Source organism: Lepisma saccharinum, chromosome 11, assembly GCF_977018435.1.
Source record: "Lepisma saccharinum chromosome 11, izLepSacc3.1, whole genome shotgun sequence".
Lineage (NCBI taxonomy): Eukaryota > Metazoa > Arthropoda > Insecta > Zygentoma > Lepismatidae > Lepisma > Lepisma saccharinum.
This window is the reverse complement of record NC_139239.1, coordinates 54,534,350-54,678,528: the sequence shown is the minus strand read 5'-3', so window position 1 is coordinate 54,678,528 and position 144,179 is coordinate 54,534,350. Positions and strand designations below refer to the sequence as shown.

General features: G+C 38.0%; 1 protein-coding gene across 1 annotated transcript; it reads left to right on the top strand.

Moving 5' to 3' along the window:
- Positions 1-63,945: 63,945 nt before the first annotated feature.
- Positions 63,946-129,997, top strand: LOC145995258 (uncharacterized). The gene is made up of 3 exons (XM_083131832.1): positions 63,946-64,019; positions 114,014-114,181; positions 126,889-129,997. The coding sequence occupies exons 1-3, from the start codon at positions 64,011-64,013 to the stop codon at positions 129,061-129,063; spliced, it is 2,352 nt and encodes a 783-aa protein (XP_082987958.1). The 5' UTR covers positions 63,946-64,010; the 3' UTR covers positions 129,064-129,997.
- The last annotated feature ends 14,182 nt before the right edge of the window (positions 129,998-144,179 follow it).

Genomic DNA, 144,179 nt, shown 5'->3' with positions numbered 1-144,179 from the left:
AACCCGGGACTCCTTGCTTACAAGCCGACGACGCTTTTACTGCGCCATCAGAGAGGCCCTCTAATAAACAGGATTTTATTATTTTATTGGTATTATTATTATTATTATTATCTTGGAAATCACGCAAAATTTTAACTTTCTAGAAAAACTATATTTTTATTACATAACATCTATTTTTAATATTCTGATGTTGGCTTTATAGTTAAGAATAATAATTTTGAACTGCAATTTCAGGGTGATACACTATATGTATTAAGGCCTAAAAGAATGCCCTTTATTTATGACTTTGAAGGTCATTAGTTTAAAATTAACTTAAGACCTTATAAAGATTTTATAAAGATATATAAATTGGTTGAATTATAGGTAGTCCACACACTGCGTATATTCTAGAACTAACTAACTAACTAACTCTCTAGCCTTCTTAAACCCGAAGGTTCATGGCTGCAGCAACACAGGCCTTCCATCTGTCCCTAACTTGAGCAAGATCTATATACTCTTTTCCATCTCTGCCGATTTCCTTTAGGTCCATCTCAACGTTGTCCCTCCATCTTCGTCTTGGCCTTCCTATAGGTCTCTTACCATCAGGTTTCCCAACAAGAATCCTGTAAACTCCTCTTTCCTCTCCCATTCGTGCCACATGGCCTGCCCACCTAAGTCTTCTTGATTTAATTATTCTAATAATATTTGGACATGAGTACAAATTATGTAGTTCTAAATTATGTAACCTTCTCCACTCACCTGTCTCCTCATCCCTTTTAGGTCCAAATATTTTCCTAAGGATCTTATTTTCAAATACTCTCAATTTATGTTCCTCTTTCAATGTAAGGGACCAAGTTTCACACCCATATAATACTAAAGGCAAAATCACTGTTTTGTATATTTGAACTTTTAGTTTCTTAGATATTAAAAGAGAAGACAAAAGTTTATGAAGAGAGAAGTAACATGCATTTCCTGAATTAAGCCTACTTTTTATTTCCTCTTTAATATAATTTTCATTTGTTAATATTACTCCTAAGTATTTGAATTTGGAAACTGGTTTAAATAAGTTGTTATCAATAATTAGATTTTGATTATTACCTAACACTTGGTTTCGGCCTGTAAGCATATATTTAGTTTTCTCTTTGTTAACTTCCAAAACTATCTCTATAGCAGTTTTGAAAAATATTTTAGCATTATTCTTAATTGTATTTATATTATCTCCTATTAAGTCTACATCATCTGCATATGCTAACAACTGAGTCATACCATTTAATTTTAGTCCTTCGTTAGTTTCTTTTACCTTCCTAACAGCATATTCTAAGGCAAAATTAAAGAGAAATGGAGATAATGCATCTCCTTGTTTTAACCCATCATGAACTGTAAATTTGTCAGACACATTAATACCCACACGAATTTTACTTTCTGTTTTACTGGTGCATACCTTTATTATACTAACAAGCTTCTTAGGTATTCCAAACTCGACTAATATATTATATAATTTATCTCTTTTGACCGAATCATATGCTTTTTTAAAATCAATGAATAGCTGATGGACATTTTGATTATATTCCCACTTATTTTCAAGTGTCTTTCTGATGTAAAAAATTTGATCTGTAGTTGATCTGTTACGTTTAAATCCACATTGATAATCACCTATAATTTCATTAGCATATGGTGTTAGTCTTGTTGAAAGAATGTTAGATAATATTTTATATGTTGTTGATAGTAGAGAAATTCCACGGTAATTATTGCAGTTCATTTTATCACCTTTTTTTAAACACAGGAACAAATTTATTGGTAAATCCATACGTATAATTAGAGAAGATTATTCACACACCAATATTGATCAATATTTTGAACAAATTTTAATTATTGTAATTTTCAAGTATCGGTATGTATGGGAATCGGTAAGAATATCGTCAGCGGTATCGGTATCTGTTAAAAAAAAGTATCGGCTCTGAACTACTTTTTTTTGTTGCTTGTTTGAGTTTATGTTTTACGTCCACTTTATGCACAGATAGGCTAATCAAGACTGGACCTTTAGTGGAATCCGAACCACAATGTGCCTCCACAGGGCATCTAACCAGGAACCTATCTAATGTTGATATTCGTCATCTTTGAGAGCTTCGGAAACGCTCTCGCCTTCGGTGCCAGAGTTCCAGGGCTCGAACCCCATTGGGAGTTCAAAATTTGTTGCGTTTACCCTGCATCGTGAGGGCAGTTGGGAAGCTGCGTGTACGAAATTGTAGGGAACGCCGGTGTCGCAAGTCAGAAAACAGCTGCGATGGGACTCGATGCGCTGACCACGAGTCACTCAATGAAAAGACCGCCTGATGGCTCTCAGAGGGATGTTGCACCACGGATTTTAGTCTGTCCTCTTTAGGATAATCGCAACGACGAGGACGAATGGTGATGAAATGGAATAGACGAATTAACACATGTGCCCTGCAGGGATTCGAACTTGCTTGGTTAGTTGAATTGATGTTTTAAGTCCACTTTATGCACAGTAACGCTGATTGGGACTGGACCTACAGTTTAAAGTGGGATCCGAACCAGCGTGTATCAAACCCGGGACCAGGAATTCGAACTCAGGTGCATTGGAAGGAGGGGGCAGTGGCGGGCTGTCGCTTGTTTTTCAATACCGACATATTTTCACCGTGTAGGCTTTAAGGTCATCAAGAAAAACAGCTTTTCTTAAAAACGTTTTGCTCGTTGAGGTCTTGTTTCAACACTACGGTCGAAAAATGTAATTTTACGCTGAATTTATGCGGCCATGCGGCCCAGATTTTTCGTTACCTCTAACAGTTATATTTTCGGTTGGACAGCACCATAATATTTGGACAGGTTGTGTAAATAGCGAATGCAAGAGTCGTCTTTCCTGGATTGTACATGTGTGAATAAAACTTTAGATACTCTCCTTCTATGCAAAAAAGAACATGAAGTGGGATATACAACATATGTATTGAAATGTTTCCATAGCGTACCCGTGCCTTCAGTATGTTTTCCGGCAGAAAACATCAGTGACGGTGGCAACCATAAATAATGAAATGACGAATTGCAACATAGCGTGGACGTTTTAGATTTAGCATTGTAATGAAGCCTAGCTTCCTTGAGTTAAGCGATTTCATGATGATCTTTTCACCTGAGCATTCAGAGCAGACACATGATTGGAAAGAGATTGATTGATTCGCGTGCTTTATTTTACTTCTCTTTTCTGCAACTTTTGGCTAATCGCGAAGATGAGGATGAGTGATAATATGAAGAAATTGATGAACGGACAATCACAAAGAACACCCATGTCCAAGCCTCGATTCTAACCCTAGACCCCTGGCGTCTTAGCGCGCTATGCTAACCACTCCGCTACGGAGATCGGCTAACTAAAAGTGACTGTCGACAACGTTACTTCTATTGGAAGGAAGTAAATATGTTACAGTTACAGCTGTAAAAGTAGATAGTTAGAATTCCTTTTTAAAAAAAGCATAATGAGGTGAGATGAACTTTTTAAAAAGTCTACTTTTGACCCCCAAAAAAGCTACAGTTAGCAACCCTGTGACCCAATTCTCACCTGCTTAGATATTTCCCCGGCATTCGATGGCCTCAATGGATTCCTTAGGAAGCTTCGCTCCTCACCGTGATCGGCAAATTCGATGAGAAATGAAGGAATTTTCATATTGGGACTTCATATTAAACTCGATGAAGGGATCGCAATCAAGGGAACGCCGATATCCAACCCCCACAAGGAGGCGGTTCAACCGACAATGTTCCTCGCCCTCCGCATTTATCTCGGCCCGACACGCTCCCTCTTCCTATTAGGAGACATTCCTCTCCCGCGGGAAGAGGCTGCAACGACTGAGCCGCGCATTCCTCGAGATGATAATGTGTTTCGTCCGACGTTCGGAACGAGTTATCACAGGCATTCAATTCCCAGACCGGCAATGATGGAGGGTAATAGTTGAAGCTATCTTGGTTTGCGGTAGCTGGATGGAGATAATTCTCAGTCTTGAAAGTGACGCATTACGCTTAGTACTCATTTTTCCATACTTTCCCGAGTGAAGTTTAAACACGTTTAAAAATTTTCACAATGTTATGGTTCACGATCCTCTTGGTACTAGATTTACATTCGCATGCACATAAAAGCATTCTTACACCGTGTCCGAAAGTTCCGAAAAGCAGGCCTGGAGTACGGTCTTGCCGGAAATGACGTCACCTAGTGCAGTTCGGATAGCAATCGAGCATACAGCACGCGAGATTGCAGACTTGGGCCGCGTCCGAATCGGCAGCAGATGTCACCTAGAGCACCTTTCCATCCGGGGACTCAGCCAACCTCCGTTGTCCGAATTCGCGGCAGACGTGGAGTCGGAGGGGAGAGCAGAGAGGCGCGACAGATGCACGCTTGAACTTGCTGTGACGCTGCGCTTGGCAGCCATATTCTAACTTTCACTTTGTTCAGACAACATTGACTGATTAGAGGATATAAAACTCAGTTATACTTTAACATTTTATCAATAATACTGAATGTAGAAAAATTATAAATGATGAAATAGCATGTTACATTTTTAATATGAGTAGTAAATAGGTGGAAATCATTGTCATGTTTGTTTGGCGTCTGCCTTCTGCTTCCGTGCGATGCGCCTGCGCCCCAGAGCGCGGTGGGTGAAGTTCGGGCTGACACCTGCCAGGAAAAATGACAACCGTACTATAAGGGGACCTGTAGATTCGGACGACTTGGACGTGACTTCGACGGCACACGAGAGCAACGGGAGAGAACGGGACGGAGCGCTTGCCAATCCGGACACGGCCTTGTTTGCAAGACTTGTGCACTTGTTGTTCACTTGTTTGAACTCATAGAAGTTGATAGTCAGCCATATGTTGGCTGTAGTTGTTCTAATGTGTGATAATGTAAGTATAATAATTTTTTTACAATGCTATGTGATTTCTATGGTGCAAAACAAGTGTTTACAACGCGGGAAAAATAATGTTTTCTTTAGTTTCTACTGATCTTATTTGGCGCTGCAATCGAAGTGCAATTGGAAAGATATCCGATTCCAGTTCAAAGTGCGAGACTATTCTCGAAGAATGTTCGCTTCAAGTACGGCCCTGTAAAGGAGAATCCTACATTACATAACAGACCCTACAAAGTACGGTCCTATGGTATTGGATGCGCTCATATAGGCCACTTTCTCTAAAATTCCACTTATGATCGATAGCAGAGCCAAAGATGGACCCACTCTCTTAGGCGAATTCTGTACAAATTGTGTCCTTCAAACCCCAATCGGTTGATTGATTGATTGGATTTATTTCATTTATATTTCCTTACACTTTTAGCTACTCGCGAAGATTAAAATGAGTGATGATATGATGAAATTGATGAAGAGACAGTCACAAAGACTGTGCGCAGGTCGGGATTTGAACCCGGGATCCCTGGTAATAGCGACGCGGCTTAGTATAAGCTTGTACGTGCTTACTTGTTTAGCATTTTTCATACCAACATGGACCAACGAAAAATACTACTACCACGTATTATCATCATGATTATCATCATCATCATCATCATTACATTTCTGTAGACGAGTGGGAAAATTGGGCACAAAAGGAAAATTTTGTCCATGCGAAGGGAAATTATACCCTCAGATTGTGGCAACACTGAATTCAAAAGGAGCCCGATGCAGGCATCTGTAAAATCGTGACAGTGACTTAATGTTCGATCCTCTGTGTCTCCATGTGATCGAACCCATGGACATTTGATCACAAAGTGTCAACGTTACCACTACACCATTGGAAAGATCTGATAGACACTCATTCGAGGCTGAAAACTTTACCTAAATCAAATTTACTTTACTATTCGACGTGTTCAGACATACAAACGGATTATCATATTTTGTTTATAGTAACTTTTTTTTAAAAAAAGCTTTAAAACAGCAGGCACACAGCCATAAAAATGATGAAAATAGACCCTTAAAAGACACTATAAAAAAGTTCCATTATTAGTTGCACATGTATTGAACTGAATTGTCTGCTTTCTATTGTATTTGTCGTATTTTTGCGTCACTTGATCAATCACGACGATGATGAGGAATGAAGTGGCCCTCAAAATCAATGCACTGCTGCGCAAATCCAAACAGAGAAAGGAAACAGGAATGAGCAAAAAATAGAAATAAACATATTCTTAGGCAAATTTATGCAAGGCAAATTATAAACCTCAAAATACATTTAAAGGCATAATCAGTATACGTTATCAGACTCCAAATAAAATTGAATGGATTTAAAACCTTAAAGCCTATGTTTCAATATAAAGGTATAAGAAAGATAAAAAATCGCACAATATTTATGATTCTGTGGATATAAGTTATTGCAGTTCAACTTGACCAACAAGGTTTGCACTCTAATTCAGAAAATCCTAGGAATCAAAGTCAAATATTTAACCAACGATATCAAACTAACATAGGAAACCTTGTGTCTTGTGTACCAAGACAATCGTACATATACGGGCAAGAATTCCATGATCATGATTCACCTTCCTCTCAAGACAGTACTTCTTGCGAAGTGGGAAATCCTGGAGACATAAAGCTCTTAAACTAACTTTTGGCACGTTAGACAGTGCAATTTCCTTCACACTTGCAACCATTAAGGCCTAAATTAGATTTGTTACAATTCTCTCCTCCCTTTACCGTTTCCTTACAGTCATCAGCCCAAATCGAGACATGTGCAAATTTCATTGTAAGGTTGGTACTTGGCAAAACAGCATGTCTAAATTTAGATCTGAATGCAGTGAGCATAGTGGATTCTAAATTCGTTGGATTGGTTGTCACAATCACGGTATTGTGTGGAATTTCCGGACAGGGGATTGTTCTTCAACACAATCTTCATATATGCCAAGGGTATCCAATCACCCGTTTACCACATGCACACCTAGTACACAACCACATCTTTCCAATGAACTTGCACTTGTAATGGCTACAACTTTTACTGTAGAGGGTGATTCAAAGATTCCTTAATAGCCTGGTGCAAATTCTCAGAAATGTGGTGTAAAAAGTGTAGGAAGCATTTTTGAGGAAAAGCGGGCAAACAACATTTTCTGAATGTAATTGATGTGCTGATTCCGAATATTTTGTTTGCCACTCTCGATTTTGATGTTATGTGCTTCAAATCGCTAAAAAACAAAATGGCGGCCATACGAAATGAGCTCCAAATAACTTTTGAAGGAACAGAAAGAAAATAGTAATCTTGGTGTCAAACATTATGTTTTTGTTTATGCTGAATCCGAATATTATGTTTTCTAACCTGAGGTTTTAAGCTATGTGCTCCAAACCGATAAAAAACAAAATGGCGGCCATACGAAATGAGGTTCAAATAACTGTTGAAGGAGCAGAAAGATCTTGGTGTCAAACATTATGTTTTTGGGCATGCTGAATCGAAATATTATGTTTTCCAATCTGAAATTTTAAGCTATGTGCTCCAAATCGCTAAAAAACAAGATGGCGGCCATATGAAATGAGCTCCAAATAACTTTTGAAGGAGCAGAAAGAAAATAGTGATCTTGGTGTCAAACATTATGTTTTTGGGTATGCTGAATCCGAATATTATGTTTTCTAATCTGAGATGTTTGAAAATTGTTGTAGTTTTTTTCCTCTTTTTAACACAAAAGAACCACAAAAATGACTAAACCTATGATACATTTTTTTTACTTTATTTCAGAATGATAAAAAACATAGAACCATGGATCCACTTATAAATTTGAAAAAACCTGCACCTGTGAGCCATCGTCTTAAGATGTTTCTTATCAGTTCCTCCAGAACATTGCCACAAACAAAGGATTTAGCTACTTCAGATATTCAATATACTCTCCTCAAAGCTGAAACACTGGGCCAGGTAAAGCTAGACACCTTCGTGAAGGAAAGGATGATGGCCGCTGGTAAAAGTCACACACAAGTCAAGTTAAGTGATCCTTTACATAAGTCAAATGCAAAGACCTTTAAGTCCCTCTATGAAGTTAAATTGGTAGTAAGTGGCAAGGAAACAATTTTGAAAACTGACAGGAATATTCTCCAGCGCCTCGTAACTGCATATGAGGCAGGTCGTAATGTGGATCTAAATCGCATTTTGAACATGAACTAATGCCAATTCCAATCTCCCTTGCCTACAGAAACGGAAGTCTGAGAACAGGAAGCAAAGCCATTCTAGCTGATGTGATGACCAAGGATGTAATTTGTCCACCTGATATATCAATTCCGTCTGCGTCATGCCTTATAATCAGAGCTAGGAATTTTAGGTGCAGCACCTTAAATTTTTTTGTGTGAAAATGGGTAAAAAAGTGACTCATTCCCAAAATAAGCATGTATTGAACTCTACTCATGGTGTTTCGGTTGCACCTTTTTGCACCTTTTTCACAATCTCAGAACCTTTTCCACCTTTTACACATTCTCAGAACCTTTTGCACCTTTTCGCCCACTTTGCATCTTTATCATTTTTTTTAATACAACACTCGCGCTGTTTAACCCCACCCACATTCGAGGCACGGCTTCTTGGCACGCAATTCTTGTTTACCGCACAATGAATCGGCTTCCTTCAGTTCCTGGACGTTAGTGTAGTAAGCGCGCGGACTTTAAACAATGCCAAGAATGACGCGTTACAATTGCTAGAAGTTGTGCTCTCTTTGTCCTATGCTGTATTGTTTACGAATTGTTGTAGGATAGCTGTTTTGTTTTCGTTTCCCTCTCCTGTCTCGGCGAGCAAGGTAACTGCAGTCTGTGATCGACTGATCGATGCATCAGATTTGCTTGTTCACCATGCCAAAACATAAAGTAAATGTTGGGAAACTGCAGGACATTGTTAAACAGTTTAGCGGTGACGGCATTCGGAGTGATGGATCTGTTCTGAGGTGTGATGTGTGTGATATTTCTATTGCTGTTGATGACAAACACCAACACATTCGGGTTGTGCAGCATCTACAAAGTGGGAAGCTGGTAAAGGTGGAAAGCGACAGCAATTCATTGGTGAGCCGCTTGCATCTTCGAGTTCCAGAAATACAAATGAATTTTTCAGGGAGACAGCAAGGACATTTATAGCGTGCGGAATACCTCTTTCGAAACTTAACAATCCTGTCATGAAAGCATATTTGCAAAAATATACTGGGAAGTCAGTTCCAGATGAGAGCACCTTAAGGAAATCTTAACCTTCAACCTCTTTATGAAGCTAAAATCTCGCAGATCAGGAAAGTAGTAGCTGACCATCCAGTCTATTTCATACTAGATGAAACCACAGATAGGCAAAACAGGTACGTTTTGAACATTTTAGTAGCACCTCTCAATGGACATCAAGTGAAATCCATGCTTTTAAAAACTTATTTTCTCGGCAAAACAGATAATGCAAGTGTAATGCAAAGTTTCAATGATGCATGTTTTGTATTGTGGCCAGAGGGCGTAAAATATGATAGTGTGGTTAGTTCTTACAGACCAAGCATCTTACATGTTAGCTGCATTTTCTAATCTGAAGAATATGTATCCGAACTTAAAACATGTGACCTGCATTGTTCATGCTTTGCATAGAGTTTGTGAAGCTCTTAAAGATGTATATACATATGTGAACGAATTTGTTTCCAGCATTAAGAAAATACTGAAAAAAGGCTCCTTCTAGAATACAGAAGTACGTAGAAATTACGAAACTTCCACTACCACCCTCTCCCATCCTCACTAGATGGGGTACATGGTTAAAAGTTGCAGTGTTTATTTGCAATCATTTCCATACAATATCGAAATTTTTAGATGCTTTGCCTAGTGATTCCTCAGGTGTAGAAAAAGCCCAAAAAAAACTTGCACTTAAACAGGAATTGCAAGATGAACTGTATATTGTACATGGCTTCTCTTTCCTTACTACTGCAATCGCAAAACTGGAGGAGCAGTGTCCTGAAAAGGTAGCACAGTGGGCTGTTTTGATGGATGTGCAACGAGAGTTGCAAAGGGTCGTGATAGAGAAGTTAGAACAAAGTTTAGCCAAAAACCCTGATGTTCAAGAAGTTGCAACCAACAAGGATGTGGATTACCGGTTGAAAACCAAATACGCACCACTTGTGTCTGTTGACGTTGAACGTTCTTTTTCAACTTACAAGTATCTGCTTAGTGACCGCAGATGTAGCCTCACTCAGAACAACAGAAATTTTGAATGTTATCTATTTTAACAGTTTTCTAGATGATTAATTCTAAGCAAGTAAGAAGAAGCATGCTTTCCTTTATGTCGCTTTCCAATGTATCAGATAATTTTCTTTGCTTAGTTATATTAAATGATTTAAAACCAGAGAATGCTCTGTGTTTATCCAGACAAGTTGAATCATATAAATAAATTTTACATCTGAAAATTAGCACCTATTTTAGCACCTTTTTTGTACAAAAATTGGCACCTTTTTTGCACCTTTATTGGCAAATTTTTGCACCTAAAATTCCTAGCTCTACTTATAATAGATGGTCAAGCATTAGTTGTTGCACTTGGAAAGCATGCAGGAGTTTTTAAACTTTGGTCAACTGGCAGATGCATTTCTTAACCTTGTTCTTTCTATGGGAAGAAGCTTTAAGAGGATTGATGTCACCTTTGATCGGTATAACGCAACTTCATTCAAGGCTGGAACAAGGGATAGCCGCTTGAAACATGCTCATTTAGTAAGGAGAGTAATAGAAAATGGATCCATGCCAATCCCCAACAAATTCAGTGACTTTCTTGCTAACTCGGAGAATAAAAAAGATTTGGCCTGTTTTCTCTCTAATCATTTGATCAACAATGCTCCTTAAGACAAAATATTTGTGGTTTCCGGTGGATTTCACAAGGAGGATGACGTACGAACAAACAATCGTGATTTGTCTATTGAAGGATTGCAGGCAAACCACGAAGAGGCGGACACGCGCATTGTAGTTCACTGTCTTAATTCTGGTGCTGATAACATTGTTGTCTCAGCACGTGATGCAGATGTATTAGTGCAATTGGTAGCGTAATTTCACAAGATTAGATGTACGAAATTGTGGTTGCGAGCAGGAACATCAAAAATAAAAAATACATTCCAGTACATGAAGTCAGGCAGAAGCTTTCATTTACGGATCCTGTCTTCGAAACTCTCATCCCATTCCACGCCATAACAGGATGCGACACAGTATCCTACATTGCTGGGATCAGTAAGAATACAGCATGGAAAATATTTAACACTAATAATAATGATCTACTAAATCTTGGTGTTGACGAAATGAAACAAGAAACAACACACAAGGCAGAGAAGTTCATATGCAAGTTGTATGGTGTACCGGATGCAAGCGGCTGTGATGAAGCCAGAGTGAAGCTGTTCAGCAAAGAAAAAACACCACAAGCACTCCCCCCCCCCCTTACCGATGCACTACGGTTACATGTACAACGGGTCCACTATCAAGCCATGGTGTGGAGGCAGTCGGTCATACCAAAACCTCTGTTACCATCACCTACTATCTTGGGATGAAAAATGGTTGATGGACAGCTCGTTCCAAAACTTCAATCGCTGCCACCAATTCCACAACCCTGCTACGACATTATCACCTGTGGATGTTTGGGTGGTTGTATATCCGCTACATGTTCCTGCAGGAAAGGCCAGCTTGTATGTACTGCAGTTTGCAAATGTGCAGATACTGGCACTAAGGAGTGCATGAATATCCGTGACTAGAAAAATGTTATAATATTTTTGTAGGCAAAATAAGGTTGAATAAGGATAGCGTGCGGATTTATCATACACTGGTACTGTTAATATTTCAATATGGTCTTCTGCTTTGAATAATATTATTATTATGCATCTTTACTTCAGAAATGTTCTATACTTTTTTCTGTATGAAAAACCTACTGTTACACTGTTTTATTCCTAGTTCAAAAGTATGGATACAAAACATTGCATGGATGCACGTAGCCGCCATTTTGTTTTTTAGCGATTTGGTACAAACAGCTTAAAATTTCAGATTAGAAAAACATAATATTTGGATTCAGCATACCCAAAAACATAATGTTTGACACCAAGATCACTATTTTCTTTCTGCTCCCTCAAAAGTTATTAGGACCTAATTTCGTATTGCCGCCATTTTGTTTTTTAGCGATTTGGAGCAAATAGCTTAAAATTTCAGATTAGAAAACATAATATTTGGATTCAGCATACCCAAAAACATAATGTTTGACATAAAGATCACTATTTTGTTTCTGCTCCTTCAAAAGTTAATAGGAACTCATTTCGTATGGCCGCCATTTTGTTTTTTAGCGATTTGAAGCTTATAACACCAAAATTGAGAGTGGCAAACAAAATATTCGTAATCAGCACATCAAATACATTCAGAAAATGTTGTTTGCCCGCTTTTCCTCAAAAATGCTTCCTACAGTCAGAATTTTCGAAAATTGTCCCAGTCTATAACACTTCCTATAAAATGTAAAGGAGTTAGGCTGGGTACACTACACTTGGTCATGATAGAAACAGGTTAAACCTAGGGGAAGCATATTGGTGTGTTCCAAGCGAAGTCCGCCATATTAGTGGCCGCCATATTGAATTCAATTCAAAATTTTCAAATAGGAAGGAGGTGATGTGATATATGAAATCAGGCAAGAGTTTCACGAGAAATGCAATGGTGAAGGTTTTTTTTCAACCTATCTTAAATTATGAATAACTTATGACTAGAGCCCGGAAGTTTGGCAAAATGCCTCTTTTTATTTACTGCATATATTGATAAAAATTTTCCGGATATACGTTTTTTATGTTGTTTCGAATGATTTAGAAGCCTTTTCATTTTGCCTATTTTGCCTATTTGGGACCCCACAGCCTATTTTTAATTATAATGCCTTTTTCTGCCTTTTTCAATGAAATTTGACCATTTTTTTTAAAAAAAAATGTTGGCATTTATTTTTCTTCTGTTTATTATGTGAATAATTTTCGCCTTACTTAAGTAATATTGAACTCACGCATGTTTGAACATTGCTGAAGGAGAAAAGTGTGAGAAAAAAAGTATTTCATGGTGAGTTAGGATATTGCCTTTCGGTTAACATTTCCTTGTGCATGATTGACTGCTGAAGTGGAGAGGTTGATTTCGAACACAAAGAAAATATTTCTGAAATCTCCCTCTCGAACCCGAAAATTTCAGGAAGTTACGCCTGAGCTTAGTTTTCCTCCGCAACCAGTCTTGACAAGATGGGGAACCTGGATATCAGCAGCTATATATTATGCTAACAACCTTGAAAAAATCAGTGAGGTGATCGATGCTCATCCAGAAAATGAAGCAGCTTCAATTCGTGAAGTGAAAAACTCCTGTGCTATTCAGAACTGAAGAATGAACTGTCGTTTATTTTTGCACATTATGGTGCATTGCCAGAGACAATTACAAAGCTAGAAAAAATAGGTGAGACTCTTGTAGCATCCATGAAAATCTTCGAGGAATCTATGCAGCAGATGATGGAAGTGCCAGGAGAAAAGGGGTCAGCTGTTGCGGAAAAGTGCAAACTAGTAGTGTGTGCAAATGAGGACTTGAAACATTTGAAAACAATTTGTGATGTTCTAAAAGGTGAAAATGCTGTTACCAAAATGAGTCCAGCTACATTAGCTTGTTCTATGTATGCTCCAATAACTTCTGTCGAAGTAGAAAGATCATTTTCTGTTATGAAAAACATTCTCTCTGACAGACGACTATCAATGAATGTTGAGAACTTTAAAAAAAACACCTTGTAGTTATGTGCAATCAAGACGGAGAAAATTGAAATGCTCTTCAAAATGTAGATTTTAACATGTTGCCAGAAATTATATATAAAAGTAAGCGACTTCCAAATGTGCCATTTTTTCGGTTTATTTTGCCTTTTTTTCATTTTTAGTGCCTATTTTCCACATTATAAATGCCTTTTTGCCTGCCTATTTTAACGAAAATAAATGCCTGAACTTCCGGGCTCTACTTATGACTGTATGATTGTAACAAATATCGCATTTTCCAGGTGTGAGAAAACAGCGCCAGAATGCTCCTACCGCGTGAGAAACGCATCTAGATCGTTCTATGGTCTGGGGAGAGAAGTGCAAGTGCCATTGCATACTGAAAGAAAATCCTTATATAAATAGTTTCATATCTTTTCAATGTAGTTTCAAGTACGAAAGGCCGTAAGAAAATCTAAAGAAATTTCTACGAGCAGTGTGACAACAATGTGGAAGGAAAATGCAACATATGTCTGTACTACAGAGACGCTGTTATCATTGGAGGAAGGATGAAAGGCGCAGCCAGGAGGAGGGGGCGGGGGCGAAAGTCTTGGCAACGGGGAAACGGAACATGCAAAAATAGAACAATTTCGAAAATAATAAACGTCGCGGTGCCCCGAGAAAATATTGGAGCCATATTTTAATAATACTGTTGGAAGTCTGCAAAGAAACGAATCCAAAACATTTCCTTGCACGGTGAGCGGACATTATATTTTCGTTTGTGGAAGATTTCCTGTATTACCATAACAATTTTCATGATCGTATCGCGAAGTGAAAAACATTATTCAGCTAAGCGAGGGACCAAGAAAATCGGAAAATTCCATTTATATATATATAGGTATGTATGTATGTATGGATGGATGGATATCAGGGCGTGTACCAAAATAACAAGTCCAGAATTATTGACTGTTTCACTTAGCAATTAAGAAAATATATATTTATTTAATGAAAAACCCCTACCAAAAGGCCAGTTAAGATTAAAACTGAACTGAATTTATCAAGAGAATTAGACTTGCTTTATATTTTAATGCATCCTGAACTGCATTTTGCAGACTAGCGAGGCTCTGGCGTCTGGACTCACAGCCAGAATAATCTTATGTGAGGCTCGTGTTGCGGTCCCTATATGTTTGTGATTCTCTCTTCATCCACCTTATCTCACCACCATTCATCAGTATTTGGAAGTAACTAGTTACAAGTAACTCAGATACAAATAACAGTTACTCTTTTTTGAAGAAATGTAACTGCAACTAGTTACTTTAAAAATCAACTAACTGTAACTGTAACAGAGTTACATTTTTCAGCAGAAGTAACGTTCCAACACTTACTTTTGCAGTAACTTTACGACACTAAATTGTTATTGTGATGTAAATTAATGAAAATTTGGCTACTTTTTTCCTCTTCGCCATTCATTTGCTTTGCCACACTTTCCTGTCAGACTGTTGGAATTGGAATTTCATAGCCTTCTTGAAAATTTAAATATATTCAATATAACAGTAGCTTTGTAGCAACAGCATGGAACTTGTTTATTTCTATTTCTGGACTTGCAAAGGGTAACAAAAATTGAACGAACTAACACGAAATATTGAACCAAATAGAATATTTTTCTTATGACACAAACAGGGCATATAAAACTGATAAATTCATACTTAAATTGTAATTATTCAAGACTTTTGTGTGGGAGGCGAAGGGGAGTGAGTCGTCTGAACCCTTGTTTACTTGTGCAATTCAAGGAACTTACTTGCCTGAGAAGGGAGAGTGGGGTTTCGGAGTTATTTTATCACTACATTTCAAGAAACCGTTTTGTTATTGATTCGTTGCATCCTTTATCGTTTACATGTGTGCAGATATAGCTTCAAAAATTACCATCATTAATAACAAATAAGAACCAATTATTGTCCACACATATTTGATCATTCACTAAAGCTCAGAAAAAGATATCAATGTTGCAACAATGCAATTTGTCTTTACATAAATGCTGGTATGTAGTAATTGCATTAATTATAACAATTGTCATAATTGTTATAGGCTTGAGTGTCATGCCGGTACACACATCCTAAGGAAGGGGGGGGGGATGACAGGGCCACCAATGGAATTTTGCTTCTTACGTATGTTTGTTACCTCGTGACTTTATGAGCAGAAATAACACAGACACATTGGAAACCGCACTACGGAACCAGCGACCTCGGGTTCGAATCTGGCCTGGCCATGAGTTTTCTTTGTGAGTGACTCATCGTCGTGATTAGCCAAAAATGGCAGAAAAGCTACGTAAAATAATCTAATTCAATCATGTGAGAAAGGGAGAGAGAGTGTGAGTAACGGTATGTTAGGTGGTACAAAATCATTATTTCATGCTATTTCCATACAGTTAGTAGAATTCGCATCCCCCACTGCAAATTTCTAAAATACAATACTGATAATATAAATACATGTATATGAAATATATTACATACCAGATTATTGATTATGTGTAAATTATTTGCAAAGAAAATTTCCAACAGAAAGTAACTGTAAAAGTAACTGTAACTGAGTTACTTTTCAAATTGAGTAACTGTAACTGTAACTGAGTTAATTTTCAAAATGAGTAACTGTAACAGAGTTATTTTTCAAAATGAGTAACTGTAACTGTAACCGAGTTACTATTCAAAATGAGTAACTGTAACTGTAACTGAGTTACTTTTCAAAATAAGTAACTGTAACTGATTTACTTTCCAAAATGAGTAACTGTAACTGAGTTACTTTTCAAAATGAGTAACTGTAACTGAGTTACTTTTCAAAATGAGTAACTGTAACTGTAACTGAGTTACTTTTGAAAATGAGTAACTGTAACAGTAACTGAGTTACTTTTCAAAATCAGTAACTGTAACTGTACCTGAGTTACTTTTCAAAATGAGTAACTGTAACTGTAACCGAGTTACTATTCAAAATGAGTAACTGTAACAGTAACTAGTTACTTTCCGAACACTGCCATTTATCCTCATCTTGCGATTAGCCAAAATTGTGAGAAAAGCGAAGTAAAATAAACTAATTCAATCAATCAATCAATGTATTGTAGTAGTAATTTAAAGAGATATAAAAACTATTCACAATATTGGTTGTGAGTGTGTTACAAAATCTGTAATCAAATAATGAGAATCTCTCATAAGTCGATCACGAACCTATACACACAAATGCATACTTCAAAAGTGAAGGGGGTTGGCAGTGGGTGTTTTGTAGCTTCCGTTCCATCGCTTCCAGATCCATCGCTTCTCGAAAAGTGGGCGTGGTTTGTCCTGATCCATCGCTCCTGATAACAAAAGTGTTTTTTCAGGGTCAGGTGTTCCAGATCCATCGACCCAGTAGCTGTGTGGTGTCGTGTGTTGCAAGATTCTGTTCTCTTTCAAAGCAATTAAGTAAGTAATGTTAATAGGCCATAGCCTATGTACATATATTTTGCGCGCGCGCGTGTGTATATGTGTGTGAGATTCTTTCTGGTAATGTCCTAAATACTTTGATCAGTTGTACACACTACATACTGAGGTTGAGGGTTTTTTCAGACCAGCACTATATTGCTTGATGCCAAACAGAGTAAAGACAGTTACATAAAACTTTTCTCACTAACTAAATCGGTTATGCCTGCGTGGGAACCTAAAGTTGTGATGATACAGTTTGAAAGTGCAATGACAACAGCTGTTCGAGAGAGGTTGCAACTTTCACTTTAATCAGTGCTTGTGGAGAAAAGTGCAGGATTTCGGAATGTTAACACTGAAAAGAGGTTAGGTTAGGTTAGGTTTTTACATTTATTGCGTACCTACTGTTCATTTATTTATTTATTCGCATATTATTTATTTAGGAAATGCTCAGTTGTTTATTTTCTTCTTTTTACACATTTATGTGTGTAACAACGTTTATTAGCTTTACTATTTGTACGTGTGGCACAGATTATTATATATGTACATTTTTTGAGTGTTCATTTCCTTATTTACGGAAGCGATGGATAGGGAACACCTGACCGGGAGAAAACACTTTCGTTATCAGGAGCGATGAATCGGGACAAAACCACGCCCACTTTTCGAGAAGCGATGGATCAGGAAGCGATAGAACGGGAGTAAATCCCTTCGAAGGGAGTGTTGTTCGCCACTGGTCTTACCCACACTGTGATGGAAAGTATAGTGATAGTAAGGCAGAAAAATACTGACTCGGATTCTACTTCGAAAATAACTTGCTATGGATAAGAGACACTTCCACAACTACAAATACGCGACGCGAACAACAAATCAATCAATCAACCAAACCACACACATACACGTGTGTGCGCACGCACACACACATAAACCGCATATTGCAACATGCACACACAGCCACGGTGACACACATACATGCGTAGTGGTTACATACATCATTTAGCAAAATATTGCATTCACTGTTAGAATTCTGTTATTTTTTTTATTTTACTTTACACTCGGCAAATGGGAACCTGTTGATTAATAAACTGTGTCTCCGATTACAATATAAATTATCTCATATTAGTGTTCAAATGAAGTTTCATGTGGAGAATTTTGAGAATTTTTGTACTGAATTTAAATTAAAAGTTTCCTCTTGTAGTTGATTTAGTGGCAGATCACATCAAGAGGTCGACTTTCAATCTCATGATCGAAATTCACGGGCGAATTCTGCTAAGGAATACGAAGGAACAGTAAAACTGCCACATAAATAAGGCATAACGTGAACAGCTAGCTATTCATTTTTACGAAAAGGGTTACATAAAAACTACCTACAATAATTCATGTTGAAATATAGGCCTAAGTGTTCAAATTAGATTTGGTACATTCACTTCCCTTTCGATTAGTATGAGGCTCTCATTGAAAAAGCGGAACGAATGCTGATATTCTGTATTATTTGTAATATGTTTGAGAACATTCCAGAATTCTCCATCCCTTCCCCCTTAATTTACGTGCAATTAGTTTCGTTATACATTAATTTTCCAAGACAAAATTACTCTCAAAGATGCTTACAGTCCTGCCATCTACTGTTACTATGTTGAACCTTCAGAGGACTCTTTCCCGAGGAACGATAGGCGCTGCCACCTGTCGAGAATTCGGCAAACTTACTCAGGAGCTGAGCACGCTTTGAAATCGTAGACCGTATTTTGGTATTGATGGTTTGGTTTACTTTACTTCGATGTTTTGCCAGTTGTGGCTAATCGCGAAGATGAGGATGAGTCATAAGATGAAATTGATAAAGGGAAACTCATAGAGAACACCCATTCCTAGTTAGGATTCGACCCCAGGGCTCGGCCTCGCTGTGAAAAACTCTTCGTCATGGAGGTCGGCTGAATTAATCGAGTGCGTAATATAATTATTTATATAATTCTTATTGCCAATCGTGCACCTAAGTAATTTTAATAAAACCATAGGCTGATAGGGCCGGAAAAAAATATGTAACGACAATACAATGTAACCAGAGACGAATGCAAATTTGGATATATGGCATATCACCTTGATGACCAGTTCCCAGCCCTAATCCCTCTCCTCCTGCAGAAGACAAGTAAAACCTGGGAGTAAAATTATATTTTTACCCAAATATTTACGTTACACATGATATTTAATAGATTTATATGTGGCTACTCCTTACACAAAATAATCTCGGCTCCTTCACCTTCCTACTAACTTTTATCCGATGAAGCTACAATATTAAATGCATCTACTGGTGTTTGACCTTGGGAGCTATTTCTGTCAATTGTGAAGGTCCCGTGGATCCTCACGATATGATTATATACGAGGGCCACTATTTATATTTTGAGCCTTGGCAACACTGATTGAAGTTAGGCGCGATTTGACGTTTCCACGGAATCGTCTGGCATTATTGACCATAACGTACTTCAAATGTTTTGTCAATAGCTTGATTTGTGTTGTTTATGTTGCCTTGGAGATTGCGCGACAACAATAAAATGGAATTAACTCGTGATCATTTTCGTGCGATGATTTTTTACGATTTTCGACGTGGATTATCAAGACAAGAGTGCATCGATCAACTTACTTCCACATTTGGCGATGAAGCCCAATTCTTTGCCACTGTGAAACGCTGGTATAACGAATTTAATCGTGGCCGCCATTCGCTCACCGACGAGATTCGCGAAGGTCGTCCAAAATCAGTTGTTGTTCAAGAAAACATTGATGCTGTGCAAAACCTAATACTGCAAGATCGTCATGTGACATACTGTGAGATTGAGGCAACCATAGGCATTAGTTCCACCAGCATATATAAAATATTACATGATCATTTAGCTGTGAGAAAGGTATGTTCTCGTTGGATCCCACACAATTTGACAAAAACTGAAAAAGACGCTCGCGTCAATTGGTGCAAACAAATGCTCAATAAATACAATCGTGGTGCTTCAAAAGACGTATATAAGATTGTAACAGGTGACGAATCATGGATATATGCATATGAGCCGGAACGTAAACGGCAGTCGACTGTATGGGTGTTTCAAGATGAACCCAATCCAACAAAAGTTGTTCACATCGAAGCACATCGAAGCAAATGGTCGCCTGTTTTTTCGGGAAAACTGGTCATGTGGCAACTGTGCCTTTAGAGGAACGTAGAACGGTCAACTCTGAATGGTACACAACAATTTGTTTGCCAGAGGTCTTCGGTCAAATACGGAAAACAAACAAACACCGTCGGATCATTCTTCATCAAGACAATGCCAGCTGTCACACATCTCGTCTAACAACCGACTTTATGAACAGTCAAAAAATCGAATTGATGGGTCATCCGCCGTACAGTCCTGATTTGGCACCCAATGACTTCTTCTTGTTCCCGAATGTCAAGAATAAATTGCGTGGACAACGATTTTCGTCGGCGGAAGACGCCGTTGATGCGTTCAAAAACCATATTATAGAGGTGTCTCAAGAAGATTGGAAAAACTGCTTTGACAAATGGTTCGAACGAATGCAAAAGTGTATTGACCATAAAGGAGAATACTTCGAAAAACAATAAAGCAGTTTTCAATGCCAAATTCCTGTTTTTTCATTGTTAGGCTCAAAATATAAATAGTGACCCTCGTATTTATTAAATTTCTATTAAACGTTAAAACATTGTAGAATAATTACTTTTGTAAAATGTTGATTATATTTAATATTATTCTGTTTCGCTAGCCGGCCTCCGTGGTGGAGTGGTTAGCACATTGAGTTACGACAACAGGGGTCCCGCGTTCGAATCCCGGCATGGGCATGGGTGTTTTTGAGCTTCCATTCATCAATTTCATCATATCATTACTCATCCCCATCTTTCCAATTAGCCAAAAGTGGCAAAAAAGCGAAGTAAAATAAGTAAAATCCTTCAAGATGGCGCCGAGTCCAGGCCGTGCGAAATTTGTAGCTCTGCTCTTTATCTGTTTTACACTTGTGCTAATACGAATCTGCGTAGTGAAAAAGTGTTTTCCGCCTTGTGAAATTGCAGTTAACGATGAGGACATATGTGAAGATCTGTTCTATGACAGTTATTTGAAAACTCTGAGTGCTTTCCCAACGCTTTGTGCTGTTCGAGGGGCGCTTCGAGGATAACCTCGCCCGGGATCTCCGCCAGGAAGTGCGTGCTCCAGCACCTCTTCCTCCTGCTATTGCTCCATGGAGACGTCGAACTTCAACCTGGACCAGGGACGTCTACAGGGATAACAACATCAAGTGATAGTGCATTTCACCTTTACTATCAAAACGTGCAGTGCCTAAAAAATAAGTTTTTGGGCTGTGGACTAATGACGGCTGAGTTCTCGGAATACGACTGTGTGTGCTTTAGTGAGTCATGGCTCAATTCTGATATCTCGTGTGCTGAAATTCCGCTATATGAGCAGTTCAATGTTTATCGCAAAGATCGTGAAATGCGTGGGGGTGGTGGTGTTATGGTGTGTGTGAACAAGAAGTGGCCCAGCAAGATATGACTGGATTTACAACGAGACTGCGAATTACTCTGGGTAGAAGTAAGTACAAACCACCATAGAAAAATGCTTGTAGGTTGTTTCTATCGGCCTCATAGGCGGAGTCCCAAAGAACTCTTAGAGTGCTGCTATGAATCTACTCTGGCAGCTCTATCCAGCCACGAAGTTATTTTGTGTGGGGATTTTAATATGCATATAAAGTGGAATAATCCTGTAAATGGCATACCAACCACTGGAGACGAAGACTGGTTCATAGACAATTTTATTCATGGACTAGGTCTTCTTCAGCACAATATGCACAACACCAGAAAGGACAAAAACCTTGATTACATTCTCTCCTCTTTTGAAAACTGTGAGGTCACACCCTCGTTGAATCTCGTTCAGTCAGACCACGAGTCGCTTTGTGCTATTTTCGAAATTTCAGTGAAAGCGCGAAGCTCCCCTTCTGCACCCCCCAGGCATAAGACTCCTTTGTGGAAGAAAACGCCATGGGACACCGTCCGTCGAGCCATTGACCTTTTCAATTGGAACCTGCTCTCCGAAGGGACCGTGACCGAGGCTGTTGAACTGTTTACGGACGTGATTCATGCCCTAATTCAGGACTATGTGCCACATAAAACAATGAAAAGTAAAAAGTTCCCCCCTTGGTTTGATAAAGAGTTGCAGCATCTGTTAAATAACAAAAAGAGAGCATGGCAACTGTGGAAACGTTTCCCCAATCCCCACACACACAACACTTTCAAAGCACTTCGAAAGCATAGTAAAGACCTTATGAAACAGAAATACACCGAATATGTCAACACAGTCACAAACGAACTCCTTACTAATTCAAAGAGATTCTGGACATTAATAAATTCACGAAGACAAGCCAAGCGCATCCCTTTAGAAGTAACACACAATGACATTTCAGTTGTTGGTAATGATAGAGCTGAACTATTCAATCTAACATTTCAAAATAATTTTGTTTCAAATGATATTTTAGATCACCCGCCTATCAAATCTATCTGCTCTCACTCTCTTTCTACCGTCTTTCCAGAACCAGGTGAAGTCTTGCACTTCCTTACCTCCTTTTCTTCTCACCGAGCATCTGGACCAGACAATATTCCTACTATTTTCCTTCAAAAAACAGCTCACTCACTAGCTACTCCTCTTGCAATGTTATACAATAGGTGCTTCTCTGAAGGCTGCTTTCCCACTCAATGGAAGAAAGCAAATATCATTCCTATTTTTAAATCTGGAAATGCTAACGATACTACATGTTATAGGCCCATTTCTCTCCTTTCCACACTTGCTATTGTCTGTGAAAAAATTCTGAAAAAAAGACTTCTGAAATTCACATCCCCTTACATTAACCCAGCACAACACGGCTTTCTTCCAAATTCTTCATGCCTTACCAATCTGTCTTGTATGCAATCCTGTGCCATAAACGCAATTACTAATCGTAATCAGTTAGATGTTGTTTACTTTGATCTGTCCAAAGCTTTTGATTCAGTGGATCACCACTATTTAAAGCATAAATTATCTAACAGATTTAACATCACTGGAAACACGTTAAAATTAGTGAAAGACTATCTAAGAAATAGACAACAACGCGTTTTACTTTCTGGAACTCATTCTAACTGGCTTCCTGTTATATCTGGTGTGCCGCAAGGAAGCGTTCTTGGTCCTCTGTTATTTGTATTATATCTGGATGATCTCACAGACCTCTTTAATTCCCCCATCTCAAGCACAATTCTAATGTTTGCCGATGATTGCAAGATTATGAGAGAAATAAAACAGCCATCAGACATGCAAATTCTCCAAAATGACATTAACATATTCTCTGAATGGTGTAAGCGATGGAAATTGTCCACAAACCCTTCTAAATGCTCATACATAACAATTTCATTGAAGAAAAACATTCTTGAAGGTAATTATACACTCACCGACCTCCCTCTAACAAAAGAAGCACAACACCGAGATCTAGATATCCTCATAGATTCAAAACTAAATTTCGATAATCACATATCAACCATCACAAAAAAGGCAATGCGTATGCTAGGCCTACTTTACAGATTCACCGAAATCAATAACCCGAAAGCACTTGCCATTTACTTCAAGATATTTGTGTCCCCCATTCTAGAATATTGTTCACCAATCTGGAACATGGCTGCCCATTCTCATACCTCCAAGATCGACAGTGTTCTCAGCTTCTTCCTCTCCATCGTTCGATATAGAGTGCCTGCCCTAAGACACCTGCCTAAGAGAGATCTTCTTGTAAATCTGCATATTAATACTCCAGAAACTCGTAGATACATTGCAGATATGAAATTGCTATATAAGATTATAAATGGAAACTTAAGATGCAGCATCCCACTCCACGAACTCTCACTCAGAGTGCCTAGACATAAAACACGGAGCAAGGAAACTTTCCACACTACAACTCCCAGGCTCTCACTCATACAACGATCACTATTCCATAGGCTACCGAATCAGTTCAATATAATCTCAAACCAAATAGATATATTCACTTCATATTCATTTTTTATCAGCAACATAGAAAAAATTGTACATAAGTAATGCTTTTGTGAAACTGATCTTTTTACCTTGGTACTTTTTTTGGCTTGTTTTATTTTTGTTTATTTTGTGTTATCCGTTCTTTTGTTTTTAATCTTAGTCTATTGTTTTATTGTTGTTTCTTTCTGGTTTAAAATGGCTTCTGCTGTACTGGAAATTTCAATAAATAAATAAATAAATAAATAAATAAACAAAATCAATCAGTTTCGTTAATGCTGTATAAACTATGTAATATTTCGAATTTTGACGTTGCTTTTGCGACAGGATCAGCGGCCATGCGATAGTGGTATGAAAAACCTGAATACAGTCAAGAGTGAATCGCATCTTGCATTGTTTTATTTCAAACACATAAATAATGTGGGTTCGCATCGTGTATTCCTTCAAGGTATTTAAGAACAAATAAACTAATTGCAATTTAAATAACTGAGAAGTGATCATTGCACAATCGTCTTTGAGAAATGTGTGCTGGATATCGCAATAATGTCACTCACATGAACATCTGAACAACGGCTGCATTCAGACAACGTCCCCAAGCTTTGCATGATTTCGTTTGCACGTGAGATATAGAGTAAGGTGGGGCAAGACTGCGCAGTTTGAGTTCATAATTTTATATTCAAGCTATGAAACTACAGACAGACATAAAAAATGCAATACACATTGCACTATCCTTTGCTAACTAACAGAAAATTTCCGAAAGCTGAATGAGCAATATTTCTGCATTAAACAATGACAAAGCCGTGACCATGCAAATGCGTAGTCTTACCCGCACCGCGGGGTATGACTGCGATCAAGTTCGGGTAAGAATGCGCACTTTCTGCACAGTCACATATGTATAAAAAGAAACACAAATCACCTTAAAAAGTTCTTCTATCATATGGGATTCATTTCTCGTGGCATTCTCACAGTAGGCACAGTGAATCTCGCCTTGCACTTGGGTTAGGAATCGCTAACACAAATCACAAATAAAGGTTCCTGTTTCATACGAGGTGCAATTTTCATGCCACCACTCGTCACATGTGGAACACTGGATCCAATCCTCTGCTGGAGGATCGCTGTACTTCTCATTACAACCTGGGCAATTGTACTCCTTCTTCTGGCGTTTTCTGCTTGCTACATCTTCTTCAACAACGATGTTCCGTTTCTGTTTCCGCTGAACTTTCTTCTTACTCTTCTCAGCCAACGAGGCTTCCAAGTTGACTTTGAATGGACATCGAGTTAACACCAGAGACTTCCTTCCCTTTCGTCGCCTGTGCTGAATATGCTCTGCACGTGAAAGTGGTGATATCTGGTTAACGGAAATGTGCCCGTATGATCCAGTATTGTTAACCCCACTTGTTGAAGACTGATCACCTGGAGTTGGAGCTGATACATTTGTCACAGTAGAGGGATGAAACTCGTCCTCAGTGAAGATGTCTGGAAAGCTGAATGAACGTGCGCAGTCGTGCCCCGTGCTGCATTCCTGAACAAATCACGTGATGCTGCCTAGCCATTGCACAAAGCAATGGGAACTAATACACAGGTGGACTCGGCATTCACACAGCTTCCTCTATCCATCAACGTCGTAATATTGTATACATTCACAGTGACGTAGTACTCAAAACATGTAGTACCAAAATAAATAGCAAACACCCTCAAAATATTTTCACTTACCTCTCTCAGCACAACGAATTTCAAAAGTATCTTCACCACTGTCCACAGCTAGCTACCATTTTGGACGAAGTAATGGTGGCGCAGTGGTGCCAACTGTGTGTGATTTTCACCTCGAAAAACCGGTGCGCAGTCTTACCCGCCGCGCAGTCTTACCCCACCTTACTTTATAGTTATCCTCTATGCTCTAACTTCCTCTCAGTCAGCCGTGCCAGGATGAAAATTATGCGTTTACATGGGATGTCTTCCATTCTCGCTTGTTTGGTGCCGCGCGCAGCGTTCGGCACCTTATGACACGAAAGTAAACGATGGCGGTCGAACACAAGCGAACCGATCGTTGAATCCCGGCTAACAGGCCAGAGGGCGCCCGGTATAGGCGTAACGGCCTGCTCGTGTCTGTATATTCCAACTGGGAACCCTTGACCCTCTATAGCCTACTCCCGCTCGAAAGTGAAAACTTGTGCAAGGTTTTTGAAGATGGTGTTTATGAACGCTTTTTGTTGTTTTTAGCTCGTGGGTATATGTTATAGTGGCTTTAAGTTGCACTATTTGGATCCAATATCTCAATTATTTGTGGTTTCCTAGCCCTCAACAGGTTTTATGTTCTATAAAATATAAAAAAAATCGTCGTAATTCTCTAAGGGATACAGTCGGCCAAGGGCGCCTCCTACTGTTCATTTTATGAGACTGAACAAATATATAACAAAGGTTTTTTAAAAGAAGGTAATGTGCTTCCACGCCATGAAGGCGTATAGGAGGTGTGGGTGTAACGCCCCACACTTTATTGATCCGGTTGTGAGTCCGGGTGATGTGATCAGCATCACGCCCCTGTCCGCCTTTACCCGCTAGGGTTTCCCCCAGGTACCCATGTCATTCGACGCTGGGTGTGCGCCGGGGCCGCTTCCAATGTTAGAAAAGTTCCCGAATTTGAACCGGCCGGGGATCGAACCCGGGACCTTTAGCATGGAAGTCAGACTCGTTACAACAAATTTAACATTTAATGCGTAGAAGCATGTGCACGAGATCTGTGTAAACAATGAGAGGATAAGTCATTTTGCTGTAGGAAAGGCAATTATATACATACCCTCTTAAGTGGCATTTGGAAGTTCAAACAATTAAACAGAATCAACAGATTGTATAAAAGTTCGAGCAGTTTGCAACACTTACCCCAGGCCCTCTTGTTGCATATCGTGTAGGTTGGACTATAAAACAAATCTTCGCTTCACGAGCTGCAGGAACACCTGTAAATACAGAGAGTTTATTGTCGTAATTACAAAAGTTATATTATTATAACGTTAAATGAAAACACACCGTGATCAGAACCATGCCCGCAAAGTGATAGGTTTTATATTAGAATAGCTTCAGATATCTGTCCCCTCTTCCACTAATAGCTTAATTTCTCTGTAGCGTCCACAATTCACGTTTTAAGCGGTTTGTTTGATATACGTACTCCTCTCTCTCCCGAGCCTTTGTAAGACAGAGAACCCTGAATTTACTCCTTTCGGGGAAGGTTTCTCATTACCATGCTGAAATGAGTGAAGATCTGGGGTTAAATCTTCGCTTATGGGAAGTTTTAGGCTATGTAGCCTACTCCATTTTGGGCCTACCTATGTTTTTTTCCTTCTATCCTTCCTTCACTTACTGTCTTTTAATTCCTCCATGTGTCAGAATGTGCTCATCCCCATTACGTTTCATCTGTTATATCACCAAAGAACTCCAAAGAACTAATTCTATTATTTCTATTGAAAACAGTTGAGCATTAGCTCCAATGGCTAAACAACAATAAGAACCAAGTACATCCCTGTATTTTGCGGACACATTACCTAACACAACAAATATTTCAAATTGTGAATGAGTTTTTCTAATCTCGATTTGGAAAGTGCGTATGTACACGTGTGTATGTGTGTGCTAATGTATCTTTCATTGTATTCCAAAAATTTTATTATTTTTAATTTTGATAAATTCATTCATGTTATACATTGGATTTTAGTGTTATTGATATGTATTGCAACTTTTAATTTCCAGGCTTAGGTGGTAGAGAAGCCTATGGCTGAACCTCGCTCTGTAGTTAATAAAAATACTTTTCTATTATATTCTAATCTACCGTGCCTTTGTTCCGGCTCTGGGCCGAGATAGCGAGTGACATGGAGCAGATGTCGGCATTTTCGTCCCGTAACGTTTCTCTTATTTAAGCACATATCCTTAGCAATTATAGACAATTATATTTATATTGTATAACGAGTACTAACCTCTGTTATAATAGTTGCTCAAAGTTTTTCATGCGCTATCTCGGCCCAGAGCCAAAACGAACGCACTGTAACATCCTGCGTCTTCTCTGGAGATCAATATCCACAGGCATCTCTTGCTACGTATACACATCAAGACATCTTCGTTTGCTATTCTGTCTATCCATTTGATCAACATTTTCCTGTAGCACCAAATTTTAAAAGCTTCCAGTCTTTTCTTCTCAGCTTCACCCACTGTCCATGGTTCGCATCCATGTACTGGTGTGCTTCAGACAAATCCTTTTAGGATTTTTTTCCTTTATGTTCCTGGAAGTTACTAATTTCCTTTTCTAGTAAAGTCTTCTCATAGCTCTTGCTACTTCACTATTTAATTGGTATCTTTCCTGCCTCTTCCAGGATTAGTTATCGTGCTCCAAATGCAGTAAAATTCCTCCACTTCTTCGATTCTGTTCTGCCATATTCCTTTCTTTGTTTCTAGAGATTTTCTGCTGTACACACAATCTTTGTTTTCTTCAGAAACAATTTCACTCTACAACCACTCTAGAGAACTTACATTTTGTTTGTTTATTAAGATTATAACCTATCCATAAATAATTATTCTATAATCGGACAGCAACTCTTTTCTTTTACAATACATTTTATCTTATTAATGTCTGGAAAGAGACGAGACACTGCTATTTAGCCTCGATATCTACTACGCTTACAATAGATGGCGCCGATTGCTCTCATTGATTAATGCTGAAGAACCAGGAAATGAAACAAATGAACACCCTTGCGTAAAATAAGTGTCAGGAGGTCGGTAAGATTACAGGGACGACTTATTTTTCTTCTTCTTGCAGTAGGAAGGAAATAGTATATACAGGGTGTAATTTTAATGGCGCCCATGGACCACAGATTCGTACAGAGGACGTCAAGACAAACAACTTTTCTCAGTAACATTTTTCTCGTTAGTGCGTCGTTTCGACGCTACAGCCGTTCAAGAAAGACCGTTTTGCCGCCTGGATGCTGGCAACCCAACACAACATTTAATCGTATCTGTGACTTCATTTCCTGCGAAGAAACAGCGCACGAAAGTGTTACAAGGAACATACACCTTTTGTGAAAAATGACAAACTACCAACCACATTATTAGCTGTAAAACGAAGCGAGAAATGCGTCCAGTAGACCGAACATCATAGCATATCATCCAGGAGATCAGCAGTCATATCAGGAGAAAAGGGAAATAAACCAATGACATGAGAAATGGTAAAAAACGTATTCAAAATGAAGTGTCAATATCGGATTTTGTCTCAGCCTGCATGCCAAATATCAACAACAATAAATTTCATTGGACTTAAAGCTTACATGTGGCTGTTTACGCCCAGCTACATGTCAATTAAATTGACAAATCTCGTTGCAAGGTTGATATCTACAGGTTTGTGTCCAGATACCTTGTGGTACTTTTGTGCTGATAACTGAAGTATCCAAGGTTCACGTTGTTACATTACGGCTAAAACAAGTACAACCTCAGTAATAATCTAATGATGAATCAGTAGCGAATATACTGCCCTGTTCACAGTTGCAAACTATTGCATGTGTATCCGGTGCGTAGATAAACACAGTTGTCGGAGAGTTTGTTTTACTGCGGGTACTACTCATATCCCTGTATTTTCAACCATTTTTGGCACTTGCCTCATAATGTCCTAAATATACATTATATTATTTGTTGCTTACCTTTGGAATTTTGAGTTCTTTCATTTCTATTTTGTCATATGTTCAGTGTGTCACAGACAACTAGCATCAGAAGAACGAAGTGGATAGACTAAATTGTAGATGCTAACTTAGTAACTAGATTTGCAAATATTTGACATGTAAGCTGAGACAAAATTCGATTTGACCACTTCCACTTGAACTCTATTTTCTTTCTACCATTTTTCGTATCGTTTGTTTACTTCCTGTTAGGTTACAGAACGTGTTTTCTCGTTTTGTTTTACGGTACACAATGTGGCTGATTGTAACTATGTGATTTTTCACAGAATATGTGTGTTCCTGGCAACCCTGGAACGCATCGCTTTACGACGGGATATGACGTCACAAATGCAATCAAACGATGTGAGTGGTTGCCACCATTCAGGCGGCAAAACGGTCTTTTTTGAACGACTGTAGCGCCGAAACGAGCACCAACGAGAAAAATGTTACTGAGAAATGTTGTTTGTTTTGATGTCCTCTGTACGTTTCCGTGGTCCATTAAAATGACACCCTGTATATAAACGGTAGCAATCTATGATAATGTATTGCCGAGAAACATACCTACATCATATTCGTGTGTGGAGCATGATAATACATGCACCTTACTTCATGTTAGATTTCCCCGGCCTTTACCCTAGAGATACGCCCCTTTTCTATTTATGTTTTGTTGTGTATTTTCACATGTACAGTAAAACCTCGTTAATCCCGATTAATAGGGTGGATAAGTTGACCGGTTTAACGAAAGTCCGGCTTAAATTAAATAACCTAAAAGAACAGTAGAAAGTACATTAAAACTCCGTTTATAGCAACAAAAAACGTTTATTATGGTGTATTTGAAGGGCATAGGCCTAAATACACTATACAGTAAAGTACAACGTCTGCGGGAAACAGAATTTCATCAGTGGATGACTACCTTTTCTTTGGAAAGTTCTCTTCTTAACTTCTAGCCACATTTAAAACCTTGCATTTTGCTTCCTTTTTTTTGGCCTGTCCGGATTAAGCGAAGTCCGGCTTATCAGGGTCCGGATTAACGAGGTTTTACTGTATTTCATATCCAAGTTAAGAATGTAAACGATGCTTGAATAAATATAACCTAACTTCGAATCTAAAAAAATCATGATAATACAGACACTACTTTAGACGTCGATCTTCACTGTATGCAATATACTGGGTATTGAATAGGCTACAATGTAATGCAAATGAACAAAAACAATACGGTAAATATACGGTCACATCTCGGCAAGTATCTCGTCTCAATATTTAAACAGGGTCCTTGGTGTCTTTAATACATCGAAATCTCATCTAGGGGTGTAAGGGGTGACCTTCCACGTAGTACACCCAAATGTCAACCTCACTTCCACGTTAGTGCACCCTGGACTGAAGACTAACGAGGCTCTGGCGATTGTCCCCCATAACCAGTATAATTTTATTTGTATTGTCCTGTTCTTTTGTTCTTATGTGTGCTGAGTGCCCCTTTACAGCCTCAGCTTTTAACGAAAGTCAGAACATTTTAATATTTTATGATTTTAGTTCTGCAACGTTAGAGTTGTGATTTGTAACGATAAGGGGCTGGACCCCGTATAATGTGACGGGTGCAAAATAGCCTTAGTGCTGACGCACCAAAAATTTTAACTTCAAATTCAAGTTCAAAGAAATCTCATCTACAGGGTGGCAATGAAGTCTAGCACCACTTGGAGAAATGATGAACAGCCTTAATGCAAAACATTTCCGTCAGCAGTCTCAACGCACTTCCTCACACGTTCCAACATGTTTCCATGAATTCTCTTCAAACTGTGAGTATCCAGAGAAGCCGTTGGGTGGTTGCCCTTTCCAGGAAATGATCAAGTTTTCGGATTTCGGATTTTCACAGTATACACCTCATCTTTCAAAAATTCCCATATGGCAAATTGCATGAGGTTGAAGTCAGGTGACTGGGGTATCTCCAAATCCAGCGTCCAAGGAAAAAGAGAACAAGCGAGACAGTTAAGGTTTCTGCTACAGCTTCCAGACTTTATTGGCACCCTGTACATTCCACGGCCCAGCTTTTAAATAGTTATATGGGTTGATTATGGCCTTCAACTATCCGAAGTTAAGGAAATTAAGATATAAACATGTTCTCAACGCATTACCATATCAAAAAGTGCAAGAAGCCGCTCGGCAGATAAAATCGAGGTTAATGACAATGAAACGGAACATGTTCCCGCTCAGCTATAAAATGCGCACGACCCAATCTGAGAAAACGGAAGAATCCAGCTTGCAAGTTATTTTTTACGATTCTATAACGACCATATTCAAGAGCAATTACATCTCATTAGGGAGCAAGTTTAATTATGTTGCGGACGATATTTGCAAGCAAGCAAAGGCAGTTTTGGATTGTTCACACCACATTAACTGTGGGAGATAACGTTCGAAAGTATTATATTCTGTGATGCAAAGGGCAGAATCCAACATCCAACAACATGGACCCACGCAGAAAATTCTGTCTTATAGCAGGGATTCACAAACTTTTTCGTTTCACGGCACCCTTTGTGTTTCAAAATTTTTCCGCGGCGCCCAAGTCAGAATGTAGGCCTATATAACACTTTCAACGCTCAATTAGTGTGGTTAGGTTGCTTGCCTTAAGTTAAAAAATAAACACATATTTTAAATTCAGAAACATTTTACATGTAAAAAGTGCTAAAAAAGCACATATTTGGAATGTGCCATTTCAGTGAAAATATTGGAACATTTCGAGGCGCCGCTGAAATGCAGCCACGGTGCATACTTTGGGAAGCACTGTCCTATAGTATGCTATCTTGAATTGTTGGCATGGCATGAGAAGAAAAATCATTTTAAGCACGAAAGAAAAGAATACAGGAAGCAATTGTAGAGAATGAAAGATGGGGAAGTAGTATAGAACAAGCGAGATATAGAAAAGGAGAAAGAATAAAATAGAGGAAAGAAGAAATAACGAAGAGAGAGATATATTAAAAAGAAAGAGAATGAGACATAAAGGTAAGGAAATGTAGAAAATAATAGAGAAATTCATCCAGCCAAGTGTCATTGTAATTCAATTTTGTTCGCAGAATGGAATAGAGCATGTAACTTTGGCTGTAGTGTATATATCTACTGCATTATGAACCGAGCACGTTGCATTTTAGTTGGTAAAGCTTTCTCTCCTCCTGATATATAAATAACACACATTTTATTTTATTTCGAATATTAATTGTTTTGGGCATAATTTACATCCGAGAGGACAAACGCCATTGTTGTTTCAATATTTTTTTCCATTCGGGAAAACGCAAACACATTTTACATTTCACAAGTCACAATGTAGGTTATTCAATTAAGTGCAAGGAAAATTCCGTATGCTACTTACAGGAACTAATGGTTCACCTGTAACACGTTATCGTGTAATCACAAAATAAATATAATAAACATCTCCTCACATGAACAATAGTTCCAAATCCGAGTATAAGAAAGTTGTTATATCTCTTTTTAGCATTAAAAAATACAGATTTTTTTTTAAAAAAATAAAATCCATTTATACAAGCATATTTTCTTCCATTTGCAACCGAGAACCGATAGTTGCTTTCGTTGTGAATGACAAATCATCCACGTGGAACTCACAAGCAATAAATGGCCGTTTAGTATCTAATTTACGAGATTTTACTAAATTTGCAACATGTTCGAATATTTACTACCTCCAGCACTTCAGATTTATTATTTATTCAAATATTAAATACATGCATTTTCCGAAACCGACTTTAAAATGTTTGCTGTTCAGTGTTGGGCAATTGGCAACATCACAGGCACACTAGCGACATGCCTGGATTTGCCACGTTACCAAACGTATTCATTTGATCCAAGATCAGGATTTGATCTAAGATCGACAAATCGACAGTCAGCTTTATACAACATGATAGAAGCTTGAACTTAGTTCATTCCCAGATCGTAGGTCAATTCTGATCTCCAGTTAGTGATGTTTATACAACCGGCCCTAGAGGTCTCTGCCTTAAGGTTTACTCTCTCATGCGTGCTACATGGGCCTGCCACAGAAGGCTTCTTGATTTAATTATTCGAGTAATGCCATTTGATGAATATGTAGTTTAGTGTTATGTAACCCTCTCCACCCACCTGCTCTTTTATCTCTTTTAGGTCCAAATATGTGTAGTTACATATTAAATTACTTTAGTTTCTTGAATAAAAATTTCTATGCTTATGAAAATATGATTGTTAACAAGTCATTTCCTAATATTTTACGGGCCGGTTGTATAAACATCACTAACTAGAGATCAGATTTGACCTACGATCCGGGAATGAACTAAGTTCAAGCTTCTATCATGTTGTATAAAGCTAACTGTCGATTTGACGATCTTAGATCAAATTCTGATCTTGAGTCAAAGAAATACGTTTGGCAACGTGGCAAATCCAGACATGTCGCTAGTGTGCCTGTGATGTTGCCAATTGCCCAACACTGAACAGCAAACATTTTAAAGTGGGTTTCGGAAAATGCATGTATTCAATATTCGAATAAAGAATAAATCTGTGGTGCTGGACGTAGTAAATATTCGAACATGTTGCAAATTTAGTAAAATCACGTAAATTAGATACTAAACGGTCATTTATTGCTTGTGCGAGTTTCATGTGGATGATTTGTCATTGACAACGAAAGCAACTATCGGTTCTCGGTTGCAAAGGGGAGAAAATATGCTTGCATAAATAGAATTTTATTTAAAAAATTGTATTTCTTTTTAATGCTAAACTAAAAAGAGATGTAACAACTTTCTTATACTCGGATTTGGAACTATTGTTCATGTAAGGAGATGTTTATTATATTTATTTTGTGATTACATGATAAGGTGTTACAGGTGGATCATTAGTTCCTGTAAGTAGTATACGGAATTTTCCTTGCACTTAATTGAATAATCTCCGTTGTGAAATGTAAAATGTGTTTGCGTTTCCCGAATGAAAAGAAATATTGAAACAACAATGGCATTTGTCTTCTCGGATGTAAATTATGTCCAAAACAAATAATATTCGAAATAAAATAAGATAGGCATATGCGTTATTTATATATCAGGAGGAGAGAAAGCTTTACCAAATAAAATTCAACGTGCTCGGTTCATAAAGCAGTAGATATATACACTACAGCCAAAGTTACATGCTGTGTTCCATTCTGCAGACAAAATTGAATTGCAATGACACTTGGCTGAATGCAGTAAAGCCCAATGGTAATATTTTTATACTCCCTCTTCATCCCAACGCAAGTTCTACAACGATATCAACAAGAAAACGTAAGCGGGTCATATTTTCTGTTTGTATTAACACTTGATTGTTCTCAAGTTACTTTTCTCTGATCGTGAAATTAAACAATATTACAATATGCTTTTGCAGACATTTAAGGCAAATTTCAAGAAAAAAATACACGGCATTTCAAACAGTAAATAACACCCACGATATATGGAAAGAAAGAAAAGTGGAAGAAATATTTATCATTGTTCACCTTGTTGTGCATGCTTCTTCCTTATTATTATGGAAACAGGATTTTATGAATTGATTCTCCCGTCTTGCCGCATATATTCATTTGCAACACATTTTACAAGCCAATATTCATTAGTACAGCCATGTTACAGCTGAACTACGGTCAATGTCTGCTGATCGGAGAAAAATTACGGGTCAACTTTGATCGCAGTTCGCAGGAACTTAATCTCAGTTCAACTTTTATAAAACACAAAATCAGAGTTCAGCGTGACTGCAGATCAATTTTACTGGCAATCGAGGATCAACTGCTTTATACAATCGGGCCTACGAGGAATAAGAATAATATATTTTAACAATAGGTCTCCCCTTAAAAATCTAAGTGACCTTCAAATGGCCTTCAAAACGTCCTCCTACTAAATCATACAGTACATCATGACATTCGCTATCCCTAATAAAGTTAATTAACTTCTATTTTAAATATTTCTTTCTAATAAAGCTTGTTTTGTAAATACTTCGCAGTATCGATTTAAATTGTCCACCCTGTATATATAATTGCTTTACCTTATGTAATTGGAGATTTTTTAGCGCGCTACGACGGCAAGGGTCATGGTTTCGAATCCGGGCATGGGTGTTTCTTGTAAGTTTCCTTCATTAATTTCATCACATCATCACTCATCGTCGCGATTAGACAAAAGTGACACAAAAGCGACACTAAATAACATAAAAAAATCAAATCAAAAGAGACTTGTCTTTGTTGAGGTCAAGGAAATAAATAAATAAATCCTGGAAAAAGCAACAAAAATATAATCCATAATTAGAAACGTGTTATTTGACCTTATTTTCTTTCCAGGAAAGCTTAAATAAGAAAATAAATCCCAATGCTCATAATATTGATGGGGAGTAATTAATTTGTGTTCCATGTAATGTTGCAATTCATCTAAATACCTTAATTCCTGTTGGTACAGCAATGATTATTGTAATCTTAACAAACACATTGCTCTCTAATACGAAATAAACAAAACAAAAAAGGGAAAACCCTGTTTCAAAATAATTCAAAATATTGGCTGGAGACGACAAAAAATTTGACGTATTATCCAGAAACACGTTGGTTCCAGAACGGTCTGTTTGAGGTCACGTGGAGTATGAGAAATAAGCATAAGCTCTCGCACGTGGGTCAAGGACAAGTTGGTCACACGCGTCAGAGGTCATGGGGACAGTGGAAACCTGTATGGGAGAACCAGGGAACCGATATTGTTCCGCTACAACATCCTGCTTCCTATGTTAACGGAATCAGTGTTAGTTTCTTGGTAATAATAATTCCTAGTATAGGATCTGCAGGCCTCGAGTCAACATAAAGGCATGCATCCAACTTAGACCATGTATGAGTATTTGCTGTGTAAATTCCGAACGATGTGCCAAAACCAATATTGACAGACCATTCATTACCTTCTCATATTCGAATGCACGACACACAAGTAGGAAAATGAAGAATGCTTTCTACAGGTATTTTCTAGTGTGTTTCTTGGTAATTTAACATCGCATTTTCATATGTTTAGGTAAATTACGACGATGAAAATGATAGTTGATTATACGAATTTTAAAATTAAAGTAATTAAATATCTACACACAATAGAATATGGAATAGAATTCCTTCTTCCTCTAAGTGAACACCAGGATTTGGAAAGCTTTCCTTCTTTCACCAAATGCACAACACAATTTGGAAAAGCGTTCCTTACTTCACCAAGTTCACAACACAATTTAGAAAAGAGTTCCCTTCCTTCACCAAGTTCACATCAGGATTTGGAGAAGAGTTTCCTTCTTTCACCAAGTTCACAACAGAATTTGGAAAAGAGTTTACCAAGTCCACAACAGAATTGGAAAAGCGTTCCTTCTTTCACCAAGTTCACAACAGAATTTGAAAAGATTTTCCTTCTTTTACCAAGTTGACAACAGAATTTGGAAAAGAGTTTACCAAGTCCACAACAGAATTGGAAAAGCGTTCCTTCTTTCACCAAGTTCACAACAGAATTTGAAAAGATTTTCCTTCTTTTACCAAGTTCACAACAGAATTTGAAAAGATTTTCCTTCTTTTACCAAGTTCACAACAGAATTTGGAAAAGAGTTTACCAAGTCCACAACAGAATTGGAAAAGCGTTCCTTCTTTCACCATGTTCACAACAGAATTTGAAATGATTTTCCTTCTTTTACCAAGTTCACAACAGAATTTGAAAAGATTTTCCTTCTGTTACCAAGTTCACAACAGAATTTGGAAAATAGTTTACCAAGTCCACAACAGAATTGGAAAAGCGTTCCTTCTTTCACCAAGTTCACAACAGAATTTGGAAAGGCGTTCCTTCTTTTAGCCAGTTCACAACAGAATTTCAAAAATTGTCCCTTCTTCCATCAAATGCAGAATAGAATATGGAAAAGCGTTCTTTCATTCATGAAGTGAAAAACAAAATTTGGAAAACCGTTCCTTCTTTCACCAAGTTCACAACAGAATTTGGAAAAGCGTTCCTTTTTTCACCAAATTCACAACAGAGCGTCTCTTCTTCCTGTAACAGAAAAACAGTTACTTTTTCCATCTTCTTTACACACAAAAGAAACATGAAGTTCATAATTTACAGAACTAAATTTTTTTTAGGAGGGAATGGGCCTCGACCAACCAGGTTTCGGCACCCATGGTGACGCGTGGTTAGCGCATCGAGTCCCGGCATGGGTGTTTTCTGGCTTTCTGTTAATGGAAACTCCGTAACCCAATGGGATTGGGTCAAATGCCACCAGAATCGAACCCAAGTCAGCTATCACCAAAATGAATTATAATACATTCATGTTTAATTTTGAAGGGGGTGAGATATGTTGTCTCCTACGATAACTCTCCAAACATGAAGAGCGGGAAAATATTTTTTTAAAAACAAACATCAAGGTGACCTTGCCAACAATCCAGTAAACTTTTACAATGAAAAGTGATAATGTGACAAGCAAATCCGTTGGAGAAAGGGGAAAACAGTCTTGTTTCCCCGCAAGAAAACAAACAAACGTGTACCGTTCCATAAAATTTCCTGGTCTTCCACGTGATGCACGATTTTCTTTTGAATTTCCACTTCTTTTTTTTGTCAATTTTCCTAAGCTCTGAATTCTTTTACTTTCTAACTTCCTTCCCCTTCGGTTCCATTATCCCATTTTTTCCACCTGCCTTTGGCTTCTTTGACAATTATCAGCTACATGTTAAAAGAAGAGGCAAAAAAGAAAAGGAAAAAGAAAACATTTCTTCAATTTGCACGCGACTGGAGGTGGTAGCACTTGACACAAACATGTTGTCATTCCTGCTCTGTCACATTTGCCAACAATAAACAGCCATTTCTTTGCAGCGCCTCTGGTGACAAAGATGAGAAATAGTTTCGGATAGTTAAAAAAAAAAAGTAACTGCTCGACATGTGTATTGAATACCAGTTTTGCGACATGTGTATTGAATACCAGTTTTGCACACGTTTTACATTAAGTTGCAGAAGACCATACTAGTCCATAAATTAGAAGTTGTCAATTTCACTCCAATAGACACTCAACAGTGGGTGGTAAGGAGATACCTGAAACTGTCATTAACGGTCCTTGCACATAAGAATTCATCCTAGTTGATCTACAATGGAGAGTACTTTCAACATAAAGCGCTGGCAGGCAAAACAATTCATAGCCTATACAAATTTCAGTTTCTCTTTAAGAATTATCTCTCTTCCCTCCCACACTTTGAAGAAGAAGAATCTGTTAAGTAGCGCCTGGAATTGGAAAAAGATGAGTTATTCTCCGATTCTGATTCTCGTATTAATGAATCGTTAGTCCATTCTCGGATTCAAGGAATCGTTACCGGATTCTCGGATTAAAGAATCTTACCCGATTTTCCAATACAAGAGTTGTTACCCGATTCTCGGATTAAAGAATCTTACCAGATTTTCCAGTACAAGAATTGTTACCTGATTCTCGGATTAAAGAATCTTACCCGATTTTCCAATACAAGAATTGCTACCCAGTTCTCGGATTAGCCGGACCCTGTGGCCGAGAGGTTAGCACATCGCGCTGCGACGCCAAGGGTCCCGGGTTCGAATCCCGCTCGGGCTTGGTTGTTTGTGAATGTCCATTTATCAATTTCATAATTTCATCACTTCACAAATTAGTCAAGAGGCACAAAACGCGAAGTAAAATAAACTAAATCAATCAGTTCTCGGATTAAAGAATCTTACCCGATTTTCCAGTACAAGAATTGTACTCTGATTCTCGGATTAAAGAATCTTGCCCGATTTTCCAATACAAGAAATGTTACTCAGGTCTCGGATTAAAAAATCTTACCCGATTTTCCAATACAAGAATTATTATCCTATTGTGGAATCCAAGATTATCCTATTCTCGAATCGGGAATTCGTTACAGAATTCTGAGATGCAGCATTCGTTAATCAATTTTCGATTCATTACCTGTTTACGTGGATGAGGGGAACTGTGCTCAAGTAACGATCATGTTTCTTAGCTGAAATTGCTAGAAACAAGCAAATTGCAAACTTGAACAAGTGCACTTGCAAGCTGTCAATCGGATATAATACGAGTGGTAGAGGATAACTTTGGTCAGTCGAAGAAAGTCGAGCACCCTAACAACAACAAATGTACTTAGAATCACTTCATGAAAAAAATGAAAACATATGTCCTTACTACAACAAATCTCGTAGAACCTCTTATTAAGAACAATGTAAAATACATCTAAAAGCTACATTTACCACACCTTGAATAAACAGGTAAGGCTGTAAATAGCCACTCAGCACGTAAATACACAAGACACAGAACACTAGATCCACTCTACGCTCAGATTTGCTAGCCGGGACTGAACCTACAGTTTAAAGTGGGATCCGAACCACTGTGCAGTGTGTCCCCACCGGATATCAATCCAGCGACCCTTTCATTACAAGGTTAGGCCCGATATAATGGTAGCTGATTGCGTGTCAGTGCGTACGGAAACGCCATAAACCAGTAATATAACACAGAGGCTAATTATGAAGCCATTGTAACAATTAGACACTTCGTTTTACATTATTAAGCATGCTGCTCTACATTGGCACCAGTTCCCAGGAGGTGCTGACCAATTTGGTAGGAATTCCTAGCTCAAGGGTGAAGATGAATCGAAACGCATTCCGAAGCTCAGAACCGAACGAGACAGCAGAGCTACTGAGAGCAGTCGGAAAGGAGAGAAAATAGAGGCAAAAAAAAAGAAAAAAGAAAAGAAAATCGACAGGCTATCGGAGGTAAGAGAGAGAGAGAGAGAAACTAGACCCAGTTAGATCGTCGGATGTTTCTGCCCAGATGACAAGGAGCTGGCGAAAGTGACCCCCTTAAGACAGGTCAGGAGGGGCAGTGGTCGCGGAATTGGAGGTCAGTGGCTCAGCACTTCGGAATTTGGAGCCTACAGGAGAATTCCAGAAAAGGTGCAAGTTGCGGCTAATCGGGACAGAAGTCTGCACTTGACTTCCTCGCAGTGTTTTTTTTTCACGGACCATCTCTTCGTTTTACAGTCACGCCCGATCATGGCCGTATATAAAGGAAGAGGCAGTAACGTGTCCAAACCCCTCCCCTAAGTTTATTAAACAGTTTGCATTAATTATATAATAAATAAACGAGAACCAAGAAATGGGACAGTACCATTAGGAATTGACTCACTTGGACAGAGTTTCGTCAATCCTAAAGAGGTATTTATAATCTGTGCATATTCATGTTATTGTTACTTATTAAACTTACTTTTAGGAGCATTTATTGCCGTACAAATAATAAATGATTATGGAGAAGATAAACTGTACATGTATGAAATATTCATGAAGCAGATAAATCTATATCTTTTCTTTTTCAGAATAATTTGTATTCTTAAAAATACACTACGGAGACTACATCGATTTACAGAAAAGACTCGGACTAAACGTAATACCCTACGGAAAAATTGGATATAAAGTGTTATTATGAATATTTTACATTACTCAGTATGGTAGTAACAATAATGTTAAGAGAAATAGTTAGACAAAATTTAGTTTACATCTTAAATAAATGGCCAAGTGTCTTCTTCTTCAAGGAGTTGCATAATTTCTGTTCAGAAATCCACTTATCTGAGCTCTTATCAGTTCAAAACTCGTATATTTTTGTATTCGACTGTACGGGAGATCGGATTATCGAGACTAGTGTAGGAACCTAATAGAATTATAAAATTTAATATAAAAATAATATTTTTATTTACAATAGATTGCGCAAGTGAAATAGTATTTATATTTAAGTATTTAGAAAACATTTTTACTGTCAACGTGTAATTCACTTTAACAGCAATAATATTATTAATTATTTAAGTCTTAATGTCTTTGAGCATGGGTAAATTTGACTCTATCCCTGTGTATCCCAAGGTTATCTTCCTTGTCGTTTAAATCAAAAATCATCTGACTTGTTCGTTGAAGAGACAGTCTTTCGTTCTTCCTAATAGCATTGGACATCTAAAATGAATACCTTCTTTCACAAGATAAACTAAATTTATACTTATTTTTCTTGTTGAACTCCAATATGCATTCAGATTTTTCCTTGTTTAAAAATGTATAACGTTAGTACTTATTAGGCTTAACTTAAAAAAACTCTTGCTTACCTAAAGATGTGTGCGTGATGCTTTTCGGGCTTAGTTTGCCTTTGGGATGTCTCTCTTCATTGTCCAACGTCAGTTAGCCAGCTTATTGGGACTCCATTTTCCTTGGTATCTCTTTCCCATCGTAGAAATCTGCTGATGGAAACGCTCGCCATGGTCATCAATGGCAACTCCAAGATTTTCTGGAAAGAAAAGTTAAGTGTCGAGTTCACTTTCAAATTAGAAGTATCAAATACATTTAAAATATTTAATTCCTCGATGTAAAATGCAACTAAACTTGTATAACAAACTCTATATCTTAAGAAACATAATGTCTTACTACAAGCAGCTTTCCATTCTAAGGTATTATATACTTTACAGTCCATTTACGTTCTTGAACGATCTAAATGGATGTTTCTTTCTTGAAAATGAAATCCCACCCATGCAAAGTCTAACCTTGTTCTTGTAATATTCTAATCATTAATTTTAGCAGTTGAACCTCATTAAAAAGGAAGCATCACATATTTCGTCTTAATCAGCAGCATATTTTGCACCACATTTAGCCAGACATTGTTGAAAGGAAGTACATATTTGACTTTTTGATATTGAATCGAGATCTGTAGGACATGACCCCTAAAATCAAGATGAGTCGTCACTAACTAAAACTACTAACAAACTCTCTCACAATCCTAAACCCGAAGGTTTACTTCGGCGGCAACCTATGTTTTCCACCTGTCTGTATCCTGGGCTATATCAACCTACTCTTGACCTATTATTTTCTCTAAAGTCGATGCCCTGGTCCCAAAAAATTTACTCGTAAATACCTTTGTATTTTTTAACTCAATACATCAGTTAATATGAACCCTTGAAATTAAATATTAAGAATAAATTACAGCATAATCATAGAGAGTATTACTTCGATTATATCTAGGCTTGTTGGTAAATATAAAGTTAGGTTTAAATTAGTTGTCAACCACTGGATCCATTAACCTATTGTAGTTTCTTCAGGACATCATTAAGTTAATATGTTAAGTGCTGGTTTCATTGGCATATTGCATTTGAACATTGGAAAATTCCAAGTAATCGGAACACCTCTACTATACAATATTTGTCAATTAAAATTCCTGCTCAAACTAAAATAACAAATTTCGGGTGAACCTCTAGCTGGCCGGCGAAATTGATGCCAGGGTGGTTGGGAAAGACTGCCCTAGTAGATTTTCCTCACGAAGAGATTAGGTATCTCTGGCCAAAGAAAGTTGAGTCGGTGGGAGGAAGGGGGCAGTGAAGAATTCAGAGGCTGGCCCGGTGAGAGGGGGGGGGGAAATTGCCCCCGGAAATTAAAAAAGGCCGTCCCGAAAATTCAGCAACCTGGCAGAGCATTTGGACAATAGCTAAGCCATTTTGCAACCATGTTCACTTTGGCTTTCTTTATTATTATTATTATTATTTATTATCATTCACTTTATTTATGTAATTTAACGTAGAAAGTACTTTTTCTTCTTTCGTTGCAATAAGAACTGACTCAGGCCTGTTTATAATCAAATGTCAAAATAATGAACACATTTAAATTATAGTCCGTTTTGTTAATTGCTAAATTAAGAAATAGGGAGACGAGAAACCCACAGAAAGTTTAATTGATGACGTCATCGATAGATATGCTGCAGAAATCCTAGACACCTTAGTTTGCTGTAAATGTAAATTATTGCACGCTATAGTATTATTTTATTGATATTCAGAATCTCATTCTTTAAAATTATAGTTAATTAAACATAAGTACACTTAATTAAATTAAATTACATATCAGACGTAAGGGACAATTTAAAACGTTAGTATTGTTTTATTTGTGTTATAATTTGATGCCTGTGACATCCCCCGTAAAGTTTGATGTCCCCCAGGAGGAAAGTGGTTGGATTTAACATTGGACGCTGGGGAGGGGGAGGTAGAAGGATAAGAAGTGTTAAGGACACGGGGGAAAAAATCAGTGATCTTCATCGCACGAGCAATAGCATCTAGTAAGTTAAGAAAGCCACAAAGCCTCAGTCAGAATGGCTGAAAGTGATTGTACCGTTTGCTGTTGGTTTATTTCGCACTTTGTCCATGTAGTGGTTAATCTCCGATAGGAAATCAATGTAAAAGAAAATAGCCAACGTCTCCAACAAAAAAAAAAAAAAAAAAAAAAAAAAACTGTCAGCAAACCCACAAGAATAGAAAGAAAGCACGTTCCGCATTTGTCATTTGCGGTCCATACGTATTAATCAGCAAAGAACTTGGGGAAAGTCCTACCCACAGAGACCTTCTGTGTGGGTGGTTTCTGGTGTGGGAAAGATGAGGTATGAACCACATAGTAACAGGATCTTCACTGTGGCCATGGAGTGAAAGTGCGAAGTGACTGAGACTAGATTCCAGATAAATTCCAGTAACGATCCAGTGCGTCTCAGGCCTACAATTCGAGGAACTTGAGAACTAATGTTATGTTCGTGAGCTTCAATTTCTGAGTACTGTCTGAATGCAGGTCATTCTTATCAGAATGAATCATCGGTTGGCGATTGTCAATATGCATTACAAAGTTCACAACTAGGTATGGGATTAGAAACGTAGAGCTCTGGATTCCAGACAAAAGAAGCATGGGACAGATATGACTATAATTAAGAGAAAAGCAGGTTAAGGGACAAATAAGAGTATCCTTAACTTTGATGTACAAGTTGTTCCATTTCTCTGTTTCTCCCAGCGGCGTCGCCACAGGATGAGCGAGAGAGGGCCCTAGCCCAATATAACACCCTTTGACTATTTGTAGTACAGTCCCTGGCCATGAGTTTTCTCAACGGATCCTCTTAGACTATTGCTTACTGGTGTAACGAACTGCAGGCACTGTTGAATGATAAATTTGCTTCAAGTTTCCGTGAAACAATCTCTCTAGTAGCCGAGATATCGCAATATTCTAAGAAAGGTTAATCGGAGCAACGGGTCATGAATTAGGGAATCCAGAGTAGATTAATAAATCCCGGGATTTAAAGACTAGGTACTCTGATTCCAGGATACCGATGCTTTTATCCCCTCCTCTCTTCTTCTTCCCTTACGATCATTGCACATGGCTGCAAAATAGAGATATGTGACGAAAGCGACAATGCATGAAGGATATATATAGGCAGTCATAAAATATGATGAAAAGAAAGAAAATAAAGTAAGTTTACTAAAGTGTTGACAGACTTCACACTACTCAATATGCAATAATATTCTTATTACAAGGAACATCCTCTTCTTACTGGAATCGCTATAATTACTGTCCCCACTCATTCTCAGATATCGCTCTAGTTTTTTAAAGCGTATTAACAAAGTTGATACAGCTGCTGTAATAGTAATAAGTCAAGTTTTGGAAACAGAAGAGTGTAGGACAAAATGAAAATTACTGAAGTGCTCGTAACACTAGGAAGAAGAAATTAGTTTACGCTAAACACGGGCGGATATAGACGCAAAATATGTTTGAAATCCGTAATCATATAACCTTTAATTTCCGGGACTATGGCTCCTGTAATCCCTAGATTTCGGGGCGGCAGAAAGGAAGAGGGATTCTGCGTTTACATCACTTATAATGAATGTCAATCAAATCTTACCGAATGAACAAGATTGGCACAGTGTGAGTGTGTAAACATAACAAGCTTGGAAGAGACGAGACAATGTTAGTGTCTGCGAACTAATATGATGACCAATATATCCCGTATTTCAGCATTCCATCATCATCACTGGTTGAATCAGTCTTGATAGTCTGAGAACAATTTCTGGCTGTAAGTAAGTTTTCATTGGAATCGAGTCTTAAGTCCAATTTTATGCACAGATGGGTTAATTTGGACTGAACCTACAGTTTAAAGTGTACCGAACCACTATGTGCGTCTAGAGGCCTCCCCGATGATGCAGAGGTAGCGTCGTCGACTTGTAATCAAGGGGTCCCGGGTTCGAGGCTCATAGTGTTTCGGATCCCACTTAAAACTGTAGGTCAAGTCCCGATTAGCCTTACCGTGCACAAAGTGGACTTAAAACACCAACTCAATCAATCACTATGTGCCTCCACGGGAATCGAACCAGAGACCCCTTGATTTCAAGGCGACGACGATACCACTACGCCATCGGGGAGGCCTCTAGACGCACATAGTGGTTCGGCACACTTTAAACTGTAGGTTCAGTCCAAATTAACCTATTTGTGCATAAAATTGGACTTAAGACCGTAATTATGTTTCCAGTGGATCTTTGGGTGTGTGACAGAATGTGGTAGAATCAAATATCTTAACGTTATCTTAAAGCAAGAATTTGATGTTAAGAAGTACTACATCCTCAACGATACACGAAGAAGCGGAAAACCTTGACCTTCTATCCGTGCAAAGACTGGACCAGACAGCAGCTAAGAAAAGCATGTGTGTGTGAGAATGTGGAGAATCCCAGCAGAGGTAAAAGCTGCCGACGGCCTCTCACTTGTTTTTCTTTTAATTAGCATTCCGAAACCTCCTTGTTCACAAGATTAACACGGGACATCTGCAACACCTTCCTGTTGCTCTGGATGTGGATCGGAGAATTCGCGGAGGTAACTTTCTCCGGTAAAATGGAAGCAATCGCAAAAAGAAGAAAAACTTGTCTGCTGACCGTCGGGGCATCGTCTGAGGAAAAGGGGAGGGGGAACTGTCTCGGGATGTATCATCGTTAGAGGTCCGGTCGGTCGGTCTTCGTGGCAAGTAGTGGCTATCGTTGCGAGGCCGAAGTTTCTTGGTTCATACCAAGACACAGTCATTTAATTGGCCTACTTATGAAAACCTTCATTTGTCTTGTTTCTTATCTAGTAGATTTCTGTATGATTGGTGTATAAGTCTTTGGGGGTCCACGTGCAATCACTTACGAGCCACTGTCGAACTTTCTCCTCCATTAGTAAACTTGCTGGTGTGGTAAGCATGCACAGATATATTGAATTTTCATTTACAGAGAAATTTCTGGAAGTTTTTGGCTGACAGAGGGCAGGAAACCACTCCTCTTCAATGCTTCAAGTGTGTATAGGAGGCGCCATCTGTAAAATAACAAAAATAGGGTTTTGAAGCTCACTTGATCAGTGTTGCAGCCTTGAGGTCGTTTTGTAAATAACAGTCGATGCCTCATGTAAATATGAGCTGTATACAGCCTGCCCTACGATTTTTATTGTACTTTTGAAGTTTTCATTTCACTCTTGTAATATTTAGATTGCTTTTCCTTACATCTTAATGGCTTCAATGAATGATGGATTGGTAAAGCTGCCCGAAGAATTTTTCTCTCTGGACGAGGCAAGTGTCACGAGCTTGTTTGTTTCTTTTAAGTCTAACACACTACTCTCAATTAGGCTAATCGGTACTGGGCCTACAATTTAAAGTAAAATCCGAATCAATATGCCTTGTGTCGTCGATTGTTCATTGATAGGCTATTTCTGATCTATCCAGCCTACAAAAATGGCATCTTTGGATCTTAAAACCGGAAATAACGTAATCAGCTACTGCAACAGACAACAAACTGTATGCGTAGGCCTATGTAGCGTCAGAAAGTCACTGAATTCGTCCGAATTTTTTAAGAAAAATATTTTTTGATAAAATAAAGAAAACAGTTTTTATGCAAACGTAATATACGGTTTGGAGCATATCATGTAATTTACGTAAAATACGCAATGGAGTAAATTACGTGTCCAACCCTGCTGTGACAGAATACATTTTTCCCATCTTGCAAATAATAGATAACAAACACATTCTTTTCATTTGGAAGTATTTTACATGTTTCAGACTTATGCGACCTATTTTAATGATGTTCTATCAACACATGATTATTGACCGTGGAGCATATCATGTTAGCCTGCTCAATGTAACTTCAAACAAATGATCTTCCCATGTCCTGACTAATATTTCTGGTGTATATTTACACTACTTTCTCCTGATCTGTTGTTTGCACGGTACTTTAATGTTTGAATTTGTTATGTATTTGTATTTCTCTGAAAAGAGTAAAAGCAATAGTTACATAACTTAATAACATATCACTTAATCTGAATATTACAAGAGTGAAATGAAAACCTTAAAAGTACAATATAAATTGAAGGACAGACTGTATACAGCTCGAATTTACATGAGGTATCAACTATTATTTACAAAACGACCTCAAGGTTGCAACACTGATCAAGTGAGCTTCACAACACCATTATTGTCATTTTAAAGATGGCGCCTTCTATATACACGTGCACCAGCGAAGAGTAGTGGTTTCTTGCCCTCTGGGAGCCTAAAACGCATAGACATTCTACGGCAAATGAAAATTCAATGTTTCTATGCATGCTTACCACGCCAAAAAGTTTACAAATAGAGGAGGAAGTTCGACAATGGCCTCATTTCGAAAGGCAGATGGATGGATGGAAAGGCCTTCGCAGTGGCTCATAAGTGACTACACGTTACACCCCAAAGACTTATTCCTCTTTAGGTATAGAAGCACTAACTTAAAGTTGAAATGTAAGTTGATCAGCAATATGTCTGTGCTAAAATGCAGCAAACGTGTGCAGCCCTACATACAGAAATCTACTAGTTAAGAAACAAAAACAATTTAAGGTTATAATTTGACAACTCCCTTGTACTAAACAAAAAAATTGACAAAAAACTCCGTTACATATTTTCATGTCAATCGAACAATATAAATCGGAGTGAGTGAGATAGATATTCGTGGCTACTAACAATTTGTTACAATAATCTTAGAGATTTTAACAAAACTGTGAAGTACAGTATCAATATAAGTATTGAAAGAAACAATGAATCAAAAACTAATGAAAGGCATCATTGCAGAAATATTTTCATGCCAAAGACAAACGACAGAAAAGATTCAGACTAGCACGCCACATTCACTTCAAATTTTTAACTATGTGATAGAAATTAGTGGCGCACATTTTCACCCATCAAATAAACTTATTTGAAATGCGTAAGATGGCGCGACATTTCTAGTAAAGTTGAATGTAAGCTCAATTTAATCTTGGAAAAAGTACCTTTCCTTACATGTATTAAAAAAGATAAAACATTTCTATGTTCTTAGTTGTTTGATGATGAGTACTTTTCATAGAAGTATGTCCCTTTAGTAATTTTTAATCAACAAAAATCCATGCATGAAGGATATATATAGGCAGTCATAAAATATGTATCTTTCTAGACATTTTCGGAGATTAAGAATCATAACTAACAAAACTTGTAGTACATCACTTGGACTACTACAGTTTGGTAATAAAGAGCATGGCGCAATTGAGACAGGGGAAGGCAAAATAGGGCAAACCATCAATTTTATAACCACTATAACTATCGAAAAGTGGAGATATTGAGTTGACGCAGCAGCTAGATAACTGTGAGGACTGGTCTGGTATTAAATTTGAGAGGAATTGGCCAACGAGTTTCAAAATGGCTGAATTTAAACCAACAGCAACAAAACTTTAGGAAGTATTCTTTGTTGATGACCAGAGGAGATATTTTGTGGAGACCGCTAACAAGAAGTCATTAAAAGTAGAAGGATCACGCAGCCTGACCTGTGCCGATAGAGAAAGTCACCAAGGAGCTTTTGTTTGTTTTTTCCGCTTAGGAAGTCTTTAGAAGCAGCATGCAGCAGTCAGGATTTTTGCTTTTCCCCCCCAAGGTAGTGTTTTCTTGCATTTTTTTTCCGCGTCAATGATTGACTTGAGGCCGAGGCATCGGAAAGTAGGTGAGCCGGTAAGCTCGCAGCTTGCTGTTCCACATATCCCTGAGTAGATGCCTCCAGTGATGATCTGTGAGTGTTTGCCACGTACGTACCGGTGGGTACGGACTCGGGAGGCATTCGCGTGGTTTGGAGGTATGCCCAAAAATTTATCAGAGCAGGACGCAGACGGTAGCCGGAATGGCAGACAGACCTGTCGACGGTTGTTCCTCAATCTGCCTGGTGGTTGCTTCCGGTAAAAAGGCGTTGGTTGGAGAGTCAGTTTTGGTTGTGCATCGCCATTAACTGCGAAAATACTGCCTTGCAGTACCTAGAACTTACTTTCTAATCTCGAACCGGTAGCTCGTTTGGACAGCACGCCTTCATCTTCACGGCTCTCAAAATCAGGGAATTCCAACTGGGTGATGGCATGGCTTAAACTACCTCAAAACCTTATATACCGTGTTTCCAAGTAGTCTGAATCAATTTTGTGAAAATTTAAAGTACTGGATTACTTATACAGGGTAACTACCAAAATAGTAAATCCAAAATTATTGACTTTTTATGTCTCTTTTTTTTACCTTTCTTTCCTTTTTCTTGACCTTTTCGCCTTTTCCTTAACATTTATTTAATTGCCCCCTACTCAGGTATAGTTGAAAATTAGAAAATATATGTATAACAAATATTTTGTTTTATTGAATGAAAAATCCGCTTGGGCATGGATATTTATGAGTGTCCATTCATCAATTTCATCGCATCATCACTCATCCCCATCTTCGGAAATGAGCGAAAAGTGGTACAAGAATCGAAGTAAAATAAAGTAAATCAATCAATGAAATACCCCTACCACAATGTCGGTTAAGATGAAAACCCAAGGGGTCCCGGGTTCGATTCTTGCTAGACGCACATAGTTGTTCGGATCCCACTTTAAGGTGTACGTCCAGTCTCGATTAGCCTTAAAGTGCGCATAAAGTGGACTTAAAACACCAACCAAATTAATCAAGATGAAATCTAAAGTTGTACTTTAATAAGAGATTTAGATTGCTTTAATTATTAGTGCATATAAAAATTAATGCTTCAGACATCGTCCTGAATGGGAAATGGCCGCACTACTTTATTTTAATATTTTTACAAAACTTCACGCATTCAAGAATGTAATTCTTAACAAACAAAGTGAATAAATCTTAACGATAACTCAATACAATTTAAGATTTCCAAATATTCAATTTTATCAAATCCCAGTACAGGTATATAACAATGTAAATTCACTATAGCAAAAATTATTGACCACAAGCATAATTTCTCGACTTTGCCTTGAATGGGAGACACCCTGTTGTAGATATACGCAGACGCGGAAAGGGTGTGAGGGTGGAAGGGTGGGTTGATGAGTACTTTCACCTCCATGGGGTAGGTTTATCCTGGTACAGAAGGGAAAAGTTCCCCCGGTACAGGAAAGCGAAGTAAAATAAACCATATCAACCAAAAGTCGTACAAAAAAAAACTAAAAGAAAAACGTTATTAAAGACCGACAACCTAATGATCTTCATGTTCAGAACAGGTTCGCTACGTTATACCCACACCCTGCCATAAGCACTAACCAAGCGAGTGTTTGTAAACAGCAGAATCAATTCAAGAAGCACTTGAACACCCTCAGAACCTCTGAGACAAGTTCTTCAACTAATCCGGTAAGCACTTGAGTCAATCAAGATTTCCTGTTTTTCGTTCACGCTCTCTTTTTAAACCTTTTTTTTTTTTTTGCAAGTATTGTTGTGCCTGCTGTTAATGCCTAGGTCATGCCCTTCATCCTCTACAGAAAGGGGCGTGAACCAATCCAGTCAGCAGCTTCGAACAACCATCAACAACAGCGAAACAAAGCAAGTCACACTCCAATTGGTTTCAGATTTGGGTCTGAGCATAAAGCAGACGGAAAGGCAAGATGGATTTCACGCAGAGAGAAGGAGGGAAATTGAGACAGAGAAAAGAGTGAAAAAGAGGCGTGAGAGTAAAGAAGAGAAACGAAGGATGAGAGCGAAAGTAGGAGAAGGGAAGTGAAACAAAGAGAAAGAAAGGACAATGATAAATGGACAGGATAATGGAGACAGAATGAGAGACAAAGACAAAAACAGAGGGAAAGAAAACGACATACATAATTTATATGGTTAATTGATTGACTGATTGATTTGATTTATTTTACTTTGCGTTTCTGACACTTTCGGCTAATCGCGAAGATGAAGGTGAAAGGATGAGTTGGATGAAGAGACATTCACAGACACGATACTTCCATACAGAGGATTATTCTCGTTGCAGGTCCAAGCGCCAGAGCCTGGTTAGTCTTCAAAAGGTGGTCCATATATAAAACTCCGTTGCGTAACAGCTCTTTACGTGCCAAGGCCTACAGGCGGTTTTTCGAATCCATTCGCCGCTGTTAACTTGCTTTCAAGAGTGGAAATGCTGCTACTTCTTTTCAAGTAGCTCCCCAATTGTCCGGGTCAATGCAGAAATTTTGGGTGCTCCTGGGTTCGATTCCCAGGATCGGTCGCACCAAACGCGGGAGCCCTTATGAGAGATTGATTGATTGATTTGCTTAATTTACTTCACTTCTTGTGCCACTTTCGGCTAATTTTCGAAGATGGGGATGAGTGATGATATGATGGATTCGAACCCTGAACGCTGCGCTAACCACTCCGCCACGAAAGTCGGCCTATATATGACAGAGAGAAGAAGAAGAAAGAGTTAGCATCATTGAGAAAACAAGAAAACAAAAAAGAAGGCCATGAAAGGTGAGAATGGTGGAGTAAGTAATATATGATATGTGTGCGTGAGAGAGAGAGAGAGAGAAAGAGAGAGAGAGAGAGAGAGAGAGAAAAGAAAGAAACATAAGAAATGAGAGAGGGGATAATGAGCAAAGCCGGAGAGGAGAGAGAGAGAAAGGCAGAGATGTATAAAGAAAAAGGAAGAGAGAGAGAATAAAGACAGACGAGGAGCATAGGAAAAGTTGAAGAGAAGCACATGAAGAGGAAGAGAGAGATAGCGAGAAAGCCGAAGGAGAGGAAAGAGAAACACACTTCCGCAGATTAAATGCTTTCACGACGTGTCAGATCATTATCTCCTCCGATTCTCCTGTACATGGCTGAGAGACAAGACAAGTTCTCACGAACCTCCTGCAAACAACAATTGCAGCAATTTTTTGAGTTTTCTCTCTCTCTCTCTCTCTCTCTCTTTCTTAACAATCGGAAACGAACATAACTTTTGTTTCCCCTCCTGAAGCTAACAGGTGAAGTGTGTCTATCAAAGGTGAAAGTGACTGTCAATCGGTGCAGTAACCTCTTGCAGAAGGTGCGTCAAGATGCCCGCACACAAGACGCGGAAAGAGCACTTACTCAATTGGTGATGCAAACGTGAAGTTGGAAAACTAAATTTCAAAATGTGGCATGTTTTTGTACGTTTTCCTTTCAGTAAAACTCTTCTTCAGAGTTTTGTAGGATTCCTCCATTTAGAGAAACGAGTGTTTCGAGTATACCATGTTCGAACTTAAATTGTACGTATAATGTAAATTATTCTGAACGATAGTGATTTATTCTCGTTGTCGCTACATAGAACAGCAGTCTACAACAAATCATTTATAGTAATGGCGTCCATGTAATGAAATGCATTACCAAACTCTTTAATATATATATATATATATATATATATATATATATATATATATATATATATATATATCTATCTGTGTGTGTGTGTGTGTGTGTGTGTGTGTGTGTGTCTGTGTTTATTGCATTTTCAAAGGAAAATATACCATTGTCAGAAACCCTCATAGTGAAATCTGAGCCTCGTATCGTGTTTTATGTATCGATCTGCGACAAACACACACACAGACACACACACAGACACACACACACAAAAACACACACACGCATCTACATTTTGCTTATTTTTCACATTCTGAAGACTCAGCTTAGGCTAATTTTTGAGCTCCGAAAATGCACGACTTGTGCGTTCAACTTGGCAAGAGAAACATTGGAATACAATGCATTATTTCGAAGGAATGGGTGTGGGACAAAGTCATCAATTTCAATAATAGCGTGAAAATTAGACCAATTTGGCTGAAATTGTTACTGCAGATATAAACCTCAAAATGAAAGAACGCTTTTCTAATTGAGCAAAATCGGATGACGCGTGTTGTTTTTCAGCACTAAGAATATATGGAAATGTGGAACAAGAAATTTCTGCCTCAATATGTTTTGTTCAATTACACAATGAATATAATATCCAAATTCTACCCTCGTGGCGGAGTGGTTAGCACAGCACGGTACGACGCCAGGGGTCTTGGGCTACAATCCTGGCATGGATAATATCACTCACCCTCATCGTTGCGTAGCGACCCTAAACAACAAAAATTCAAATCAAATCAAATACGTATACAAAATGAAAAGAATGGAAAAGTGAAATCCAATTCATTGTAAATGATTGATTCTTGTTGCATGAACTTAGCGTGAGATGGCGCCATAAATCATTATGAATAAAAGTGTAATGTCATTATGTTGCTTTCACTTCTAGTTGAACATTTTTACAATGTGTTTTAGTCATGAAATTCTGGGTTCTATATCATGAATTACTTTTACACGGTATACAGATATAAATATATATATGTCAGTGTCCATAACTTTACAAACAACCAAAAAGATTTACAATTCCATGTATTATAATTCAAGACACACTGTGTTAGTTGAATTCCTAAAATCTCTGACGATTATATCGATGAAATATATTTTCACATCAAACTTATCATCTATAAAATGGTAATAAAACCTTTTTAATACATTAAACCTGATTAATTTTAGATTTATTTTTGTTGGGATCCTTTCGTTTCAATCTTCTTCAATGAGTTGCTGGGTGCCTGAACATACCAAGAAAGGGTAATTTTCTACAGAAAATGTCTGATACAAGAAAAACTAGGGGTCAAAAGGGGAAAACTATATTGCTGCTACGTGGATTTCGAAAAGGCTTTTGACACGGTTAACAGGCAAATGTTGTGGGCAAAATTGTGGGACGTTGGAGTATCTGCCAGATTGATCAGAGCTCTCCAAGCGGCATATGAAAAAGTTAAGTTTTGCGTAAAGTGCGGGAATGAGGGCGTTACAGGGGCAAATGAATCAATACTAGGGGTGAAGCAGGGGTGCGTCCTCTCCCCTCTGCTGTTTATCCTCTTCATCAACGATATCGTGGAGGAAATAACGCAGAGGGACACGGATCTACCAACGATATCCGACGTAAAGGTACCACTTTCGTTATACGCAGACGACCTGGTACTGATTTCGAACCCAACAGCAGGTCTACAGAACGGTCTAGACACGTTACACGGATATTGCGGGAAATGGGCCATGCGAGTAAATATGAAGAAGACCAAAATAATGGTATTTAAGAATGGGTCCGTATGTGGTAAGGATGAACAATTGAAATACGGAAAGACAAGTGTCGATAGGGTGAAACAGTACGATTATTTAGGCATGGTGATGACAATGACGGGTAGGTGGGCAAGGCACGTACACAGGAATAAATGTAAAGCAATTTTTGCGTTAGAAAAAATAAAAATAAAATACAAAGTACCAAATATTCCAATCAAAATTCTGGAGGGTGTCTACGAGGTCACAGTTAAGGCAACACTGTTCTATGGCATCGAACTATGGATCTGGGAGGGAGGGGAAACCGTAAACGTCGTACAGTCTAGATTCCTAAAACAAGGGCTAGGAGTAGGGAGGGGTACGGCAACATGTGGGGCACTTAGGGAAATGGGAAAATTAAGAGAGGAAGTGGATGCCAAAATGAGGAGCATTAAATACTGGGCAAAACTGATCACCATGGAGGGGGAAATTTGAAGAAACTCTGTGCGCATTCACAGATAAGGGGGGTCGGTAATGGGAGGCAATGGGTAGCAAAAATAAAGACGGAATTATACAGTATAGGGCTAGGATGGGTTGTGGGAAGAGGGAATAGAGGGAAGAATTGATATGCAGATGCTCCATACGTGCAAGACTGGAAGATATTACCAAACAGAAAATTTGGCAGAATGCGACTCAAAAATATCGTTAACATCGGCGAAAATAGTGGATACGGATCGAGAATTGGGAAGGAGGAACTACGTAGATTTGTGTGGGGCAAAAGAAAGGTCAGGATTGGCCTGGTTCAGACTGGGGGGATGGGCACAAGTTAAACTTAAACGGGAGGACGGGAGCGTAGAATGCCCGTTATGCGGCGAAGACGAGACGAAATTTCACATTCTCCTCCAGCGCAAAGAAACAGGGGAGGCAAGACAAAAATATATCAGGGAAATGAATGAAGATAACATTGAGAATATAATGACAAGCGTTATTAGGAGGGAGAGACCGAGAGGGGGATGCGCAAATAAGGAATCTGGGAACTTTCCTACACTACGCCTGGGTAAAGAGAGCAAAGAAGCTCAGTGGGGATAGCGAGCATGTGTGAAAGGGGGGAGGGTTGCTAAATAAATAAATTAATTAATAAATAAATTTGAGAAAATTTAGGAATCACTCAGGTAACAGTGCAAGTATAGGGAAAGATTTGAAATGAAATAGTGTTTGTGAACTCCCAAGCAGTGTGAAGGTGGAAGCAGACTGAAAGGAGGAAGGGTGTAGGGAAAGTACGCGAACATTTTTCACTTGTATGGTATGTATAGCTGTAAAGGCTCATACTGGAAATAAATTCTATTCTATTCTACAGAAAATGTCGCCCTCGAGACAGCTAAATATGTGTTATTTTACTGCTGGGTTATTTCCTGTTAAATCAACTAGAATTGTGAACCTCAGTCTAAGATTTTCATGAAATGTTTTTCTGACCTTCTTTTCAAGTAGCTCTGCAATTGTCCACACATCGCTGGATCAACGCCAAAATTCTGGGAGCTCCCATCGGGAATCGGACCCGAACCGCTTGCACCAAAGGCGTGGAGGAAACTAAAATCAGAAATTTCTCAATTTTAGGAGTAAGTACGTACTTTCATTATCAATGATTGTTGAAATAATTATTTGATTTTTAAAACATTTTGAGAAGCAAATAATGTCATAACTTCGAAACCTTTGAACTTAGAGAGCTGAGACTGCTTTCATAAAAAAAAACAAGAATTGATAATTTGTGTATTTTTAAAAAAATTGAAAAATAATTCATTTTTGAAAAGCTCAAAATGCAGGTTTTATATTTCAACACATTATATATTTTGCCACATATATTTATATGCTTATGGTAAAACTGAAAATGGGAAGAAAATTATTATTGTAATATTCTTGAATAAGAGAAAATTACATTACAAAGGGAGCTATTTCAAGCAAACTACAAAATGGATTTTGTTTAACGAGAATATGCATGTCTGGGTCATCTTAGAATATTAAAATATCGTGAAAGTCTCGGGCCATAAGCAATAATACCAACTTCAAATAAATATGTTCAGGAAATTGGGGAGGGCACAAAGTGCCTTGAACTCGAGCCCATGACCATGAGATCTACAAATAATTCACATATGTTTGGATTGGCATAGATTAACACAGTTCAATGTGAATTGTAGATATTTGTAAATGTAAAGTTAATGTACTTGTTCAGATCAAGACGCATTACAATAATTATGATTCTGTAATTACGAATAAATAAAACTCACTAGCATATGAAGAGGTATCCTATTGGAAATTTTAAAATTTCTTATTTTGTGTTGTGTTTCTGCTTCTTTAGGCTAATCACGACGTATACGACGCACACACGCATACACAGGTGTGCGTATACATGAATTTGCAACAATTAAGACGATGACCTACCAATATAAAAAGACGAAAAATGTAAGCATATCTAATGGTCCCAAGAATTAGAACTAATAAAATTCGAACGGAAGGCGAATGGTCGGAATTAATTTCCTTCCAGTACTTGAAGTGAAAATTCCTAGCTGGGGGAATGCTTTTTCGTGTTTGGAGATATGTAGGTGGTTGCTTTGTTGAGTTTGGAGATACGAGAGTGGATGCTTGTCGAGTTTGGAGATATGTGGGTGGATGCTTTGTCGAGTTTGGAGATACGAGGGTGGATGCTGCTGGATGCTTAGTCGAGTCAGGGCCGAATTAACCTATGGGCAACTGGGGCAATTGCCCCGGGGCCCCCACCAAAAGGAAGCTGTGAAGGGCCTCCACCAGCTCGCTATGTTTGTGAAAAATTACATAAGAAGTTTTTTTTTAAAAAAATTAAAATACTTCAATATTGTCGTATGTCTACACTCTTGTGGATCCAATTGTAGCACAGCTCTCAGTCGATCTGTGGGGATTAAAAATAATGGATTGGCCAGACTAAATCTGTAAATCGGACGTCTTGTGGCTTGGCATAAATGGTTATAAAACTAAAACTGCCAATATTGCAGACTGCAGACTTCTGGATCCTGTCCCTCTACGCAACAAACACATTCATTTATGCAAGAACAAAATTGATATCTTTACAAATTTGAAAAATCGTCAATGCTACGTATTTTCGTAGCTTTTTGTAGGTTCACATTTGAATATTTCATAGTTCGAGCGGGGGGGGGATGGCCCTCATGGCCCATTCCCTGGGTACGGGCCTGATCCACCTCAATCTGGTCAGTGAATCCTTCATTCGCACTGCCTCACACCAAACTCAAGTGGCACCAACTTATATGAACACGTGTGCAGGGCAGAATTAACCTATGGGCTACTGGGGCAATTACCCAGTGGCTCCCACCAAAAGGAAGCTGTGAAGGATCTCCACCAAAAAATAATATTTTAACGAGCTGGCTATGCTTGTGAAAAATTACATAAGAAGTTGTTGTTGTTTTTTTAATCAAAAAAACTTCAATATTGTCGTTTGTCTACACTCTTCTGGATCCAATTGTAGCACAGCTCTCAGTCGATCTGTTTGAAGATATCTGAAGCTCAGTATACTTTATACAAGTACCGTGGATTGATTTGGTTGTGGTGTGGAAATAAGGCACACTTATTCAAACAATCATTAAGATAATAAATAATTCTACGAAGTACATAACTTTCTTTCGTTAATAACATCGTATTAGAACTGTGAGTCAAAAATCATGAAGACATCCGAATGGAACTGTCTATGTATAATATTGTATGTAAGAACTCGTTCCGCAGTACATTTCCCAATGTCGAAATTCTCTTTAGAATGTATTTGGTCTTAATGGTAACAAACTGCAGCGGAGAAAGATCTTTCTTAAAAATGAAACTAGTGAAAAACAGGCTTCGTGCTGCCATGGGACAGGATCGCTTATCCAATCCTTGTTTATTAAACATTGAACATGAACTTCTTCGTGAATTGACTTCGATGATATAGTAGTTGAATTTTTGGCGAGAAAGGCAAGAAAAGTGTGTCTACTATAAGTGTTATACCTTTGGGAATTTTCCTGAAGAAAGTGTAGTTACTGCAATTTCCACAATCAACCTGTCGGGAATTGCCTAGTAGATGGACCGTACATATGTAGTGACATATTTACTCTTAATTGTAAATAACATAATTTATTTCCGTCTGAACCCCCTTAGTATTTACTATATATTGTAGTTACGGTGTTCACTCTTCATAATACACTGTAGACATTTAGACGCAGAATTCTACTGCTGCTATAGCGCTACAATTTTCGTCCTGTAACCTTATTTTACTGCGCTATTCTCCCTGCAAACCTATCTGCGATATGTTCAATTGTGAATGACTACTAATTCTAAAATCAGGTCTAACATTTCAACTGCTGAAAATTGGTGGTTAACATATTGAGCTAATAAAGCTCCTAGTAAAAAATAATTAAAAAATGGGGGCCCCCACAAAATATTTTGCCCAGGGGCCTCCGCAAACCTTGATACGGCCCCGAGTCAAGTTTGGAGATACGAGGGTGGATGCTTTGTGGAGTTTGGAGATACGAGGGTGGATGCTTTGTCGAGTTTGGAGATACGAGGGTGGATGCTTTGTCGAGTTTGGATATATGTGGGTGGATGCATGTATGGATTAACATGGAGATAATGCAGTAGGTGGGAGATGCTTATTCAAATTATCCTGGATGGGGGATGCTTTATCAATATTTTAGTAAGTGGGCGAGGATGACAAACTCCTGCGTCTTCCCAATTCGAGCACTGTAGCTTTCTAAATTATGCCTACTCACAGATGCAAGTAGAAGGTCTTCAAATGAGCAACAACATAGTGCCCGTTTCTTTACCTCACGTGATCCCCACTGCCAACCACTAACAAATACTTCTTGCTACATAATGTTCGCAGCAAGCAAAAGTGGTTTTCTTGAGTATAAAATGAAACTTAATTTACATTTACGGCAAGTGTATATTTACACGGTATGGTGACTACCAGAGCTGGATGAATGTTGAGAAGGAAAAAGGACGTCACGGGATAAATCTTGTGGTCATGATCTACAACGAAGCTTTAGCTCATGTGGTTTTTATGAGCTTCTGAACACGACACACGTCCTACCTTCTTTTCTTGTTTATTGCGGGATATTTGCATGGCCCAAAAGCAAAAGTGTTAATTTTAACTCTTCTGTCATGCACTAGTTCGCGGCAGCAAGGCGATAAAACTTTCTAAAAACAGTACAAAATTAGCACTTTATGGTTTCCATCCATTTCGTCCTGTTGTCTTACTGAGAAAAAAGCAACTGAATGCACTGTAGAGTTGATTATACGCCGCTTTTCTGTCACTTTTTGGCTAATCGCGACGATGAGGAAGAATAGTGATAAAATGAAATTTAAGAAGCGACAGAGGATTTTATACTGGGTTTAAGCCCAGAAGCCAGAGCCTCGTTAGTCTGCAAAATGCAGTCCAAGTTTACTACGTGGAAGAGAGATTGATACTATAGCTGCGCCGGGTCAGAAACTTTATGACAGTCACCGGCTGTTACAGCCAATTAGTATGGCGGCTGAAGTATAAGTGCCTTCTAAAAATACCATTCCTTACACCAAACACTGTATAGTGCGATACACAAGTATTACCAAGTAGACTGTCTAATTAATTATGTATCAATGTTCTGTGCTTGGTATATTGTACTATATTTCTTATATAATCATCATGTTATTTATTCTATTTTATATCATATCAGATTTTATTATATGTTACTAAGCAAAGACAAGGGATTGTAAATTGTGATTGTGATGTCTTAAATACTTTTACTAGAGCAAACATCATTGGAATTGGTCTAAGGACCATGACTGAATAAGTCAATCATTTTTGACATATCACTTTCTTTATTATTTTCTATATTATTTATATATATATATTGTTTGAATTTATTCATAGTATTTATTCTTTCAATCTTTCTTATCCTTGTTCTGACACAAAGTACCATACATAGAGAAAACATCCAAAAAGTAAACACACCTTGGTTTTTCAAGATAGGCACCAAGGTTAATTACCTCTCCACCATCACCTGCATCCTCCGTTCATCCTTTCCGTTCGGACACTACCGCTCCTGGTAAGATTATAGCTAGATTAGCAATCGACGCGAAGCACGCCAGGAGACAGAGTGATACGTGTGAGTGGCGAGAGGAGACTGGAGGATCTCGTCCCTCAGTGTCCCTATCCTGTCTATCATCATGTATATTATCTTAGTTTTACGCAATGAAAGCTTCAAGAACTGAAACAACACGCGAAGCAAGCTGCTGACAACCTCTCCACCAGCAAACTCAAAACTCCAATCCTTAAAAATACGTAGAACGGAATAGAAAAATATTAATGAAAATAGTCATGGACAATTTGCCGAGCTATACTTGTCTTTTCCACTGTAGTAAATAAACAATGTCGAAATAGTGATTATTAGAGCCCGAAAGTTCAGGCATTTATTTTCGTTAAAATAGGCAGGCAAAAAGGCATTTATAATGTGCAAAATAGGCACAAAAAATGAAAAAAAAAAAAAAAAAAAAAGGCAAAATAAACCGAAAAAAGGCACATTTGGAAGTCGCTTACTTTTATCTATAATTTCTGGCAAAAAATTTTAAGATCTACATTTGGAAGAGCATTTCAATTTTCTCCGTCTTGATTGCACATAACTACAAGGTGTTTTTTTTTAAGTTCTCATCATTCATTGATAGTCGTATATCAGAGAGAATGCTTTTCATAATAGAAAATAATATTTCTACTTCGACAGAAGTTATTGGAGCATACATAAAACAAGCTAATGTAGCTGGACTCATTTTGGTAACAGCATTTTCACCTTTTAGAATATCACAAATTGTTTTCAATTGTTTCAAGTCCTCATTTGCACTCACTACCCGTTTGCACTTTTCCGCAACAGATGACCCCTTTTCTCCTGGCACTTCCATCATCTGCTGCATAGATTCCTCGTAGATTTTCATGGATGCTATAATTGTAATTGTCTCTGACAATGCACCATAATGTGCAAAAATAAACTTGAATAGCACAGGAGTTTTTTCACTTCACGAAATGAAGCCGCTTCATTTTCTGGAAGAGCATCTATCATCTCACTAATTTGACAAGGTTGTTAGCATAATATATAGCTTCTGATATCCAGGTTCCCCATCTGGTCAAGACTGGTTGCGGAGGTAAACTAAGCTCAGATGCAACTTCCTTAAATTTTCGGGTTCGAGAGGGAGATTTCAGAAATATCTTCTTTGTGTCCGAAATAAACCTGTCCACTTCAGCAGTCAATCATGCACAAGGAAATGTTAACCGAAAGGCAATATCCTAACTGAGCATGAAATACATTTTTCTCACACTTTTCTCCTTCAGCAATGTTGAAACATGCATGAGTTCAATATTACTTAAATAAGGCGAAAATTATTCGCGAATAAACGGAAGAAAAATAAATGCCAACATTTTTTTTAAAAAAAATGGTCAAATTTCATTGAAAAAGGCAAAAAAGGCATTATAATTAAAAATAGGCAGTGGGATTCCAAATAGGCAAAATAGGCAAAATGAAAAGGCTTCTAAAACATTCGAAACAACATAAGAAACGTATATCCGGAAAAAATTTATCAATATATGCAGTAGATAAAAAGAGGCATTTTGCCAAACTTCCGGGCTCTAGTGATTATTGTTTCCTTGGAAACTAATAAATATTTTGGGTATTCGCAACGAGCACTGAGATATAAAAATTACAAATCGATCTTAAAGCATCACTATAAACGCCAAATGTCGCTTTTGTTTAGCCTACTTCAGGCTCAGATAGACTAATCCGTACTGGACCTGCATTTCAAAGTGGGATCCCTGTGCCTCCACAGGGTATCGAACCCTGGACCCCTTGATTACAAAAGGACGATATAGCCATTATGCCATCGTGGGAGGCCTTACTGCAAAAACAGTAACGATGGTTGCAGTACACTCGATGCCGAAAGTAATCCCTTACTTCTAGAATACGATACACAACGGTGTCAGCCGAGACTGAAAATGCAGGTAATTTGTCAATGTCCATGGTGAGCTGTATGTGCTTCAGGAAGTCACAATGATCATGAATTAAGCAGTTTGAAGACGAGAAGAAGTGGGGATTGGGGGGTTAGCTTCCCTGGGTTGCATCAAGGCTCCTATTGAAGGTTTTCGCTCTCTCGATATGAGAGAAGTTGTCGATAAGTATATCAATAAAGGCAGAAGAACAAGCCAGAAATAACAAATCATGAATGAATTTATGCTCTATCCTGCTGCAAAAGAGTATATATTTTCCATAGAATTTAAACTTTGGCCAGTACCGAAACATGGGAAATATTTACTTTTCTTCGATGTTTATAAATTGAAACTGTTTACGTTAGTTTAATGTCGTCTTCTAGTTAATAATATCACAATGTAGCTACATTTATATCCCATAAAATGAGAGTTGCAAATATATGCATATCATGTGTATGAACACTTAAGAGTCAGTAATGAATGCCCCCCCTCCTGCCCCACAATGCAAAGTTTGATTCTCGAATTGAGTATTCCTGCGTGAGTGCCCTTTCATCAAATTCATCTTATCATGATTAATCCTCATCGTCGCGATTGACGAAAATTGGCAGAAGACCGACGCAGAAGACAAAATATACCCTCCTCAACTTTCCCGCTACGATCAGCAGGACGAGAGCAAATACAGAACAACGTGGTCTTCCTTGCTACTCGAAGGCCCAATCAATCACATAAAGAAGACACACGCGGAGAAAGCTTTCGGAGCGGTGCGCGACTACCCAGCACAGTGACGTCACATCTCGTCCTTGCTCTTGAAGAGGCGCTAACGTTTGCCAAGCCGAGCAGGCAGAGAAGAGGGTCAGCCAACCCTTCCATCCTGGTGAGCGCCCTACCTACCAATCGTACGGAAGTGGCACAGTTGCCCCCTTCTCCTCGTCATTTCTATATACCGCTCTCCTATCGACGCACCTCGCCATTTGTAGTTCAGTGTTCCACCAGAGACGGTGTCCATCTAGGGTTCCTGGAGATTATACAGTTACACTGGAAATAATGAAGGCAGTAAGTGTTAGTGATTGCAGTGTTCTTTCTCTAATCTCTCTGTTCTTGCGTGTGCCTTAGGACGAAGTGTCCACGAGTAGAAGACAGGACTGTGCTGTGGATGACCGTTGCCGTTTTGTTGTTTTCGGCAAATCTTAAAGAGAAAAACGACGCTCGATTTGAGGCATCAACAAGTCTTGTGTGTACCTGTGCATCTTGTTTCTTCTTCTTGTTTTGGTTGTTGATGAAGAGGCGGGAAATTGAGGTCATGGAATCTGGTCAAGCATTGCTGGAAGCAAGACCATTTAATTCCGATTTGAAGATGTCAAAGGTCGACCTGGATTCCATCTTTTCCCCCTACTCCAGGGAAAAGCTTCTCTTCCTCGGCAAGAATAACCAACATCCTCGTTCCGACCCACCGCAACGTCAATTTGGGGAAGACCGCGTGCATTATCCCGGCGTCTGTCGTGTCTTTCTTTCGTAGCCCTCTGTATTTACCTGACGCTACCTCATCACGACATGCAAATCCATTGTCTCCCCGTTGCAGAAGAAGGAAAAAAGATGACAACGGGATCGCAACCATTGAAAAATGTCAGGTTTCGTTTGCAAATTGCTTCGTGACGTTTGCAAAAACCCACGCGATGCAAAATGTCGTGGCCTTGGGCGGGCGGTGCTTCCGAAAGATGGACTACTCTAGTGTCGAGTTGCGGTCTCCCAGCATCTCCGTTGCCAATTTGCTGCAAGATGACGCATTTTCAACGTCCTCTGATTGGTCGACTTGCAGATATTCTCAGGAACCGAAGATAATAGGGACTGAAATGAGCTCTTTCTGCGGTCAAACCATGACGATGACACAGTTTTCCCCAGTGCTGGTAGGAATGGTTCCGCAAAGACTCGAACGCGGGACTTCTTGATTACAATGTAATATCTAGATTCGTCTCCAAAATATTCGTCTCCATTTTTAACGCGTACAAGCTACATTTTACCATGTTGTCCAGTATCTTCTAAAATAAATTTTAAACCAATCGGAGCAAATGCACAAAAAACCTCCCTGCCACACTAATCACAACAACTTCCCTTTGGAACATATTGAAACTTCAGAATTTGTAGCTAGAAATGTTGTACGTGCAGCTTATACCTCTGAAATTGCACTTGCAAGAACATAGGTTCAGACACAGAGCCATTAAAAGCCCTTTTATAATTCAGGGCCTCCCTGATGACGCAGTGATAGCGTCGTTGCCTTGTAATAAAGGGGGTCCGGGTTCAATACCCGATAGAAGCACATAGTGGTTCGGATTCCACTTTAAGATCCAGTCGCGATTAGCCTTACTGTACATAAAGTGGACTTAAAACACCAACTCAATTAATCAATTTTATAAGTCAATCCTGCCTCACCTAAACATTTGAATATAACAGAAAAAAATGTAATTCACAGAACATCCCTCTGTAATAACCTTGTTTTGGGAAGAATTAAACAAAAACCGCAAGGAAAAAACCTTTTGGGCAAAATTTCTTGCAAGTCTGCTAATTGATACTAATTGATAATACGCCCCACTGAGATTCGAACGCGAAACACGACACAATATTCAAATCTTGTTGTGTTAAAATGTTTACTCTATATGATCCACCTCCAATAATATCTGTAACCTCATCTAAACGATGATTATTTCTACGACTAGGTACAAGATAAGATTTTTCATAGCTCTCCGAACATTACAATCCTGATACAATATAGGTCCATTAATAAGAAGTTCTTGGGTATACTAAAAGTGCACATTAGTTACCCTATTCTGAAAAAAGGCTCACCTAAACGCCAACGTCTAAATCGGAGTGGTCACAGCTCCCAGGTTCAAACCCAGACTATGACCATGGATATTTGGGATTATCCCATAATCAATTTCATTAGTTCAGCTTTCACTTTCGTTATCACTGTTAACCCAAGAGGCATAAACCATCCCGTGGTGCAAACAACCCTCTGGAGGCTTCTCGTCGGGTGACGCGTGGTCACCATCGCCGCCGTTTTCTTGTTTTCAAGACCAGAGTCCGCTACTTCTTCCTCACGGTGGTGAGTCAACTCCAAAGTGCACGAGGAGGCTCAAGAAGCAGAAAAGCGGAATGGAAAGACGTCCAGATCATTAATGTTGACTTAACGATGAGAACTAACGAATTGAAAATATCTAAGAGCTTTCTGTCTCTCCCATCTCCTCTCCTTCGAATCGTGTCTCATTGGGATGTTACCTTAATACCTTTTGCCATCTAGAATCCAGTAATCTCGAAACCAACTTGAAGTCAACGTTTTCCGAGTTTGCAAAAATCTGCAAAAACTTCTACAGAATCTCAATCTGTATGGATATGCCCCACAGATGCTTCTACCACGCTTTCATTGATCGTGAATGGCACCATGATTTCCCTTAGATAATTTCTAATCGAACACATTGGGTGTGTTTCAAAGAACTTACGACTCCCCCTCACCCCTGATAGCACAACAGCAACCAGTGAACCCAGAGTTTATTAACAGTAAAAGCACACTTTAATTACTGCGAACTGTAGGTCCAGTCCGGTTTTTACCAGAGCAGGTGGGACATCTTTTGGTCTCCGAAGTGGTTGCATTTATTTTATACCCTTCTTTATTCGATTTTTAACTACAATTTAATGTGTAAAAGAAATATTTACCTTCCATAAAGTAACTCTCAGAACTCAACGTTAACATGGAAATTCCATTCTTTACACGAAGTGCGCACGTGCGCATTTTTGCCAAGACAAACAGTGATGTCAATGTAAGATGAACGGTGAAAATGTACAATCATCAGCAAAATTAACGTAGGCAAATTGCTCATCGACATTTTCGTTCTTTTCTACTTTGTTCTATGTGCTTTAGGGAATGGAATTGTATAGTCACGAACACTTCTGGGTTCTAATGATCCCACTGACCATGAATGGGTGAATGGGATTGTTACATTTCAGAAGTGTCCGTGACTGTACTTGCGCTAGAGCAAAGGATGTCCTCTGCTTATTGGCGTTTTTGTTTCCCACTTTGCGTAAAATTCAAAGATGGACAATTTGCTTACCGCTGACTGTACAAATGGAGAAATAGGGTTAAGTGCAAGCTGAAGATTTGCTAACAAATTAATGCAAAAATTAACGAAAATGTGTCCCCTGAATTAAATTAAAAAACTCAGTAATTATACTAACATTTGTCAATATTTGTGTTTTTAAGTTCACTTAATGCTCTGATAAGCTTATCAGAACTGGACCTACAGCTTATAATGGAATCCGAATGACTGTATGCTTCCACCGGGGATCGAAGCTCGGTAGCTTAACGTTTGGGGTGACTATCGATCACAGCACAGAAGTTCCAGGATTCGCGTCCTAGCCTGAGCATTAGCATTCATTGTGAGTGTCCAATTTCATCTACCCGTAACTTATTCTCATCGTCGCGATTAGCCAAAAGTGGCAGAAATGCGACGTAAATAACATAAATACAAATAATTTGAGACATGCTCTGAGAATGATCCATGAAGATCACTATCATCAAAACATATTCTAAATTTTCAAATATGATCGATAACCATAGGATGTTAACACCAGAATAGCTTGTGACAAATATCTTGTTTATACATTATTTGTAACCTTGTGGGTAACACGTCTATAATTATAAAAAGTCGACTCAAGAAATTACAAGGCAAGAACGTAAATTTCAACTGCCATGCAACTACCGTAAAAAATGACCATTACCGTTTGTAAACTATTAACGGACATTGCAGAGTTAACTCGGTTTTTGATTGATTGATAGATTGATTTATTTTACTTGATTTTCTACCACTATTGGCTAATCACGAAGATGAAAGGAAGGGACATTCACAAACACACATGGACAGCATACAACACGGATCCAATAGAGGATGGTACTGGCTGCGAGTCCAGACGACAGAGCCTCGATACTCTACAAGAATGCAGTCTCATTTGTACCACGTGGTAAAGAGGTTGACATTTGGATACATACACCCCGATTCTGTTTTTAAAAATGTATTAATAATGCAACAAATCTGCAATTTATAATCATCCTCTATAATTGATCGTGACCAAATATTCAGATTTAAATTTAAAGTTTTTTCTTATATGTCTCAATGCTGTACTACAGGCCCACACAGGGGTGCGTGCCTTTGTTAATATTCCAAGAGGTTTCCGACGTCATGTTTACTTCTCATTCTAGACACAGCACAGAAAAGTGACGTCATGAATCACGAAAAAACGGTAGTTCCGTTTTGGCAGAATTAAATTTTAACGGTAGAATATTGTAAATTTTACGGAAAACCGACCATGTGATTTCAAAATTTGGAGAAAAATTTCAAACTAACATAAGCGACTGATTTAGCTTATTTTCATCTTTGCCGTGATCTCGTCAAAGAGACATCTTTTAATGCATCTTAAACTAGGTGTCCTTTCTTATTTTTACTTGTGGCCTACTTTTTACAATTTGCCATTCTTTCTTCCCAACAAGGTTGGCTGCAGCAGAAAGAAATGTGGTTAGGGGAAAGTGACAAAGAATCCAACGGCACTTAAACACCGCTTCAACTCGGTGGAATTAATGCATTACAAAGAACAGATTTGCATGAGACGCCTGGCTTCAGAAATTAGCAATGTAGCGGAATGAAACTGCAGGAAAATGCACACTGATGGATGGAAAAATGTCTTGCCCTATTTTTTGTCGGATTTTTTCACGGCGAAGTCGCACATTCAGGATTGATAAACTACGTGGCAGTCTCTCTACCTCTTTGAAATAAAAATCTTATTTTTGGAAAACAACGAACTTGCGGTTCTCATTTGGCATGCATAAATATAGTAGTGTTGGGAAGTGTTTGAAATCATACAACTTTCAGAGGGGAAAAAATATTCAATTAAGACTCCTTCCGGATCACAGAATGTTAATCGGAGGTTGAGGTTAAGCAGTACCAGTTACGAGGGGTTGCAGGGAAGGAAAAATCGCTTTCAAAACGACCGCTAAATTTTAAAAAAAATAGATGGCTGCTGGAACGTGATCAAAAAGGTGAGAAAGTTTAAACATTGGACCTAGTACAACAAAAATTATTACAGCAGTTAAAAAAAAATCATATAGACTTTGTTTTTGAAAGAAAAATTCGCAATAAAAGTCACACTTCTAATGTCTGACGCAATAACTGCAGGCATTTGTGTGTGTGTGTGTGTGCATTGATGTTCATGTGTCATTTTCGGTTTAAAGCCGCTAACGCCGTGATGTCTAATACGTGCAAGAATTATTGCATTTAATGATTTGGGGTGTAAAGGGAGTAACTATCCAAGTTGGCACCCAAAAGTCACCCTCTCTTCCAGTACTACACCCTGTAGTGCATTTTGCAGACTAACAAGGCTCTGGCTTGAATTTTAAGTCCACTTTTATACACAGTATAATCCTTTGTGGGCTTGCATAGTGTGCTATCGATGTGTGTTTGTGATTAATTGTCCATTGTTCAATTTCATTTTATCAACGTTCGTCCTCATCCTCGCGATTAGTAAACAGGAGTAGAAAAGCTAAGTAAGATAAATGAATGAATCAATAAAGCATTTAATGATTTTCTTTTGCGATTTAAACCTTTGTGCTACAAATTTGAGTAGCTGCTGCGGTCGGCTGATCGAGTAGATCTCTCTAATCTACAACACCGATAAGCTATTGCCAATTGATCTCTGGCTGATTCTGAAGGCTTCAGCCATACTGATGAGGAAACCTCCTTCCTGGGACCATGACGGAATGATATTACACGTCTGTCCGGTCAACACTTTTGTCACTTCGCGATTTCTGGCAACCGGCGTTACCTCCGACTGAGGGCAGTGTTTTCCCAGTACTGACTGGCACATTCCACATGAATGAAATATTACTCCAAGTCAATCTTGATGCAGTTTTACCCAAGTCTCACACCAATATACTTATACATAGCCTCCCTGATTACATAGTGGTGTCGTGACCTTCTATTTTCGAGAGTCGCAATTTAGAGCATCTGTAAAGGCCTTCCTTGTGACCATTTCTTCTTGAACTAGTGGTAGGTTTGGGGTTAAACTTTGGGCGCTTGGAGTAGCAGAACCACAGTTCAACCAAAGAAGAAAGAAATAAATAAAGCCTGGTATGTTGCAGGACCAGCCTTACTACGTCCAATCTAAACGGCTAAGTTCCTGTGCAGCTGGGGTATTGTGGCTTCCTACCACAGTTGGCCGTTTATCCATGTAGAAGCTCGAAAAATGGCCAAGTTACCAAATGAATACTTCCTTGGAGGTTTTAATGTTGGATCATTGTAAAAATACTCAATGCATTTCATTTTTCCAGTAAAATTATAAATTAAGTTAATCTATGAAATACACGACCGCTAAGATCAGTCTCGTATCATTAAGTTTCAAAAATCGCGTCTTCTTTTCGGTTAAATGCACATCCAGAAAATGGCTCAACTTAAATTTGTCTTTAATGACACCAGATCCAACGCCGCTTTTTTCTGCCAGCGGCCTCTATAATGCCTGCCTGAATGAAACGATTCAATTGCACTCGCCTTTCTTACACAACGCTAGTAGTTTCTTACTAAAAAACCTTGTACCCGCCTCTCTCATTGCAGTTCTTCACACAAAACATTTCCGCTTCGCTGATTTCTGATGTTCCTTCACATCTCCACCTGTCTTGCTTCCTCCAACTTTTTCCTCTTGACGTTGATTTACCAAATGCATTGTATAACCATAGCCTGGTTTCTTTTTTTCCTCTCCACGGTGCCGGTGAGAACATTTTGGCTTGTTCTTCGTCTGGTCGTGTGGGCGGCATTAACCTCAGTTACTGAGTTTATTTTGTCAACTCTAAGATCCAAAAATCACCACAACTCGATTGTTTTTGTTTTTTTTGCCTTAATGGGTTTTCTCATCATATATCAGTTAACTATTTTCTCTATAAGTTAATTATCATGCTCTTTGATGACTTCTGGAGTGGAATAAATAGCGTGACGTGCTACGAAGTCAGAGGTCCAAGGATCGAAACATGTTGTTTTTTTTAACTCCTCTTTTTCAGAGGGTCTACCAAAATAACAAATCATGACTTTTTCTTGACTTCTTCTTGACCAATTTTTCTTCTTTTCTTAACCTTTATTTATTCGACCACTATTTTGTTAAAGTTGGATATTAGCAATTGAAAAATATATTTATTTTAGGAAAAATCCCTACCAAAAGACCAGTTAAGATGAAAAATGAAGTTATATTTAACATAGAATTAGAATTGCTTTATTTATTAATGCATCCTGGACTGAATTGGCAGACTAGCGAGGCTCTGGCGTCTGGATTCACAGCCAGAATAATCTTATGTGGGGCTCGTGTTATTGTCCTTATGTATTTGTGATTCTCCATTCATCCATCTTTTATCTTACCACCATTCATCTTCATCTTTGCGATTAGACAAAAGGGCGTAAAAGCGAAGCAAAATAAACTAAATCAATCAGTCATTGTGGTAGCAAAAATTCTTGACCACAATTTGAATTCTTGAATTTTTATTGCCTTCTTGACCTGTTTGTTGATTTCTTGAATTTCATGACTTTCTTGAGTTGTAGACACTCTGTCTATGTTCATATACACCAGACCTGATCAACTCACAGTATTTGGAGAGTTCTCTCGTATGCAAGTGTGGACTGCAGAGCTAGCTGCGGTACTGTAATGTTGGAGGGGCAGAATGGAGGGATTGAACGAGACAGGAGGCTTCGACGGTCTCGTTCGTGTAGTAAGAAATCTATCGTAATCTGGTTCGTAACAGTTGAGCGTGACATTGATACCATGGCAGAGGAAACATAATGTAGTTCTGTGAAAAGAGGGGCGCCTTCTCCTGCTCTGTTGCTTACTGACCTTGGGGGACAGTGTGCAGGAGAGGTCCTCGCACGGCGCAGCCTCCACGGTGTACGTGAGTTTCTCAAGCTTGAGATAGACTTATCAGGACTGGACCTACAGTTCTTAATGGAATCTGAACCACTGCGTTCCACCAGGGAACGAACCTGGGGCCCTTGATTACAATTTGATAGTATTTTAACTACACCATCGGGGAGACCAAAGGGATTTGATTGGTTATTGTGCTTGTCCCTTCCTCATTTCAACATCTCACCGTCATGATCAACTCAGGGGCGAGAAAGGCGACGTATATTAACCACAAATAGCTCTTCAAATATTCTTTCTTTCTTCTGTTGTATAGCATGAAGAGTCAGTCGCGAGTGTGTTCGATTTTCTATTCACGATCTAGCAAGGTACTTACTAGAGTCAAGATGCTGGTGTTACACTGTTACACTGTTCATCTGCCAGCTACCGTAGCCGAACTGTTAGCGCACAACGTTTTCAAACCCTTCTTCCTAGGATCGAACATTGTATGACGCATAACCATCATGGATATGATTAGCCAAAAAGAATTTGACGTGATTGACTGTATTTGTATGCCAAATTACTTTTTCTACTTCCTTGTTAAACGCAGCGATGAGGATAAATGAGTAAGTGCCTGAGAAAACATCCACAGAAACATTACATGTTATGGTCGGAATTCAAACCGAGGACAACTTGACTTTTCAGCATGTTTAAAAGTTTGTATATTTGTTTCAAGTCCATTTCATGGACAGACTAGAAAAAGAGTTCAAGTCACTATATAACCCGGCTCGAAATCTAACCCGAGGTGTCTGGATTACAGGCTGAACAAATGGGTCGCATAGTGTTATGCAGTAGTAGGTACTACATCACATATAACGGAGGATAAAGTACGATTACTGTCCTCTGTCCATCTCTGTTCTGTTACTCTAGTTTCATCACGGCGAAGACGTAAGTACGGAATGAGAGGACTCAAGGGGTCATCAGCCCCCTCCTTTCAAATGCAAAATAACAAGAAATATCAAATACTACAATTGTACCAGAATATATAATTGTTACTATTGATAATGCTGAATTACAAATATCTCCAATTTACAGGACTTTTATCTACTCAACATAAAAATACACACACAGGATGTAGTAAGTTACCAAGTTCAGCCTCTCCCAAAATAAAATCCTGGGTACGCTTCTGGGATTCGAAACCAAGACCAGACTTCAGCCCCTCTTCAAAATGTCGTTGGGCCAAAAAGTTATTAAGGTTATCTTAATTTCTTATCTTGGAAATTCCTATTTTATATAACACTATCGTTTGATTGACTTGGTTTATTTTACTTAGCATTTCTGCCACTTTTTTTCCTACTTGCGAAGATGAGGATGAGTGATGATGTGATGAAATTGATGAAGGTACACTCACAAGGAATACCAAGGCCGCGATTCGAACCCGGGACGCGCTATGCTAACCATTCCGCCACGGAGGCCGGATATAAAACACTATCCTCTTGCAGTTACCCATCCGAAGCACAACTGCAATGCAGTCGTGAGTACCATAGATGGGATAATGGAGACACTAAATTGTCGCTGAAGGAAACGTAGTCTCCTTCCAGATCTGATATCGTAAATACGCTTCCCTTCTCAGCATTTTAAGACCTTGAATTTTTGGCGGAGCCAGAAAAGTCGTTAGCGAAAATCGCTCTCCTACAGAGAAACTGCTATGAAATGTCAAGTCCAGGAAAGTTATATCTCTTCAAACTTCTAGAACAGAGATGAATCTTTGTGTCGTTTCTATCACAATTGTCTAAATACAGGGTGTCCAAAAACTCACTCAACCGAGATTTAGAACGTATGAAAGCTTTGTACAAAAAGCGATAGAGACAAAAAGGTATGTTAGATAGATTAGTCTTATGTATGATAAATTTCAAACCTTCTACTTCATCTGGGCATTGATTGAATAGCATAGCCAAATATCTGGCACACCTGGTACTGTCCTCTGACACGACCAATGTTGCCAGTACACCTCGAAATTTCGAAAAAAAACACATTTTTTTTTTATGTCACAATTAACCCCTTAAATCGTCCTGTAATGCACAAAATGCGTAAAAATTTATCGTCCTCTTATAAATTCGATAAATACCCACATAGAGCATCGATACATATCGAAAATAATTGAAACCTATCCCATTGCTGTCTTTCATTCATGTTTGATTTTACTTCATACAAAAGCTTTTTTACACCTTAGTAACTTTTTCCCCCATACTGAATGTTCATGTAGAGAATAATTTTCTTGTTTAATATTTAAAAAACATCCACATAGACTCATTGCAAGGTTCATGTCTCTATCGCTTTGTTACGTACATTCAAAATCTCGGTTGCGTGACTTTATGGACACCCTGTATTTGTGATCGTTTCATGGGCACTGTAAGCCTATTTCCTATCACATATATCTAGAGACCATCGAAGCAAACGAGGCGAAGATTCACGTGAATGCTCTAGAAGAAATTCTAAACAGATGTAATTTTCCGGGAATTGGAATATCACACACTGTAAAAGGTTGACTGAAGAAATAACGGTCTAAGACCGTCAATATCCGCTGCCATCCAACTACTGTAAAAATCACCATGACCGTTCTTAAAGTATCAATGGCCATTATGTAAATACGCTAGTTAATGTAATGTTAATGATTCAGTCTCTAAAAATATATTTATGGTGGACACAGCTGTAATTTATACTAATCTATGCTTATGCATGATAAAATAGTCAAATTTAATTTTTAAAAATTGTTGCGACCGTTTTTGTAAATTAACAGACAGACTTAAATTTTAACGGTAGAATATTGTAATTTTTACGGTAACTTCTAAGACTGAGCCGGTTTCTCGAAAGGAGAACAGCGCGACAGCAAGTTAATCTCCGAGCTAATTGACGTCACACACAAGAACACAGTGGCGCCCACACTCAGAGAACTAAATGCATCATATCGATTGATGCACTAAAGTGTGTTCAAAGAATCAGATTCATATTTGATGCATTTGGGTGCATTTTTGTATGTCGTGAAATAAACAACCGAGTGCATCATTTGATTCAAGTGACGATTTCCTTCAGTCGAGATGCACTTCAGTTGATGCGTTTTGATGCACCTTCAGGAGTTTTGATGCGCCTTCCTGCATTTTCTTTGATGATGCACGTTTCGTCTGAACTACGTACATAAACTCTGTAGCTCAGACGAAACGTTTAAGTTCATCATTAGAAAAGATCAAGGAACATCAACTGATGCATTGAAGTGCATCTCGACTGAAAGAAATCCTCACTTGAATCAAATTATGCATTTTGGTGTTTCTTTCACGACATACAAAAATGCACCCAAATGCATCAAATGTGAATCTGATTCTTTGAACATACTTTAGTGTATCAATCGATGTATTCTGGTGCATCAATCGATATGATGCATTTAGTTTTCTGTGTGCACGTCAACCTTTACAAGGAAGCTCTTGCCTCTCACGACTTGGTTTTGATTGATCTGCTTAATTTTACTTCACTTTTGTGCCACTTTTGGCTAATTTGCGAAGATGAGGATGAGTGATGGTATGATGAGTATGATGAACGGATACTCACAAACATCCATGCTCACGCCAGGATTCGAACCCGGGACCCCTAACGTCGTAACGCGATTCGCACGATTTGGGATGGGAGGCCAGTAGAGCTGAGGGTTGTAGCATGCGAATAGCTGGGATTGGTAATAAAGAATTCAAAAGGTAGTGAATTAATGAAGGATAAAACACTGTTGTACTCTATCCCAGGAATATGTGGAGCAAGACCGCGCATAGCGGCAGAGAAGGGGTGGATCGAGTGGACAGAGCTAAGCAGTGCACGTTGCTGTGTGCAGTCGCCCTCACTCCACGCAATCCCGTTCCTTCTCACGTGTTCATTGGTGGAGTCTTCTCGCGTCACTACTTACGTAGAAGATAAAGTTTCATAACTTTATGATTTTGTTAACTTAAAAAAGGGCAACTGTACGACTCACTGATCCAGTGGTCTCCTTCGTAACCAAATGGTTAGCGCTTTCATCTTTGCTGCGAGCGGTTCCGGGTTCGATTCCCGAAAATTTCGATGCTGACACAGCATTGCGGGGAGAATTCTGGAGCCACTTGAAGAAAAGAAGTAGCCGTCTCCGTCTCGAAAAACAAAAAAGCGACGATGGGGCTCGATCCGCTGACTCTTGGCAGCCACTGCCTCTAACAAGCGTATTACGCTATGAGGTTTAGTTTAATATGCCAAGAACCTCTTGGAATTGTCACCACTCTTCATTTCCCAAAGAAACATTGTTCAATTTATCTAAAATATTTGGATTTCAAATTCATTCGCTTTTGTAAAGTACGTTCGAAATCTCAAGAATACCAGGTGTCTGGAGAAACGTACGCATCACTGCATGAGCTACAGTCCACAAGACAAGGGCTGTACAGTGTGCCGTAGACTATAAGTTTACGTCTACATGCGTTGTCTACACGTAATCTACGCGTAGATTACATTGGGTTGTAGTTTACATAAACTACGTAGACAATGTAAAGTGCATTTTCAAGGGTTTCATGAAAGGAAAGTGACATTTTCAACTATATTGGTTCCTAACAAAATGAAAGGAATCGTATTTACAACAAAAATTTATCTTCTCTTCTATCATCAACTTTATGGAAGAAGATAAATAGTATTCAAAAAACAACAACAGATGGCAGTCGTGAGGCAAGCGTGGTCTTTTTCGCATAAAACACTAGAATATTTCCTATACTAGGTCTCTTCCTAGGTGAGAAATTGTTCAAATTTGGAAGGAAGAGCATGAAAAGTTCTCCTCACACATCAGCAACTGATACGCAGTATAATTGTATTTTACTCTCACGGCGCCCCTTGCTAAGTTTTCACCTTTCGCCATGTTGTTTACATAGATTACGTCATCTACGTGTATAAAATAGTCTACGTGTAGAATGTAGACTATCGTTGTTTACGCGTAGACACACATCACTGTGTACAGTACACGCATCTTTCGCCAATAAACACATTTAAGTTACATTCGCAGTCGGAGGCTATTGCGTGACGTGTAACAGTGATCATGTTCGAGAATTGAAATGCGGATGACAATTTCCCACCCTGCAACACGGTGGTCCGCTTCTCAGACTGTTCCTCCCACAGTGGGACTTTTTCATTGCACGTGAGAGCGTATACATAGCTCTTAAATGTTCTTGCAAGGATGCGGCGTAGTTTATAGGCCCCAGAAGACAGTAGGATCTAAAGGTTCCGCATTCATAATCTTGGTACGGAAGATGAGAAGTCATATCTCGTTCACAATGAAGTAAGTATAACATTCGTCCGTTTCCCTACAGTAAGAACAAGAAAATACTGGTTTTGTCAAGTTTCTTATCAAATCGAGTTTGTGCTCAAATAGGCAAGAATATATTTCAAGCGGGGCCAGGGAGTCCGGACCCCTCACGACAGAGTAGACAGAACTAAAATTAAATAAGCTTAATAAAATTACAATGGTATTTCAGCACTAAAATTAAATAAACAAAATATTTGTAATTCTATTTGTTGTATAATATGGAGTTTATTTATTTCAACTAGACTAAACGAAAATATTTCATTACGATAAATCAATATTGTATTGAGGGTGTGTACGAAAAGTAATGTATAATTATAATAATCAATAACTTCCTTTCTCATGAGCTAGAAATAACAACTTTCTTGTTATCTTTCAAGTCTTGCACTTTCTATTTATTTGTACATTATTTTTCCTTTCGTAGGATAGATTTTAAATATACATATTCGTGGTCTTGGCTAGAAATAAAGTAGATAGATAATGAACATACGTCATTATATCTCTATTTCTTTTACCTTTTTTACTCTTTCTCATATAATAATACTTCTATACCTGTTATTGTTGTTATTCTCGAATAGCCAGAAGTGGCATAAAAGTGACGTGAAAGAACAAAAATAATATTATTATGGTTATTATTAAGACTTAGATGGGCAGGCCGTGTGGCACGAATGGGAGAGGAAAGAAGAGTTTACAGGATTAATGTTGGGAAACCTGATATAAGAGACCTGTAGGAAGGTCAATGCGAAGATGCAGGGATAACGTTGAGGTGGACCTAAAGGAAATCGGTAAAGATGGAAAGATTGAATTGATCTTGCCAAGGATAAGCACAGATGGAAGCCTTGTGTTGCTGCAACCATAAACCTTCGGGTTTAAGAAGGCTAGAGAGTTAGTGGTTATTATTATTATATCCGAGGCACTTGCTTAGGGTGCAAGGACCTTGTCCGAAATACAGAGTGGTCACAAAGTGGGCGTACACTCTTTATTTTCCATACGATGGTTATGGTTGAATGCTTGATATGGACACATGCCTGGTGGTTTAAAATTCCAGAACATCTAGATGTTGAGATCGTCATTTTCGTAGCACAGCCGAATTCTGCGCCCTGTTCTGGCACACGTTTCAAGTGTGCCATTACCTGAATAGGACCTTTCCCGGGTAGTGGATTGAAAGAGGTTCTCAAGTTTACCCAGCTACCTTAACCTAACTTCCAAGAAGTCCCGACTTCACCTCTGGGTGTTCATCAATGACACAGTCAGAAATAACCGTATCGCACAATGCAAGAGTTACGAGCAGCTATGGAGATGCCTTCACACATGTGACCCCGGATTATCTCCGCAAAACATCTGCCAGAACATGGTGCAGAATTCGGTTGTGCTACGAAAATGATGGTCTACATACCGATGTTCTGGACTTTGAAACCATCAAGTATGTGTCAACCATAATCATCGTAGTGTCCAAAATAAAGAGAGGCACGCCAACTTTGTGACCACTCTGTATATTTCTGCTTAAAGTGGGATCCGAACAACTGTATAATGTGCCTCCACATGGAACAGACATCCGACTTCTTTGATTCTAATGCAAGGGGATGACACAATGTTAAGTTTAAGTGATAAAGAGTCGTTTATACTGTGGACAACACAACAAAGGCATGGAGTAAGGAATTAGTGTACTGCACAGGAAACCGTTCTCTCAATCGAAAGGAGCCCTTGTCAAGTGGCTCACAGTGGCCACTTGAAAATCTACATTGGCGCAAAATCAAAAAAAATCCAGTCCAGTTTTTCAACGACCTCAAATTTTAACTGCGTCACATCTCTCTCTCTCTTCTTCCTCATGCACCATCCCCCCAAAAAAGTCCATGTTTCTTCATTGTTGGAAGGACGTAGCTCCAAACTAACCCCCCTCCCCCCCAAGTTTCTTTGCTTCAGATGTCCATGTAGATCGATAATGATCATTAGAGCAAGGTATTTTATAATTTTGTATAATTTAATAACGTTGAAAGATTGCTCGATTATATTAAAATATGTGTCATGAAATAATTGTTTAAATAAAGCCAATTCGTTACGGTATATTTCCCCCTTTTCTTTCCATTTTGAGAAATAGGTCATTTTGAGCATATTTATTATTTTTATGAAGGCAATGGAATTTTCGTTATATTTTTTGTTTTATTTATTATTGAATATTCTCGCTTGTTAATCTTTATCCACACACAAACAAAGAGCATTTCTAGGAAACAAAGTACAGCCATTACCTGTTAAGTAACTACTGATACAGAAATGTTGAAAAATGTTATTTGTCATATTGTAGGGAAGACATGTATCCCTACAATAGACCCAAGTATGCCTGCTAACGGTGGCAAATTTTCACCGCCCCTCCTTCCCGAGTTACTACTGCACGTCTGGAAATGTAACACAAAAATTTTGAAGTAAGCTTTCAAAAATAAAGTAGTCATGAGACAGTGGCGTATCCTGGTTTCAAATGTCATTAATGCAATTGACGGCATCATGTCTGATTATTGTGAAATTGAGAACATGTTGAATATAACAGGGTTGTGTTCCATAAGAAAATAGTTCATTTCTGTAGAATAACAATTTCACTATATTTGCGTTGCAGAATGTGGTAACAATACAAAAAAAATGTGCAAAATGAGTGTGTTTGGTTTGAGTTGCTGTTTTAAGTCCACTATATGCACAGTAAGGCTAATCGGGACTGGACCTACAGTTTAAAGTGGAATCCGAACCACTTGTGCCTCCACCGCGTATCGTATTGATTACAAGGCAATGACACTACCACTGCGCCACAAAATGAGTGTGTATCTTCTATATTATTTGAAGGTGTTCTTCTAGTTATTGTTATCAATAATGACGACTATTTTCCCCATTATTACTACTATTATTATTATTATTATGGATCACATACCCTAACAACCCCTCCCCCACACCCGCCATCAAAGCAAAAGGTCCAAATTCACCTTCACTTCACTTCCATCCTCTTTACAAGTCTCATTTCCTATTTACAGTTTCACTATCTCATTCTGTATCGAATTTCGTCATGTAAGGGCCACTACGTCAGTGGGTGGGCAAGGCTCCTAGTATGACTCCGAAAAATCACACGAACAGCCTAGTTACATTATTACCTCTAACTACTTCAATTAAGCCACACTTGATTGACAACAAAATTGCACTATGAAGATAATGCGCTTGTAATTTTTGTTCACAGATGGCATAATAGAATTATTAATTTAGTTTGGATATAAAAATCACGTCAAGCTATAAATGTGATCATTACTTTATAACACTAAATACATGGTAAACGGGACCTATAGTACTGTATTTGAGAAAAATTAGATTTATATACCTATCCACAGTTTAAAATTGTTTAAATTAACAATTCCCATGAATTCATAAGGAAGATCCTGAAATAACAAAATTTACAAGAAGCCGATTGTAATTGTAGCTGATTTTCTGCACCTTGTCGAAGATAAATATCCGCAGACGGACGTGCTGTTGCTGGGGGATTTTAATGCGAGAATTGGAGGGGAGGATTGCACGACGAACGGGGAAGAGGGGGGAGGGAGGGTTAGACGAAGCCTAGATCAACAAATAAATGCGGAAGGGAGAAAGTTGCTCAACCTGGCGGAGAGTTTTGAACTAGAGGTCATGAACGGGAAATACGGGAGGGATTTCGAGGGAGATTTCACATTTGTGTGCGAGGCCGGGATGTCTGTGATTGACTATATTTTTTCAACTTGCGGATTGGCCAATAGGGTGGCGGAGTTCTATGTTGACGAGCGGACAGAGAGTCGGCACTTCCCGTTGGTGCTGGAAGTGGGGTGTCCGATCACGGTTAATTTTAATGCAGTGGCGATTCCTTGGCAGAAAGAACAGGAAACCTCGATTCTGAGGCAATATAAGATTTCAGAGGAGGGGCTAGAGTGGTTCCAACAAGGGTTGCAAGATGATATAGCGGTTATGCTTACGAGGGAAATGGAAAGAGCGTTGGGCGAAGGCGAGGTGGAAAGAGGGGTCTCTTTATACTACCACATCATAATGCGAGCAGCGAGGCACATGTTGCGGGACACACGTCAACAAGTTCCCAGCAAGGCTGACACGTGGTATAATGACGAATGCAAGATGCACAAACGAATATTGGATCGATCTCTAAGGCAATTCCGTGCTCGCAAAACTGAGCATTCTAGATTAAATTACTTAGAAGAACGCCGGCGTTACGCGCAAGTTTTGGAAAGGGAGAGGGAGCTGTGGGGGGAGAGGAAAGTGAGGGCTCTTCAGGAGGCCATCCAGGGCCGGGATACGAGGAACTTGTGGCGGATTATTCGCAACCTGCAAGGGAGTCGGTATACAATAGGCAGTATCTCTGCACGGAGCTGGGAGGATCATTTTCTCAATTTGCTGGAAGGGGAGGGGGGGTCAGGGGCTATTCCAAACGAGGGCAGGTTCCTGGGTACTTTTGTTCCAATCCTTGACGAAAGTGTGTCGAGGCTGGAATATGATGCGGCTGTTCGCTCGCTGAAGACCGGCAAGGCGGCGGGTATCGATGGAATCGGACCAGATCTCGTGAAGGTGCTGAATTGTAACGAGCGATTGGCAGAAACGGGAAGGTCTCTGCTCAACAACATATTCAATAGTGGAACCTTCCCAAAAATATGGAAAACGAGCGTTATTTGTCCTCTTTACAAGGGGAAAGGGGATGTAAATGACACTAATAATTACAGAGGTATTTCTCTCCTGCCCGTGTTAGGGAAAGTATATTGTAGTATTCTGTACAACAGATTGAGAAAATGGGCCGATATTTTTGACAAACTGACCCCCCTGCAGGCTGGTTTCAGGTCCAATTATAGCACTATAGATAATGTTTTTGTCCTGAACACATTGATCCAAAGCAAGTTAAACGAGAAAAGGGGAAAATTATATTGTTGTTTTGTTGATTTTGAAAAGGCGTTTGACTCTATCAATAGGCAAATGCTGTGGGGGAAGTTATGGGACATGGGGGTTTCGGCTAGAATGATTAATATGCTAATGAATATGTACAGAGGGGTCAAATTTTGTGTCAAATGTGGGCAGGGGGTGGTGTCTGGGCATCACGAGAGCACGGTAGGCGTCAAGCAGGGATGCATACTTTCACCTTTACTTTTCATTATTTTTATTAATGATGTTGCTAGCTTCGAGGGAGAAGAAGGAGCTGAAACACCGGAGATAGTTGCGACACCGATACCAATCCTTCTCTATGCGGATGATCTCGTTTTAATATCAAACGAAGTACAGGGGTTACAGCGGGGATTGAACAGACTTAAACAATATTGCACAACATGGAAGTTGAAGGTAAATACACGAAAAACTAAAATAATGGCGTTCAAGAAAGGTTATGTTTTCGCAGCAAAGGAGCGGTGGACCTATGGGGATTCCGAGCTTGAAAGGGTCAAACGTTTCACCTATCTAGGCATCACGCTGAGTATGGCAGGGGAGTGGACAAAGCACATCGAAGGCAGAAAGGGAAAAGCTTGTTATGGGCTGGGCAAGGTAGAGCGACTGCAACGGAAAGTCCCTACAGTCAGTGTGAGATTGCTGGACCAAATTTATGAAGCAACGGTGAAAGCAACCCTATTTTACGGCGCGGAACTATGGGGGAGGGTAGGGGGGCGAGTAGCAAATCAGATACAAGCGCGGTTTTTAAAACAAATACTGGGAACCAGCACGAGTGCAAGCACGTGTGGCGTCCTGAGAGATATGGGAAAACATAGGGAGGATGTCGAAGCGAGGATGAGATGTTTCAAGTACTGGATGAAGCTGGAACAAGGGGCCGGAGACTCACTGAAAGAACAGTGTCTGCGAGTTCAGATTGAGGAAGGGTTCGCACGCCACTGGGCAAGTGGAATTAAGGACGACTTGTACAGAATGGGTCTGGGGGAACTGTGGGAAGAGGTGAGGGGCGGGAGGTGCGAAACTGGGATGTTGCAAATCATAAGGGAGAGGTTGGTGGACGGTAGCAGGCAAGACATCATGGCAGAATGTAGGGAGAAGGTAACGCTCGTTGCCGCACAACCGCCAGGGGTGTGGGTGGAATGGGGGAGAAAACGATATATTGATACGTGTATGTACCAGCAAAGACGTGGATTCGCCTGGTTCCTGCTAGGGGGTGGAGGCAACACAAACTCAAGGGGCCGGACGGTCGTGCCATCTGCACGTTATGCGGCGGAGAGGAGACGATGGCTCACATCCTACACGAGTGTGTTTGGTCGGCACCCCTCAGACAACGCAAATGGGGGGACAGTGCAAGGGACAGCATTGAGCAGACCATCCAGGCTATATGTAGGGAGGAGAGGAGTGGTATAACGAATGTAAATATCAAAGCCCTGGGCTCCTATTTTCATGCAGTTTGGAGGGAGCGCAGGAAACTGCTGCAAGGAGTCAGTGAAAGTGAAGGGTACGGAACAGCAGCGGCTCAAGCATAGGTGAAGAGTGTAATGTAGTGTTGTGAAAATGAACAATCTAACAAATGCAAGAAGAGGACCACATTGCTATTTATATATGTACATAGTATGTAATTATTTTCCAAATGTTTCTGTTTATAAATGTTTCTGAATGTATGATAAATGGGGTGCATGTTTAAGATCGGGGTGTTTATGTAACAATATTGTAAGATACGCACAGCCGAAGGGCTCGTATCAATATCAATAAATATCAATATTCAATATTCTTGGATTTTTGAAGTATTATATATACAGGGTGTCATTTTAATGGTGCCCACGGACCACAGATTCATATAGAGGACAACAAATCAAACAACTTTTCTCAGTAACATTTTTCCCGTTGTTGCGTCGATTCGGCACTACAGCCGTTCAAAAAAGACAGTTTTGCCGCCTGGATGCTGGCAACCCAACACAACCATTGATAGTATCTGTGACTTCATTTCCTGCGGCGAAACAGCGCACGGCAGAGTTGCAAGGAACACACAAATTGTGTGAGAAATTATATGATTGATTGATTGATTGATTTGGTGTTTTAAGTCCACTTTATGCACAGTAAGGCTAATCGGGACTGGACAGTTTAAAGTGGATCCGAACCCCCATGTGCATGCACCGGGTATCGAACCCGGGACCCCTTGATTACAAGGCGACGACGCTACCACTGCGCTATCGGGGAGGCCCAGTGTGTGAGGAATGACAAACTACCAACCACATTATTAGCTGTAAAACGAAGCTAGATACGCGTACAGTAGACTGAACATCATTGCATACCAGCCAGGAGATCAGCAGTCATATCAGGGGAAGAGGGAAGTGAACCAAAGATATGAGAAATGTTAAAAAAACGTATTGAAAATGAAGTGTCAATATCGGATTTTGTCTCAGCCTACATGTCAAATATCAACAACGATAAATTTGATTGGACTTAAAGCTTACATGTGGCTGTTTACGCCCAGCTACATGTCAATTATATTTGCAAATCTCGTTGCAAGGTTGATATCTACAGGTTTGTGTCCAGATGCCTTGTGGTACTCTTGTGCTGATAACGGAAGTATACGAGGTTCACGTTGTTAAATTACGGCTAAAACAAGTACAACCTCAGTAATAATCTAATGATGAATCAGTAGCGAATATACTGCCCTGTTCACAGTTGCAAACTATTGCATTTGCATCCGGTGCGTAGATAAACACAGTCGTCGGAGAGTTTGTTTTACTACGGGTTCTACTTATATCCCTGTATTTTCAACCATTTTTGCCACTTGCCTCATAATGCCCTGAATATACATTATATTATGTGTTGCTTACCTTTGGAATTTTGAGTTCTTTCATTTCTATTTTGTCATTTGTTTAGTGTGTCAAAGAAAACTAGTATCAGAAGGACAAAGTGGATAGACTAAATTGTAGATGCCAACTTAGTAACTAGATTTGCAAATATTTGACATGTAAGCTGAGATAAAATTCGATAAGACCACTTCCACTTGAATTCTATTTTCTTTCTACCATTTTTCGTATCGTTTGTTTACTTCCTGTTAGGTTACAGAACGTGTCGAAACTTCGAAATGAGTGTTAACTATTGTTTGAAATTTGTCGACCATGATTCAGTTCTGTGTTTTGTTTTTTTACTGAAAGTGTTAATTGCGCATTAATTTTGTATCCAGCCCGCATCCTTACGTCCTAGTAGAAAAACGCGTGTCCTGTCGGGTTAAAGTCTGGATTTTGTTTTGCGTTTTGTTAGATGTAGCTTCCTTGCACGCACTTGCCATATCCATAATCTTTTGTCTTTTTATGAAATTTAATCAAGATGTTAGGTGTCAAATTTATATAATAATCTATCTCAGTCACACAGTAAGAGGAAGAATTAACGTGTCCAAAATATATGCATTTATAACGAAATCAAAATTTAGTCTCACTCAATACAGAGTAAAATCGAGGTTTCTGTGCATATACGTGTACTTTTCAATCTATTCCATACTTTTTTGAATTATTATTTAGTTTGATGCTGTCAGCTGGAAGACAAGATGAGTGGACATTTGCATGTAGTGTCGCATTTATAAATAAAGAAATATGGATCCGTGCATTAAAACTAAATTTATTTTCTTCCCAATATTTCTTCGATGGTTTGAATCCAATCATGCTCGGAGTGTCGCTCCTATATCAACAATAATATTCGGAGTGCTACGACGCCAGGGGTCCCGGATTTGAATCCAGGCCTGGGCATGAGTGTTTGTGAGCATCCATTCATCATATCAATTTTCATCCCCATGTTCGCAATTAGCTAAAAGTGGCAGAAAAGCGAAGTATAAGTTATAAGTTATAACACGATGCGTACAGCAAGTGCGGAATTCTCAATATTAATCAATTTTTATCAAGAAGTTCTTAAAAATGCATTGCCTATCGTTATTTTAATATTAAATCCCGTGGGGTTTGAATATAAGTGACGTACTCATTGTAATGTTTTCTCATAAACTATAGCTTTTATTTCGTAAATAATAGGTCGTAAAAATTCCATTTGCCGCCATAGAAAAATTCGTCTGTTTCAGCTTTTCTTCCCCCATTTCCTGGCGTAGGTAAGCGAGAGAATGACTTCCTTTTACGGTGCAAATTAGTCCTTCCTTGTTAGTTCAATGGCTTGGACAGAGTATATGGTTGTTAATAATAGAAGGAACTTTCCAATTGAACTGTATCTTCCACGCCTACATTTACACCTAGATACGTATAATGTAATTCAATGAGTGCCGATCACCATTCTGGAGTGGTTAGCACAGCGCGCTATGACGCCAGGGGTCATGGGCTCGAATTCCAGCATAGGTGTTCTTTGGGAGTGCCCCTTCATCAAATAATAATATCATCACTCATCCTCATCAGCGCAATTAACCAAAAGTGGAAGAAAAGCAATGTAAAATAATTTAATCAATCAATAAAAGCAGACTAGAATGCCACACTAAGCATGGGTGCTATCTAACTTTTGTATGGGGGAGATATTTTTTTAAAGCATGTTATTCCGCCGTCACTCTTCCTTCATTGACCATGTAGCATAAGCTTGGGGTTTTGTTTTAAACCAAGCTTACGCGAGGAAAGAGAGAAGCAGCAGGACCATCTTGTTTTTCTATTTTTCAAGTGTGAACATTTTCATTAAAAAATGAAAATAAATTACATTTTTCCCTAGGGTGTTCCCAATGTTACTGTTTAACCTTTGTTCATTGATTGATTGATTTGCTTTATTTTACTTCGCCTTTTGTGCCACTTTTGGCTAATTTGGGAAGATTGGGATGAGCGATGATATGATTGATGAATGGGCACTCACAAACATCCATGCCAAGGTCGGGATTCGAACTCGGGACGCCTGGCGTCGTAGGGCGATGTGCTAACCACTCCGCCACGGGGACCGGCAATTTCACCTATGTAAACAACAAAGGAAGCAGAGATTCAATAACAAAATTATTTCTTGAAGTTTAATAATAAAAAAGTGGGCCTGTTAGTCCCAACCCCCCCTCTCTAAGGTGTAAGTTTCTCGTACGGCACGGGAAGCTAAGGTTAATTGAGCCTTGAACTACAGTTTAAAGTGAAATCCCAACCACTATGTACCTCCACCGAGTATCGAACCCGCACCTCTAGATTACAAGGCGAGGACGTTACCACTAGGAAGAGGCCGGTATATAGCATAAGCAATGGAACTGTTAAATATAGGGCAAGGTCGCGCGAAAAACGAAAGGATGCTTCAAGACGTTCATACACAAAACACGTATCGTAGCGTCAAGTCCCGGCCGGCATAAAGTGACGACAGCTTAATTAAATCAAAGAGAAAACCAGAGCATCCTCTCAGACGGTCACGTGGCCATGGACCAGACAGGAGAAAGCGTCTCCCCCCCTCTCTCATTGTCAGCTTTTCCTCCCTTTTTCTCCTCCTCAACACATATGATTCTCCCCATACTTGCCCGTCCTGTCCTATCGGCTATTTACACATATAAAACTTTCCTTGCAAATAGGTCGCATTCGTCAAAGGTAAGAGTGCGTGTACTTGACAACCGAGATTTCTCTCAGACGAATCCCCGACTTCCGGTTCATTTCTCTCTCTCTCTCTCTCTCTCTCTCTCTCTCTCTCTCTCAAATCTCTCTCTCTCTCTCTCTTTCTCGCAACATTTATCTTCTTTTTTCTGTTTTTTAATGATTGTCAAAATGACCTTGAAATTCCGCGTCGGCAATAAAATAAAGAATCTCTCTTACTTTCTACTCGCAGATTTTTGTTTTCATCGTGCGTACGTACAATTGGTCCTCCTCCTTGAGTTGTGCGAAGTTTGAGATCAAAGTCTGCAGCGCTCATAATGCTTTTAGCGGCATGGTGGTCGTCAAAGTTTATTAGTCACGAAATCGTGGACTAATTTCAAAACAAAGGTAATGATAAATCATGAATAATTAATATCACAATGACCTTGATCGACATTAGAAAAACGAATATTACTTATAATTTACATAGCATCACCCACGTGTATAGTTTGGAAGGGAAATTTTTACGGTCAGTATTTTCCACACTGTGATGATACTGAACACGTTTGGAATAGGGAATGCATTCCCCAGTAGATCGAATAATCCCGGGATTTCGGTACTACGGACTGTAATTCCGGGATCGGGGTTTCGATCATTCATGCCTTCCCTTTCGTTCGATCATTCCACGCGGTTGCACAATAAGAGTTGATATGTGCCGAATGCGACAATGTATAACGGATGTGTATGCGGTCATAAAACATAATGGAAATAATAAATTGACTGATTGATTGAGTTGGTGTTTTAAGTCCACTTTATGCACAGTAAGGCTAATCGGGACTGGACCTACAGTTCAAAGTGGGATCCGAACCTCTGAATGTGCCTCCACTGGGTATCAAACCCGGCACCCTTTGATTACAAGGCGTGGAAAGAATAAAAGAGGGGTGACAGTTTTAACACTGTTCAACATGCAACAATAATATTCTTCTTCCAAAAATACATCATTGTGCATTTTCTCCTTTTTATTGGAATCGGTATTAACACCTCACCATCTACTTCTGCGAAATCGGTATAGGTGTGTTTTACCTACGTCACAAACTGTTGCATTGTGGCTTCGAGCAGCCATGATTGAGGCCAGTTCTTGTAAGCATACGAATTTCAAGCGGGCAGGCGGTAGATACTAACACAGTTAAAACAAACGTGCAGTTGGTGTAGATGTAACGAAAACTACGTGGTGGATATTTCCAAATTAAATTGGTCGCAAACATGGCGGCTGTGCATATCCTGACGTCACATAAAACCCACCTATAGACTGTTTAAAGCATGCATAGCGGCCGTATTGTTGTCCAGTGATTGCAAATTTTGGCGAGAGAAGAGAAAAATACAAAATGCATATTATTGAAGAAAGTAATACCGGGAAGAGATATGTGGCTTACGTGAAGCATGAAGGATACAGTTGGATTGATTGATTTGTGGTTTTAAGTCCACTTTATGCACAGAAAGGCTAATTAGGACTGGACCTACAGTTTTTAAAGTGGGATCCGAACCACTGTGCCATGTGCCTCCTCCGGATATCGAACCCAGGACCACTTGAACACAAGGCGACGATGTTACTTACCACTACACCATCGGGGAGGTACAGGATACAGATTGAAAATATGTTTGGAGTGTGTAATGGAAATAATCGCTAATATCCGAGAACATGAATATTGTAATCCCGGGATTTCGGGATAACAGTAAGGAAACGGGATATAGCGATTTCATTCTCTGGATTGATAGAAGTTATACTAGATTCATTCCTGTGCCTTGTTTGGATTTTAGAAAGAGGTCGATTCGAATTCAGTAACATCGCCGGCATATTGGGTCTGTGTGAGTGAGAATATCTGAAGTCGGGGAAATTACACCCAGATTGTTTAAGATATGGACTTAAATTTCTGGAAGAAAATGCTAATGCTGTTATGAATATCAAAATGGAGCAAAATAATTAAGTTGTCCTATTTTCTTTAGGAGAATTAAATCTAAAAGGACAAGGTGTGACCTTCACCCCACCCTTTTATACCTCAATTTGTACGCAAAAAAGTGTAATATGTACAGTAAAAGTTAATCCACCAATTGGGAAGTTTCATCCCTGTGTCGCTAAAGGAAAAATGTAAACATTTTTGCAGGCACCCTTGGGGGGTAAAGGAGGCCGGCCGTGATGCTGATAACATTATCTCAACTATGGCCGAGATCAAGAATATGTGGAGTTCTATACCTCCACATCACCCCATACACCTTCAAGGCATGTGTGCACGTGCACAGGGGTACCTTTACCTTTACCTTAGCTGGCACCTTTGCCTTCAAGGCATGTAGCCAGAATTTTATTTCAGAGGGAATCATCCCTTATCAGCAGGTGCCATATAAAGGCAAAAAAGTGGAGGGTAGAAGCCTTTAAGATGAATTTATCAGCATATTTCAACTTGTTATACAAGATGCTTAATCCTGCTAAGAAAGCAAAATTAACTACTACACTATTTAAATTAATTTTTTTTTAGGATTTCGAGCCCTCTCCCTGGCTACATGGCTGATGCTCTCTCTCACCCTGGCCATAGTCGCTCATTAAAAAAGTTCCCATTTAGCCTGGTGAAGTAACCCACACATCATACGTGGCATGCTATATTTATCACTTCCACGGATCATATAAAGTAGCCACGCCTCCGAGGCAGTAGGGCATCATGTTATGTATCCAGCACACGTTCTCGGATACAAAACCTGATAGTTCACCGATAGAACACAAGCTTGCAGCGCCTCAGGTGCAAGGACAATTACAATTCCCACGATGCAACGCTCCCTCGACACGTGAACTTCATAATGTAGTACTGGATAAAACGAAAAATCGGTGCAACATATGCGCAAGGCATAGCTTCACTAACTGTGAACTTCCTTGTTGGCAAAGTTCTGCATTGTCTTGGCAAAGGGTAATCGGAACTTCAGTTACAGTTTAACAGTCGTACTAAGAAGATTTATTTTTCTCTCCCTTGTGGCCCTATCAACGAAATTAATCGAGTTTGACCATGTGTCCTGTAGAATGATATCGGATGAAACCCGATATCTACCGATGAAAATGAAATCCTCCTACTCACTATATCCAAATAGATCCCTCGTATCAATTAATTGTACAAAAACCACAGAATCACTTCCTCCTCCATAGTACGCTTGCCAACAAAGAAATTTGCGGTCAAGGAACCAATTAGGCCTACTGCTGTCCCCGTATTTGGGTAAGGAGCGGCAACCTTAAAATCCCTCCTCCCCGAAGCGACCAGCAGGGAAACAGAGTTTTGTCAAAATATCCGTTCTGCGCTGTGAAAGGGGGGAGGGTCCTAGCGTGGCCCTGGTATAGTTAGTTCACGGAAAACTTTATGAGACAATAAAAATTGCTTAAAATGAGTGCGGAACGATGTAATGAGGTTCCAGAATTGTAGTTTTTATAAAATTTTAAAAATTATCTTTAAAAAGTCATAAAAATGTCAAAAATATTTAAAGAATCAAATTTCTTGTAATTATTGCTTCTTTCTATTGCCAGTACAAGGTTATGCCAATTTTACCTGATATTTGTAGTCCCCAAAATTACGGAAAACACAGAAAACGAATACGTTTTTGTAAAATGCTGAATTGTAAGAGAAGGGGTAGAAAATGATAACATTACATTTCCTATACTTGGTGCATGTTCATATGTCCTTTCTGACAAGAACACTCCTACTTGGGGGTGGTGATCTCAAAAGAAAAAGCCCACAAGATCCTACTGAACCTTTTAGTTGGGATGGCCTGTACAACATGAAAACAGAACAGAGAAAACACGAAGTCTGCAAAGGAGGAGGAAGGGAAGGATACAGAACCGACGATCACTGACCATCATGACGAAAACTTGCACCTAAGAAATGCTGTCCTATAACTCTTGTCTACGCTACTATACGGTAGCGTGTCGAAGCGATAAGGAAGATATCTTCGGAAAAAAGCTCACAAGAGCATAAGCCGTAGGTTACGTGTTCCGTTAACACACTCCGGAACCAGAATGCTAATAATGTCTGACTCCCATAGCAGTAAAGCCAAGCAGCATCTTGATATTCCATCTCACGTGTGGGCGAACGTGAGGGTATGTGATTGTGGAAAGATTGGATCTACTCGCTGCGCACCTTGATGTGCCGGATGTGCTTTATTATCCGCCCCCTGTGCCACATTAACCCTTCTTCACCTCGGGTTTTTGTTCTTCGCTGCCCGTGTTATTATCGCTGCGATGAAATATGGAGGCATTGTTGATTAGGAGCCGTTTTTTGATGGTCAAATGCGTTAAGGCTGCCAACGAAACACACCCAGTTAATTTTTCTTTAATTCTGCATGCACAAACAATGACTTTGTTTCCAAGGAGGATAGGCACTGGACGAGTGATTTTTCCACACACCTCCAACCCCTCCCTCGCCGACCTCCGTGGTGGAGTGGTAATCAAAGTGTGCTACGACGCCAGGAATTCCGGGTTCGAATTCCGACCTCGGTATGGGTGCTCTTTGCGACTACCCCTATCATCACTCATCCTCATCTTTCCGATTAACCTAAAGTGGCAGAAAAGCAAAGCAGTGAACGCCCGCCATCTCGAGACACACTTATTTGCATTTGGATTTGACAGGGCGGTGGAAGGGGGAGGGGTACATAGTCCCCTCCTTAGTGAGAAAGCAGGGGGGACAAAATGCACTTTGTATCACCCTAAAGTTCGACCCAAATTGTGAATTTTTACCCTACAGTTAGCATAAACTAACTCACCTTTTAATGTGAAATCTGCGCCTGGTGTGTTTCACAGAGTTTGTCAACAATCGCCCTTACGGTTGACAGATCAGGACGGAAATCATCTTCAATGTGCATCAGTCTGTTTCTCTGTTCAAATTTCACTATTTTCATTGTAGAAAATGCTGATTCGCACAAGCACGACATTGAAAACGGCAGCAAAGTCTTTATGGTCCTATTTGGGCTCTTGGGATCCTGGGATACTGACATCGAGCATAATCCATAATAGTTGTACTGTAGCATCGTCATTTTTTTGTTCATCGCCATAGAATCGTCTGACAACTGTTTTTTCATCGACAGTTACCTCAATGGCATTTTGTATGTTGATCTCGCAAGATTTACCAAAACGAGAAATTTCCCATTGACGGATAGGGAAGAAGAGTATTTTGTCACTGAAGTTTATAACGCTCGCTCTGGCATTGTTTTTATTTTGGGTATCCTGATTTTCTCCTTCGCCACTGGTAGGGATGAAAAATGTACCTTCCTTACCAAGGATAGTTTGTTGTAATGGGAAATCCTTCCGTTAATTCGTTCCCTGGTCCTAACAATAAATAGAGAACAATTTCAACTCAACCTTGATAGAAGGCAATATTAGACACTAACAATAAATAAATAAAAATTTCAACTAGATAAATGGCAAAATGTGACCCTAGAAATTAGTAAATAACAATTTCAACTCTATCCGAATAAAGACAAAATTGTCCTGACAATAAATAAATAAAAAATGCAACTCAATCCTGATAGAACGCAAAATATCGCCCTAACAATAAATAAAATAACAATTTCAATTCAATCTTGACAGAAGGCAACATGTGATAGACACTAGCATTTTGCAATTCCATAAAGAATTCGTCACATCCATGGGAAGTGGGTCAATCCGACAAAGAATGGTAAAAAAATAATAAAGACGAAAATCCGCATTATGAAGTGGAATCAGCACAAACCAGTTTATGGAAAGCAAGGAGTCAGGAAAGGGACAATTATACCATTGAGTTTTTCTCACGGTATGATTCCGAAGCCCTTTGAAGACAGGGTGGCAGCTCGACTGTGGCCTTGAAAAGAAGCGAAGCGGTTCCTCCATTCGGGGAGGAGAGACAGCATCAGAAGAGAACCGAATTTCACTTTCAATTGAATCGCTGGTCCACAAGTGAAATACAGAAAAGAAATGGGGTATGTTTACAGTGAAACGGACATGTCCATGATCCATGCATGTTCACTGTTTGGAAAAAGCTTAAGATGCTGTAAATATTCTGCTCTAAAATGTCCTCATGTGTTTTAATCTTTCCTTAATTGGTTAAGCACTTAATCTTATAAACATAAAACTTTTGAATGTCTTCTAAGTTTCACTAACAGTTTAAAATAAAATAGATTTATTTTTCTACGAGTACCAAGAAAACATCCAAAACTTCAATGTCAAACTTTCAAATCAGGTTAGTTGGAAAATGACGAACACAGCGTCTACCAGCATTCTTAATGTGCGATTTAACGAAATTGTTTTCGTTCTTTAAATTGTCACCAATCTACGTTTTTCCAATTGGAAACTGTACGTACCGCCAACTGTCTGAAACACCGAGATTCTCTTTCTCGTAGACGTTAATAATTTCGACTTTCTCACATAAAGTCAATCATTTGCGTTTCTACGCCATCGCAATATTCACTTTTAAAATCAGGAGTTGTAACACTTAAGTACTCTTGAAGCGTTATAATTACGTAAATACATCTGGCTGTCACGGAACCATAAAATATATACGGTATTACACATATACCGTGCGTTCATTTCGATCTGCAGCCGAGAGATCGGGAGAAGCGTGGCGGGCGGCGCTGACGGAGATGCCGACATTTGCGGCCTGTAATGCCCGCTTATTTTTATAGACATATGCAGACATTTATATAAATATTGCAAAACGATCACTAACCTGTGTTATAACACGCAAAAGTTCTTCTGTAATTCATCCAAGTTCTGCTCTTATATACACAAAAAAATACGCTTTAGAAACGATGTTAAGAGCCACAGATAATAAAACATTTTAATCATAGTTTTGACCAGTAACGTCCTGCTTAAGTTTATATCCTTGAAAGAGTTTTGTGCCGATGGGGATCGTTTGGAGGTTTTGAATGTGCAACACTGTATCAAGATTACGCTGTAGAAGAAACCGGTAAAAGTCAATAGTGTTCGTGAGCTTCCTTGCAATCCGAAATCTCCGAGCTCGAGTTTTTTGTTCCTTCGCGACTAGATGAAGACAGAGTTGTAAATATAGTGGCGAGCAATGTAAACCAAGAGCGTGTTAATTTCGTACTGTGCGCAAGAGTGTTATTCTTGGTTACTTGCAGTTACTTGTTTGTGTTATTGTAGTGTGTATGTGTGACGTGTCAGTGAGACGATTGGAATGCCAGCCGCAAGATTCACGTTAGAACAAAGATTTTTTTATGTATGACACGTACCTACGTGAAAACAAACTCGTGTCGAGACGTGTGTAGGTAATTTGTACAGAAATTCCCATGCGTTTCAACTCCACACAGAGATACGGTTAGACATCTTGTCCTTAAATTACGAGAAACTGTATCGTTAAATTTTACAACACCTAAGCAAAAACGACGGATTCTAACCGAAGCAAAACTCGATGATATTGTTGCAGCGTTAGAACGTTCTCCAAACAAACCTCTACGCCGTGTTTCACAAGAGGTGGGCGTGTCAAAATCATCGGCACATACAGTCACTAAGCTACTAAAATTAAAACCATACTCTTATAACACAGGTTAGTGCTCGTTTTGCAATATTTATATAAATGTCTGCATATGTCCATAAAAATAAGCGGGCATTTCAGGCAACATGAAACTTGCAGAGAAACATGATAACTTCAAAGTGAAGGAATGTTTTCTGAAGGGCAACACTATTATGGGCGAGAATGTGTCTCGTTTGTTTTCCACAATGGATTAATTGAATTTGAATTTAAAAATTCGTCAGCACTTAGGCTATTTTGCACGGAAAGTTATACGGGGTCCAGCCCCTTACCATTACAAACAAGAGAACTGAATAATTAAAGTCTTAAAATATTCTGACTTAGGTTAAAAGCTAAGGCTGTAAAGGACACCCAGCACACATAAGGACAGAAAAAAAACAGGACAACACACAGAATTGTACTGGCCATAGGGCCAGTCGCCAAAGCCTCGTTAGTGTGCAAAAATCAGTCCAGGGTGTACTACGTGAAAGTGAGGTTGATTGTACTTGTGGAAGGTCCCCCTTACACCACACACAATGGATTATGAAACGAAATTTTCTAAATTTATAAGACGATCACAAACTCTGAATCGTGTGTAACTCCAGGTTGTAAGGAGTGACCGTTTCTTAAGACACCCAAATGTCAACCTCCACGTAGTACACCCTGGATTGCATTTTGCAGACTAACGAGGCTCTGGCGTCTGGACCTGCAGCCAGGATAACCCTATGTAGGGCTTGTGTTGTGTTATCCCTGTATGTTTCATCCAATTCATTTCGACTGCATTCATCCTCATCTTAGTGATTAGTAGACCTCAGATTTTAGGTTTTTAACCTATTTTTTCCTTTTCAGGTATGTAAGAGATAATAAGTTATGTCAACGTTTCGTTAAGAAATGTACCAACTGAAGAAGTTTAATAGCGCCTAAAAAAACCTCGCCTAAATCAAGCCTTTTTCTAGGTTTTTATATATTTTTAAAGGTTTCACAGGATTTTTATGTCACACAGAGGCATTTGTTTCGTTTTATCACGACAAAATTCAATGACGAACGTGTTTGAAACGTACTCTCTGTCGATTTCCCTTCCTTTAAGTCCATGGTGATTTTGCAAAGCTCTAAACAAAGCAAAATGTCTGGTGCCACTGTTACCTGTACAATACAAAGTGGTCTGATTTGTGTGGTCTTGCTCACTTTCGCGTCACTTCTTTGCTTTGTGGCATGCAAGCCTTGCAAACTAACATTTAAGCATTGAAGTTTGCACCACTGACTATGTTTTTGTTGAAAGATTATTTTCAGCATATAAGATGATCCTCACAGACAAAATTGCTGAGTATGACTGTGGATAACATGAAAAAAGATTGTTGCCTAACTATACGGCGAAGAGTGGATTTTAATAGCAAATTTCCAATGTTAAGTTCTGCCAACACCGTAGGGTTAGGCAACACACATAACGTTGTGCAAGATAGTGCATATTTCAGGATAAGGTGTCCCATTTTCATTGCGGGTGACTATACATAATCAGCATTTTTCAGCAGTTTTGAACTATTTTAAGTTTTTTTGAACCTACTTCAGGATTTATCGAGCCTGACAAGATTTTTAGAACCTATTTTAAGATTTTTAGAACCAATTTTAGGAACCTGAAAGTACTCTTCTTAGAACCTAAAAAGTCGAGGTCTAGCTATTAGCCAAAAAGTTTATACTTGATGATCCTTAGGTATGTAGGTTAAATTAGTACCCTTATCAAGCAACTTTCTTCTTATCACGACAAAATTCAATGACGAACGTGTTTGAAACGTACTCTCTGTCGATTTCCCTTCCTTTAAGTCCATGGTGATTTTGCAAAGCTCTAAACAAAGCAAAATGTCTGGTGCCACTGTTACCTGTACAATACAAAGTGGTCTGATTTGTGTGGTCTTGCTCACTTTCGCGTCACTTCTTTGCTTTGTGGCATGCAAGCCTTGCAAACTAACATTTAAGCATTGAAGTTTGCACCACTGACTATGTTTTTGTTGAAAGATTATTTTCAGCATATAAGATGATCCTCACAGACAAAATTGCTGAGTATGACTGTGGATAACATGAAAAAAGATTGTTGCCTAACTATACGGCGAAGAGTGGATTTTAATAGCAAATTTCCAATGTTAAGTTCTGCCAACACCGTAGGGTTAGGCAACACACATAACGTTGTGCAAGATAGTGCATATTTCAGGATAAGGTGTCCCATTTTCATTGCGGGTGACTATACATAATCAGCATTTTTCAGCAGTTTTGAACTATTTTAAGTTTTTTTGAACCTACTTCAGGATTTATCGAGCCTGACAAGATTTTTAGAACCTATTTTAAGATTTTTAGAACCAATTTTAGGAACCTGAAAGTACTCTTCTTAGAACCTAAAAAGTCGAGGTCTAGCTATTAGCCAAAAAGTTTATACTTGATGATCCTTAGGTATGTAGGTTAAATTAGTACCCTTATCAAGCAACTTTCTTCTTGCTGAAAAAAAAGATGATCAAAATCCCTTCTGTAATGATCATCCTGTCAGGGCCTTCTTTGCTGTAGGGCTGCTTGCAACTCGGCAAAAAATGTATCACTTTTCTCTAGTAAACAAAAAGGTAAAATTTCACACATATCTCAAAACATAATAATAGCTGGGCACTGCTTACATGTGTTGAAAACAAAATATACGTCAATTCGAAGAAACTGTAAGTTAACTTCAGGAAATTCGTTTTTGTGAGTATTATTTCTGAAGGTCGATGGTACAGAGAGGCGGAAAAAAATTCTGTGTGGTTTTCAACGGTAGTAAAATGCTGTTGGCAATAAAAGTATGTAGAATAAGGATTTAGAAAGGCGAGGCCAGTGGGTTTCCAACGGGGATAGAAAAAAAAGAGATGAAAGAAACGATTGAGAATGAGTGAACTAAAGAGCCATGCAGAGAGAGAGAGAGAGAGAGAGAGAGAGAGAGAGAGAGAGAGAAAGAGAGATAGAGGAAGAATAGAGAAGAGAAACGCAAAGACGTGGAAAAGATAAAAAGAAAGAAGTGGGGAAGAGAGAGGAAAAGAAGAGCGAGAGAGAGAAGGAAGGAAGAGGAATAACAAAAGATCGAGAGAGAAAGAAGATAGACAGAAAATGGATGGGAAAACATAGAAAAGCAAATGATCAAGAAGAGAGGAACACGAACAACGAGGGACAAACGGAAAAGAAGATTGAATTCTAGAGAGAATATAGTACATGGAAACAGTAGACAAAAGAGAAAAAGGGAGGAGGGGAGAAAAACAAGCAATTACTCCCTATCTCCTGAGAGCAGTGGCGTCAATTGGGTTCCAAAGCTGGGGGTTAGGGGTAAGGGCGGTTTACTTTCCCTTTGCACATAAGGTTTAGCATAGTGCGGGGTCAAAAGTGGCAAAGAGGGGGGGGGGGGGCAACCGCCTCCACTAATCGCCACCACTGCCTGTGTTCATGTGTAGTAACGAGACAAGACGAGACTTGCGAAGGTGGCTAATGAGGACGGGACATAAAAAGATAAAGAATGTAATACTCACAAAGACAGTCAGATACAGACTCTGTGTATGTGTGTGTGTTTTCGATATTATCCTAAGTAAAGTATATATGAAGTCAAACTAACCGCTTATCTTTGTTGTTGTGACAAAGACACGTCCCCAGGAAATTTTTGGTGGTGGGGGAATCCCCTTGCCCCTAAGGGCTTTCACACCCTGCTTCTCTTCCAATTTTTATACTTTATCACTTATTTCTTATCTCTCCATTTTCTACCTTACGATGACACCTAAACGTGACATTAATGTATCCAATTTAAAGACACATCTTTTCAATTTCCACACCTACTGTGAAAATTTTCTACAGGCGCTTATGTTAGTCTGTGCAGCAAATCCCTACCAGCAATTTCTTAAGACGGGTAATATGGATGACTTGTATTCGCTACTGTGTTTGCCAAGTTTTTCGTGTGCTCTGCTTTATTAATTTTTTTTTCTTTAGGAAAGTTGGAGATATGATCCTCACCCATTCATCGCCCTTCCCGAGTAGGACAGAAACGTCTTATATTGTGTAATCAGTGGTGGTTAACAATTTAATTTTTCTTTGTGTCACGTTTTCCAGGCCAATATGAACCCCTTGTCTGTATGAAACAATACAATTTCACTTCTTACAAGCTAACTTTTGTAACCGACATCCGTAAGCGGTTATGGCATTGTTGTACTCTGTAAAGCACGAGAATCGAGGCAGCAGCGAACAACAAAGAAACGATATCGAGCATTGTTATGTAACGCAACTCTCCTGAGCTCCCTTTACCTGCCAGGAGAGTTTAATCAGCCGACATCTTCGCGGCATTGCCAAGTCGTCCCACGCTGACACAGATCACTAACAAAGCTAAGCTTCCAGTGCGATATTGTTCCGAGGCTAGAGAACTGGGTCAGGTTCAAAGTAATATGATCGTGTAAAAAGAAAAAGGGGCTGTTGAATTAGGCCTCGCTAGCCTATTTTACAGCATGAGCGTCGCCAGAATTCTTGTAAGATTGTCAGGCCATCGTTGAAACTTGAATAGTGCAAATAATAACAAAAACAATACTATTGTCATGATTATGATTATTATAATAATTATTATAAAATCTAATTTTATTCCAAAGTTATTATTATTGTTATTATATCATTTGGGAGACTTTTCTACTCGATCCACCAGCTACTGTTTTTTAATATTTTATTTACTATTCATACAGTCAGTGTACTGAAATGCATAGTATTTTGTTATTAACTTTTACACGCATCTTTCGAACTAAAAGCTTTAAAGGTTAGGGAGAAATTTTAGTTAGAGTGTTATGTTGTGTGACCTTTTCATAAAACAAATTTTTGGAACTTTGAAAACTGTGAATCCATTTATTCTTTGGCATAAAAGATAAGCGTACTTTGCTCGCTTTATTTTTCATTCAACACATTTTTAACTTCGTTATTCCGTTCGAATACTAATAATAATTAATTGAAATGTATTTCTGTTATTACAGGGTGTTTACCAAAATAACAAATCCAAAATTCTTGATTTTCCATGACTCATCTTTGGCTCTCTTTACTTTTTCTTGACCTTCTTTTTCCTTTTGGTTAACATTTATTTCATTTGCCCCCTAATTAGGTATGGATGGAAGTTAAGAATTTTTTTTATTATTATTCAATGAAAAACGCCTATTACAAGCCTGGTTAAGATGAAAACTGAAGGTGTACTTTAACAGGAGATTGAGACTTGCTTTAATTATTAATAAATGTAAAAATTAATGATTCAGACTTCATCCGGGATGGAAAATGGCCACATTACTTTAATATTTTTACAAAACTTCACGCACATAAGAATGTAGTTCACACTCAATACAATTTTAGATTTCCAAATATTCAATTTAATCAAATCCTAGTACATGTATGTAAAAACAATGTAAATTCACTAGCCAAAATTCTTGACCACAAGTTTAATTTCTTGACTTTCTCGACAAGCTTTTTGAATTTTTCTAACTTGAAGTGAATGATGCCAATTTCTATGGGATGTCAATCGAACATGCTAGACACTCCCCCCGCCCTGCCCATGTTCTATAGGTTTATTGTAGTATGTTTGGATTTGTGAATGTTATTAATCACACAAACCTACGATCGAGACCTACCTCTCTGCCAGAGGCACAAAGGCTTCGACATCAGAGGTTCTAAAGGGCATTGCCTCTTGTGGGTGAGAATGGGCTTGAGTTTTGGCCCATCAATCTGCCCACCCAATCACAGACGTATCCAATTGGGCCACCCACTAAGAAGCAGTGGCGTATTCTCCATGTTACAGCAGCGTTTATCGCAGGTAAACCAACCAAGTTTTTTTCTTATATGCTTATACATTTATTTTAATATTTGGATAATTGCTCATAATATATTGTGGAAACTATAAAAACAAGCTTCTAAACCGGAATTTAAGAAAGGTATTTGAAGTACTAAAAAGAGTGGTTTATCTACGCCACTGATTGTTCTTCATCGCACCCTTCTAAAGGCCGAGACCGAGGGAGTCGACCATTTACAGCTGCAAACAGCGTTGGCAGGAGAAAACTGCTTGTTTCATCCTACTTTCTGTGCCGCGCTTGGCAGAGTCAGTGTTGCTACATGAAGGGAAATTTCCTCGATGCAGGGAATCTAGGTCCAATTTTAGGTGAAATTGGAGATTTTATGAAAACTATAGGAATAGCCGGATAATTTAAAGTTGTTGGACTTCTGCTTTTGTTTTACTTCGTGTTTATTTCCATTACATCTAATTAATGTAGATGGGGTGGAAAATAAAATACATACAATAAATAATTGTTGCTGTAAAGCGGGTCAAATTTTCAGAATACGCCACTCCCTAAGAAGGGATTCAATCTCTAAGAGAGAAGGGGTGTTAAACTTTTATATTTATGTTTACAATCCAAAACCCTCGACCTACCAAATGGAAATACTTATGTGATGAACAAACGTTCTCAACAGATAGTGCCATGAGATAGATAATCTGATGCAGAAAATAAATATTTCATTGAGCTTCTACATCGTTCATCAATTCGTTTCAGATCAGATAGGCCTCTGGCTGTGGTTTGACAAATGCTTCGAAACATACTCTAATAGTCAATAGAGTAAAGCATATTGTCTTCATTCAAAGTTTCGACTTACCACCTCGAAGGTTCCAGCGTCGGCTCCAGGGTATTCTCTTGATATTGTTCGTTCTTCAGTTTCGTCTAATTGTTATTCATCCTCATCGCCGAAATTTGCCTAAAGAAAACAGAAAAGCGACATAAAATAGGAATAGAGCAATCCCATTGTGACGTGTGTGACATTAAGGCAAATTTACATTTATTTTAAAATTATTTTCTCTGCACCTTCAAATCGTATGTAACTATATCAATTCATGTCATTTCATTTTCCATGATGAAAGGTAGCGATTTAATTGCAGAATATCCCTCCCCCATCACAATTCTCAGGTACAGAAAATACATTTTTGTACTTGTGACGGGTGTGATACTTCTTGATTTGACTTTATGACCTTCCTCGGTCTTTCCGAAAACTCTGGGAAATATATTGATTTACTGAAACTATTTCATTATATTTTCACAAAGCAAGCTTTGCTCGACATTTAGATGCTTTTAGTTTCTAAAAATATTACTGTATAATTTATTTATAAACTTTTTTGCTTGTAACGGGTGTGACATCATGCACATGTAGGATTATGGAACAATGTAAAGGCTATAAGAAATATCATAAAAAGATTCTTTAAAGTAAGATTTGTTTCAGAAATGAAGTAGGCTACTTTAGAGCTTAAGATATAGAAACAATAAATGAGGCAATTAGAACGAAATTTGAATTATTTTAGTTTTCTTATGGTATACTGTATCATAATGAAACTAAATTCAGTGGAAATACCACACAAAAAAAAACAATTTCTACTATAAAAAGTAATATATGTTATTTAAAAGACATGAAACTAATGTTTTTATTAATTCCAAATTCTGCATAATTTCTCCTATAATTTCATTTCATGTATGATATTTTCAATAAATATGAATTAACCTTGTTTGTCCACTTTCATATGAAATGGCTCAATACTACATGTACAAAATAAATCAAACTTTCATTGTTTCTAAGTTTGTGGCTTGTTTATAGCAGCTTGAACAGTAAAGGACAAAAGAAGGAATGAAATGCATTAAAGTAGTAGATATAGGGCAGAAGAAATGCTTGTCAACGTTTGTTTAAGTCCAATTTATACTCAGGTTAATCAGGGCTCTATCTACCGTTTAGATTTGCAATATGCCTCTACAGGGCATCGAATACACATCTGGCTTTTTACTCCTCTCCTATAATTTATTAGTCCCACTAGCACCCTTCAGGTTTGTTGTTTGGTGAGTTTTGAAAGAAAAAAAGTCCCTATTTCATGTTTTGAAAATATAATAACTTCACATTGAGTACAATTATCACATCGACATAAACTTTACATTTTCCAGAAGTAACTTGAGAGCAATCAATGATCATCAACTTTCGGTTATTTTACTCTTTCTACATTTGAGTTGATCTCAATGATATTATTAAATACATTGAAAATTGACAATATTAAAAAAAAAATCAGTTTTCTTCATGTGATGTAGCATATTTATTTTTTCCCAACTTTTTCGTTTTACACATTTGCTGTCTTCCTATGTCAGTGATCGATGACACCCCTTTACCTCTTTAGCTTTGTCTTAGTGCAACAGTAATTTTTAATAGAAAATTTTGGTTGGTCCTTTCCAGTAAACTGAACCTCCCTTGTTCCTCTGTAAAAATATTCTAGCGTCGCCATTATCTAAAAGCTCATATATGTCCTTACACTTTGTAGTAGGCTACTACACACGTTTGAAACTTGGTTTAGCCGAATAGCATGGAATACATTACACAAGGAAACAGACGTATTAACAAAATTCAATTTAAATAAAAATGAATTTATAAAGATTGGATGAAATATGTTTTCTAAACTTTAAGCAAAAAAATGCAACTGCTTGAAGTAATGCATGCCTGATATCTATCTATACATAACTGTTATTGTATTAAAGTAAGAAAGCAATAGAAAGTTGAGAGCAATCTTGTTTTCTCACCTGTAATAAGTTTCCTGGATTTGTAAAGAATCCAGATAAAACATACCAGCCTTTTTCGTTTCACTCTAGCATTAGCATGAACGAAGTTTTTGTATCAATTGTTTCCTTGTTATTTTCCTTTTATCACAACAAAATGTAAAATATTTAACAGTACATAACAAATATCCGACGTATGTTTCCATACATATTTTTAAAATTACAACACATAATTATCGTTAAAAACTATAAAACCACAGGGTTTTCAAGCTCCATCTATACATTCTAGGCGGTTCCTTTCCTACTTGATAATTTCACTGTTGCCAAGACTTGGTAGAATAAGTCCTCAATTCACACAGAGATGAAACCAATGCCATGTCCTAAATACTTCCATTCTAGTAGTGTAAATAGCAGAATTATTATATCTAATTATTATATGTATCATATTCTTTCCATAGTCGCAAGTTCTATTTTTGGAATACATTTCTCTCCAAAACGTTCATGGATAAATACGGAAAGCCACGTCCATCACACACACTTTACGTACGCGCGCACGCGCAGTGTGCCACGAAACTACTATTACTGCAGGTGCTTCACAGGGTTATGGAAAGGGGGGGAATGACACGAATCTGCGGCATTAGGTTATACTACCACTGGACAGTATAACATTTCAGCTTTTGAGATTATGTGAACACAGAGATGGGTTTGCTGAACAGGACACGGTATATAAAAGACTGAAGCACATGAAAGTAGATTGCAATTTACATGAAATCACATTTTCCCGAAGATGCCCGCCTTTCTATCGAATGCTGTCCTGATCGGAAGTGCCTTCCCACGTTATAACAGCCAGCCACAAGTGAAAACGTAACAAATCACGTGCAAGGGGGAAAAAACATCTGCAGCTTCAGCCGTTCCAAATACCAAAGATTCACACTTCCGGCGGCTACAATCAAGGTTCCATTGAGTAAGTGTTGCCATGTCCAGCAATATATTACCTAGTTTGTGTTTGCATTTTATGTCGCTAGGGAATTGCCTACCGGTCGACCTAAGTTAGTAACATGTCTCCTTGTAATGAAGAGGTCTGGGGTTCGATCTCTCCGGTGGACATCACAGCCGTGATACACCCCAGGACGACGGCGTACCCAAGGAAGGGAAGATGGAGCTGCAGCTCGCGCCCCTAAGTTGATGAATCAAAAAATAAAATAAAATTTTGAGAAAATGTGTGACCATGATATACAATACACAGAAATATTCATATGTTGGAAAGTACATAATTGATAACTAAGACAGTAAATGATTCTAATATACGAAAAACGCTAGATCTTACATACAGTTCTCACAACTGGAAGGGAGAAATTTACCTACTGAGCGCAAAAAGTTTCCTGAATTTTTGAAGCTAGAAACACTCGCACAGGCACAATTTTATCACATTTCCCTGTTTATTAGGCTCGAAGGTCAGTACTCTCTAGAACAAAATCCTAGGAACGCCAGGAGATCTCTGGAATAGTGCAGAGTTATTTCGTAAGTGCGACTGCACCTTTCCCCTTCCTCCCTAACCCTTTTCCGTACAGGTGCACAGGTTCAAAAATCACTGAGGGTGTCAACAATTTTTAAAATTGTAAGATTTACTTTATACTATGTATAAAAAATTGTAAGTACTTCATCAATATCATGGAGATTTTTTTTTTGCCTATTTGTCTTTTCTATTCCTTTATAGTAAAACATCTTGCTTAAACTGCCCGTTATTATTTATTTTTTGTTTACTCCTGTTTTCTCTCGTTTCTTTGACTCTTTCAACAGTACGTTGTAGATATATTTTGTTTTAGGTCCCTTCATTAATTCGATCCTACCACCATTATTCATCATCGTCCCGATTGGCCAAATGTAACAGAAAAGCGACGCAAAAATAAGAAAATGGAACAGATTACAAGTGTGCAACTTACTAAGAAAAATAATATAACAGGTTCATGTTTACTCTATTTTGGTATCTGCTTGCCTGCCTATTGTGCGCACCCTATTTGTCAAAAACGTCTTTTCACCAGGCCCGTAGCTAGAATTGATGTCCAGGGGGGGCACACGGGTTATCAGGGGGCCGCTTTGTAAACCAAGTCAATTTTTTAAAAAAATAACAGTACTAATGAAGATGTATGTTTGTGGGGAGGGGGGTTCATTAACTTATAGCCTATACAATTTACAAATATCATACAGATACTACATTTTTCTACATCTTTTAAACCATCTCTTGAGGTGTTATTTGATTGATATTGTAATCATTCCTTACAGTAGAGGTTCCCAAAATTTTTCGTTTCACGGCGCCCTTAGTGTTTCAAGATTTTTCCGCGGCGCCCTAGTCAGCACTTGCAACGCCCAATTAGTGTGGTTAGGTTGTTTGCCTTAGTTAAAAAATATACATGTAAAAAGTACTAAATAAGCAAATATTTGAAACAATCATTTCAGTGAAAATAATGTAACATTTTGCGGCGCTCCTAAAACCCAGCCACGGCGCACACTTTGGGGATCACTGCACACTCAATACTACTTTAGATGATACAGATATGCATATCATACACAAACGCACAATATTCAATCACATTGCCTACAGTACATTTCCCCCCCGGCCGAAGTAATGAATGACACTCCCCTTCGTTCCCAAAACTTGAGAGCTGTTGACCTTTGAGATGCGAAGGGAATTTGCATGATGACATCAAAGTCACAGATTTCTCTCTAAACGGGAGGTCTCAACAGGGACAGTGAAGGCACAGATAAAGATAAATAATGGACAGTTTAAACATTGCACTGAAATGAAATTAAACAAATTCAAGCGTTGCTGTGAAAATGTTAAATTAGGTTCCATTACATTTCAAATGATATAAATAATTAAAAATTATATCCTGATGAACAGTTTAATGTGTTAATGGAAAACATGGAGAAAATACCACGCGTTACGAAACCAGAGGTCATGAATTCCAATTTTCTAAGGTTTATCTCTTATATTCATTATATATATTATATATATTATACGCGGCGCCTCTGGTTCTGCATTCTATTCCTTCATCCATTAACTTCATTTGATCCTCATTGTAGCGATTAGCTTAAATAAGCAGAAAAGCGATGTACAATAAGAAAATTCATTGACTTTTTTTTTTTACCGAGAACTCGTCATCAGCATGTTAGTCTGAATCAGCGTCCGTTCCTCAGTAGGGCAAATGAGTAAAATTCTAGAAACTTCTTCTGGAAATGTAGGCATGTTTCACTTGTGAATCTCGCATCACTGCGCCGAGAAAACGCCGCAAGGTACGGACACTGACCACTGCCACAGTCTTATTTGTGGTAGCCATTTGTAAGGATAAGTATTGGAAACAATGAAAGCTCCTGAAAAGAATGGGGGGGAGAGAGAAAAATGTGGAACGATGAATGCATGTGAGGTAGGTTTTGGTGAATCTGAAGAGGAGTGATGTGGTTTCTGGCCTCGATTTCTTACCCACTGCCCTCCTCACGAATGTCGCTGACGTAACAGCGAGGCACGTTCACCGGATCTTCATCGCTTGGAGAGTGCTAAACGCTGACCACGCTCGAACCGGTCCGCACTTTCCTCGGTCGTTTCAAAACCTGTTCTCATGCCCAAATAGCAATTCTTAATTCACTCTTCTTAAGGGTCTAATGAGGGGTCATTGAAGATGATACGCGTGCCTACCTTAAAGATTGTTTACTCCATTCTTCGTTCTTGAATGGGTAGAGAATTAATGGAGTACTTCAGTTTGGTACCTCATTTATGCTTCATACGCAGTGGCGTGCACAGGATTTTATAAGGGTGTCTTACTTTTTAGTAGCCAGTTCAGGGTGCGAAATCATTTAAGACTGGTGGGGGGGAGAAAGATCTTAATCTACAAAGCCCCTCCCCACAAACATACATATAAATTAGATGATATCCATATTTATAATGTTATTAAAACTAAAAATTAATTACTAAATTAAAATTATATTATTATTATTAATTACACATAAAGAAAATAATTTGTTACTATTATATATATATCAGATATTATAACGTAGCAAACTAATTCCCTTACTAACTGGTTAAAGATGTTAATAAATTATGAAATACTAGTTGAAGTGGTTTTATTATGTTAAGTGCTTATTTAGTTTTTGCTTTATGTTAATATAAATCAATTATATTTCATAGTTATTATTGTTTTGCATTCTTGTCTTAATTTTATTGTGCGTATTGATGTAGATTTGTTAATGAGAGAAATGGCATTGAACAGTCACAACTACACTAATTTGTGTGCGTTTTCGATATTATTCTTAGTAAAGTATACTTGAAATTAAAAGTAATTGCTTATCTTTTGTTTGTTGGAACATAAACTCTCCCCCCCGGAAATTTTTGGTGGGGGGATTTTTGAGGCCAAGATTGTTGGTGGGGAAAATCCCCCCGCCCCCCAGAATTTCGCACCCTGAGTCAGTCCTATATTTTGCCATATTTTCCAGCATTTAAGTTGTTTTTTTAGAAATACTGTGCGAAAAAGGGAAGGGTTATACCAACTCCCCTTGAGTACGTCACTGGTCATACAATTCCTTTTGTATGATAATGTAGATACTATAACACAACTAGTTCTAAATCTGACCCTGTTCGTTGTTATCGATTGATTTAGTTTATTTTATTTCGCTTTTCTGCCACTTTTGGCTAATCGTGAAGATTAGAATGAGTGATAAAATTCATGAAGTGACACTCACAAAAAACACCCATGCCCAGGCCAGGATTCGAACCCGGGACCCCTGGCGTCGTAGCACGTTCTGATAACCATTCCAACACGGAGGTCGGCTGTTCGTTGTTATCGTTCAATAATTATAAACTCTGTGAAACCGATTTCGTATGTTGTAGAACATTTTCTGCAGCAAAGCAGCCATGCAGCGAGTATGGGACAAGAACAAAATGAAACATTTGTGAAGGCAAACAACTAGCTTCACACAATAAAAATGTTTGTCGAAACCTTTCCTTCCGTGAATGTTGCTTAAACTAACTGGCATGCAAATGATCACAAATATCTCACAGAGGCCTCTCACCAATTCACGAACCTTTTTCTTCTACAATGCAGTTTTCGTTGCAAGCGAGACTTGAACGTTTCAGCCATTAACGTTGCATAAGTATGCATTTTGTCAGCAATGCCCTACTTTAAATCTTTCTTTGTAATTATATGTTTCCCAGCAGACATTTCACATTCCGTCCGGAAACTATGCATGAGTATTCTTAATTAAGCGTTCTTAAAATGCTCAAAATTTTGCATGCCATTACCAAGACAGAGAAAGTAACTTGCCTTTGTAAGAAATCGTCTGTTTCTCATATTGTGGCAGGGAATGTTGACAATTACTTTTTCCTCTTGGTGCATATCCTTTTACCAAGAATATAGTTTTCCCTTATGTCTATCACGTCTTGGAATATGCAAGACATGATATCTCAACACAAGTGAAAATAGGTAAAGTCCATTACAGCGGCTTGTGAAGGATTTTCCTGCATAATAAGAATCCCAATTGTGTCTGGGAATTTCGAATCTCCCAAAGGAATTTGTCGTTTTATTACCTCTTGGGGTTAACCGCTACGATGAAGATGAATGGTAAATTGAAGTAGACGAGGACAAACCATACTTGATTTCCACAGGTATCGAAACTAAGAACCCTTTCTTGGTAGCGCAATAGTATACTAACCACTCTGCCACAGAAGCTGGCTAAATATCCAGGAACTTTGGATAGCATAAAATTACCATGGACGTCGACGGGGAGGAGGTTGAGCAGGTCCGTCGATCGCCTCTCACTGGAAATTGGCATAATTGAAGACTAAAATTGGTAAACGATGTAAGTTTCACAATAATTCAAACACCGTTTTCTACGTTAAACTGTGAAATGTGCCATGCTTTATAACGTGGTAAACGTGAAAAGTGGCTGGTAGCCCTCTAAGTAGTTCAAAGGGCGTGTAAAGAGGTCACTAGTGTGCACGTTCTTACGGGCTGATGTGCGGAACGATGCGATTTCCCAACACTTTTGCTTTTGGCACTTACAACGTTTACCACTTTTAATACTCAATTCATTATGCCAATTACAAAAATTCAGAAAGCATATAATGTTTATTGCTAATAACGGAAATGATGTTCAATTTGTTATTCGAAGAGAATAACAAAGTAAACAATGCGTCAAAAAGGAAAATTGAGTTTTAAGTTCGCTTCATGCATAGATAGGCTAATAGTGACTGGATCTACAGTTAAAAGTGGGATCCAACTAAGTGTCTCTTCCAGGTATCCAACCTGGGACCCCAGGAAAAAATTGAGTGCAAAATTAATATTCTACCATTCCAACCACAATTTCGCAGTTTTTAAAATTTCGAAAATTAGAGTTTCATGCGAGAGGACACATCATAAACACTATGACTAAACAAAACGTTTAAATATTTTTCTTGAACTAGGTATGTAAAACTTAAAAACAGTGCTAGATATCCATTCATCATTCATTGCTCATCACTATCATATTCCAAATATTATGATAATAATAACTTTGGAATAAAATTGGTTTATTTTTATTAGTTTATAATAGCTATCGTTTTTAATAATGATCATAAGAATTACAATATATTTTTTTTATTTTTTATGCTATTCGAGTTTTATTAATTGCCTGATCCCTCCTACAAAGAACTCTGACAACACCCATGATAACGAGTTTAACATAATGAAATTATCAGCATCATTAAAAGGAGAAAGTTTAAGGAAAATTTCTTCGAGAAAGTTTATGGAGAAATTTCTTCCCTGTTAAAATCTTTCTAGTGAGGTGGGTGAGATTGTACAGTTTTAATAATGTTTAACTTCTATTGAGCAATCACTAAAGTGGTTGGAGGAACACCTGATTAACTCTTATACAAGGCCATGGTTAGGGTCCACATGTGAGTGTGGTGTTGTCACTTGGTTGCTTCATGCTTGGTTGCTTGTCATGCTTGTCACATGGTCCTTTTACCAATTAAAATCTTTTCTGTTGAAAATGTTGGAGAGATATCTGTTTTGAGTTTATGTTTGTAGGAAATCATGCGAAATCAACACAGCCTGCAACCTGACCATCTCCGATTTCCATGAAATTTGGGGAGTTGAAACTATGCATGGAACTTAGTAACTATGAAAATTTTTAGTCTCGTGCGTCTTGTAATTGTTAAATGATTCAAGGTCAAAGTTAGCAGAAATTGCCCTTTTTGAGCCCGATTAGCTATACTAAATGTGCTGTAATGCCGCCACCATTTTGCCTAGAAAGCTCAAATAAAGCTTATTGTACAGGGAATTGAACAAGCTTTCCAGTGATATATAACAAGCCCACCTTTCGATAAAAATATAATTTTGTCACGTGACCTTGACCTATGACCGTGAATATCTCAAAACATGTCATCACCAAAAATCGTGAAAAAAATATATTTGGTCCCTCATGCCATACTCTAAAACATATCAAAAAATCATTTTGGGACTGCCATCGGATCAGAAGATACAAAATAATATGTTTAACTATGTGATTGATAAAAGCCTCATCACATGAACTATGACGAGTCAAAAGTCCTTTAACACCCCCTACAAAATGTAAAGGAGTTATCCTGGTCATGAAAGAAATATGTTAGGCACAGGGAGATCTCTAGCTGTGTGTGTCAAGCGCAGATCCGGCATATTGTTGACCGCCATATTGAATTCAACGCAAACATTTCAAAGGAAAGTGGGTGATGTGAAATATCAAATCAGGCTAGAATTTCACGAGAAATGAAGCAGCGAAAGTTTTCCCAACTTATTTTTTGGCAGCAAAACGTTATGCGCATATCTTTCACTTACGATATATGCACATTATAGTGTTGTCAATATTCCTGTGAGCACACTCGTTGACGTCTGTCACACTCACATAGAACATTTGGCAATGTAGCAGGTGCAACAAAATCGCAAGCAGCAACTATGCCTTCTCTCAGATAGTCAATATCAGTTACTTTTAGTGCATGCACCATTCTCTTCAAATGTTTTTGAAGGTAAAAGTCCTCCTAAGATGTTAGATCTGGGGAATGTGCAGGCCTTTTAATAGATTCCCATCTGCCCATCAATCTACCTAGAAATTTACCATGAAGAATGTTCACATAGTGAATCCATTCGGCTGGGATCTATCTACTGTAAATTATCAAATCACAGGTATTGCGTATAATTTTTATTAACTTTACCAGGAACATAAAAATTAGCATCGTCACTGAAGAATTTTTCATTCCAAAGGAAGTGTCACGTAATTGTTTGAGATACTTTTCCCAATATTCTCCACTATTCAAGTATTTGGTGAATGTTGCTGATTAAAATCATAGTATGCAATGGTGCGTATACTTCTTTCTGTCCCAAGATGTCAGCGTGATCTCGCCGAGTTCCTGACACGTTATTAGCATTCTTAATACTTTGTTTTTAACACTTCGAAAAGTAGAAAATGATTACTGGCATTCACTAATAATTTTTTGCTGGTTAAATATACTTTGGAAAAACCTTCGCCGCTTCATTTCTCGTGGAATTCTAACCTGATTTGATATTTCATATCACCCACTTTCCTTTGAAATGTTTGCGTTGAATTCAATATGGCGGTCAACAATATGCCGGATCTGCGCTTGACACACACAGCTAGAGATCTCCCTGTGCCTAACATATTTCTTTCATGACCAGGATAACTCCTTTACATTTTGTAGGGGGTGTTAAAGGACTTTTGACTCGTCATAGTTCATGTAATGAGGCTTTTATCAATCACATAGTTAAACATATTATTTTGTATCTTCTGATCCCATGGCAGTCCCAAAATGATTTTTTGATATGTTTTAGAGTATGGCATGAGGGACCAAATATATTTTTTTCACGATTTTTGGTGATGACATGTTTTGAGATATTCACGGTCATAGGTCAAGGTCACGTGACAAAATTATATTTTTATCGAAAGGTGGGCTTGTTATATATCACTGGAAAGCTTGTTCAATTCCCTGTACAATAAGCTTTATTTGAGCTTTCTAGGCAAAATGGTGGCGGCATTACAGCACATTTAGTATAGCTAATCGGGCTCAAAAAGGGCAATTTCTGCTAACTTTGACCTTGAATCATTTAACAATTACAAGACGCACGAGACTAAAAATTTTCATAGTTACTAAGTTCCATGCATAGTTTCAACTCCCCAAATTTCATGGAAATCGGAGATGGTCAGGTTGGAAATTGCACATATCTGTGTTGATTTGGCATGGAATGACTCGTTTTAGGTCCACTTTATGGACTGATAAGCTAACAGGAATTACACATGCAGTTTAAAGTGAAATATGAACTACTCCACCAGGTCCGGTTCGCCTCCATGCTAGTTTGAAGGTTGTTCCTGTTAAGGGTTAACAATTTCACTTTGTAATCGCTTAGGAGTACTCCTAGTCCTTCAGTATTCAAATTGTTTTTAACCCATCTCAATCTCCTCTGGTGATCTGATGTGTACTGACATGATCTTCATCTCACCATCACTAGACTGACATTGTGAGGTTGCCTTCACACTCACATCATGAGGTCACCTTTTTATGTATTCTTCTTCTAACATCCAAACCATTACATGCCCTAATTCTCATGCTTCTCTCCCTCACATCCAGATTTAAGCAACATGCAGAAATCTCAATGTACGATGAAAAATAAAACTTATTTTACAGTTTACAAGCATTAATGATTTGTTAATTACATTTGTAAACTCATTTAGAGTGTTGAACAAACAATTATTTCCATCATGACACAATGGGTATTTTCTAATGTCATATTCTGTCAAATACGCTCTTTACTTTGTGCAGAAGAAAAATATATATTTAGACATGGTCTCTTTACTTATAATGACGAGGTTGTTCCCAGTTATAACGTGAGATTTATCAAGATGTTTTGTATTAAAATATGTGACTATTGTTTTCTATTGTGAAGTACTATATTTTTGTGTAATTTTTTACAGCATATTTATTAATAATTTATTTTGCAGCTTGTAAATTGTCGTGAGCACAGAAAGTATGTACTGCTTGCACTGCACTTTTATTTAAAGAAGCAAAGCATACAAGGGTAAATGATAATTGTTTCCTGAATTTGTGTTGAATTGAAAAGATTGATTTTTCAATTTCTAATTTACATCTTACATGCAGATCATTGAAAAAAGGTTTTTTCTTTATTTTTAACAGCCTTTATGGTTGCTGCTGGTTGTGTCAGCATATCAGGTAGTCCGAGGGGAACCACCTTCTGGCAGTGGCCAACATAGGAACCACAAATATGCACATGGCGAAGAGGGAATGCCAGTAAAATTCCCTGGACCATCCACAGCTGATGAGAAGTCATCTACTGCTTCAACGGTTTGTAATGCATAATGCAATGCAAATTTATATTCCTAATAATATGCATATTAGCAATATAATTAAAGTGTTAACTTTTTTTGTTGTGTTAAAAATCAGGATGCAAAATCATTGAAGACTGGTGTGTGCGAGGGGAGAAATATCTTAATCTATGCACATGCAAATATATGATATACATATTTATAATGTTCTTAAATCTAAAATAAATTACTAAATATTTAAAAATATATTATTGGAATTAATTTCTTACTTTTATATATATATATATATCAGATATTTATAAAGTAGCAAACTAATTCCTTTACTAACAGGTTCAAGATGTCAATACAAAATAGTTGAAAAAGTTGAACAATTTTATTATGTGATAGTTGAAATTAAATAGTATTGTTTAGTTTTTGGTTTCTATTAATATAAATCAATTAGATTTCATACTTATATTTGTCTTGCATTCTTGTTTCACTTTTATTTTGCGTATATTGCTATTGATGTAGGTCTGTTAATGATCTCTTGAAAGGGAGATTGTGTGATTTCGATATTATCCATTGTAAAGTATATTTGAAGTGAAAACTAATTGCTCATCTTTTGTTGTTACAACAGAAGACTCTCCACATGGAAATTTTTGGTAGGTCAAGAATGTTGCTGGAGTGGAAATCCCCCCTCCCTCACCAGGATTTCGCACCCTGGTTAAAATCTAGATTGAAACAATACTCATATTGTGCCCTTAAATAATTTTATTTACACATGTTCTCAGTGCTTCAAGTTTAGGAAGAGGGTGAACATGCATCCTCCAGTTAAGAAATTTTTCATAAAACATCCCCCCCGCTGGAATATTTTGCAAAGGTATACCCCACCTGCCTCGTTGTATCCATGTTGATCCACATAAGCATCCCCCACCTACCCAACAATCTGAACCATTTATCCCGCAGTTAAGTATTTCCACTTCAAGCACTGCATGTTCTAACCAACAGAAAATGACAATGATCAGTAAAAACACATTTAGTGTTTGAATTGGAGGAGGGAAGCTGAGGAATATGCCTCCACCTATGTTTTCCTACCTAAGTTCTGCATTTCTAAATCAGTTCCAAACTGGGGAATGTAACATTCTCCTTCCGAGAACCTACATTCTATCATTATTTTATTCCTATTCATCAAGGATTTGTATATTTTGTATTTTCCTTATTTTATGTCACTTTTCTGCTTCTTTAGTCTAATTGCAACAGTGAGTGTGAATTATGATTAGAAGAAATTGATGAAGGGGAACACAAGGATGCACTTATGTCCAGGCCTGATCTCAAATCTAGAACCTTTGATGACAAGATCCATGAGACTGAGATAAAGTTTAAGTCTACATTATGCGCAGATAGGCCAATCAGGACTGGACCTGCAATTTAAAGTAGGATCTCGTACATTGCTTCCACCAGGAATTGAACCTGGGCCTCCTTGATTACAAGGCAACGTCATCACTTTCACACAGATGGACCCAGAAGACATGTTAAAGAGGGAAAACTAAAAAGGATCTTTGATAAAGAATACTGATAAACTTTTACAATATGCAGAGGGCATCACAACAAACAATTTCTCTCAGTAGCATTTTTACTTGTTAAGGCCTAGTACAGATTCCTTGAACCCCCAAAAAACGGAATATTATATCCTGAATTAGGAACCATGTGATGCAAATTCATGGTTGCAGCTGTCATTTACATTTTGTTGGAAAACATATTAAATTTTATAGAGACATCATCAAGCCACATTGGAAGTGTGAATTTGCATGGTTTGGTTCTCTCCTTCAAATCATGCATGCATCAACAACCTATATACGTATGTTGCATATCCTATTTTATATTTATGCATTAAAGTAGAACTTAATAGGTTTTGCGTAGAGGTATTCACACTCTGAAGGGGCCAATCCTCATGGTGGTGTGTTTAGCACAGCACACTACAACAGGAGCAGTCCTGGGTTTGAATCCTGGCCTGGGCATGCTTGTTCTTTATGATTGTTATTTTATCATCATATCATCACTTATCGTCATCTTTGAGATTAGCCAAAAGTGGCAGAAAAGCAAAGCAAAATAAACCAAATCGATAAACAATAAATGTTCCAGATGACAGCCTTCACTTTTATTGGTTATCCAGCTGTCCATAATGTACTCAAAATATCATCGTTTTCCAACAAAAGGATAACTGTTGGTGGCAACTTTGTATCTGTAACACATGGCTGCATACAGATGGGGAAGGTATTAGTCTGTCAACAGCAGTCATTGGTGGTGCATTTGTCTATCGTACACTCTCAAGATACTCTGGAATGTTAGACCTGACAGAGTTCCAAAGAGGCATGATTGTTGGAGCACGTTCAGCTGGAGCCACAGTGACAGAAACCGCAAACCTTGTAGGGTGTAGCACAGTATTAGCCGTTATGACAGTGTACACAACACAAGGTAAGATGGCATCTTCAAAGCACAGCAGTGGACGAAAGACAATGCTTGCTGCTCGGGATAGGAGGGTGTTGAAAGCCCGAAAGTGGTGGCCCAAAAACACGAGCAATCGTTATCAGAGATAACATCTGAAATGAACAGGCATCTCCAGGACCCCATTTCAACCAAAACTGTCAAAAGGGGAATCCATGCTGCAAACATTCATGACAGAGTGGCAATTCGTAAGCCATTGGTGACATCACGTAATGCTGTCAAGCGACGCCAATGGTGCAGAGCTCACAGAAGTTGGTCCCCACAGCAGTGGCAACAAGTCATCTGGTCTGATGAATCAACATTCACGTCATTTCAGACCACCGGGCGCATTTTTGTGTGGAAAACGCAAACATGGTTCGAAGAACATGACAATGAAGTTGGACATCTTGAATGGCCCCCACAGTCTCCTGACTTGTACATTAGAACATTTGTGGGGATATTTGGAGTCCAAACTGTGTGCTCGAAGTCCACCTCCAGCCACAGTTTCGAAATTGGAGACTGCTCTGGAGAAAGAATGGCTCCATATTCCCTTAAACATTGTGCAGACCTCTATGCGTCCATCCCACATCACATACAAAGTGTACTTCAGTCACAGGGTGGTCCAACCCCATATTAATAAAGATTTTCTCTAATTTCACAGGTGTTCGTATTATTTTGTCCCCAATTTGTATGTACAAGATTGAAAATGTTATTTTTCAATGGCTTGTAGCATTGAAACATTACCAAGGAAAGCTCTTCGTTTTGATGTCTTCTACACACTGTGAAAGTTTGTCAGTGTTGCATGGTGACATCCTGTGTGTGCATACTTGTGTGTGAACGTGTATAACTGGCTATCTTGAGCAATTCTAGGAGACAAAAAGTGAATGGTTCCCCAAAGGCAGCACATTGAAAATTCAATATACAATGCCTGTGCTAACATGAAGAATCAGTAAGAACTTCTCTTTATATTATTACATATTCCTAAACAAAAAGTTCCTCCTATTAGCTAGAATGGATATAACTGTACTTGAATTGGGGAAACACAGAGCGTCATCCTGCATCTCCCCAACTAGGATAATTCATATCAAGTTTCCTTGCCTTATTGTCATCCTGTTGAACCAAACAAACATTCCCTACCTATTCCCAAGGATCTAGATGAACATCCCTTTACTCAAATTGTCTCCTTTGAGCAGTAAATGGTAGCACATAGCAGCTTACCTCTACAATGAAAATATTTTTACTTATGGAAAGGAAAGGTGTGGGGTTATTCTCATGTGTCACATTTTATACTATTTACTTTCAGTTAACATAGGAAGTTCACATTGTTTTTTTTTCAGAATATGTATAATTTTTATCACATTGTCACTTTCTTGCATGATTATTTGTGCATATAATAGGTGTACAGACAACTGATTACAGGGAACAAAGTATTGATAAAAGTTCAATCAGGGAAAGAAACGCCAAGTTCCATTACACTGTTTTACAAACAGTGTATGATGCATTCAAAACAGGAGCATAAATGGGGAGGGTCCAGACTCCTCAAAATCCCATTGCTGTGTACATTTATTGTAATTTTAGGTGTAATTATATGCATGAACTACCTCTGATGCAGAAATGGGACTAAAATTACTCGACTTAAAGGAAAGCCGAATCTTAAATTGAAACTTTCATATAAACACACGCACTTGCAAATTGAATGCACGTATATCAGAAGCATATTCTCATGTTATCTGGTTTATTGCTGGTAAACCTTTTTTTTCTCTTATGTATAGAAATTGCCTGAAAACTTGAAGTTGCTGGACTTCTGTTTTCCTTATACGTACATGTTTGCATTGGGGTTTTATTTCTATTACATTTACTTAATATATAATGTATACAAAAATTAAGAATTGTTGCGGTAAACCAGGTTAAATTATCAGAATATGCGACCAACACATATTTACAAATATTGGATAGCATATAAAACTATGTGGGTCGAACATTAGAATTAACCTCTGCAGTTTTATGAAGCATCCTATCCTACAAAATTAAAAACAAAAATAAAACAAAATTAAGACAGTGTCTTGCTTGATAAAGATATTTTTTTTATTTTGTAAAAGGTTGTGCTACTAGGTAGGTTTGAGACATTTTCATTGCAAGAAAGTTCACTATCTAATATTACACCTAAATTGGTTCCTTCACACAGTCAGGATAGGTTCCTTATTGGAAACAATATATAGGGGGAATTTTGTAACTTCTTGGATACATGAAACAAATGCTTCCTTTATCTGTAAACATGATTCATTGGTATAAGAATGCCTGTAATAACACCATACAAGTAAAGTTTATTTTATTTTTTAAAAGAAAATTTTGAAATTTAAATAATTCCATTATCTGTGTTTTCAAAGCTAAATAATTCAGCTACCTTAAAGAGTGTAAATTGTCCAAAATTTTAACACATATCTTGCCTTAATTATATGAATGACCAGTGTGCATTCCAGAAATTCTTAAACTTATTTCACAAATAGTAATTATTACACTTACGTATGTCTTCATGTGCGGGTGCTTGAAGTGAGGGGGGATTCTAAGCTAAGAAAATTTACCTAAAGCATCCTCCATATGTCTTACTGCACTGTGCTAAACATAGAAGCATCCCACTAGCTTACTCTGTGACTTGAAAAAACATCCCCACCTCCAAACAATTTCTGCTTCAAGTGCTGCATTGTGCTGTGGTAATTTATTTGTTAGTAGTATTGAAAAAGAGGCAGAATACAGGAAACTACCTGTTTCAGCATTACCCTTATAGACCATGCATCCTCCTACTCTTGCTTTCCTGTCTACAAGGATCCAACAAACATACCCTACCTAACTCACACAATTTCCACTCTAAATATTACTCATAAAGTTATTTAAAAAATTGTAACTTGAAACATGATATTGTGTACTCTGTCCCATCTATCTCTGGAACAAGGCTGCATAGCAACAGAGAAGAGGAGGAATCGAGTGGGCAGATTCAAGCAATACACACTGCTGCGAAAGCTGGTAACTGCAATTGCTTTTCCCCTCCACACAATCTCATTTCCTCTCACATGTTCATTGGTGAAGCCATTTCACATCACTACTTGCACAGAGCCTTGTTTTCATTCGCTTGGTCCAGAGATAGTTGGGACAGAGTATAAACTGCCACCTTGTTTGGGAGCCACATAGATGGAAAGTAATAGTTGAACCTAATGATATGTAAATGACTACCTTATCTTACCCTGGGTGTGGTAGGAAGAAGACAACAGATATTAAAATAACAATAATAATTGGTATTGAATCACATAATTGTCAATTTCATGCTCCGAGAGGACATAATGTGTTATCTGTTATTTGTATTAATAAGTTAAGTTATTCCACAAAACACTGTTACATTAAGGCATCTTGAATACCATTTTTTACATTACAGATTTTTTTTACTCATACATGTATGTTTTATGTTGGAAAACGGTATACTCACAAAATTCTCCTTCTTTTCTCGATTGTGCCATTACAGCTATCTTGAATGAATATAATGTGCTATTTACATCTAGTAACAAGCTAACAATAAATAAAAACAAAACAGTAGCAGTAAAATTTCACCACCAAAGAAATAATAGCAACAACACATCAACTGTAAGCATAGAAAATGAAAACATTAAATTCGAAAATTATATAAAATTTCTAGGCATATGGTTACAAGAAAATCTCAATTGGGACACCCATATTAACTATCTAGTCGGAAAATTAGGCAGAATCAGATACAGCATAAGAATCATGAAAGACATAACAGAAAGGAACACAATAAAACCCCTATATTTCAGTATATTCCAATCACAACTAATATATGGCATTATATTCTGGGGAAATGCAAAGAACAACATAAAAATATTTAGTATCAGAAAAAAGTATTAAGAATTATGATGGGGAAGCAATGGAATGAGCCATGTAGGGAAATCTTCAGGAAACTTTACATTCTGCCACTACCCTGCCTACATATACTTCATTTAATATGGCATGTAAAAATGGATCTGACCAGGTTCTCCAAATGTAACAAAGAAGTACATCACTACAACACGGGGAATAACTTAAATCTCGGAATTCCAATGCATAACACATCATTATTAGATAAAGGTCCAAAATCCATAGGCATCCATCCACCTATACAATAAGTTACCATATCATATAAAAACTATTGAACCAATAGCCAAATTCAAAAAGGAACTAACAAATCATCTGTTGTACCATTGCTTTTACTCAGTGAGGGAATTTATGAATCTGTAATCCATCAACCCAACAAGAGTGCAATGGAAAATATAATCAATAGTTCCAACATAGACCCACAGTAGGCTGGATGCCATTTCACATCTCGTATCTGTTGTCATTTGAGTGCAATTTTTAGTATCATCTTATGATGTTATAAGTCTTACGTTTATAGTATCTCAAAATATTTTGTTTAATCTTATAATCCATTACAGAATACATATATTATCTTTATATTGTAACCTCAACATGTGTTACTGATGTTACTATTATAAATAGACTGTATCACTAATAAGAGTACACACCTTCCAGCATTGAACTGTAATAGGCTAAGGTATCATTTCATAGTATCAACTCACTATATTATTGTATTTCATTGTATTAGTATGTTGTAATGTGAATACATGACATGTCCGATATCACAGCATGTACATGCAAACATGACTTTACTTATTTCCTGTTACTCTGCTATGGAGCATAGGCCCTCAACGAAGTATCGCCAATGGACTCTGTTTTCAGCCATCTTCCTTATCTCATTCCAGGTCTTTCCTGCTTCCCATATTCCTTGCTCTATTGTCCTTCTTCAACTCATTCTTGGCCTTTCTCTCCTATATTGTCCTTGTGGGTTCCAGCTCAATGCTTGTCTTTCTATTGCTGATAGATCTTTCCTCAATGTGTGGCCAATCCACTTCAACTTTCTTTTTTTGATCTGTATTCCCACCGGTTCCTCTTGTGTATGTTTCCATAGATTTTCATTTGAGATAATATCTGGCCAATATATCCCCAGAAGTTTCATTAGGCATCTATTTATGAATATCTGTAGGTCTTTAGTAATTTTCTCTGTTACTTTCCAAGTTTCACATCCATAAAGGAGAACTGACTTCACAGTAGTTCCAAAAATTTGCAGCTTAGTTCTTGTGGAAATTTCTCTGGCTTTCCAAACTTTATATAGCTGAATAAATGCCACATTTGCTTTCTTAATTCTCGATCTAACATCTTCTTCTGTTCCCCTGTATTTGTTACCAAACTCCCCAGATATGTAAACTCTTTAACCTCTTCAATATTTTCCTCATTCAAGTGGATGTTTTCCATCTTTTTTACATTTGATCTTCATGATTTCATCTTTGTACTATTAATTTTTAAACCAACTCTTTTCCCTTCCTTATCCAAATCTCATAGTTTCTTTTCCATATTATAGTATGTGTGAGATAGCAGACAAATATCATCTGCAAAGTCCAAGTCTTCTAGCTGTTTTGTGAGACTTCAATTTATACCTCTTCTTCTTCTGTTATCCTCTTCATTACGTTATCAATTACCATCAGAAATATTGTTGGTGATAAAATACATCCTTGCCTTACTTCTGAAATAACTTGTATTGGATCCGTAAGTATTCCCTCATGCACAACTTGGCATATGGAACCATCATAGGAGTTTTTAATAAGATCAATCATATATGCTGGAATACCATATTCCTTTACAATTGTCCACATTTTCATTCTATTTACAGAGTCAAATGGTTTCTGGAAGACCACAAATATAAGGTACATATTAGAGAAGTATTCCATACTCTGTTCTATAATAGCACGCAGTGATCTTATCTATACAGGAACAGTTGCTTTGAAAACCTGCTTGATCTTTCCAATATTTTTCTCAACACATCCTTTAATTCAGTTTAAAATAATTCTGCTTAGAACTTTGCTAGGAACTGAAAGTAGTGTTATGCCTCTCCAGTTATTGCAGTTAGGAATATCTCCCTTCTTAGGTATTTTTACTAGTAGACCTCTTTTACAATGTTCTGGTATTTATTTTGTTTTCCATATTTTTGCAAAAAGTTTTTGTAATACTTCTATTGTCATCTCCATGTCTTCCTTGAGAATTTCTTGTGAAATGTTATCAATTCCAGGTGCTTTACCACTCTTTCGTTCTCTCAGTGCTTTTTTAATTTCTTCTTTTGTTGGTTCTTTAGTAGTTATTTCATCATCTATTTCATATTCTGGCATTTCTTATGGTATTTCAAGCAAATCTTCTGTCCCTTCTATGACTTGATTTAATACTTCTGAAAAATGTTATTTCCATCTATTGAGCTGATTTTCCTTCTTTGTAAGGAGTACCCCATCTTTATTTCTCACTGAGCAATTCCGTATGGTTTTCTTTTGAGACAAGATCTTTGTAATTTGGTATACTTCCTTCATATTTCCCTCATTTACTGCTTTTTCTGCCTTCCCGGCTAACTCGCTGGTCCATTTCCTACAGTCAGCTCGTGTACTACATTTCAGTTCATGATCCATTTCCTATATTCTTCTTGTAATTCTGCTTTCTTTCTCCTAGTTTTACACATATTCATCTTCTGCTTAATGTGTTTCCTTTCTTCTATTTTCCTCCTAGTTTCCTCTGACATCCAGTTATTTTTCTTAGGGTTTACATATCCAAAACTTCTTTTGATACCATTGTAAATGTATTTTTCACCTTTTCCCAGTGTTGTTCCACTTCATCACCATTGAGCTCCCCTAGTTCTTGATATTTGTTTCGAAGTTGCAACTTGAAGTCCTGTTTTACACTATTGTTCTGTAGTTTTCCAATGTCAAACTTTGTGCTTTGTTTATTAAATTTCTCTCTTGTGGCCATAATTTTTACTCTAAAATTGGCTACCATAAGATGATGATCACTGCTAATGTCTGCTTCACATTTATTTCTCACATCTAATAAGGATGTTCTCCATTTCCTACTTATAGCCATATGATCAATATCTGATTTTGAGTTCTATGATCTGGGATACCCAAGAGATCTTATGTATATTTTTATGTTCAAATAGTGTACCACCAATAGTCATTTCATTTGAGGCACACCAATCTACAAATAGTTCCCCATTTTCATTTCTATCACCTAGGCCATGTTTGCCAATCACTTACTCCAGCCCAAAATTTTCTGAGCCAATTTTGGCATTTAAATCGCCCATTACTACGTGGGTGAATCAAAAAGTAAGTTACACCCCTCTGTAAAAAAAAAAAAAAAAAACACATTAGAAAGAAAAAATATATTGGACGAAAACTCATGAACATTTGACTTTTTCGACATAGTCACCAAGGTGTTTCAAGCACTTTTCGTATTGTGTGACCAGTTTTTCGATTCCTTGTGTGTAAATATTCTGTCCAATTTCTTTGAACCACTTTGAGACTGCTTCCTGCACTTCCTCATCTGACACAAAAAGCAGACCCCCTAGGTCTTGTTTGAGAGGACCAAAAAGGTGGTAGTCACAGGGTGCCAAATCAGGGCTATAGGGAAAGTGAGACCACACTTCCCACTTGAATTTCTGCAGTAAATCCTGTGTGACACTCAATCTTCTGGGCCTTCAATCTTTTATGGCTTTTCTCAGCTTGTTTAAATTTTCTCAGTATGTTGCGGCATTGATTGTTGTTCCTCGGGGCACAAACACACTGTAAACAATGCCTTTGGAATCGAAGAAGATCGTCAGCATGACCTTTCGAACCATTGGACAGGTTTCGACTTTTCTTGGTGGTGGCGAATCCTTGTGTCTCCATTTCATGGATACCCTCTTTGTCTCGAGAGTGTATTGGTGCACCCAGGACTCATCTCCTATGATGATTTTGCTCAGAAACTGCGGACCATCCGTGGAAATGACAGCGCAGCATTAAAATGTTTATTTTTGTGCCCGTCGGTAAAAAAGCGCGGCACCCAGCAAGAGCACAGTTTACGATAACCCATCTGATCACGAAGCAGAATAGACATACTACCATAGGATATGTTCAGTTCACTTGCAATCTCTTTAATTTTCATGCTGCGATTAGCAACAATGATTGCATTCACATGCTCCTCGTTGTCGATAGTGTTCACAGTTGCAGGCCATCCCCCAACACTCAGTTCGTCGTTCACGTTTGATCTTCCCTCTTCGAACATCTGGCACCATTTTGCAATCATGGGAAGTGGCATCGCATTCTCACCATACACCTCGACAATTTGGCAATGGATTTCACTCCGATTATGCCTTTGTGCCCACAAAAATTGGATGACAGAGCTCACCTCAATGTTGGATGCCACCTCAATACGATGTGCCATACTCACACTGTGACTACTCGCATACTTAACCAGCTGAAGCAGGGCTTCTTCTCGTGTGTGAAGAAAACATTCCAGACAGTGTTGCCACCAAGCATGATAATTTTATCTATCTTAGTACAGGAACATGGTCGGGTGTAACTTACTTTTTGATTCACCCTAGTATAACAACATCTCCCTTCTTAACGTTATATATAGTGTCTTGTAATTACAACCCTTGTTTTTCTTCTATTTCTGCTTGGTTTGTAGGTGCATAGCATTGTATGATGCTAACATTTTGAATCTTTGCCTGAAGTCTGACCATAATTATTCGTTCAGATACAGGCTTCCAGTCCAATATACTTTGAGCAGTCTTCTTGCTTATGAGTATGCCTACTCCATACGATTTCATCATCCTCATTTGGTCTACCTGAATAGAGGAATGTCATACCACTAGATGTTTTTATCTCTCCAAATTCATTCCAATGCACTTTGCTCATTTCCAGAATGCCCAACTTATATTACTCCATTTCTGCTTCTACTTGTTGCAATTTTCCTACCTCATAACCTCATATAATGTTCTAACATTCCTAAACCCCACTAGAGTTTTCTTTTTAAGTCCAAAGGTCATCGACAGTTTGTCTGTCTGGCTGGGGCTGCCATCTTTAAGCCTTGGTACTTGCCACTCCACAATGTGGGACACAGATGCAGATGTTTGTATTTGTCTGTTTGGGACTGGGTAGGAATATTAGGATAGGATATACTGGTAAGATGGGATGTTTCAGAACGCCTTAGTCTGGCTTCTCTTCTGAGACCTGTCCTACATGGGTGACCCTGCTGGTATAAAAGTCTACCACTGGCAAACCCCTCTGCCCGCATGGTCAGATCTACTTTAAGGTGGTGTTCCCTGGAGGAAAAATGCAAACATGGATGAGATATATCTAATCTAATCTATGTACCTCTAATGTACGCATTTGAGTATAACTTTACAAAGTTGTTTTAAGATTCTCAGTACATAAAATAATTCAGACTTTGGTCTGGTTCTTATTTGAGGTGCACAATATTGCAATGAAGATACTAACACCTTCAAGTCTATTTTATTATTTACATTTTTATGTAGCATGCTCATCAAATTTAAATTACATCTGCCTTCGAATTTTTCAAAATCAATGTAAAATCAAGCTCAAAATATGGGGTGAAATTAGGGTATAGTTTGTCTTCTTTGTGCTGAGAATTTGGGTTGAATCCTATCTACGTCTTTTATGTTTATGTTCAGACACTGCAATATTACACATCCATATCTATGATGAAGCAAACAAGATAAAAATAACATTTTAAATATTTGTTATGTTGGCCGTGCATTCTTTTACTAAACCTAGTTTTTTATGTACTTTTTATGGATATGGTCTTTAGAACACAGCTTAGTGACATATACATCACCAAGATGTATGATTTTTTTTTAACTTGATATGTTGCTTTTGTTAATGTTATTATTCAATCTTAGTGGAATTATGCTCAAGAACATTGGTAAAACTATAATCACACATAAGATAAATGTAATAAAATGTTCCATGTTAAATCATCTTTGTTCTCCTACCAACCTATTTTGCAGAAAAGGAGGAAATCTTAAATTTATCAAAATTCAGTGGAACCTCAATTTTGCGCTTTTCAGAGCATTCAAACTGGAAAAAAAATATGGGAAAATGTAAAATCGAGGAAAATTTTGTAACATTTTGCTATGATGGGGCCATCAGGATTGAATGTATAATGCAGGAAAATATAAAATCGGGGTTCTACTGTATTGACTTGTTTAAAATATCAGTCCATATATTTCGTCATCTTATTAACATTTGTTATAATTTTATTGCATAGTTACATCACCACTCAGTAGAACATGTTTTTTCTGACAATTTACTTTGAATTAATTATTTTTATTTTTACTTACTTTTGCAGGCCACTTTTGATTCGACAGGAAGTGAGTTAGATTCTGCTGTTGCTCAAAGTGCAAGTGGTAGTGTGCAATATGTTGCTTTACATCAGCCAGCGGTTCCACTGTATGTATATCCAGCTCAATTACAGAGTCCTGTATACAGCACAATAGCAAATGTTGTCCCACATACAGCACAAGATACTGTAGGTGCTGGCTCAAATAATTATGCAACAGCCCAGGCAGTATCAACCTTTACTGACACTGTGAAGAACTTTCCACCAAATTTTCTCCCTCCAGAAATTTCAAACCATTTTCAAGGTTTGTATGGAAGTGCACTTGGTTCAAAAGTGCCAGTATCAAATGGTCAAGTGGTGGCCTCTGCCACGGACCAAGTAGGACTTACATATGGCAGTTATGGAGGACCCCCAATAGATGACAGTTATCCACCACCATCACTAGGTGATTCTTACGGTGCACCTGAGATTTCCTCACCATCTTATGGACCTCCACCACCCAAGGTTTCATACAGTTTTCCACCAAAAGGAAATTATGGACCTCCAAAATCAAATTATGGACCTCCACCTAAGGGTGTGCATGGACCTCCTCCTAAACATCACTTTGGTCCACCAAAAGGAAGTTATGGGCCTCCACCACATAAATCTCACAGTTTTGGACCTCCAAAAACATCTTACGGTTCCCCTGTAAAGGCATCCTTTGGCCCACCAAAAACGAGTTACGGAACTCCTTTTGATACTTTTGGCACGCACAAACATTTCCATACCCACTCTCACGCTAAGGGACCGTCAAGTTCTTATGGGCCACCAAAAGGTAGCTATGGACCTCCTAAGCCTTCTTTTGGGTCTTCACATAGCTTCAGTCCCCCAAAAGGTTCCTTCGGACCTCCAAAGCCATCCTATGGTCCTCCAAAATCAAGTTATTCATCCCCACCATCAGGCTATGGTCCCCCGAAATCACACAAGCCATCTAAAGCAGAATTGCAAATAACACAAGCAATATTTCACTCTCAAAAAGATGCTTACGGCTCTCCCCAAGAGTCATACGGATCTCCTCACATAGGACAAGGTCATAGCCCTTCTGGAGGATATGGCTTGCCATCAAAAGGAAGTTTTGGACCACCACCTAGCTCTTATGGCGTACCCGACACTAGTTTTGGTCCATCTTCGTCAAGTTCGTATGGTCCTCCAAAGGAATCTTATGGTCCCCCTACAAAGTCATTCGGACCACCTAAGGACACATACGGTTTGCCAACTAACAGTTACGGCCCACCATCAGATAGTTTTGGACCTCCAACAGGACCACATTCACAATCCTTACTGGATAGTTTTGGACCAATTAAGAACTCTCATGGACCTACTACAAAGAGTAGCTACGGTCCACCAAAGGGTATCTACGGACCCCCCAAAGAGAGTTACGGGCCACCAAATGATATATATGACTCACCTAAAGATACATTTGGACCTGCTGGTCTTGGTATTATTTCCGACAATTTTGATCGTCCACCATTTGACTCATTTGGACCACCTGATGATGCTTATGGACCACCATCTGATTCTTACGGTCCTCCTGGTGCATCTGGTCCACACAATGATCCACATGGTCCACCACCATCTGGCTCATATGGACCTCCCGATGGATATGCCCCAAGCGATGCTTACGGTCCTCCCCCTGATAATTTTGGGGCTTATTCCCATCACTCATTTTCATCACACAAAACACCCGTTATAGTCTATAAAGGTGTTAGACCTCCGGTACGTGTATATCATAAGCCAATAGGTGACCCTCAAAGGACACGCATCTACAATCCTCTCCACAATGAGAGATCTGATCCTCTCCATGCATCATCATCACTTCTACCAACACTTCACACTGCTGTCTCTGCACCTGGTCATCAGTCAGCATTTTCACCCCCTGATCCTGTTTATTCCACTGCATCATCAGACTGGACACCAATAAATGCACCAGCCGGAGCTGTTCCAGCAAGAGGCTATGAAATACCTGCTCCAGACCTTTCGCAAAGATCATCCTCACACAGAATAGATAGAATAGACAGGGCAGATCACATAGATGACACAGAGAGAGCAGATCATGATAATCACAGTAACGAAGAGGAACCAGAAAAAGTTGTTTCTGCCTTTGTATTATTTAATAAGAGAAAGTCATTGCCATCACATCAATAAAAATAATTGTGTTCATTTGTGCTATTTGTGGTATTTATTGTTCATATATGTTACAATAAAATTTGAGTGTGTTTATAGAGTGTGAGATTATGTTGATGAGTTGTGTTGTTTGAATGTATAATGATATTCTATGCAAGAAATTGCACAAATTTGAATGAATGTTTGCAATCAAAAGACTAGTAATTTGTTGAATTAAATACTTGAAGTAGGAATTTTGAAATTAATGTAATAGATATGCATTTATTGAATACATTGCTGCCTACATGTTACAAACATAATTATATTGAAATTGTTGAGTGTGTACTTTATTAACAATAAGATATAATAAGAATATGAAATTAGCATGCAATAATTATCATGCCTACATGGAGTCCATGTCTTTCAACTCTAACATGTGCCTCCTGTTAGTAAGTCACTTATTAAAAGCTACGAAAAATGTGCCAATAATTCTTGTTGCAGTACTGTACTATGTGTGTGCATCACCTTAACTTTGTAAATAAGTACTATTATGAACAAGAAATACAATTAATTCTATGGCGACAACTTAGAAAAGCTGACACTGGCAATACAAAGTATACGCATAATACTAAAGTTAGCAGTATTAGATAAAAAAATATTTTTAAATGTTGTCGCCTTGTTTGTCACATAGTTGACATGCATTGATAAAAATCTATCTGAAATAAATCTGTTCAACCTGTAGCTAAAAATAGGCTCTGTTCAATATCAACAAGTTAATACTACTATGTGTACATAAATGATAATGTGTGGCTGAATGAATGTATTGTGCTATCATTGTTCATCTTTTGTAAAATATTTATTTTTTATTATTAGATGTTGAGTTGTTTCTATGGCTAAGTATGGCTAAGGGTATTGTTTGTATGTTGACATGTACAAAATATGTCAGATGAAGGAATAAATTAACTTGTGTATTGTTTCTGATTATGTTCAATTTTCTACCATGTTCATTTCTTACTGGAGAAGAGTTTCAATTGACATCAAAATTATTATGAAGCATTTCAACCTTGGAGACTTGCTTCTACCAGACCTACAATAAACTCAAGAATTGCTTTATCTACATGTGAGGCAGTAACTGTAATGCAGCAAAATGACTAATGTTCTCACTTTTGGTGCAAATGGTTCTTGGTTTGTTCCCTGATGAAATCTCAACATTTCAATGTTGGTCCCGCATCATGAGGGCAATTGGAAGATACTGGAAAGCAATATAGCAAACTCTGGTCTCAAAACTCAGGAAACAGTGTTGATGGGACTCTTTCCTGTCCCTGCATCATCCAATGAAAGCTCCTTGGCAATTTTGGCCCTCTGTTACTAAACGGTTTGGTTTAGGTATTCTTTTAAATAAAAAATGGCTTCAGGGTGTCTACTATTTTGTGAAGACAAAATTCCCTGACTTTTCCAGGTTTTCCAGACCAAGAACAAAAATTTTCAAGACCAAGTCATTAGGGCAATTAATGTACATGAACATGTATGTACAGTAGCAGTGATTAGAGGAGAGTGTGGGGGGATTGTCCCCCTACTTTTTGCCCCACCAGTATGGTCTCTTAATGCTATCTCTTATCTACCAAGAAAAAATTAACTGTCCTTGTCCCAATCCCAAAGTTTTGCCACCCAGTCAAAGGTGATATATGTAATACGTAAAATCAGAGCACTTAGATGGAAATTCACACTTAGTCACACTCAAGTTTAAAAACCATAAACTGTAGTACATCAGATTAATCTTTTCACCACAAAGCATACTGTATCCTCTTGTACCTGTATATTTATGGGAATTTACCGATATACTAGGAAGCTTTCATTATCACATTATATGAAATTATTGATGGCCTCCCTTCACCCCCTTATAGCCATCTGATCCACCCACACATTATAAAATAATTTTATCAATTTTTTGGAGTTAATTTATTTCCATAACAATTCAGTAGTCATTAGAAAAATAATATATATGATTATAAACTGAATGTAATTTTGTACAATAGTTTTCTTCCTTTAAAATAAATGCACAATTTGAATACTTGAAATGTTTTTCTAGCATATAGAATTGGCATTCATTAACATGTCAAAGTTTCAAAAGAACACATTACTCGAAAAAACACAACTACACTATTTTCTTATAAGACACAAGCGCGTTACTAAAGTTATATCAGCAAAACTTACTTGTAAATGTTCTATTATCAACCACGTTGTTTATTCCCCTTAACATGAACTATTTTCTTCTTTAATGCTTTCATCTTTTCATCATCTTCTTGGATTTCCTTTGTAGATCTCTCGAGAATTTTGGCTTTCTTTGTATTCAGTTCTTTCAGTTCTGCCATACTTCTTGTCCTCTCTTCTAAATAAGTCTTCAGAGTTTCTGTTGTATCATGCTTCCTTTTCAGTGCTTCCTTCTACTTTCCATTTGCATTCCCTGCTGCATGGATTAAATATTTTGTAATAGGAACTTTTCAAGCTCTCCATAAGTTACAATTAGATCATGTATACATCGTTGTGCAATAAGTGAGTCCTCATCAAGATTATCCACAAGGCATTACTTATTTACAGAGGAACTGCACTCAACAGAAGCATTTCCATGTGAAAGCATTAAAATCTTCTGGACAAACCGTATAAAGGCAGTGTTGTTACAGTCTTCAAGAACTGTCATCCACATCTGATCCAGCCGAGCAACATCAATCTCAATAATTTTCATTCTTGCCATCACACTGTCATTACTAAATAAGTCAGTATAGAACCGTTTTATATCATCTGCAGCAGGACCAGAAATATGGCACTTTTCAACAAGGACATGTAATGCCACATTTACTTGGTTTTCACCTACTTTTCCATCCAAAACAGATGCTGGAGAGAGACATACTGCACCATATGTGAGCATATATTTCAATGGTGATCTCATACATATCTTCTTACATAAACATTGTAATATTTTCAGACAATCTTCATGAAAATGTAACACCTGAACGTCAGATAGTTTCCCAGATCTAAATGCTGCTCGGGTTGCCAATTTAATGTCCACTTCTTTTGCAAAACACACACATTCTGGATCAGGTAGATTTAGTTTCAAAAGATCTTCAGAACTTACAGCTTCAAGCAGAATGGACTTCTTTATAAACCTGGTCATAAGGGATTTCAGTAGCTTGAGCAAATGTTCATAAAGGAAAGGCACCATTGGTGAATCAGACTGAAACTTGACAAGAAAGGTTTCTATATCAGTTGCAATAGTCTGAAAGAAAGCTAGCCTGACTGGTAACAGAGGATTGCTCACTTGTGACTTAATAGTTTTAAACCTTCCACACCTTGGTTGTTCCTTGGTACCAGAAACTCTGTCAGCATAGATTTTCAGAAATGGTAAAAAGTACTAGTACTATGCTTTTTCCACCACACTTCCATTGTCTAACCACCGAATTGGACAAAACTTTTTTGGAAAAACTTTTGATCCTGTTCTTGTGAAATCTGCTCTCCGAGCTGGAACATTTTAAAATAAATTGTACACTGCTCTTAAGAATATCACTACGTTCCAACCAGAACTCAGAAAAAAATTCTTTGAAAACACCATGAAGAACACGAAGTTCGCAGCTTCCTATTTCCAGCAATGTTGTACTTTCTGGCTCATTAATAGCCATGTTTTCTTTGAAAAAGGTGAGAAATTTCCAGTTAACTGCTGGTCTATCCATGCATATTTGCACTATGTTTTTCAAATTGATACCTTTTACACCTTCTTGAAATGCCAGTAGCAAGTCACTAGCTTTGGTATGGCCCAGAAACACTGAATTCAAATACCTTGTGAAAATCTGATTTTTGTTTGTGTCCCAATAACAATCAACAATATCCATCTACTCTTTTTTGGATACTTTGTTCAAGGAGTCATCAAAAAACACCACCACTTCCTTGTTTTTCAGACACACCAAAATAATGGTCAGTCCAAAAGAAATAGTGTAAGCAACTTTATCCTTCTTAAGCTTCATACCACTAGCAATATCATTCTCAAGAAACATATATGGGAATAATCAGACTGCACTAGCTGCTGCTTGGCAAGACTGATGAGTTTCCACTGTGTGCAAGCACGAAATAATATCTGCACATGTGACACTATCGCTGGGAAGAAAGCTTTGCATAGTTTCCTGCTTCACTTTAAATTAAATAGCATGTAAAACTTGTCCTGATTATACCTGCCACCATTTAAAAAAAGAAGAAATTTTCAGAAATGAAAACATATCTTTGTGTGAACTGTAAGTAATGCCAGGTGCACCTTTGTGGACTATTGAATTAAAAATTTCAACTTTCATTTTTTCACCCCACCAGTTTCAGTGGTGAGTTTTATGTGATACCTCCTAGATATTGACTAATTTTCATAACTATAGTGTAAAAAATACATAATTATAGCAAAATTTAGTAATATTTACCCTAGATAAGTATATACCAAAATTAAACCCCTTTTCCTAAAGTAATTAACATAGTCTTTAGACTATAGCCAGATAATTGATCATAGGTTATCAGTAGCTTGTGAATGGTCAGCTACATGCTACACATGTCCTGGCAGCAATCTTTAAAATACATTTTTGAAAAGTTATGTCTTTATGTAAATTCTATACTCACATGACAGGTGGAATCTTGACAAAATGACATTGAAGATTTCTCATGCACCAATAAAAATAACAACATTTTAAGCAAAGTTGAAAAAGAGAATCTTATGTGCCAGTTACGTTCATTTGACTTACTGTATCAAATGAAGGGCTCAGGTAAAACATGGTAAGTGACGTTTTGGTCATTTCTGAGTTCATTAAGAAAAAAAGGATATTAGAACCTTTACTGTGGATAAATTGTTTTAAGTTGTATTTACCAATTTCAGAAAGCTTCACTAAATCCAATGCAAATTGCATGACATAGCAATTTCACTCGAATATTTAAGAATGGGACATTTTATACGTTGTAACTCAAAAATGATCAAATTGTCACTTACCATGTTTTACACCCGAGCCCTTCAAATATTGGTATCTCAATAACAACCAGAGGCATGAGAACAAATTTTCGTGCAATGATGAATCAAAATAACATAAATTGATTCGATACACCTATCAGGCTGCGGAAGACAAGACATTAACCTAAAATTATCTACAATTATATCAGAAATTAGTAAATGAGAAGATCTAAAAGTTCTCCCAGGATCCCACATTAGTGTTTAATGTGGCTCATCTTTACTGCCTCATATATCTATTAAAGAATATTTTCATTACATGTTAAAGTTCTTATGAACCAAGAAACTATTTTTAATATTTTTATTTATTCCATGTACTTTCCTATGTATTTCCAAATGTGCAAAGTAGTTCCATGGCTTGGGAGTTTGGCAATCTTTGCTCTAGACTGACTATAGATAACAATTAGGGTTGAGCCAATACTGCCACTGCTGTATCTGTACTGAAATATCAGTTGGAATTTATTCACCAATACCATACACTAATTGCAAGATCTCCCCAAATGCAGATCAATGTTTTCATGGATTCTAATTATCCTGGAAATTATACCAATTTTTATGTTTTGTACCAGCATTGTATGAAAAAGGATTTTATAGCTAATTTGCAGCTATTTTAAAATTCTAATATAGTTTTGAATATTGCAATGTAGTTGGTCACCAGCCCTGGAAACATTTGAAATGAGAAACAGACAAGCAAATAGATATGTGATCCTTGCTGAAAGAGAAATGCTACAACAACCTGGGTTATGAGCAGACAGGAGCATTTAAAGTCCCTCAGTTGTGCTTCATTAGGACTCACTCATCAATCATAAGATTTTACCTGAGCTTTGTATATTTTTCTTCAGATTCCATGAAATTTTCCAGTTCTCAGGTGTGTGAGAATCCTATAACTTCTCTAATTGGGAACATTTCAATTCTAATTGTTATATAAATAAAAGTTAAAATGACCATACAACTGTAAATTAAGAAAGATTTCAAAGTAATCAAAATCTTATAAAAAACAATTTGCAGAGTCCAAACCTACTAATAAGCCAAGGTATGGCATCAGACAGCATTTGTTATGGACAGAGATCACTGTTTAACATGGAGATAGAAACTACAAGCTCCTGATGTAAGGTATGCTTTGTCATTGAATGAATACCAGCTGCTGCAGCCAACATCCAAACATTTAAACAATCTCTATTGTACAAGGTTTACAAAAATACAATTTTTTCCAGAAAAATATAAAATTTCCCTGACTTTTCCAGAAAAAATAAAATTCCCTGACTTTTCCAGGTTTTCCAGACTGATAGACACCCTGGGATTGTTCAATGACATATTGTCACCATTCTTTATTGATAATGGCAATGACAGTGCACAGAGAAAAGAGATGATCAAGTTAAGTAAAGGTCACCTACCATTGGATTAAAAATTATGGATACTCTAGTTTCGACTCCAATTAAACATTAACCAGTAGACCTACATAAAAACGAGTTACATCAAAATTTAGCTTATTCAATTCTACATTATGCTCTCTAATGAATTTTCCTTCAATTATGCCTTCAACTTTTTATCATCATGAGAACAGAAAAAAGTGGTGATTTTTTGTTGTTTTCCAAACGACAGCTCTCTTTGAAATTCTATGAATAAAAAACTTGTAGTCCAATCATGATTAAATTTAAATACCAGAGTATTGAGGAGAGAAAGGTTTCAAACACAATTCTTAATTTTCAGATTTATTAAATTGGGCAGAAAAACGTTCTTGAATTTTGTGAAACAACATTTTCTTTGTATTGGATAGTCCTACCAATACAATCTTGGTCTTGTTTTGAAGCTCTTTGCAGCTGCTTTTAAAACCCATTATCATTGTCAATACACATTGTGAAACCTATTTTATACAGATTTTTATTCAATGGAGTAACCATGTGTGTTGAACATGCAGGCACAGCATGCAGTGGCAGCTTGCAACTTCCATGGTTCAATGGACATAATTGAAAAGAAAAAAAAACATTGCTACAGTTTAATGGAAAATTGAATAAGCTAAATTTTGATGTAACTCGGTTTTATGTAGGGCTACTGGTTCATTTTTAATTAGAGTCCAATCTCGAGTATCCATAATATTTAATCTGATAGTAATGTTTTCCATATTTCTAAGAGCTGGCCTCCGTGACATAGTGGTTAGCACATTGTGCTACAATGCCAGGGGTCCTGGGTTCGAATCCTGGTCTGGTCATGGATGTTTGTGAGTGTCAATTTCATCATATTATCACTCATCCCCATCTTCACAAATTAGCCAAAAGTGGCACAAAAAGCTAAGTAAAAGAAAGCAAATCAATCAATCAATCATATTTCCAAATACATTTCTCCATCCCAACCAATATTACTGCACATATTTGTATTTTTATTACTTAACATCACTTTTTGCCACTTTTAGCTAATTGTGACGATGAGAATGAGTGATGCTTACATGAAATTCATGAAGGTACAGTCAGAAAGAACACCATGGCCAGGCTGGGATGTGCATACATACAGTGTTTTTTGTTTTTTCTGGCAGTACACAATGGTACGCTATACGCATTATAGCTGAGAATAAAAACAAAATAAATATGTGTGTGTGTTTAACTACGTGGGAGCATGATCATTTATGAGCATATCTCAATATTTCAAGTAGTTCTTATGATGAACACAATAACAAACTAACTTGAGAGTACTGGAACCTTTCCTCCCAGAAGAAATGCATTGTGTGTGTATATGTGTACACATATTCACAAACACACACACTGACTAGGAATCCAAATCAGCCAACATTCCAAGTGTGGCAGAAACCTAGGTTTGATTAACTTTGAGTAACTTTTTTGGTTCTATATCTGTGACTTACAACTTTTTATTTATTGTTTCAATGTCACAACAATCCTTTGAGGAGCAAGACCTGTGAAGCAACTCTTCCTTGATTGCTACATGATGAATGCATTAGCCCTATCTCCATGTTATCTGATTTTCTACAGTAGAGTATTTACGATTTTATTCTGGGGAACTAAGTCTTCTTTCATCAATACACATTAGTGTCTCCAGTCCCCTTTCAGAGAAGTGAGGGTGGGCAATATGTTGTGTACACTCATGTCATGAGATTGAGATAGCAGTATACAAATATTCACGTGGCACTAGCATCGCGTAACAGGTGTATAAAGAGGCACAGCATTATCAGTGCCCACATTTGTAATCTTGTCTTGTGAGATTTTTGATATGTCTTCTAACGAAATTATGGCTACACAGCAAAAATTATCAGTTTGAACACAGAAGGATAATTGGAGCTAGGTGCATGTAACATTACATTTCTGAAGTTGTTCAGGCATTCAACATTCCTGGATCCACAGAGTCAAGGGTGTATCGAGAGTACCTCACTGCAGGCATTACCTCCCATCATGGACGTGCACTCGTCGACCACATCTGCCTAATGACTGTAACCGGCAACCTCTGAGCAGAATCGTCTGTGTTAACAGACAAGCAACACTGCAAGAAATCACATCAACAGTAAATGAGGGTCATGCAAGAGACTTGTCTGTGAGGTCAGTTCAGCGAAATTTCACGTTGGTGAGATATGGCAGCAGAAGACAAATTAGAGTGCCTTTACTAACAGAATGCAATCGGAAGCAGTGCCTCATTTTGGCTTGTGCACCCATTAATTTTACTCTAGATGACTGGAAAAGCGTAGCTTGGTCAAATTAGTCATTATTCCAGTTGGTACAAGCTGATGGTGGGGTTCGGCTGTGGTGCAGACCTAATGAGGCAATGAACCCAAGTTCTCAACAAGGCACTGTGCAAGCTGGTGGTGGCTCCATAATGGTGTGGGGCATGTTTACATGGCATGGTTTGAATTCTCTGGTCAAATTGAATTGCTATGTTCAGCTGCTTGGTGACCATTTGCAATCAATTATGGACATGGACTTTATGTACCCTAACAACAATCTGATTTTCCAGGATGACAATGTGCCATGTCACTGGGCAATAATTGTTTGCAATTGGTAAGAGGAGCATTCTGATCAATTCTGAGGAATGATTTGGCAACCTAGATATCGCCAGACATGAACCCCATGGAACATATTTGGGATATGATCGAATGATCCTTTCATGCACAAGATCCTGCACTGCACCTACAACAAACATATAATTATGGGCAGCTATCGAGACTGCATGGCTGAACATCTCCTCAGGGGAGTTCCGCCAACTGGTAGAGTCTATTTGCACGTATTCTGCCTATTCGCACATTCGCACATGCACACCCAAATAAATCTGCAATGCAATCAATTTTTATTATACTTATTCACTGAACACTATCTCCTTCAAAACATCAAACGTTCCCACGTGCCATCGGCAACCATATCTTTGTATTACGAGCACCTGCAGACTGAGGTGCATTCGTTTTGCACAAGTCACAGTGTGCTCAGATGCCGCTGTTTGCAGCACACAAGGAAAGAGAAGGGATTGGCGTCTGTAGCTTGCAGTATTATGTGCTTGATGAATACTACTGCTGCTGTGTTCAAGCAGTGTTGCAATCCCATTCCATTCGAGATTGTGTGGTGGAGTAGAGGCAGCCCACACATAATCGTAAATCGAGGGATTTGTTTTGGAAAAGGGACATGGTATCTTCACCCACACTGTTCCGAACATGGTAGGGACAAGTAATAAGGGGTGGAACGGGGGCAACTTAGAGCGAAATGCGTGTCTTAAACAATGCCTTGCATTGACTTTGCTTAGTGCAGCAGCTTGGTCAAAATAAACTGTCCTTATGGTGCTGTAGTTGATCAACGCGTGATCGTTCATCAGTTAGCTGTTTTCATTGTGTGCCAGTTCATGCATTGCAAAATTTGTTGCACTGTCAATAAAGCTCGTTCATATTTCAGTGCAAAGTGTTTGATTTCATGATGAAAGGGAAAACTCTACACAGCAAAAGCATATACGTAATATTTAACGTTGTTGAATATTTTAAAAAGCACACAGCGACTGCAGTAATAATACAGATACAGCAGAAGGGGAAAACAACTGAAATACGAAGCAGGGCAGTGTGGACTGAGTGAGTACTGTTACTTTATTTAATATTTATTATTTGCTTGATTTTGTTTGTTTGATCAGTGGGTCATTAGAAATAAACAACTACTAGCTAGATTACAACTGTTTTTTTGCATGTGCTCTTTGGATAGGCTACCTTGTTTGCAGTAGTGGATTCAGATAAAATTTTCACCGGGGCGAGGTGTCACCTCCTCTTTTCCACCCTGGTGTTACTACTTTCCACCTTGCTCCAATGTAAAAACATGGCCATGTTATATATTTATGGTTTTTTTGACGAAAAATAATAGCCTAATTTGAAAAATAATTTTGAGTGTTACTGTTAAAGAAAATGTTTACTGTGAGTATGTGTTTATTTAATACCTACATAATGACATCAAAATAACAGTAATCTCTTAGCTTAAATTCATACATGATTTTTCTATATGCTTATTAAGTTATTCAGCAGTAACTTCAATTAATTCTTGACAACAATAAATCCAACTCTTTTTAAAAACAAATATCCACACACCCGGTGGAGGCACATAGTGGTTCGGATCCCACTTTAAACTGTAGGTCGTGTCTGATTTTCTATGCATAAAGTGGACATAAAAAATATACTCAAATAAATAAATAGCCACACTTGGGGATTTGGTTCTAATCAAAGAGGATGTCCCAGTTTGGTCATAACTTTGGTTGCCAATACATTTAGCATCATTATGTATGCAAAAATGGGTATGAGTATTTGAGAGAGCTGACATCTTATAACACTTCTTCTGGATGCAAGGATGAAGTGCACACCCATAGAGCCAGACCACCAGCTGCCACTGGTTCAGGCAACACATTTGATCTTAAAATTTTTCATTCCAAAATATTTGCTCGCAATGCCACAATCAACTGTGCATTTACTTTCTGGACATTTTGTACATATCACGAAATTGTCTGCAATTCTAACTAGGTCTTCAACTATTTGAAATACATGGTATGGTAAATCTATTACAATTCTACAAGCTGGCAGTTAAGCCTGTGCTGGTACCTTACGTGGATTAAATTGTTTAGGTATATTGTAGAGTCTACTTTGTTAGGTGCTGATATCAGTTATCAGTTATTATTAATATCCGTAAATATCATTGGTATAGCATAATCAAATATTTGAATAGGTAATTAAATATATGCAAACTAATGGCATCTAGTGGAGTGTTAATAGTGAACTTTGTAGAATGTCATAGAATTATCTTCATCTGGTTGAAGGATCGCGATTGAATCCTTTCAATGCCCTATTTCTCTAAATAGTGTATGAGAATTTTTATTTTAGTTGCACCTGGATATGAGCTGGAAATGTTCAAAATGACTTACTTCAAAACAGCATTTCAAATTGATTTTTCTGTCATTTGCATTTTCTTACCTAAAACCTTGTTTTTTCTAAGGATTTACTAATACCAAGCACATCAATGGCAATAAGTAATAAATGGTATGAATTATTAATATTTGATATAAAGGTTCCATGCCATTCCATGAAAAAAAAGTTCATCAGTCATCTACACTACAGTATGTATGAGTTATTGGAACAATAATTTCTGCCTTTGTCTCCTTAACCTGGATCTGTCATGCCATTACTTGCAGGCGAGCGTGGTACTTACCCCATGTATTTTCGTATTTGTAATGATTTTGTTTGCTAAGATCAGGAAGTTTATGCAGTATATGTATATTTTGTTTATTAATAATACATATTTTCATGCTTCATTTACTTTATTTAAGAAGCAAATAAAATCTATTGTAACTCATTAGCAGGCGAAAATTTGGTTGCTCGTGGGTGAGCACCGTGCTCCCTTCTCCTCGTGCTTCCGACACCACTGAAACAAAGATGGCTCAGAGAGTATTAACGTTGACTCATATTTTGTATTGTGGTATCTTATTGAAGGGGATACTCGGAAAGGAAGGTAGACCAGAACTTGGCTCTCACACTTCCACGAAGCTTGAATTACAAGCATTTGAAAACATGTGAGTTCAGCACTCACCCACCAGTAACGGCAGGTTAATAATATAAGACTTGCCTATTCCTCTTCAGTACTAACAAGTTGTTGGATTTCAATCATTTTCGTCAGATAATTATCAAAATATTCAGCTTTACATCATGGTTTCAGTTTTGTTCTATATCATATCTATCCATTTGATCCTTACCTCAAACCATAGGATTATGTAGCAAGGGTCCAGACCCAACCCCACACTGCCATCCTCAAGGGTTAATATACACATTTTCGAATTTCTCACTTGGCATATATAACTGGAGAATAAATTCCTACCCAGATAGCACATAAGCTTGTGGCAAGCTTGTGATAGCTTCCTTTTAGCTTGTCAGAGCAAGCTTGACATGGCAAGCCAGATGTAAGCCTGACGCATGTGATAACTAGCATGATAGGGTGCATTTTTTAAAAATAAAACAATAGAGAAAAACCATTTAATATAACAATAGAGATACTTATTAAACATAAACAATAGTGACAAAATCAAATAAAACCAAAATACAGTGGAATGAATTCCATTGTGAATAAAGCACTAAAGCTTTTATTTCATGCGACATACACTAGATGGTAGTGCGACTCAAATGTAGCATAGTAACATAAATAAGAATAACTTTGATTGTAATTAGTTAAAAAATGTGTTTTATTATCCTTCGAAAGATGTGTGAGTATTGAAGTTGCAACGAAGATCAAAAAATAAAATGTGTTGAATAAAAGTGAAACCCTCATGATAAATATTTTTATCCCAAACTATATAATCAGGAACTAAGTACTGTACAGAAAAATTATTTCAACTCTGGTTTCCCTTATCATCTCTAAACTGATCAGTGATCGGTTAGTTTGTATGAACTTTCCAGCCTGATCATTACCTGTGCGTAACTAGAGATCGGTTAGTTCATTGAACTCTATTTTTGTGGGAGCAGGAAAAGGTTTATTATCCATTTTGTCTTGACTCATCTCACTCAACAGGTCACTAGGTGCCGTGGCTTGCCGTGAGTTGATAGCTTCCTGGAGATAAGGCCTTGCTCGAAAAGGTTTATTATCCATGTAAAGAAAAATTGATTACCAGTGTATAGTTAGAGCTTGATTAGTTCATTGAACTCTTCAGCCTAACTATTGCCTATTTTGGGTGAGCACGAAAAGTTTTTATAAGCTGCAAAGAGAAACTGTGATGTTCCAAACATGGGTGTTTGTTGTTAATTAGCCACAATTGTTTCTAGTTTTGCTGTTATGCATATATGTGTATACAATGTACATTACAGCCATGTTTATACAAATATATATAAATTTAGCTTAAAGATACACATTATGGCTTACTTCGAGCATTCTGTAAGCTTACAGCTAGTTATGAAAAGCTTGATGCAAGCATGTCTTGGCAAGCATGCTGCAACTTCCAATTGTGTTAACTAGATTGCTTAATGCAAGCTTGCATCCAGGTAATAGATTGCCATGGCAAGCTTGCTGCTGGCTACTTTAGCTTGCCATGGTAAGCTTGCTTCATCCTTACAGCAAGCAGTCTGTGCTATCTGGGTAATTATGTATATGCCTGATAGCTTTGAGATTGTTTTGTTCAAGTTTGTTTTTAAGTCTACTTCATCCACAGAAAGTATAATCAGGACTGGATATACAATTTAAAGTGGGACCTTAACCATTATATGCCTTCACTGGGTATTAAACCAAAGATCCCTTGATTAGAAGGTGATGGCATTAGCCATATGCCTGGAACCTCAAATAGTTTGTAATGCAAGAGCATGTTGATACTGGCACACATTGCCGGGGAGGGGGGGGGGTGCTGATGAAGCTATAGCCCTTCCTGAAATTTCCAGAAATCAAAATTTCCAAATGAAATCAATAAAGTAGTCAGGAATTACCAAAATAGTAAGATAACATCCAATTACTTTTTGGTCTTTGAACAACTTTTAAAACTAAATTTGGTAATTACAAAATATTTTATAGTGTATCCTACCTCTACTTAGAATGCAACTATGTGATGTCCAGTTTTAATTCCATCGCATTCAAAAAGAATCCTGTGTATGCTAGTGCTTGTTGGTGTAATCTTCAAATATATTATTTCTTACTGCATGAAAATTTGAACCTCTCTATGCTGCAGAGAAAATAAGTGAGGCATGTACAAAAGAGAAAGAACCTTATCACTTTTCTTGCCTTACAAATTGTGTCAAGTAAACATGATAAAAACAAAACATTCAACAAACACATCACACACTAAAATAACAGGTCATCAGATTAAAGCAGGGACTAACAGAAACAGGTGAAAATGGTGAGACTGTAGCTCCTGCCATTTCACGTGTCACCGTTAGTCCCTACTTTACACAAATGTCATACGAAATGTTGTTTGATGTGTTTGTGCATCGTTTCTTTTATACTTGTCAACTTGTACACAGTTTGAGAGGTAAGAAATATGATTTCTGCACATGGTGTGAGAACCTTCTTAACCTGTAGCTTGGGACATACCTCTTTTGTCATGCTACCCGTTTTAAAAAAAAACAGATGCAATTTTCTAGTCTATGTGAAATATGGGAATCAAAATAATTTTGTAAGCACATGTGATAATATTTCATCATTAAAAGCATAAAAGAAAGGAAAGCTTTACGAGCATCAAATTTGCACTTTAGGAAATTCCTGAACACAGTTTTACACTATGTTAATAAACACAAAATAGAAACACATAAGATAATAATGAACAAAAATTAACATCAGAACATTGAAAGGTGAACAATAATATATCTATTAACATAAAGAGAAACACCATTGTTACAAAAAATACACCAAATGTTTACATTTATTTTAAGCAGTTGTAGCAAGTGCAATTTCTGCAGTCTCCACAGACAGGTAGCGTGCATACAACACATCTCTGTTCTTTAACATACTTCTGGTCATATGTGGGTCTGTTAACTGTTCTGCCAGTGACTTAATTAAATCGTCATGTTTTTTCCTAACGTGGATGAGTTGCCAAATAAATTACTTAGGAATTAACAACTGAAATGTTCAATAGTGCATAGAAAACGAAATACAGAAATAATAATGTAACCTTGGACATGGGGTATATTCTACCCCAGCCCAAAATTACAGCA

Excerpts from the sequence above, each read along its gene's own strand:
- LOC145995258 (XM_083131832.1), top strand. Across the intron at positions 114,182-126,888 it reads AGTCATCTACTGCTTCAACG|GCCACTTTTGATTCGACAGG; the intron begins GTTTGTAATGCA and ends TTACTTTTGCAG.